This window comes from Rhinatrema bivittatum, chromosome 2 (assembly GCF_901001135.1).
Source record: "Rhinatrema bivittatum chromosome 2, aRhiBiv1.1, whole genome shotgun sequence".
Classification (NCBI taxonomy): domain Eukaryota; kingdom Metazoa; phylum Chordata; class Amphibia; order Gymnophiona; family Rhinatrematidae; genus Rhinatrema; species Rhinatrema bivittatum.
In genome coordinates this window covers 367488759-367632937 of record NC_042616.1, presented here as the reverse complement: position 1 = coordinate 367632937, position 144179 = coordinate 367488759, and positions in this window count along the sequence as shown.

The following is a 144179-nucleotide window of genomic DNA, read 5'->3' as shown; positions in this document are numbered from 1 at the left end:
TTGAAAACCTGTTTGTGTGAAAGAGTATGTGTGTATGATTGAGATCCTTTGTGTGTGAGAGAAATCATGTGTATGTATGATTAAGAGCCTGTGTGTATAAGTAAGAGAGAGATCATGTGTGTCTGTGTGTGATTGAGAGCTGGTTTAGGTGATGGAGCATGTGAGTATGTGATTGAGAGCCTGTGTTTAAATGAGAGAGAGAGACCATGTGTGTCTGTGTGTGATTGAGAGCTGATTTAGGTGAGGGAGCATGTGAGTATGTGATTGAGAGCCTGTGTGTAAATGAGAGAAAGAGAGGACATGTTTGTAAGCATGTGAATGAGAGTCTGTGTGTGAGAGAAACAGACAGCATGTATTTATGTGATTGAAAGCCTGTGTGTGTGTGTGTAAGCGTGAAAAGATAGACAGCATGTGTGTAAATGTGTAATTAAGAGCCTATATAAGTGAGAGAGAAAAAACATGTGTATATGTGAGTACTGAGAACATGTGTGTATAGGTGTGTCATTGAGAGCCAGTGTGAGAGAGAGCGCTGGTATGTGACTGAGAGAAGAGAAAGTTCCAAGCAAACCACCCCACCTCCTGCAAATTCAGAACAATCTCAGGACACCTGGATATCAAACGTTCCCAGGTATGCAGAGCAAAAAAAGTTTTGTATCCTTATTATTTTTCATTACTGGGTCTTTGTGTCTGCTATTTTGAAATATTTTGTTGGTATCTGGAAATGTTTTATATGAGTTTTTAATTATTGGATATTCCACTCATCAGCTGTTTCGAAATATGTTCTTTTTGTTAGTACAGTTTTACTGCTGATGATTTTATATTTCTTGATTTGTTTTATAAGGATGGGTGATGTTTCTTTTTTCCTTTGTTACACTGCATACAGAGACTCTGGCTTGTTGCAGTTTCCAATTCAGTTTTTTCTGCATGCTTCTTGTTATGCGTTTTGGTCTCTTTATTCTATGTTAGGTGAGGGACAGCACGTGATTCAGGTGAGGTTTTCTGCTGGCGTGTAGTTTCTGTGTAGGACTCTATAGCAGCCTGACTTGGTCCATTTTCCTAATAGGAGATGTATTGGTGTCTTAAGGCCTGGTGTAATATTTTCAGAGACTTATTGTACTTTAAAAGTGTGATCTTACATAAAATGCACACATTTACTTGTATTTAGTTTTAAACATATTGTATGGCTTTCATGGAATTACATTTTAAAATATGTGGCGTTTATGGCTGTTATGAATGCCGGCCGTGGCAAGCCGCGAACGGAACTTACCGCCATCCCCAGGGACCGGTCGGACCGCCGGCACTAGGCGGTTCTCCTGGGCTCCTCAGCGGCAGCTATTGCTGCAGATTCAAGATGGCCGTGGCGTTTCTCCCCGCGCGGCTTAGCCCCGCCCCCTGACTTCTGCTAGGGCCGCGCGGGCGGCTCTGGCCTTAAATTTAAAGGAACACTCACAGGATGTGAGCTGGTTCCTTCCTGCGGTTCCCTATTGGCTGGGGACTATTTAAGCAAGGTCTGGACCTCCAGACCTTGCCTTGACTTCTTGGCTCCTGCGTTTGTTCTGTTCCTGGTTCCTGATTGTCTTCCTGTGTTGATTCCTGGTCCGGCTGACGTTCCCTCTGGTTCCTTGATCCCTGGATTGGCGACGTTCCATCTCTGGCTCTTGACCCCTGGACTGGCTGCGGACTTCTCTGGCTCTCGACCCTTGGACTGGCTGCGGACTTCTCTGGCTCTCGACCCCTGGACTGGCTGCGGACTTCTCTGGCTCTCGACCCCTGGACTGGCTGCGGATCTCTCTGGCTCACAACTACTGGATTGGACTTCTTTAAGAGATCCTCGGGGTTTGTTCCTCGACCCGCTGAAGGCGTCAGCTATTGTTGTCACGACCAGCTGGAGGCGCCAGCATCTGGATTACACGACTAGCAGGAGGCGCCTGCGTCCAGATCTTTTTCATTCCTACCTGCAACCCCGAGGATCGGCCTCGCCTACCGACGGTGGCCTAATCGGTCATCATCGAACCAAGGGTCCACTCCTCTGACCATAACAATGGCTCTCTCAGCCAAAAAGGTTCCTGACCTCTGCCCTAGAGGAAAGGTGGGATAAGGCAGATATAGACATTATAGTTAGAGACTTTACCTCAGAAGTAGCAATTAAACATAGAAAAATGATGGCAGAAAAAGACTGTCCAATTAATTTAGCATTAAAATTTCCTCCCAATGTGTACGAGGCGGATCTTTTTCAAGGGAGAGGAGGCTCTGAAATGAGGGTTTATGGGATGAGACTGAAAGGGGGTAGATTTGGGAGTAATCTAAAGAAATATTTCTTTACAGAAAAGGTGGTGGATGCATGGAACAGTGGTTCTGTGGAGATGGTGGAGACCAGGTGTCACGGTTTTGTCTGCCATGCAGCCTCTCCGGCCCTGGTCCTGCCTGCTAAGCTCCTTCTCGCTGCTCTCACCACACCCAAGTCTCCATCCTAAGTAACCCTGCCTTGCCAGAACCACTTTGCCTCTTCATGGAGTTACCCTTGGCTCTCTGACCTGGCCACGCTAGTCTTGTACCTTGCCTTGTGGTCTCAGGGCCTTCTTCTTTCTTGCTCCTTGTCTTGCAGCTTGTTATGCCCATTGATCGCAGACGGCTGTGACCACTAATGCTCACCTCTTTCTTTGTTGCACTGACACCTTTGGGGAGAGTGGCGACCTCCGCCAGCTATCGCCGACCTGCCTGGTGTCCCCAGGACGGCATGGGTGCTGCCGACCACCATCTTGCCTTCGGGATTACTTAGGCGCACGTGCGCTCGCACGGGCCAGTCTTAAGCTTGTCATGTTGGGAACCTCGGGGGCGTCCCCTCCGGATGACGTCTTCACTCCACAATACTTAAGCTGGCTGGTCCTGCCTACTGACAACTTGGCAATGAGTTCCCTCATTGCTGAATCCACTTCGCTCACTACGGACCTCCTGTTCCAGTTCCTGCACATTTGGCATGAGATGCTTTGGGTACCTGCTCCTCGGGGGCCCTTCCTCATCTCTGGCTATCCGTTCCTCGGAGGGCCTTCTTGCCTTGGACTGCTGCCTATCCCGTATCCCAGGGCCTCTGCTGTGGCTGTGAGTACCTTGATTCTACGGACCACTACTGTACCATCTCTTCGGTGTACCCCGCGCTGCGGGCCACTACCGTACCATCTCTAGTAGGAAACCTCTTCGGTGTACCTTGCACTATGGACCTCTACTGGGAAACCCTCACCGGTGTACCCGGAGTTGCGGGCCATTACTGTACCAGCTCTAAGTGAGGAACCCCTTCGATGTACCCTGCGCTGCAGGCTACTACCGAATCATTGCTACAGAGGAACCTGATTGGTGTACCCCGCTCTGCGGACCATTGCCGGAACTCCACTACTGAGGAATCCCCTCTGGGTATACCCCACCGCACAGACTCTGTGAATTTCTCCTGCACTCCCTGCTCCTCGGGCAGTGTTTCTCTCTCTCTCTAATAAAGACTCTAATCCACAGCTGTGTCTGACGTCTGCTGCGTCTTTGCCTCCCGACGGTGAGGCTCACAGGGCTCCTCCCTGTGGGTGGTACCATCTCTCACCTCGGCCCAGGGCCCACATACCTACAAATCCTAATAGATTGCCAAGTCCATGGACCCGGCACAGGTCTCGGTGATTCAGGCCATCCCTGGCCTGGCCCAGTGAATTACAGAGCAGCAAAAGGTATTAGAGACTTTGGCTAATACCATAAATCAATTGAGTAATCGGCTGGACTCTGCCTCGATGCCTGCCAAGCCAAGTCCTGCTTGACATGCGTCACCGTTCCGGCCTCCAGTGCCCTTGCCGGCACTTCCTCGTTTTGCAGGTGACCCCTTGTGTAGGGGCTTTTCGAATCAGTGCAGCATGCACTTTTCCTTACAACCTGCATACTTCCCTGATGTAGTTTCCAAAACTACGTACATCTTGTCCCTCCTGGACAGAAAAGCCTTGGCCTGGGCGTCACCCCTTTGGGAGCGAACGGACCCGATCTTCAACAACTTGCCGGGCTTCTTCGCCCTATTCTGCTCCGTATTTGATGACCCCAGTCGCAAGACCATCGCCGGATCTGCACTCCTGCATCTGTAACAAGGTGCCAGGTCGCTGACTGAGTATGTCATTGAGTTTAGGACTCTCCTCTGAATTACACTGGGACCTGGGCTGCCTGTATGCCATATTCCTAGAAGGTCTAAACTCGCGCATCAAGGACGAATTAGCAGAACGAGAACTCCCTGAGGCCTTGGACTCTCTTATTGACCTCGCCGGTCGCATTGATCACCGTCTGCGTGAGCGGTCACATGAGGTTAGAGGATCCAAGAGAATGTCTTCGGTTGTTCCACGCATTCGCCCAACACCTACCACCCAGATTGCTCCTACACCTAGCACCGAGGAAGAGGAACCGATGCAAATGGGTCACAGTCATCTATCTGCTAAGGAGAGGTGGCATCGGCAAAGATCAGGTCTTTGCATGTATTGTGGCCAACCGGGTCATGCGGTACCCTCCTGTCCACTCTGTCCGGGAAACTCCCAGGCCTAGGATCTGCCAGAGGACTCCTCCTAGGTCTGACCGTGCCGGCTCTATCAACTCGGATGCCCTGGAATTTCACACCCTGGCACTGGTGGACTCCAGGCCGGTGGGAACTTTATACTTAAACAACTCATGGAGAACCTACGAATCCCCACCGTCTGGACACCTACGTCATTGCTATTGTCTTCTATTCATGGTGAACCGTTACCAGGCGAAGTTACCCTCTCCACGGTCCCCATCCAACTTCGCACCGGGTCACTGCACACGGAGACCATTTCTTTTTTGGTCCTAGATAAGGCTATACACCCTGTGGTGCTTGGACTGCCATGGTTTCAACTGCACACACCACAATTCGATTGGAGCACTTTACAACTGTCCCACTGGGGCAACTCCTGCCATGGGAAATGCTTGGAGGTCGTGTCCCCTATGCCTTGCCTAACTACTACAACATCCCTTCAGGGTCTTCCACTGCAGTACTCCTCTTTTAGACATGTTCTCCAAGAAAGCCGCGGACACTCTACCACTTCACCGCTCATTTGATTGCGCTATAAACTTATTACCCAATACTGAGTCTTCCAGAGGAAGGATGTACTCACTTTCTCTGACTGAGACAAAGGCCATGTCTGAATATATACAAGAGAATTTGGCGAAAGGCTTCATTCGGCCTTCTAAGTCTCCCGCTGGAGCCGGGTTCTTTTTTGTGGGAAAAAAGGACTGCTCCCTCCGGCCGTGCATAGATTACCACGGCTTAAATGAAGGATCGCTACCCATTGCCATTAATCTCTGAACTTTTTGACAGGCTCCAAGGGGCCAAAATATTTACCAAATTAGACCTTAGAGGAGCGTATAACTTGGTCAGGATACGCCGGAGTGACGAATGGAAAACCGCATTTCACACCTGCGACGGTCATTTTGAATATTTAGTAATGCTGTTTGGCATTACTAAATACCCCGGCAGTATTTCAGAATATGATGAACAAAATCTTCAGAGATATGCTCTACAGCTGTATAGTGGTATATCTGGACGACATTCTGGTTTTTTTACAAGACCTTCAGAGCCACCACTTGGACGTTGCCAACGTCTTACAGTGCTTGAGGGATTTATTTAATTAATTTATTTATTTAAGGCTTTTATATACCGACTTTCTTGATACAAATCAAATCAACTCGGTTTACATCGAACTAACCAGTTATATGCCAACTCGGTTTACATCGAACGATAACCAGTTATATGCCAAACTGGAGAAATGCTCCTTTCACCAGGAGTCTGTTCCCTTTCTGGGCTATGTGGTCTCAAGTCAGGGGTTCCAGATGGATCCACAGAAGACTAAGAGCATTCCGGATTGGCCTCAACCCACAGGTCTTAAAGTGCTTCGAAGATTCCTGGGTTTTACTAACTACTACAGGTCGTTCATCCACCACTATCAACACTGACCGCCCCACTCACAGCTATAACTCGAAAGGGAGCCAATCTCTCCCAGTGGTCATCTGAAGCCGTGACCGCCTTCCAAGAACTCAAGGAGGTGTTCCTACGAGAACTGTGCTTATGTCACCCAGATCCCCGATGACCCTTCATCATCGAAGTGGACACCAGACGTCGGTGTTGGTGCAGTCCTCAGCCAGCATTCAGCCAATCAGACCTTGCACCCATGTTCATTCTTCTCCCGACGCTTCTCTCCTGCGGAGCGTAATTACGGAAATCGGGGACAACATTAGCCTTTGAGGAGTGGCGTCCCTGGCTTGAGGGAGCGCAGCACCAAATCACAGTTTACACAGACCACAAGAACCTCAAGTACTTACACAATGCTCAACGCCTTAATCACAGGCAGGCCCGCTGGACTGTATTTTTTACCCGGTTCGATTTTCTCCTACGATACCGGCCAGCCAATAAGAACACCTGAGCCAATGCACTCTCCCGTTCATTCACCATGGAAGATGCTCCAGATACTCCTCGCCACATCATCGACCCAACGAGGGTGCTCCTTTCCGCCACACACACGGTGCCAGTTGGGAAGATGGTGGATCCCTGACCACTCAGAAGGAAAATCCTCAGATGGGCACATGACTCTTTGCTCGCAGGCCACCCCGGACAAGCTAGAACGCTTTCTACTCTTCAAAGGTTCTACTGGTGGCCAACCCTGAAAAAAGATGCTCAAGCATATGTAGAATCATGTCCCACTTGCGCCCGTCAGAAGTCGCAGACAGGCCGCCCTTGGGGGCTCCGTCAACTCCTTCCTGCACCTAGTGAGCCATGGACACATATAGCCACAATTTTATTGTGGATTTACCTCCATCCAGTGGCAACAAACATCATTTGGGTCACCGTGGACTGCTTTTTGAAGATGGCTCACTTCGTGGCATTACCTGGTCTACCTTCGGCTCTGGAATTAGCAAAATTATTTATTCGCCACATATTTCGTCTCCACGGACTCCCAAGACACATACTCTCTGATCAAGGGGTGCAATTTACGGCGAAATTCTGAAGGTCTTTATACAAGAAATTTGACATATCCCTGGACCTCATATCAGTCTACCATCTGCAGGCCAATGGACAGACAGAGAGGACGAACCGTACCTTAAAGCTGTTTCTCCGGGCATATGTGAACTCTAGGCAGAGTGACTGGTCCGATCTACTACCTTAGGCCGAGTTTGCCTTAAACTTCCACCAGTCTGCTTCTACTGGATCATCGCCCTTCCAAATTGTTTACGGACGCCAGCCTCTGTCTCCTCTTCCAGTATCTCTGTCTGTGTCGTCTCCAGCGGCACAGGCCTCTGCGTAAGAGTTACACCAACTCAGGAAACACACCAAACAACTTCAGCAAGCTGGTCAAAGGGCAAAGAAGTTTTACGATGCCCATCATCGGGCAGCTCCTCAGTTGAACCCCAGAGACAAAGTGTGGCTCAGCATCCGCTTCATCCGCTTGAAACTGCCCTCAGCTCACTTCGCTCCCAGGTACATTGGGCCTTTTGCAATACTTTGCCGACTGGGTCCAGTTACTTACAGCCTTCAGTTACCCAGTTCACTTAAAATTCACAACGCCTTCCACATCTCGCTCTTAAAACCGCTCATCCTGTCTGAATTTTCAAAGAAACCACCTGAACCCCAATCTCTAACTGCTGAAGAGGATATAACATATCAGGTTGAGGACATCTTGGACGTAAGGAAGCGTGGAAGGCGTTGGGAATATCCCATCTCTTGGGAAGGATTTGGCCCCAAAGAGAATAGTTGGGAGCCTGCAGCCAACATCCTTGACAAGGAACTGATCAAACAGTTCCATATTTCTCACCCAAGGAAGCCAAAACGCCCGGGGAGGGACCCTAAGAAGGAGGGTACTGTTATGCCCGTCGGTCGCAGACGGCTGCGACCACTAATGCTCACCTCTTTCTTTGCTGCATTGACACGGTTGGGGAGAGTGGTGGCCTCCGCCAGCTACCGCCAACCTGCCTGGTGTCCCTGGGATGGCGTGGGTGCTGCCGACCATCATCTTGCCTTCGGGATTACTTAGGCGCACGCGCATGGGCCAGTCTTAAGCATGTCATGGCAGGACCCTTGGGGGCGTCCCCTCCGGATGACGTCTTCACTCCTCAATACTTAAGCTGGCTGGTCCTGCCTACTGACGACTTGGCAACAAGTTCCCTCATTGCTGAATCTGCTTCGCTCATTACGGACCTCCCATTCCAGTTCCTGCACATTTGGGGTGAGACGCTCTGGGTACCCGCTTCTCGGGGACCCTTCCTTGTTTCTGGGTGTCCACTCCTCGGAGGGCCTTCTTGCCTTGGACTGCTGCCTATCCCTGTTCCCCGGGGCCTCTGCTGGAACATACGTCACATTGAGTACCTTGACTCTACGGACCACTACTGTACCATCTCTAGTGTGGAATCCTTTCTGGTGTACCCCGTGCTGCGGGCCACTACTATACCATCTCTAGTGTGGAATAGGAAGTTAAGAAATTGCCATGCTGGATCAGAACAAGGATCCATCAAGCCCAGCATCCTGTTTCCAACAGAGGCCAAACCAGGCCACAAGAACCTGGCAATTACCCAAACACTAAGATGATCCCCTGCTACTGATGCAATTAATAGCAGTGGCTATTCTCTAAGTAAACTTGATTAATAGCTGTTAATGGACTTCTCCTCCAAGAACTTATCCAAACCTTTTTGGAACCCAGCTACACTAACTGCACTAGCCATATCCTCTGGCAACAAATTCCAGAGCTTTATTGTGCGTTGAGTGAAAAATAATTTTCTCCGATTAGTCTTAAATGTGCTACTTGCTAACTTCATGGAACGCCCTCTAGTCCTTCTATTATTTGAAAGTATAAATAACAGAGTCACATCTACTCATTCAAGACCTTTCATGATCTTAAAGACCTCTATCATATCCCCCCTCAGCCGTCTCTTCTCCAAGCTGAACAGCCCTAACCTCTTCAGCCTTTCTTCATAGGGGAGCTGTTCCATCCCCTTTATCATTTTGGTTGCCCTTCTCTGTACCTTCTCCATCGCAACTATATCTTTTTTGAGATGCGGCGACTAGAATTGTACACAGTATTCAAGGTGCGGTCTCACCATGGAGCAATATAGAGGCATTATTACATTTTCCGTTTTATTAACCATTCGCTTCCTAATAATTCCTAACATTCTGTTTGCTTTTTTGACTGCTGCAGCACACTGAGCCGACGATTTTAAAGTATTATCCACTGTGATACCTAGATCTTTTTCCTGGGTTGTCGCTCCTAATATGGAACCTAATATCATGTAACTACAGCAAGGGTTATTTTTCCCTATATGCAACACCTTGCACTTGTCCACATTAAATTTCATCTGCCATTTGGATGCCCAATCATCCAGTCTTGCAAGGACCTCCTATAACGTATCACAGTCCGCTTGTGATTTAACTACTCTGAATAATTTTATATTATCCGCAAATTTAATAACCTCACTCGTCATATTCCTTTCCAAATCATTTATATATATATATTGAAAAGCACCGGTCCAAGTACAGATCCCTGAGGCACTCCACTGTTTACCCTTTTCCACTGAGAAAATTGACCATTTAATCCTACTCTCTGTTTCCTGTCTTTTAACCAGTTTGTAATCCACGAAAGGACATCACCTCCTATCCCATGACTTTTTAGTTTTCTTAGAAGCCTCTGATGAGGGCTTTGTCAAACGCCTTCTGACGATCCAAATACACTACATCTACCGGTTCACCTTTATCCACATGTTTATTAACCCCTTCAAAAAAATGAAGCAGATTTTTTAGGCACGACTTCCCTTGGGTAAATCCATGTGGACTGTGTTCCATTAAACCATGTCTTTCTATATGCTCTACGATTTTGATCTTGAGAAGTTTCCACTATTTTTCCCGTCACTGAAGTCAGGCTCACTGGTCTATAGTTACCTGGATCGCCCCTGGAGCCTTTTTTATATGAAAAAATGTTATTAGTTTCAAATAAGCAAATACAACCATCACAGTGAGGAAAGGGGTTCTGCAGTCCTCACCGGGAACATGAACAGAGTAGAATCAAATGACAATCCCTCAGAAACCCCCCCTCCCTCCCCCCTCCCTCTCCCAACATGTACTCCGAGACAACAGATATTACAAAAGTCATGTAGAAGAGTCCGAAATCTGCAGGATGCTGAGCCCATCTAATCGAACCTAAGGATGTTGGGCTTGTTCAAGTACTGTTGAGAACTAAACTGTGGGTTCTGTGGGGCAGAGACTGCAATTATGGCTCCCAAATCTTTAGAAATTTCCTCTTGTATGTGGGGGAAAGGTGAAACGAGAGAGATTCCATATGCATTAGACGATGAAAGTGGTTTCGCCATTGCCAAAAGGGTGGAGAAGTCAACTCCTTCCATTGTAGTAGGATCTGTTTCTTCCCCACATAACACGCCTTTTGAAAAAGAATACGTATAGAAACAGTATGTATTGTCTTTAAAGGGAGATAATCAAATAACAGGGCACATGGAGAGAGTGAGACAGATACAGAAAACAATCCATTTAAATAGTGGAACACCTGTGTCCAAAATTTCCTGATGTATTTACAATCCCAAAACAAATGTATCAATGATCTGACTTGGAGATTACACTTCCCACATAGTGACGAAAATGTTAGCTGAGAGCGGCAGGCCGTCAGTGTGGAAACATAGGCTCTCCACAGGAATTTAAATTGCATTTCCCTATAATATTGGTTGGAAGTTACCACTGCAATGGAATGAAATCCAGCTTTAATCATATTATCAGTCAATCGGAAGGAGCACTTGGTCTCCCAGTGACCTTGTAGTAACCGCCACAACTCTTGGCCATCATGCACACTCAAATGTTTATAGTAGTTGAAAAGAGAGGGAGGTGAATTGTGACCCAAAGATAAGAACTTTTCCAACTTATAAAAAATTGCAGCCTGCACGCTCTCAGTCGGCAAAGAGGTAACATAATGTTGCAGTTGCAGGTAAGAAAATACGTGGCCTGCAGATAAGCCATAAATCTCTTGCAGTTCTAACCAAGGTAATAACTTACCCTGGGTGTCCAATACATGACCCAATTGCGTCACCCCCTTCGAAGCCCAGTGTTTAAATCCTGCTGATTGGGAACCAGATGTGAACTCTGGGTTCCCCCCTATGGGGAGCAAGTATGCACAAAGCCGGGGAATACCCAGATATCGAGTGAGGTAGAACCAGGCGTGTCATATGGGAGCCACCAAGAGGCCCATGACCCCAGAAATCAGCAGCCTCCGAGAATCTACCTGCAATATGAAGTGTAGGTCATATGGGGCTACAAGAGTCTGTTCCGCCGCTAAATCTACCCAGGAAGAGCTCCCCAATACCCAATCCCGCACTGTGCGGAGGTTGCTAGCCACATTATAGACCCCCAGATCAGGAACCCCCAGGCCTCCTTTCCCCCAGGCAAATTTAAGGTACGAAAGGGGAATATGTGCTCCCTTCCCCCTCCACAAGAACCTGCGCATGGAGCGTTCCAGCAGAAAAAGATCCGTACGTCGCAGGACCAGGGGTATGTTTTGGAAGAGAGAAAGCCATTTTGGCAAAATTGCCATTTTAAACAAATTAATACGCCCACCCAACGACAAAGGCAATGTTGTCCAGAGTTTCAATTTTTCTTGCGTATGAGAAAGGAGACCCGGAACATTAAGCTGATACAGCTGGGAAATGTGAGACGGGAGAATGACACCTAAATATTTAATACTGTCAACAGCCCACAAAAGAGGGAACAGGCCATTCCATCTCTCCCACTCCACCTTTTTTCCCTTTAGCAGGCGAAAAATAACAGGCACCCACCCAATTTTTCAGTAATTTTTGACTCTCGCTAGCATTCAAATGGGTTTCTTGGATGCATGCGACTGTGGGATTGCATTTTTTTAGTTGTTGCAATATCTTATACCTTTTGATTGGCGACCCCAACCCATTCACATTCCAGGATACAATTTTTATGATATCACCCATGTTGAAGAGAAGCAGACTCATAAAACCGAACAAGACCCATCTCTGGGCCAAAGACTGGGAAACCTGCTGGCCCCATTTCCTTTAAGCTGGACCCTCTCGTTAGGCCCCTCCCCTACTAAGGACATGAAAACTCGGAAGCAAAGCCTCAGACCCCTGAGCTTTAAATAGTAAAGTAACCGTGAGCACATCAAAATTGCAGAAATGAGCACATGACACTTACCCCCCCCTCAACTTTCCCTTCCCCCTCCCTCACCCATGCCCCCCATCCCTGCCCCCCTCTCCCCCCTCCCCTTCCCATCCCCAATACCTCCCTTTAAGTCCTTGCCCCTCCTAATCCCCGGAAATGGGGAGAAAGTCACGTATTTGATTCGGGCGGGTGCCACGCATCTCCTCCGCGTAGGCTCTGCTGAGCACCGCTTCCTCTAGGCGAGTCTGCCATTGGGCCTGCAACAGTCAATACTATACACGTACGCTGTCCCCGGACTGAACAGCTCCAGTCTGAAACCTGGCTGATCGCCGTGGGCGAAGTCGGTCCAGTCCCAAAATGATAATGTGGGCATCGCAGAACAAAGAAAAATCCAGATAGTGCCCAGAACTTAACAGTCAACAAGGAAGGGGTGTATTAAACAAAGGCATATGTCCTCGTGAGAAACAGCAGTACACTCTCCCTTAAAAGGCGCAACCGTGCACCATAACTTTTAGGGGCAACTGATGGCCTTCAGGAAATCTATAGCTCCTGTTGACGGAAGACATCGCAGAGCGTTAAGACCATTCACCTCTAACACCAGCTTTAGTGCCTTAGGGGGAGAAAACAATCCCCGGTCAATCGGAGGCCCCTGCTCCACACTGTAAATGGTGCCCGTCCAAAATGGCCGATCCGTCACCGCCTGTTAAGGCCATGTTTGAGACAAAAATTGCTGAGCAGTCTCAACATTGTCAAAGAGGTGCGTGCGATTGTCATGCCATATTTTGAGCCGGGCTGGAAATTGCAGGGTGAAGCGAACTTGCTTAGCAAATAGAGCTGAGCATATTTGCGAGTAGCTCCGCCTTTGCCCTGAGACTTTGGCCGAGTAGTCCTGGAAGATTCGTACCTTGTGGGATTCATAGGCCAGGTCCGGAACGCTCCTATAAGCTTGCAGGAGCGCCTGCTTATGGGCATAATTAAGAACTTTAGCTATCATTATTCTGGGGCGATTCTCACCATCTCGTTTCTGGCCAAGGCGGTGGGCCCTCTCGATGCGAAGGACAGGGAGTAACTCTGGGAGGTGGAGGGCATCCGGGAGCCAGCTTTCCAAAAAAGTCCCCAGGTTTTTTTCTGATAGCGATTCAGTTAGACCCAGGAGCCAGATGTTAGATCGTCTACTCCTGTTCTCTAGGTCCTCGATTTTAGCTGCCTGTGCTTCAAGTTGCGATTCCAGCGCCGACATCTTGGTTGATATGGTGAGTGCGTCATCCTCTAACGTTCCGACTCGCGACTCTATTTGCTCCAGCCGAGGATTCAAATCCGAAAGGGCAGTGTGGATTTCCGTCATCTGAGATGAGATGGTGGCCAGCTTCACATCTAGCGCTTCCACGAGAATCGTTTTAAGTTGTGCCGAAATCTCCGGCGAGAGCTCAGGCAGAGCAGGGGCAGACGCCGTTTCTGATACCGCCGCCATCTTTGCTTCGCCGGGTTTCAGCTTATCTTTGTCTTTTCTCCCAGCTCGGAGAGGCATTCCCGCTGGTGAGCGCTGCATATAATTTGTTATGGACATGTATTGGAAACAGGTACGCCTTTGTTCAGTAAAGAATCCGCGGTGTGCAGGCTTAAAAAAAGAATTTAGCAGAGCGTGGCACCCGAAGCCCCCTTAGGCACGTCTTGCCTCGCTCACCGCATCACGTGACCTCTAGCAAAGATTTTTAATAGGTATTTGAAATAAAAACTAAAAGTATTAGTGTTAGCCAGTAAAGATTAATAGGTAGAATATGAAAACCAATTTTTACAAGCACTATGACAGTTTAAGTTACTGTTATCTGAGCTGTAAGGAACTTCTATGTGATGGGAGGTGAAATAACTGAAGCTAATTATCTAGGTGTTTAGAGAAGTAAACTCAGGGGTGGGTGGGTAGGGGTGGGGGAGGAAGGCATATTAGGGAGGAGGAATAGCCTAGTGGTTAGAGCAGTGGACTATGAACCAGGAGACCAGCGTTCAAGTCCTGCTGTTGCTCCTTGTGACCTTGGGCAAGTCACTTTACCCTCCATTGCCTCAGGTACAAAAACTTAGATTGTAAGCCCTCTGGGGATAGAGAAATACCTACAGTACCTGAATGTAAACTGGTGTGATAGCTCAATTGAGATCAAATGTTGGTATATAAATAAGGAACTAAACAGTTGAGAAGCTGCCTCTCCCAGGATGAACTTCAAACAATAGCTAATGTCTACTCCCAAATTCTGGTTTCTAGACCAATGAAATCTGCAAAGAGCCTCTCCCCCTAGACACAGTGGTAAAAATTATGAACTTTTTTCTTTTTTAGCCCTAATACACAATTTTGGGCTTTTGTTCACAAGTAAAATAACACCCCCCCCCCCAAAGACACAAAATATTCCAAAAATCAAACAAGAAATATAGTTATCCCAGATATAAATAAGCAAATAATTTCAGATAACTTTTAGCTGTCTCTCACAGGAAGAACTGCAAACAGTGGCTAATCTGGCAATGACTCAGAAAAGCAGTCTAGATTACATGCTTTTTGGTTTCATTTAAAATCTGCTTCCTCCTAAAAACCAAGGCACACAATTATGCAATTATACACAACTTCTATACTAGGCTCAAATATATATTAAACAGTAAAAGTTCACTTAGCGAATTCAGGAAGCCTTGTGAATCCAGGAATATCTGTAGTCAGAAGACTCTAGATCACTTTCTTCAAATATTGAGCAGGAGTAAATATATGTAAGCTGCCAAACTTAGATGTGCAAATTGCTTATAAAATAGCAACTTAATTCACATAAATGTTGGCCCCCCCCCACCCTGTACACAAATTTACTCGAGGACCCAGATTTATACATGTATGTTGAGGTCTCTAAAATAGCATATGCTTGCATATATGCTATTTTACATATAAAACTATGCTATTTTATGCGAAACTACTAATTTTTATGCGCAACTTTTGAAAATTCACCTATTAGATTCCTAAGGCTGGCCCAGAACTAACTGAATGAAACACATAGGGGCAGATTTTCTAAGCCTTAAGCGTATAGGGGGGTTATGCGCGCCGGGCCTAAGTCCCGGGGCTTGAAAAAAGGGGTGGGGCATGGGCGGGGCGGTCTGGGGCCGGAGCCTCAAGGCATATTAGCCATTTGGTGCTGTGCCCGGGATCGCAGGCTGGCCGTTGGCCGGCGCGCGCAACCTACGCCTGCCCAGAGGCAGGCGCAACTTATAAAATAAAGGTTAGGGAGGGTTTTCAGTAGGGCTTGGGGGGCAGGTTAGGGAGAGGAAGGGAGGGGAAGGTGGGGGGCAGAAGGAAAGTTCCCTCCGAGGCCGCTCCGATTTTGGAGCAGCCTTGGAGAGAATGGGGAAAGCCAGCAGGACTCCCCAAGGGCTCGGCGCATGCAAGGTGCACTATTGTGCACCCCCTTGCACGCGCCGACCCCGGATTTTATAGCATGCGCGCGGCTGCGTGCGCACGTTATAAAATCGGACGTACATTTGTGCGTGCCGTGTTGTGTGCACAAATGTACGCCCGTGCGTAGGTATTAAAATCCAGCCCATATTGTTATTCCCCTGGAAATATCCTTTTTCAACAACAGTTCCAAATTTTTGTGTTCTCTAATATTTGTTTTTGTGTGTTCTTATTCAAAGTATTGAAAGAATGTTCTTTTGTGTACATTTTTGTCTGCCTGTCTAACTTGCTTTCACTGCCATAATATTGCAGATACTGTTTTTGGGCTCTGGAGGATTTTAAACATTGTAGTGTCTAGTTTTCCCATATAGTGTTTGGACTTGTCATTGCCTACAAAAACGCCACTCCCATGCTTTTGTACTCTCAGTGGGAATACACAGAAACATAATGGTAGAAAAAGACTATACAGTTTATCTAGTCTGCCCATCAACACCAGCTACTCAACTGTACAATCTCCATCACTCTCTCAGAGATCCCCTGTGCAAGTCCCATGAGTACTCTTGAAATTGGATATTGTTCTTGTCTCCACCACCTCCACTGGGATGCTGCTCCATGAAATGACCATTCTCCGTAAAGAAATAATATTTCCTTATTACTCCTGAGTTTACCCCATTTATCTCATCCTCTGACCTTATTCCAGAGCCTCCTTTCTGTTGAAAGTGATCTACCTCTTGTGTATTGATACCTTGGAGGAATTTAAAATCTCTGTTATAACCCCCATCCCACCTTTCCTCTAGTATATACATGTTTAGATCTTTAAGTCTGTTCCCATATGCTTTATAATGAAAACCAGTGACCTTTTTAATAGCCACCCCTTGGAATGTCTCCATTTGGTTTAAATCATTTTGAAGGTGCAGTTTCCAGAACTGTACACAGTATTCCAAATGAGGTCTCACCAGGGATTTATATAGGGGCAATATCACCTCCTATTTTCTGTTCACTATTCCTCTTCCTATGCATTCAAGCATCTTTCTGGCTTTTGCCGTCAAATTAAACAACCTGTTTGGCCACCTTGAGATCATTAGATATGATCTTTCCCAGATCCCACTCTTTTTGTGTATAGAAGAATTTCATCCCTATACAATACCTCTCTCTTGGGTTTTTGTAACCCAGTTGCATGACTAATATTTTTGCATTACATCTTGGCTGCCAAACCTGAGACAATTCTTCAAGTTATGCCAGTTCCCTTCTCATGTTTACCTCACATTCTTGGGTGACTACCTTGGAACAGAGTTTGGTATCATCCACAATAAACAAACTTTTTAAGATAGTCCTCCTGCAATATTGCTAACAAAACTGTTGAAAGAACCAGTCTGAGGACGGATCCCTGTAGCACATCACTAGTACCACCCCCTTCCTTGGCTGAAATTCATTTACCACTACCCTTTGTTGCCTTCCACTCAACTAGTTTCTAACCCAGTCTTTAGGGCCTTGTAAAGGGGTATACAGGAGAAAACCCCAGAGCACCTTAAAAGATAAGCTTCATAGAACCTTCCTGTTCTACCTTACACATAATACAGCTGGGAATCCTAGTCCTAGGAAAGGAGTATAACTAGCCAGGCCCAGGAGGGAACAGGAGGACCAGGGGAAAGAGGGAAGCCTAGAGAAAGAGAAAACTGCTGAACTGTAAGTTGTATTGCAACATTTGTTTTTTTGAACTGCAAAGAATAGCAAAGCTGTTTTGTTTGTTTTTTGTCACAAATAAAGAAGTTTATGAAAGATTTTTGCTAGAGTCCAGCTTGAGTCTGTTCTCTGGCTACCCCAAGACTGCTCACGGTACTACATATGGTGTCATTTCAGGGATTTCTGCACTAAGCCTTGCACACACAGAGAAACCATGCCAAAATAAGAAAAAGAATGGGGAAAAATTGTTTTCCTTCCTTTTCTTTTTTCTTTATTAGGGTGTCACTGCAGAGGCAGCTGTGTTTCATTTACAGCAGGCTATTGACTTACACTATAGTGAGTCGGAACCAACAGGTTTTTTTTTTAATTTTCTCTGCAAGAAGCAAAGTTGCTGTCTGGGTGTTCCAGAACAGGGAAGAGCCCTTGGAGAAACATTTGTGATGCTAGAGCCAATAGGCTAGAATGGAGCGAGCCATGCTGGCCCTCATCAAGGGACAACAGAAAACCTGAGAAGGAGGTGTACACTGTGACTAAACAAACTGACCAGCAACTGGTGTTGGTGAGCTACCAGCAGACAATACTAAGCCAGTTGGCATAAACTATGCAAATCAAAATGACGCAGACATACCCTCCACCTCCTGTATTATTTAAGATGAAGGCAGAAAAGACCCGAAAATGTTCCTAAAGAATTTTGAAAGAACTGCCTGGCTGACAGATTGACTAGAATCCAGTTGGATCACATACCTAGCAAACCTACTCACTGGCAAGAGTCAAGCGGCCTTCCAAGTGGCCAGTCCCAATGGAAGGGCGAACTGGTCCACGGTCAAAACTGCCAACCTGGAAAAAGCAGATTATACAACAGAGGCCCGACGGCAGCAGTTTAGAAGGAGTACCCTACAACTGGGGGAAAAGTCATTAAGCCATTTTCATCATCTAAAAGATGCCAGTGGAAATGACTACAGCCAGATGCAAAGACAGGTCTTGAGGTAGCTAAACAGGTCCTTCTAGAGCAGTTCCTGGATCGATGGACTGACCTATACAGAATCAGGTGTGTCTACCCAGGGCTCACCCTGGAGAAAGCATTGGAAGTGGCAGAAATTTCAGATCTATTAGTAAAAATTTGTAACCTATCATTAAAATCATCTATTGTACCTGAAGACTGGAGGGGGGGCTAATGTAACCCCAATATTTAAAAAGGGCTCTAGGGGCGATCCTGGAAACTACAGACCGGTTAGCCTGACTTCAGTGACAGGAAAAATAGTGGAAAGTGTTCTAAAGATTAAAATCATAGAACATATAGAAAGACATGGTTTAATGGAACAAAGACAGCATGGCTTTACCCCAGGCAAGCCTTGCCTCACAAACCTGCTTCACTTTTTTGATGGAGTTAACAAACATGTAGATAAAGGTGAACCGATAGATGAATTGTAATTTTTTTTTCAATCTTTAACACAAGAGGGATACATTTTGAGAGCGCTTGATTTTATAATATGTGCATAACTTTCAAAATACAATGCAATGGTGCTTGATTATACATTGACTGCAAACGTTTGATTAACAAAAGCTGTTTATGAATGGGATGCTAGTTTTCAATAAATGCTTATAATATCCCGTTCCTGTGTGTATTTTTGAGTTTTTCACCATTCACACTAACCATTCATACCCTAATCCACACAACCACACTTCAATCATTCTATCATTCAACCAGCTGTGCCATGATGTCCTCTCCAGATATTGTATACAATTCACCATTCATTCTCTTAGCGGTTAGGGTGGAATCAAGTGGAGAGTAGAGGTTTGAATTTACACTTAAGATATTCCTAAATTACCAATCCTTGTTATAGCCGCTAATCAGTAGTGTCGGAGTGTTGATCAAAAGAAAATACTGTTTGGCTGGTTGCACAATATAAGTTCTCCAGAGATGTTATGCCATTTGATTTCCATTTTGTAAACATCTGATTAGTCAGTCCTGGCAGAAATGCCGGATTACCGGACAAGCTCAAATAATTTAGTGTTTAAAGGGATTTACCTTGAACTCACAGCAAAAATATTGCCAAGCCATTCTGACTGGTTTTATTAATATGTGATTCCTGATGGGTGCAGTGAGGTCTGTTCTTCAACCATGTAACACATTTATGGGTTTCAGGGGCACAGAATATCTGTTATTAATTCCGAGACTTCAAACTTATATTGTGCATGATACCATTCCCAGCAGAATCGCATTTGAGTGCCATATTATAGAAGAAGAAATGCGGTAATTTCAGACCACCATATTTTTTTTACAACATAAGTACTTTATAGTTTAATCTTGCTTTCTTTCCTCTCCAAAGAAAAAGTAATAGCGCTTTACGTAGTTGCAGGAAATCTTGACGCCTAATCCAAACTGGGAGCATTTGCAGCTTATAGAGCAATTTTGGCAAGAGGGCCATCTTGAACAGGGCACTTCTTGTTACGGCTATGGCTGCTGTGCAACCGCCTCACCACCAGGGGTCCCTCTAGAGCTGGCTCTCCTGACAGGCCCAGTCTATCTCCCTTCTCCTCTCTATGTTCTGGGCTTTCCCTTATAACCCTGCCTGACAGTTTCCTCAGTGCTTCGGCATCGAGCTCGCCTGGGCTCTCTGCTCTAGCCTTCCTTGCTTGCTGTGCGTGTGGTCCTTTGACCTTGCTTTGCCTTGCGTGGCCTTCTGGCCTTCTGTCTTGCCTTGCCTTGCCTTGCGTGGCCTTCGGGCCTTCTGTCTTGCCTTGCCTTGCCTTGCGTGGCCTTCGGGCCTTCTACCTTGTCTTGCCTTGCGTGGCCTTCGGGCCTTCTACCTTGTCTTGCCTTGCCTTGCCTTGCGTGGCCTTCGGGCCTTCTACCTTGTCTTGCCTTGCCTTGCGTGGCCTTCGGGCCTTCTACCTTGTCTTGCCTTGTCTTGCCTTGCGTGGCCTTCGGGCCTTCTACCTTGTCTTGCCTTGCCTTGCGTGGCCTTCGGGCCTTCTACCTTGTCTTGTCTTGCCTTGCCTTGCGTGGCCTTCGGGCCTTCTGTCTTGCCTTGCCTTGCCTTGCGCGGCCTTCGGGCCTTCTACCTTGTCTTGTCTTGCCTTGCCTTGCGTGGCCTTCGGGCCCTTCTGTCTTGCCTTGCTTGCCTTGCGCGGCCTTCGGGCCTTCTACCTTGTCTTGTCTTGCCTTGCGCGGCCTTCGGGCCTTCTACCTGTGCTGTGTATGGTCTTCGGACCTTCTGCCCTGCCCTGCCTTGTACTGTGCGTGCGGTCCTACGGGCCCTCTGCTCTACTGTCTGTGTGTGTTTGGCCTACGGGCTCTATCGCCCTGCTTACTGGTGTGGCCTACGGGCCTTCTGTGTGGGTGTGGCCTACGGGCTTCTGACCTGCCTTGCCCCGCTTACGGGTGTGTGGCCTACGGGCCTTCTGTGTGTGTGTGGCTACGGGCCTTCTGACCTGCCTTGCCCCGCTTACGGTGTGTGGCCTACGGGCCTTCTGTGTGTGTGTGGCCTACAGGCCTTCTGACCTGCCTTGCCCCGCTTACGGTGTGTGGCCTACGGGCCTTCTGACCTGCCTTGCCCCGCTTACGGTGTCTGGCCTATGGGCCTTCTGTGTGTGTGTGGCCCACGGGCCTTCTGACCTGCCTTGCTCTGCCTCCTGCCCTGACCCAGCCTGAACCTAGACACTGCTACTGCCGCCTGCCCTGACCCAGCCTAGACCCAGACACTGCTACTTGCTGTCTGCCCTGACCCAGCCGGGACCCAGACACGGTTTCCAGCCATCCCTGTCTCTCTCCACCTGGAGCCACCCTTTTGGGTGGTGTTCACTACCCCTGAACTCAGCCCAAGCGTAACAGTATGCCGAAGCCATCAAATTCCAGGGGAAGAGATACGTCTGTGTGCTACCGGTGAGTCAACTTTTTTTCCACTATTACAAGATGCCTCCTCAAAGTTTTATACCTGCAATTCCTGTCAGACCTTGAATTACCTAAGCTATCAGAACTGTCTAGCCTGTCAACTTGCTGGTCAGGAACACTGGTTGTGCAGTAACTGCAATAAGAGAAATGTCTCTGTCTATCAAGAGTGTTTAAACTGTTCTACTCCACAGCCAGGATGGTGGAAATGTTCATGTATTCCGTGCCTTTTGCCTCCAGGCGAACCCTGCCCCCGCTGCAAAGCTAACGGGCCATCTGTTTCTCCCAAAAGCTCAGCTAGTTCTACTACCGGGCGTTCAGCTTCTGGCCCAGTTAGCAACATTATTTCATGTAACAGTTTATGGATTAAGCATTCTAGCACGTCATCTCTGGACACTTTGGAAAAAACTTGCTACCAGGAAACAAGTATTAATTCTGAAAATCTTAGAACTCACCGGGTTAAGAAGCCTTCTATAACTTCCACGCTAGAGCCTCAGAAACGAAAGCTGAGAGAAGTAATTAACTCTAGCAGAGCTCTGCTTCCCACAGCTGCAGTTAAGACACTAACAAGCACCTTCCCTAGACGTCCTAGAACTGCCTGTGCCCTCTCTAAGCAGCTCCTCCAGAAACAAAAGCAGGAGCTTCTGACTCAAGGTATCAAGCCCACGGCAGTACAATCTTTGTCCTCCCTGCGCCTTAATTCTAACCTTGTTGCTCTGCCATCCAAGCATGCTGCATTACCCCATGAGGGGCCTGAACCTGTTGCATCATCCCGAGCGGGTTCCAAGACTGCTGCATTACCCCAAGAGGGGCCTGAGCCCTGCTGCACCACCCCAAGAGGGGTCCAAGTCTGCTGCATCTCCCCGCAAGGGGTCCAAGTCTGTGGCATCACCCCACGAGGAGTCTGAACCTGTGGCATCACCCCGAGAGGGGTCCAAGTCTGTTTCATCACCCCGAGAGGGGCCTGAACCTGTTGCATCACCCCGAGAGGGGTCTGAACCTGTGGCATCACCCCGAGAGGGGTCCAAGCCTGTTTCATCACACCGAGAGGGGCCTGAACCTGTTGCATCACCCCGAGAGGGGTCCGAACCTGTTGCATCACCCCGAGAGGGGTCCAAGCCTGTTTCATCACCCCGAGAGGGGCCTGAACCTGTTGCATCACCCCGAGAGGGGTCCGAACCTGTTGCATCACCCCGAGAGGGGCCCAAGCCTGCTGCATCACCCCGAGAGGGGCCCGAACCTGTTGCATCATCCCGAGAGGGTTCCGAGCCCGCTGCATCGCCTCGAGTGGAGTCCGAGCCCGCTGCTTCACCCCCGGAGGGGCTCGAACCGGTCCTGCTGCTGGCCCCGGAAGGATCTGAACCGGTCCTACTGACAGACTGTGTCTCTCAGCCGTCTGAAACTGCTGAACCGGTCTTGCTGTCGCCCCCGGAGGGGTCCGAACCGGTCTTGCTGCCGCCCCTGGAGGGGTCTGAACTGGTCCTACTGACAGACTGTGTTTCTCAGCCGTCTGACACTGCCGAACCGGTCTTGCTGCCGCCCCCGGAGGGGTCCGAACCGGTCTTGCTGCCGCCCCTGGAGGGGTCCGAACCGGTCCTGCTGCCGCCCCCGGAGGGGCTCGAACCGGCCTTGCTGCCGTCCTCGGAGGAGTCTGAACCGGTCCTGCTGTCGTTCCCGGAGGGGTCCGAACCGGTCCTACTGACAGACTTTCTGACTCAGCCATCTGAGTCTACTGAACCGGTCCTGCTGTCATTCCCGGAGGGGTCCGAACCGGTCCTACTGACAGACTTTCTGACTCAGCCATCTGAGTCTACTGAACCAGTCCTGCTGCCGCCCCCCCCGGAGGGGCTCGAACCGGTCCTGCTGCCACTCCCAGAGGGGCTCGAACCGGCCCTGCTGCCGTCCCCGGAGGGGTCCGAACCGGTCCTACTGACAGACTTTCTGACTCAGTCATCTGAGTCTACTGAACCGGTCCTGCTGCCGTCCCCGGAGGGGTCCGAACCGGTCCTACTGACAGACTTTCTGACTCAGCCATCCGAGCCTGCTGAACCGGCCCTGCTGCCGTCCCCGGAGGGGTCCAAACCGGGCCTGCCAACAGACTTTGTTACTCAACCATCTGAGCCTGCTGTACTGATCCAGCTGCCGACTCGGGAGGGGCCCGTACTGGTCCTACAGTCGCCGACCCTGGAGGAGTCTGTGCCGGCCCTGATGCCGATCCTGGAGGGGTCCGGACCAGTCCTGCTGTCGTCTCAGGAGGGATTACGGACTATTTCTCTGCCCCAGGTGGGGTTTATGTTCCCCTTGTCACCCCAGGAGGGGTTATGGAAATCTGCACCGCTTCTGCTACCCCAGGAGGGGTCTAACTCTGCCGCCTTGTCCCAGGAGGGGTTATGGACTATGTTGCTGCCCCAGGTTGGGGTTGCGTCTGCCTTATTACTCCAGGAAGGGTTATGGACTGCCTTGCTGCCTTGGGAGGGAGTTGAACCTGCCGCATCGCCCCCGGAGTGGTCTCACGTTATTATTGAGTACCTCCTGCAAAAATGGGATCCAGGAGGAGGGGGAGGCCTTGAGGGGGGGGTACTGTTACGGCTATGGCTGCTGTGCAACCGCCTCACCACCAGGGGTCCCTCTAGAGCTGGCTCTCCTGACAGGCCCAGTCTATCTCCCTTCTCCTCTCTATGTTCTGGGCTTTCCCTTATAACCCTGCCTGACAGTTCCCTCAGTGCTTCGGCATCGAGCTCGCCTGGGCTCTCTGCTCTAGCCTTCCTTGCTTGCTGTGCGTGTGGTCCTTTGACCTTGCTTTGCCTTGCGTGGCCTTCGGGCCTTCTGTCTTGCCTTGCCTTGCCTTGCGTGGCCTTCGAGCCTTCTGTCTTGCCTTGCCTTGCCTTGCGTGGCCTTCGGGCCTTCTACCTTGTCTTGCCTTGCCTTGCCTTGCGTGGCCTTCGGGCCTTCTACCTTGTCTTGCCTTGCGTGGCCTTCGGGCCTTCTACCTTGTCTTGTCTTGCCTTGCCTTGCGTGGCTTTCGGGCCTTCTACCTTGTCTTGCCTTGCCTTGCCTTGCGTGGCCTTCGGGCCTTCTACCTTGTCTTGCCTTGTCTTGCCTTGCGTGGCCTTCGGGCCTTCTACCTTGTCTTGTCTTGCCTTGCCTTGCGTGGCCTTCGGGCCTTCTGTCTTGCCTTGCCGTGCCTTGCGCGGCCTTCGGGCCTTCTACCTTGTCTTGTCTTGCCTTGCCTTGCGTGGCCTTCGGGCCTTCTGTCTTGCCTTGCCTTGCCTTGCCTTGCGCGGCCTTCGGGCCTTCTACCTTGTCTTGTCTTGCCTTGCGCGGCCTTCGGGCCTTCTACCTTGTGCTGTGTATGGTCTTCGGACCTTCTGCCCTGCCCTGCCTTGCTTACTGTGCGTGCGGTCCTACGGGCCCTCTGCTCTACTGTCAGTGTGTGTTTGGCCTACGGGCTCTCTGCCCTGCTTACTGTGTGTGGCCTACGGGCCTTCTGTGTGGGTGTGGCCTACGGGCCTTCTGACCTGCCTTGCCCCGCTTACGGTGTGTGGCCTACGGGCCTTCTGTGTGTGTGTGGCCTACGGGCCTTCTGACCTGCCTTGCCCCGCTTACGGTGTGTGGCCTACGGGCCTTCTGACCTGCCTTGCCCCGCTTACGGTGTCTGGCCTACGGGCCTTCTGTGTGTGTGTGGCCTACGGGCCTTCTGACCTGCCTTGCTCTGCCTCCTGCCCTGACCCAGCCTGAACCTAGACACTGCTACTGCCGCCTGCCCTGACCCAGCCTAGACCCAGACACTGCTACTTGCTGTCTGCCCTGACCCAGCCGGGACCCAGACACGGTTTCCAGCCATCCCTGTCTCTCTCCACCTGGAGCCACCCTTTTGGGTGGTGTTCACTACCCCTGAACTCAGCCCAAGTGTAACACTTCTAGCAAACAGTGACAGGGGTAGGTCCTTCCATACTGCCAACTGCTCCCGAATGTTTTCTATTAGAGTTGAAATATTCATGTCATATAATTGAGATAGATCTCGTGGTATCTGTAAGCCCAAATATTTAAAAGATCCTTTAGACCAAAATAGGGGAAAAACACCTTGCCATGGCACTTGTAAGGAAGATGAAATAGGTAGGGCTTCGGATCTGGAAAAATTTATTTTCAAGCCAGTGAATTGCCCAAATTGCTCAATAAGACTCATTAGTGCTGGTAAGGCAATATGGGGATTTCTTAAAAATAACAGCATGTCAACAGCGAATAGACAAATTTTATACTCTTTCAACCACAGGCGAAAGCCATGAATATCTGGAGTGGTCTTTATTTTGGTAACCAATGGTTCCACTGTCAGGATGTACAGCAGGGGGGATAATGGGCAACCTTGTCTTGTGCCACTTTCAAGGGTTAAAAGGTTCGGATAGCTCTCTGTTTATGTTTATGCAGGCAGTTGGCATCGTGTACAAGAGTTTAATCCATGCTATAAAGGGTTGTGGGAACCCATATTTTTCTAATAACCAGAACATATAGTCCCATTGATCGTTGTCAAATGCTTTTTCAGCGTCTAAATTAGCAATGAGCCCATTGGGAATTTCTAAGTTTCCAGACCAGAGGGCTTCTATTAATTTGTGTATATTAGTAACTCCATTCCGGTTCTTTACAAAGCTGGTCTGATCTGGAGCAATAAGGTCAGGAATAATTCCACTCAATCTGTTGGCTAATATTGAGGCTAATATTTTAACATCTACATTTATCAGCGAAATGGGCTTATATGTGCCTGCCTGAGTTAAGTCTGCCTGGCTTAGGAAAAATGACTATTAGGGCTTTATTCATATCTGGAGACCAATTGTCTTTTTGAACACGTCTGATATAGATTTTGTAAGGGGGTTACCACTTCTTCTTTTAAGAGTTTATAAAATTCAGCTCCAAAGCAATCCAGCCCCAGTGCTTTTGCCAAAGATAACCAGTTAATTGCATATGATATTTCCAATGTAGTGATGGGGTTAGATAGTCTCTGGGACCAAAGCTCTGATATTTGAGGTAGCTGTAAGTTCTCAAAAACAATTTTTGGGTCTTTTTCATTTTTTCCTTTTTTTGAATCTAGTATTTGGTAAAACAATAGCATTATTTCAGTGATGTTTGCTTGGGAGGTTTGAATATTTCTGTTAGAGTCTACTATATTTGTAATGAAGTGCTTGGGTTTGATATTTTTAATCAATCTTGCTAAACGTTTGCTTTATTACCTTGCCTAAAAGATTGGGTTTTAAATTGGAGAATATGTTGTACTTCTCTTTGAAATAGCAAATGATTAAGAATTTTTGTAACCAAAGTTATTTCATCTTGTAATTGTTGCGCACCGGCCTGCCCTACCTTCCCAACTCCTCTGCAGGTCCCGGGTCAGCCTCTCCCGTGGCCGCAGCTAGCTCCTCGAGGCCTCGGCGTCGCGCGGCAATGGTCGCCAGGCCCTCAGCGCACCAGGCCTCATGGCGGGGCTCGGCATCCTCCGTGGCATTGGCCCTGCCCCTAGATGCATGGGCGCAGACTGCCCGGTCCTTTATAGGGCCAGGGGCGGGTCCTAGCTCCACAGCGTGCCCTGATTGAGCACAGTATATCAGGAAGTTCCTGCCTTCACTTCCTTGCCTTGGCAATCAGGTCGACACCGTGTGTGTACTAGTTTGCCCCAGTGTCTCATCGCTTGTTCCAGCGTCATCCTGTTCCAGCATCTGTCTGTTCCTGCGTTCCCTCAGGTAGTACCTCTTGGACTGACTCTCTGGTACTGACCTCTGCCTGCTCTTGACTACGCTGATCGCTGCCAGGACTCTGACCTTCGCCTGCCTCCTTGACCATGTCTGATCTCTGGAACCTGACCCCTGCTTTGGCTGACTACTCTTGGACTGACCTCTGGAACTTGACATCTGCTATCACTGACCACGTCTCCTTGAGCCTGGCCTTGCTCCTAGCCTTGTCATCACAGACACTGTTCTGGCCTTCCTTGATTCCCCGACTCCAGTCCTGACATCGACTGCGCACCCTTGATCCTGGTGGGCACACCTCTATACTTCCTATCCAGGAGACCCTGCAAGGCCCACCTAAGTCCAAGCATCCGGGGTCCCCAAGGGCTCCATCTGGGGGAACCTCGGGCTTCCAGTGGTGAAGCTCCAGCTAGCCTTTGTCTGCTCCTGTGCTCCACCTCCTGATGGCAGTTACTTCCTGGGCCCGACCAGGAAGTCCCTCCCTCACTGTCTCAAGATAAGGGTCCACCTCCAAGCGCAAAAGGTTTGCCAAGGTCATGGATCTGGCGGAGTCCTCTGCTTCCCGGGCCATACTGGGTTTTGGCCGCAACGGTCCAAAACATCAACGAGCCTTGGAATCATTGGCCTCTATGGTTAAAGAGCTCGTTCCCAGCTGCGTGATACAGCTCTGGCCAACCCCGTGGGCCTGTCGGCTTCTCTGCTACCCAGAGCATCATTGGCTGTTCCAGCACCTCCTCGGTTTAACGGGGACCCACACCTCTGTCGAGGCTTCCTTAATCACTGCTTCATGCAAATTGCACTGCAAACCTCTCTGTTCTTGAAGGAAACCACAAAGGTAACTTTCATCCTTTCCCGCTTGGAGGGAAGAAAGGCTCTAGCATGGGCTTCTCTGTTTGTGGGAATGCTCTGATCCCATGCTCTCTCAGCTATCAGAGTTCGTCACTGTCTTCAAGCAGACCTTCAGAGACCCAGGCCGTCAAGCTGTAGCCAGTCATAATCTCCTCCACCTACATCAAGGGTCGAAAACCCTCTCCAAGTACATGGTGGGAATTCAGGACCCTGGCTACTGAGCTCGGTGACAAGAGGAGTTGTCTGCAAGCCATCTTCCTAGATGGTCTCTCCAGTGCTCTCAAAGATGAACTCGCTGTCCCTGAGACTCCACATCTCTAGAGGACCTGATTTCCCTCTCTGGGAGAATCGACCATCGACTCCGGCCAAAAGTGCCTAGAAGTAAAAAGCCTCTCGATCTCCTACTCCTCGCTCAACGCGTGCCGTAAGCCCTCCCTCTAAGGTTTCATCAGCACCCACATCCTTCCTGCTGAGGAACCTATGCAGGTTACCCGTGGGCGACTGTCTCCGACCGAGCATTTTCGTCGGAGGAAGGAGGGTCTCTGCCTTTACTGTGGTGCTTCTGAACATCTGTGGCAGTCTTGCCCGGTCGACCGGGAAAATGTAACGCCTGAGCCCGGTGGGGGTCCTGAGCTTGGGCGCTACTGTCACCTGCCTCCAACTTCTACTTCCAGTCTCGCTTAGCATCGAGCCTCGCTCCTTCACCACCACCACTGCCCTTGTCGATACAGGGGCAAGGGGCAGCTTCATTATGGATGACATCGTCAAGCTTCTGAACATTCCTCTACAACCCATAGAGGTTGCCCTTCGCATTTCATCCATCCAAGGGGAACACCTTCCCGGACTCATCACCCACCGTATGGTGGCCGTCCGTCTTACCGTGGGCACTCTCCACGAAGAGATGTCTTTCTACGTACTCAAGCATTCTACACATCCAGTCATCCTGGGGCTGCCCTGGCTCCAGATCCACGGACCTCAGTTCGATTGGCATTCATTGCAGTTTGTGCAATGGGGCCCTCAATGCCAAAAGAACTGTCTACGACAATTATTTCCAACAGTAACCGTTCTAAAGACCACCACCCTTACCGGGCTGCCAGCCCAGTACTCTGAATTCAAGGATGTCTTTTTTAACTAAAAGGCCGACACGCTACCTCCACTTCACAAGCTGAATTGCCCTGTTGAGCTTCTGCCAGGCACAACGCCTCCCAAGGGCAGAACCTACCCGTTGTCTCATCCAGAAACCCTAGCCATGTCCGAGTATATTAAAGCAAACCTGGAAAAAGGGCTCATCAGACCCTCCGACTCTCCCGCCGGAACGGGGTTTTTCTTCGTCAAAAAAAAAAAAAAGACAGAGGGTGACGCCCTTGTATTGACTATAGAGGGCTTAATGCCATAACTCGCAAAGACAGATACCCATTGCCCCTCATCAGCGAACTGTTTGACCGCCTCCAAGGGGCTCGAATATTTACCAAGTTGGACCTGAGGGACGCGTACAATCTTATATGTATCCAACCAGAAGATATTTGGAAGACCGCATTCAACACTAGGGATGGTCACTTCGAGTACTTCGTTATGCGCTTCGGCTTATGTACCCGTGTCTTTCAACATTGGCCGCTGTCTTTCAAAGTCTCATGAACGAGATCCTCCGAGATCAGCTGTACTGCTTTGTAGTCGTACACCTGGACGACATCCTGATATTTTCTAAGGACCTGGAATCACATCATGATCACGTCAAGATCGTACTTCAATGCCTGAGACAGAATCATCTCTATGCCAAATTGGAAAAATGTATCTTCGAACAAAACCGCTTATCCTTCCTAGGGTATATCATCTCTGATCAAGGATTCTCTATGGATCCAGAGAAGCTTCATGACATTCGAGACTGGCCTCAGCCAGTTGGCCTCCGCGCATTGCAACGCTTCCTTGGTTTCACAAACTATTATAGAAGGTTTATTGCTAATTACTCTACTCTGGCCGCTCCACTCACCATGACAAAGAAGGGAGCTAACAGCTGTGTTTGGACTCCCAAAGCTCGTGCTGTCTTCTAAACACTAAAAGAAGCCTTCTGTTCCGGCCCGTGCCTACAACACCCAGACCCTTTACACCCATTCATCTTAGAAGTCGACACATCCGCTATCTGAGCTGGGGCGGTCTTGAGCCAATTTTTTTCCAAGGGTACATTAGTACCGTGTTCATTCTTTTTGCACAAGTTCTCACCGACTGAACAGAACTACACAGTCGGGGATCGGGAACTCCTCGCGGTCAAGCTGGTTGTCCAAGAGTGGCGCCCGTGGTTGGAAGGCACGCAACACAAATTTACTATCTTCACCAACCACAAAAACCTTGAGCATCTGAAGGAGGCCCAACTCCTGAACCCGAGACAAGCCCGATGGGCACTATTCTTCGAGAGATTCAATTTTGAACTGCGCTATCACCCGGGCTCTAAGAATTTTCGCGCAGATGCGCTCTCCAGATCATTCGAGCCAGAAGATGTTCCTGATGTCCCAAGACATATCATTGACCCTGCCTGTGTAACACTTAAAGTGACTACCATGTCCCCTGCCGGAAAAACCGTTACGGGAATGGGTTCTTAAGTGGGCCCACGATTCGAAGCTTGCAGGCCATCCGAGCCGCACAAGGACCCTCGAGATGTTGCGGAGACATTATTGGTGGCCCAATATGGTTCAAGATTCCCACAACTACGTTGACTCATGCCCCACCTGTGCCCAACAAAAGCCCCCAACAGGGCAACCATGGGGTCTTCTGCAGCCACTTCCAGCCCCCACTGAACCTTGGTCAAGCATATCGACAGATTTCATCACGAATCTGCCATCATCACAGAATAATACAGTGATTTGGGTCATCATTGATCGTTTTTCCAAAATGGGTCACTTTATTCCACTGCATGGCCTTCCATCAGCCCCAGAGCTGGCCAAGTTGTTCCTCAAGCACGTCTTTCATCTTCATGGCCTTCCTAAAGGGATCATATCAGACCGAGGACCACAATTTGCTGCAAAGTACTGGCGCTCCTTGTGTAAAAAGTTCAATATAACCTTGAATTTCACGTCAGCTTATCAGCTCCAGGCCAACGGCCAAGCGAAAAGAACCAACCGGACCCTAAAGACTTTTCTTCGCTCGTATGTGAACGATCAGCAGGACAACTGGTCTGACCTACTGCTTTATTTATTTATTTATTTATTTATTTATTTAAAATTTTTATAGACCCACATTCATCAGGGATATCACATCGGTTCACACTGTAACGCAAACAGACGCCTGGGGAGGCGTTTTACATCGAACAGAGTTATATCGACAATTTATAACAAATTAACAAAAGAACAATTGATGGGGGGCAGAGTTGTCACATAATACCCACGTTGCAGGTGCCACCGATGTATCACCGTTCTCCGTGGTGTTTGGTCGACAGCCACGTTTACCACTACCAGTACCTCTCTCCGTCCCGTCGCCAGCCGCACAGTTTACGGCTCACATCATTCGTCAGGTGTAGAACCAAGTCAAGTAATGCCTCAACCAAGCCGCTGTACGTTCCAAACGCACTTCCGATGTCCATAGACGTCCACTCTTCCGTCCTAGCCAGAAGGTGTGGCTAAGCACCCGACATATAAGGTTGCGACTTCCCTCACATCACCTGGCACCAAAATATATTGGCCCATTTCCAGTCCTTTGAAGAGTGGGTGCTGTGTCATACCACGTCTCCTTATTAAAACCACTAGTGCTCTCCTGGCCTTCCCGCAGAGTTCCTCCAGCTCTACAGGTCTCTATTGAACCCGACAACACCCTCCAGGTAAGAGAGGTCCTCGACATCCGTTGGCGTCGAGGCCGCTGGGAATACCTTCTTGCCTGGGAAGGGTATGGGGCCAAAGAAAACTCCTGGGATCCCTCGCACAACATCTTAGATAAGGAGCTCCTCAGGGCCTTCCACAGAGACCACCCTAAGAAACCTTGGCTGCGTAAAGGGAGGCCTAGAAGGGGCGGTACTGTTGCATGCGTAAGGGGAGGCCTAGAAGGGGCGGTACTGTTGCATGCGCGCATGGGCCTGCTTACCTTCCCAACTCCTCTGCAGGTCCTGGGTCAGCCTTTCCCGCGGCCGCAGCTAGCTCTTCGAGGCCTTGGCATCCCGAAGCAGCAGTCGCCGGGCTTTCCTCAGCGCACCAGGCCTCACGGCGGGGCTCGGCATCCTCCGTGGCATCGGCCCAACCCCTAGGCACGTGCGCGCTGACCCCCCCGGTCCCTTATAGGGCCAGGGGCAGGTCCTAGCTCCGCGGCACGCCCTGATTGAGTACAGTATATCAGGAAGTTCCTGCCTTGATTTCCTTGCCTTGGCGATCGGGTTGACACCATGTGTGTACTAGTTTGCCTCAGTGTCTCATCGCTTGTTCCAATCTTGTTCCAGCGTCCTCCTGTTCCAGCGTCTGTCTGTTCCTGCGTTCCCTCAAGTAGTACCTCTTGGACTGACTCTCTGGTACTGACCTCTGCCTGTTCTTGACTACACTGATCACTACTGGATACTGACCTCTGCCTGCTCTTGACTACGCTGATCGCTGTCTGGACTCTGACCTTCACCTGCCTCCTTGACCACGTCTGATCTCTGGAACCTGAATCCTGCTTTGGCTGACTACTCTCAGACTGACCTCTGGAACTTGACCTCTGCTATCACTGACCACGTCTCCTTGAGCCTGGCCCTGCTCCTAGCCTTGTCATCACAGACACTGTTCTGGCCTTCCTTGATTCCCCAAGACTCCAGTCCTAACATTGACCGCGCACCCTTGATCCTGGTGGGCACACCTCTATACTTCCTATCCGGAAGACCCTGCAAGGCCCACCTAAGCCCAAGTGGCCCGGGTCCCCAAGGGCTCCACCCGGGGGGACCTTGGGGTTCCAGTTGTGAAGCTCCAGCTAGCCTCTGTATTCTCCTGTTCTCAACCTCCTGGTGGCAGTTGATTCCTGGGCCTGACCAGGAAGTCCCTCCTCACTGTCTCAGGACAGGGGTCCACCTCCAGGTGCAATAGTAATGAGTTGGCCAAGTTAGAGATATGCTTTTTTTTTAAGGCTCTAAGTTGATTTTGTAACGAGAGTATCTCTTTTCTCTGAGTTTATTTTTATAAGCTACATATGCTATTATCTGCCCCCGCAATACTGCTTTAGCAGCATTCCAATAGGTATCACTTGAAACATCTTCTATATGATTGAATTGGGCATATTCTTCCCATTTATTTTTTAAGTATGTGACAAACTGCATCATGGTAAAGTGAGGGGAAAGTCTCCATTGGAATGGAGTTTTTGGACATGTAAGTATGGCTAAGTATAGATCAGAAACCGCAATAAGATCAATGCTGGCATCTCTAAGCTTAGGAAACACATCAGTGGAGATCAGAAAAAAATCTATTCTTGAATAAGGGTTATGGACCTTCGAATAATATGTGAAGTCTTGTTCCGTTGGATATAGTACTCGCTAACCATCTATCAGTTGGAGCTCTTTCATCAAAAAGTATATCCCCTCTCTATCCCTGCTAGGAGTTCTGGTTCTAACTGGTTTAGTATCCAATTTTGGATCAAATGGCAGATTAAAGTCCCCTCCTAATATTCATTTATGCTGGAGATGTCCTATTTCAGAGGTCAGACCCACAAAAATTCATGGCTATACATATTGGGGGCATATATATTGCAGAATAGAATTTTTTGCTGATCAATAATGCCGCATATTATTTTTTTTTGTTTATAATTTTAATTGAGGTTTTACAACACCTCCTAGGGAGCCCTCGGGGAGCTCTCCCTTTCTTTAGGGACCACAGATCCAAGGACTTCAATTCTGATGGGTTCCGATCAAAAAGGTAGAGGAGTCAAGAGCTGCCTGGTAAGGCGTCTCAGGTAGGCTTTAAGGGGTGTGTGGGGGCTCCCTCTTATCTATATAGGTTCTGTTGAGCTTCCTCACTCTATCAGAGTAATGGAAGATTTTGCAAGGAGTCAGGAGGTATAGACTGCAGAAAGGGAAGCCAGAGAGAATTTATTTCCTCTTTTCGTTTGGGAGTGGACTGTGCAGCCGATTGGTATTCCATCGTCAGTAGTTTAAGCATCTTTCATTCCCAGAGTGTGTACGATGGGGGTAGGTGCCTATCCAGCATGCTAGATGGTTGCTTGGTGATCAACCTAGCTTTATCTAGGAGTAGTTTGGAATTCTTGGGCCACAGTGATAGAGTCGCTAATGGCTTCCCGAATAACCACAAATGCATGTCTACTGCAACTACTAGGTGTAAGATGTTAGAAGTTTCTGGGTCACAGACTGCCAGAGGTTTGAATATGAGGGCAGTCTGAAAAGCTGTGCAAGTAGTCATTTACTGAGGATAAGCATTTCTACATAGTGGGGAGGTGCATAGTTTCTTTTTGTATGCTAGGGCTTGGGGAATGTATAGTTGCCAAATAAATTTATATTGGCTTTCCGTAGTAACATGTTCTCAGATGTTGTGGGGATTTCTGAGAAGAAGTTTTGACGTCAGGGATTGAGAGTGTCACATTGGGCCATTTAGACCAGCGAGAGATAATGCTCTGAAAGAGAGGAGGGGTTTGACCTGTTCTGACGGTCTACGGGAGAAGATCGTGTAGGAGGGCTTTTGAGAGGATATAAAGTGGAAGAGAGAGATAAGGCCCCCATATCTCCTAAGCTTGGCATTCTTTAAATGTAAAGTGGTAATGTAGTGTCGGGTTTGCAGGTATGCGAAAATATCCGTGCGGGGGATATGGTACAGAGATTGCAAGTCAATGAAGCTGACCACTAAGTCGGTGGTAGGTTCAAAAAATTGGTAGATATATTCCTGGCCCAGTTTTTGCCAAAGCTGGAATACCCCTTGTATGCAACCAAGTGCGAAATCTGGATTGGCATAAATTTCTATAAGTGCTGTACTGTGTACTTTGAAACTCATCTTTTTGCATAGGGCCCCCCAAACCTTCTGGCATGCGGCTAGTATGTGAAAAGAAGATGGAAGAGGAGAGATTGATTTATCCGAGCATTGTAAAAGGGCCGATAGTGTGTACCACCTAGCCAAGCTTTAGTCGCCTCATATGGAGAGAATGTGGACGATTTGTATAGCCAGTCATGGATTATGCGTATCATGCATGCTAGGTTGTAGTGTCGAAGGTCAAGACAACATAATCCTCCGTTAGCCCACGGGGCCTGTAGAATATGGAGCGGTAGCCTGGCTTTTTTCCCTTGCCAGATAAATCTAGAAAATTCCCTCTCTATGGCTCGTACATCTTTTTTTGAAAGCCATATGGAGGTCATTTGTAGTACGTACAGCCTTTTGGGGAGTTGAATCATTTTTAGAAGGTATATTCTTCCAAATAGGGAGAGTGGAAGATTTAACCACCTTTTGGTATTCTTACAAAGGTCCTGATAGAGTGATTGGACATTGGCTTGATAGAAGAGGGAGGGTTGTTGCGGAATCTGAATTCCTAAATACTTCATACTTGAAGAAAACCACTTAAAAGGAAAGGGACCCAGCCACGAATGGCGAAGAAGACCCGTGATGTCTAAAGCCTCTGATTTATCCTGGTTGATCTTTAGGCAGGTAAACACTCAAAAATCAGTCTGGTGGGCTAGGATTTTCGGTAGAGAATGGATGGGATCAGTTAGATAAATAAGGACATCATCACCGAATGCAGCCACCTTGAAAGATGTGGCCTGAAATTCCAAGCCTCTTATAGAGATGTTGACCGCTATCTTCCTAAGGAGGGGATCAATGGAAAGAAGGTATAGAAGAGGGGAGAGCGGACAGCCTTGTCTTACCCCGTGACCTATTGAGAAGGGATCAGAATGGTCATTACTGGCCAAAATGTATGATTTCGGAGAATGATATAGGAGCACGATATTACTGATAAATTCTCCTGAGATTCCAAAAGTTCTAAGGCTGAAAACAGATATGGCCACGACACTCGGTCAAAGGCTTTTTCGGAATCGAAACTAACTGCCATTGCTGGTATTCCTAACTTGATGGAATGTTGTATGGCGGTAAGGAGTTTAATAATGTGAGATCCAGCTGATCTGCCCTTAACGAAGCCTACTTGATGGGAAGATATGAGAATGGTAGAATCAGATTGAGCCTGTTTGCCAATATTTTGGCAAAAATCTTTATATCGCAGTTTAAGAGAGAGATTGGCCTGTAGAAGACAGGAGAACAGGGTCTTTACCAGGCTTTGGTAGAACTATAATGTGTGCATCAGTTGAGCTGTCAGAGAAGTGGTGCCGGGTTAGGGCTTGGTGATAAAAGGACTGAAGAGGGACTGTAACTTTATCCTTCAAGATTTGTAATAGTCGAAGGAGAAGCCATCGGGACCTGGTGCTTTGCCTAACTTGCTATTGGATATGGCACTTAAGATCTCATGGGATTGGATTGGATTGTTAAGGAAGTTGTGGGGTAATGCATGGGATAACCAAGTTTTGGAAGAAAGAGTCTTTCTCAATGACAGTTCCTGTCCTATCATCACTATATAGATTCTGATAGAAATCTTTAAGAGTATTACAAATGGTTTGGGGATGCGTAGCCCACTCATATTTTGATGTTTTCAATTTTTCTATGTATGATTTCCTCCTGGCTGACCGGACCACATTGGCTAACAACTTTCTGGCCTTGTTTCCAAATTTAAAAAATCTGTGTTCGTAGGTGCGTAGGTTTAGTTGGGCTCTCTGATGGAGATATGTGTTTAGAGTTGTTAAAATGGTGAAGTAGGTCAGTCAAATACTTGGGTTTAAGTCTCGTATCATTTCAAGCTTAGCATCTTTTAGTATAGTCTCCAAATCCAGGATGGATTTGTTCAAGTTTGTATTCTGAGCCTTAACGTACCCTATAATGTCACCCCTGATGACCGCCTTGCTAGCATCCCAAAATAAAGAGGGTTTCAAATGCATCCCATTTGTCTTTCAGAAATTATTGGAAAGATTTGTCCCTAGATAATGAAGCAGGGAATCTCCAGTTTTTGAAGGGTCTAAAATTACTGGCTAGGTGGAGATCCACCCATATGAGAGCATGGTGTGTAATTGCAGTCAGCACAATTTCCACCTTGACGACAAGTGGGAAAAACCCTCTGGATTCTAATATGTAATCTATGCGTGATAACGTATTGTGAGCCCGTGATACCTGTGTGTAGTCCTGGGATGTGGGGTGCAAACTCCTCCAGTAATTCAGGACCTGCAGCTGTTCGCATAGGAATGGGATACCAATAGCATTCTGGGATTTTGGTGGAACCTGTGAGGGGAGTCTATCTTGAGTCGGGTCTGCAACACAATTGGTCCCCTAATAAAAGTAACCATCCCTGCTGGTGAGCTGGAACAGTTTGGGCAAGGGTAGCAAAGAAGTCCTGGGAGCCATTGTTTGATCCATAGACATTGCAGATAGTTATCAGTCTACCTTTGATGGACCCAATTAAAATGATGAAGCATCCTAGTGGGTCTTTAATTTCTTTGATAAGGGTAAATGATAGAGCTTTGTGCAATAAGATGGCTACAACCGCTTTTTTTACCATGCGCGTTGGAGAAAAAAACAAGACCCAACCCACTCATGTTTCAGTTTTTTGTGCTCCCATTCTGTGAGGTGTGTTTCTTGGAGACATGCAATATGCATTTTTTTGCCTGTACAAAAATTGTAGAATTTTTGCCCTTTTTATGGGTGACCCCAAACCGTTAACATTTAACTCTTAGGAGATCACCCATGGACAACCAGAAATCTCGATGGACCAATCATAGAGCTTACACATCTCGAACCCTGAATTTCCCAGCCTGAGCCCGGGGAGGGTTGTAGAACAATCTGGAAAGAAGAGCTGAGTAGCACCGACCTTTGCACCTGGCCGGAAGATAGTGCGGTAAGGTAGACGTACAATGTATACTGAGTTATAATAGCAAAACATAATGCTAGGATCCCAAACCCCCCTCTCCCCAACCCTCCCCTCTCCCCACACCTCCCCTCTTCTACCAATTCCCTCTCCATGAGCAACATGCTGCCCACAGAGGATGGAGGTAAGATCTCGATGTGAGACCCCCAGTGCACCCCGAAGTTGCAAAAATTTGCCCATTATACTTATGCACACTTTTTTTTCTTTTTTTTTGTTTTTCTTGTTTTGAGTTCCCTACTGTTCCTATCTGGAAAAGAAATAGTCTCATATCTTGCTTAGCTAAACAATCTCAAGTAGCAGGAAGTTTTCTAGCTGCTTTTAGCATTCCAGTCAGTCACAAATACCTCAGTTCTTGTCTTTAAGTTCTTTAGACTGTGTCACTTCTTGGCATGACTTTCTTACACTGACCGCCCGGTGTTGTCTCAGTCTATGCTCTCTCGGAACTGGCAGCTGATGGAGAAGAAGTTAGCGGAGCAGTCGGAGTTAGGTAGTGCCGCTTGTTTGGCGAACTTCATCCGTCCTACTTCTTGTTTGTCGGGTGCCTCACAGCTTGCTGTTAACTGAGTGGTCTTCCAATCAAATCTAGGTGAAAGGGCCGCCCCGCACATGGAGGAGAACGAAGAGCTCGCTTACGCCACCAGAAGCCGTGGCTGGGGAACACCCCCCGCAAGTCTTATATGCTAATTTCAACTAGGACTGCGCTCTTCTCACGGGTCACATCGTCGGCTATGTCCGTTACAGCATGCGCCTGCACGTTTGAACTGGCTCTGTGGCGAGCTAGAAAAACGTTATTAACACCCCGGGGGCAAACAATAACACATTTTAATTTATTTAAAGTATTAACTAAGACTCCGAAATTTACCAAGCAGGTAAGCCATATCCCTAAACCTTTCTGGGATGAACTTACTTTCTAGGGTAACTCTGACCTGGTTTATGTCATCACTTCAGACTCTCCAGAAATGCTTTAGCTGGTGCAGGCTCCTCAAAAATGTGGGTTGTGTTCGCGTGCCAAACTTTTAATTTTGCCGGAAACTGAAGGGCAAATTTAATTTGCTTGGAGACAAGTGCATAGCAAACTGGGGAAAACAACTTGTGGCTCTGAGAAACTGAAACGGAGTGGTCTTGAAAAAGACGCACTACGCTCCCCTGGAACTTTATTTCGTAGCGTTGCTGGTATGCCCTGAGAATTTCCTGCTTGTGGGCTTCATTTACAAAACGAGCAATTATTAGCCGGGGTCTGGGGTCGTACTATCATCTCGAGCCAAGCCGGTGAGCTCTTTCGATCAGCAGGGACAAGCGCAGCGCGTCCACTTCTTTTTTTTTTAATTATAATTTTTATTTGTCATCATAAAAAGAAAATACATTACAATGATGAAAAAATGACAATAAAAATGTTCTCAATATACAAAACTTACCCTCCCTAACTGAAAACATTATAATCACTTAATTAAAGATCAAGTACTACTTATGAGTTTTCACAGGCGCAAATAAACAGATATAGGTCATACACTATCAACAGTGTATGACCTATATCATACCTATGATCATACCTTTATGAATCGGTTGCTTGCTCTTTCTGCCATGTTATGTAGGGATTCCAAATCCTATAAAATCTGGGTAGGCTGTGATTTTTAATCGAAGTCAATTTATACATTATTTCTTTCTTTCTTTCTTTCTTTCTTATTTATTATAAAACTTTTTCTATACCGTCATAAGTTAGGTACCATCATATTGGTTACAATAAGGCACAAATAATAATATTGGAAAACATAATAAAATTATCATTAAAACAGGTGCCAAGAATTTTACGGTAACATAGCTCGTTTATAATTACTCATAATTGGAAGTGTTGTATCATGTTATATCATGTCCATTCTTTATTTTAACAGATTTTAAAATTCTAAACATTAAACAATTACGCTCTAGGCGGGTACCCACATCCGCCATTGTAGGGAGGGTGGTCTGTTTCCAGAATAGAGCAAGCTCACAACTTGCTGCTAGGATAATTTGGTGAGCCAGCAACCACTTTGTGGTAGGTACATCTGGTGGCATATTAAGCAAAAAATGTTCAGGAGCATAAGGTATGGGTAAACCAATAATGGCTGTAAGAAAACTGATGAGTGTTTTCCAAAACCACTTCAGATGAGGGCAACTCCACCACATATGAAAATATGTGCCTTTCGCTCCGCAATTTTTCCAGCAGGTGTCACCTATCGTTGGCTGTATCTTATGGAGTCTATCAGGCGTGAGATACCATCTCATGACCCTTATAGTTGTTTTTCCAACAATAGGGCGGGAATGAACTACGTTTGGTATTAGAAAATATTAAATCCTATTGTTCTGTGGTGAGTGGTTTACCCAAATCTCTTTCCCATGCCATTACATATGGGGCCTGCATCTTCTTTGCATGGCCAAGAAACCCATAAAGAGTAGAGATAACACCTGTCATGTGGTCAGCCTTGTTACACCAGTGTTCCAATTGTGTCTTGCCCTATTTAAGCTCTGTCCCAATTTTTTCCGCCTTCACAAAGTGATATAATTGTATATAATGGAAACAGGCCTCCCTGCCCAATTGGTATTTCTCCATAAGTTCCTGTAGGGTGTAGAACTTTTGTATTTCCCAGATATGCTCCAGGCGAACTATGCCCTTACAGGACAGCGGTTGAAAGTGTGTGAGTTCTCTACCAGCCGGGAATTTAGTATTATAATTTATGGCCGTACTATAAAAGTAACGTCGTGACCCCACAAAATATACACGCCATTTTTCCCAAAGATCCAGGGTTAATCGTGTGGTAGGAATCATATGAACAGTCCTGGGCCAGGTGTCCCTTGGTTGTCAGACCCTAGCCTGCAAAGGCACAGTCCCCACCTATTCTTGCTCTATTTTTGCCCACAGTTGGAGTTCCTTATCTCTTTGCCAGTCGATGATTGCCCTCAACTGAGTCACTACCCAGTACCATTGCAGATTTGGGACTCCTAGCCCTCCCCCAAGTGTGGATTGATACATGACCGCTCTCCTTATCCTGGGTGGCTTCCATTTCCAAATATAAGAAAAGATATGCCGCTGCCATCATTTTTGCCCACAGTTGGAGTTCCTTATCTCTTGCCAGTCGATGATTGCCCTCAACTGAGTCACTACCCAGTACCATTGAAGATTTGGGACTCCTAGCCCTCCCCAAGTGTGGATTGATACATGACCACTCTCCTTATCCTGGGTGGCTTCCATTTCCAAATATAAGAAAAGATATGCCGCTGCCAACATTTCAACAGAGCATTAGGTATAGGGATCGGAAGGGCTTGAAAGAAATACAAAAATCTAGGGGAATATATTCATTTTACTGCTGCCAATCTGACTAAACCAGGAGAGCGAGTATGGAGCCCATGTGTCCAGTTCTTTTGTTAAGATTTGCCAAAGCAGTTTATAATTCAACTCAACCAAATCATAATTCTTGCTAATCCTGATGCCTAAATATTTTATAGTTTGTTTAGCCCATTTAAAAGGAAGCTGTGATCTTAGTCTAGCCTGCAACTACTCCTCCAGTGTCAGGTTTAATACCTCAGATTTTTCCAGATTTAACCGGAACCCCAAAACCCTACTAAATTCCTGCAGTAAAGCTATAGTCTCAGGTAATGAGGTTTCTGGTTGGGTTAAGGTAAACAATACATCATCGGCAAACATAGTAATTTTATACTCTGCCCGACTGGTCTGGACCCCATGAATAGCTCCCGAGGTTCGTCATGCTATGGGCCAGGGGTTCCAGGAATAAGGCGAACAAAAGCGTGAAAGGCAGACACCCCTGTCGGGTGCCGCGCTGAATAGTCAAGGGTTCCGAATAAATTCCATTAACCTGACACGTGCCTGAGGGTAGAGTATAAATTTAATAACTAGGCCATAAAAAAGTGTCCAAAATTCTTTTTGTGCAATAAACCAAATAAATAAGGCCAATGGACGATATCAAAGGCCTTTTCTGCGTCAATGGAAGTAACACTGCGGGTGTCCTTTTCTCCTTAACCAACCAGACAAGATCCACAACTTTTCGCACATTATCAGCCATCATGCGACCCGGGATGAAGCTCACCTGATCTTTATGTACCAGTTTAGTCATGACTCGCTTCAGCCTATTCGCTAGAATCTTGGCAAAGGTCTTTAGATCCACATTGATCAAAGAAATTGGCCGGTAGGACCCGCACAGGGTGGGGTCCCGTCCAGGCTTAACCAAAATAGAGATCCCTGCTACATTGGCGCTTGTGGTAAGGGGATTACCGGCCTTCAAGGAATTGAACCGCTCCTGTAGTAAAGGGGTAATTTGGGTTGAAAATGTTTTATAAAATAAGGCCATATAGCCGTCTATTTATTTATTTATTTATTTAAAAGTATTTATATACCGTTTTTCAAAACAAGGTTTTTTTGTCAAAACGGTTTACATTGTAAAATGAAAATAAAATAGAGTTAAAAATTAAAGATAAAAATAAAATAAAATTAAAATACAATAACTGGTATATACCTCATGGTAACAAAAAATCTAATTAATAATGTAAAAAGTGGAGCTGGGCAAAAACATGTTTATGGGAGGGAAAAGGTAGGAAAAAATGGATGGGGAGGAGGGAAGGCATAAGGTGGAAACATGAGTGATGTTGAGGATGTGGAAAAGATTGTTAGGTTACTGAGTGTTGATTATTTGAAGTAGTGTGTTGTGGATGGATATTAAATGCTAATTGAAATAAATATGTTTTTAGTGTCTTCTTAAATTGTTGGGTATTGGATATTGAACGAAGTAAATTGGGTATAGAGTTCCAAATGGTGGGTCCTGCTACAGAAAATGCTCTTCTTCTGGTAATATCAAGTCTGGCCTGTCGTGGAGAGGGGATGTCTAATAGGTTTTGAGTTAGTGATCTTAAATGACGGGTGGGTTTATAAATGCGAAATAATGAGCAAAGCCATGTGGAAGATGAGTTATGTAGTGAGACTGTGAATAATGGTAAGAACTTTGTATTTTATTCTATATTTTATTTGGTAACCAATGTAAGGATTGAAGAATGGGTGTAATATGTTTTCGAATGGGAGTACCTGATAGAATACGAGCAGCGCTGTTTTGAACGATTTGCAAAGGATGAATTATAGAATCGGAAAGTCCTAAATAAAGAGCGTTGCAGTAGTCTAGACCAGAGAAGATTAGAGATTGTAGGATGGTTCGAAAATCCTGATAAAAGAGAAGAGGACGGAGACGTTTTAAGATTTGTAATTTGTAGAAAGATTTTTTTGTTAAGGAAGAAATATGTTGTTTCATGGATAGGTCTGAGTTTATGATGACTCCTAGGTTTGTAGCGTATTGTGAATAGGAATAGATGTTCCGTTTATAGACCAATGTGAAGGTGGACCAATAGAAGTCTCTGAGATAGAGGTTAAATGAACTATTTCAGTCTTGGATGGATTCAGTTTTAAGCGATTCTGGGAGAGCCAGGAATTAATAGTGGATAAGTAAGAGAAACCATATTTAGAGTATTAGACCAAGATGTTTTGTAGGGGACTAGGAATTGTATGTCATCTGCGTAGATTTTAAATTGTAGATCGAGTGAGGAGAGAATGTGACAAAGAGGTAAAAGAAAATATTGAACAGTATAGGTGATAGTGATGAAACCTTGGGGAACACCAGATGAAATGTTGTAAGCATTAGAGGAGTGATGATTAATGTTAACTTGCTGAGGACGGTCTGTAAGAAAGGATATGAACCAATTTAGAAACTGTCCCTTTATACCAATGGATTTAAGACCATAGATTGAGTATGTGATGATCAACGGTATCAAAGGCCGCTGAGATATCTAAGAAAACAGCAATGTAGTCAGTGTAAGAATCAAAGCGCGGAATAGGGTATCAAAGGAAGCTAGAAGGAGAGTTTCAGTTGAGTGACCTTTTCTGAATCCATGTTGATTAATGTGGAGAATGTTATTGTCTGATAGGATATTCAGATAGCTGACGTAAACTGCAGATTCTATTCATTTGGCTAAAGAGGTAAGTGATGCAATGGGTCTGTAGTTATTGAGATCGGTTACTTCTTTGTTTGGATTTCATGATTGGTAGAATAGAGGTCTTTTTAAGTTATTTGGAAATTGTCCTGTCTCTAAAGATTGATTGACTAAAGAACACAAAAAGTACATGCATGTATACTGAGAGCTTTGAAGAAGGTGCCTGAATAAGGATTTTCAGGAGAGTTTGAGGGCTTTTGTTTCTTTATTATAGTTAGTATGGTGTCTTCGGTTATGGATGTAAATTCGGACCATTGGTCATTACTGTCTTTATTGATAATGGTAAGGATAAGGTAGTTGAGAGAATTCTTTAGAGATTATTTGTTACTTTTGTTTTGAAATGAGTGGCAATTTTATTGCAAAAGGTATCGTCATATTCGGTGAAATTGTCACTTTGAGAGGTAGTCAGTTGTTTTACGATGTTAAATAGTATGTTTGGGTTACCATTAGCTTTGGAGATTTTATTAGCATAGTAGTGTTTCTTGGCTTTATCTATTTCTCTATTATAACGGCGTAAGGCGCAGTGGTAAGCATTTTTTGTTTCAATGGTTTGTTTGTATCGCCATTTACGTTCAAGTTTTCTAAGAGATGTTTTGTATGAGTGTAAAGTTTTTGTGTACCATGGGGAATTTGATTTCTTTTTGTTATTGTTCTGGTGGATTTGTTTAAATGGGGCAATAGTATCCAGTGTAGATGAAATATACGGTTCCATTTTCTCTACTGAGTCTTCTATAGTTTCTGAGATAGTATTAGGTAAGACGGGAGAAACTGTTTCGATAAAAGTATCTACGTTGATATATTTTCTTTTGGAAAATTTTATATGTTTTTTGGATCCTTGTGTATTATGAGCTATGTTGATGGAGAATTGAATTTTGTGATGATCAGACCAAGGTATAGGAGATATTGTAATTTCGTCCCTAATAGGAGTGGTAAAAAGTGGGTTGAAAAATACTAGATCCAGTATTTGACCTTTAGTGTGAGTTGGAGTCTTTATGAGTTGTTCCCAGCCAAGACCGGACATAGAGTCCATGAATAAGTTTGTAAGTGTTGAGGGGGTAGTAATATGTACATTAAAGTCACCCAATAAAATGGTTTTATTGAGATCTATGGGTAGTGTTGCAACAGTTTCTAGGAAGCTCGAAAGTTCTATATTCAGACATCCAGGGGGGCAGTAAATAATACCAATATTTAGTAAAGTAGTGGTGATTAGTAGTATTTCAAAAGAACCTGGTAAGGTAAGCTGTTTTTTTAAAGGTTTCAGGGATGATTTAATGATGGCTAGTAGGCCACCACCTCTACGATTTAATCTAGGTTCGGAAAAAGCAATGTAATCGCTTGGAGTTAGATTGTTTACAGTGACTATATCTGAGTTCGTTAACCATGATTCAGTAATTAGGAAGAAAGTCGGCTTATTAGTATGAATAATATCCAGAAGAATGGAACTTTTTTTCGTACTGATTGTGCATTACAAAGAAAGAAGGAAAGGGTAGTAACTATTGCAGAGCATATAGTGGTCATAACAGGTATAAGAGACCGATTAAAATATTGTTTCTTATAACTAGTGCGGTTTTTTGGCTGTCCATTTATATTTTGATTATTTCCTTGGCCTATAATTGTAGGGATTTCCATGGCGTCTGTGATTGAGAGGGGAAGTGCAGTTGTATAAGAGATAACTACAACGCTAAACAATGGGGCGAAACGAAGGGGCAAAACCCAAAAGCCCGGCACCTTAAGGATTTTAACTCCTTTATCACTTGCTGGATTTCCATTTCAGCAATATCTTTATCAAAGAATTGCCTCTCAAGATCTGATATTTGAGGGAGTTCTATAATCATTAAGGTACTGTTCGATGTGAGCTGGATGGATCTGAGAGTCCGCCGTATATAGGGGACCTATAGAAATCCATAAATCTTTTGCCGGAATTCCTTAGGTTGTGTCAGCATTCCGATTTGATTTTTACTATTTGATTTTTACTATTTGACATTGGGCCACCCTTTTTTTCAGTTGGCGAGCTAACTCTACGTTACTTGGCCTCCCCTCCTCCTACACCAAACCGCTCCAAAATGGTCCAAAACGCAGCAGCCAGACTACTAACTAACACCAGGAAGAGAGACCATATCTCCCCAGTCCTAAAAGACCTCCACTGGTTACCAATTCATTTCAGAGTAATTTACAAATCTATCACCTTAATATACAAAATCATTCACCAACTCACCACAATTGACCTACAAATTCCTATACGTTCACACATATCCACAAGACCGACCAGAGAAGCTTACAAAGGATGCCTCATTGTTCCACCTACCAAAACCACTAACCACAGTACCTTAAGACACCGAGCCTTCTCCACAGCAGGCCCACAATTATGGAACACCATCCCACCAGATCTCAGAAATGAGCCATGCCTCCTAACTTTTAGGAAAAGACTTAAGACATGGCTGTTTAGGCAAGCCTTCCCGAACTCCACTTAACACACCAACCATTAAAGACTCCACTCAGCAACTGTATATTTCGGATTGTGTATATATACTGTACTATTGTATATAATTAACCTCCTCTTTCTCTCTCTATTTTCCTCCTCCCAGTTATCAGCCCCTGTTAATTGTAACTGCATCTCTTCATCACGTTTATTTATGTTCTTGGTTGTTTCTTCACACCCCTGTTTCATGTAAACCGGCATGATGTGAACGCTTTCATGAATGCCGGTATAGAAAAACCTTAAATAAATAATAAATAAAATAAATAAACGACTGACTTTATTTCCCCATTCAAACCTTGTTTGTTGCATTTACTGTAGCTGAAATGCTGTTTTCTCCAATTCTAATGCTTGCAGCACATCCCGAGCTTTCTGAAGTTTGACATAACAGGCCTTTGCCAACATTAACTTATGTATGCAACCTCCAACCTCCAAAGACTGCTTCTACAGACTACAGGTTCTAAAACGACTTAAACCACTCTTATTCTTCCATGACTTCAGGACAGTCCTCCAAGCGCTTCTGTTCGCCAAAATAGACTACTGCAGTGCCCTGTTCCTAGGCCTCCCCAAATCCACTACCAAACCACTGCAGATGATACAAAATGCGGCAGCGAGATTGCTGACCAGTACCAGCCGCGGCGAACACATCTCACCCATCCTCAGGAACCTACATTGGTTACCAGTGATTTTCAGAATTCTATACAAATCAATCACCTTAATTCACAAAACCATCCATCATCAACTTCAACTCGACCTGGAAATCCCACTCAAACTCCACTCCTCAAACAGACCAACTAGAGATATCCACAAAGGCACTCTGAAATTTCCCCCCACTAAAGCCTCACGCCTTTCTACGACCAAAGACAGAGCTTTTTCGATAGCAGGCCCATCTATCTGGAATAGCAATCCCATCAATCTCAGATTGGAGCCATGCCTTTAACTTTCAGAAAAGACTTAAAACCTGGCTCTTCCACCAAGCCTTTGCCGATCCACCAGACAATCACTAGTTGTCCTCACACTTACCCGATCTGGCATTTATACTCACGAACAATGGTCCCTGACACTTCGAGGTTAAAGCACCTTTTAAGCTTTTAACCCGTACGCTCTATGGTAACCCTTATAGTTATTTCCTGCCTTATCTTCTTTCCAGCTTGTTGCAAGCTTCCAAGTTCCCCTTCCCTGTTGATTGTAACTTTGACTTATTCTACCTATTCTACCTATTGTTTTCTTTCGTTTACTTGAATTGTTACTCCAGTTATACCCTTGTTAAATGTAAACCGATCCGATATGGTTATTTACTATGAAGGTCGGTATAAAAAACTGTTAAATAAATAAATAAATAAATGTATGCGTTCTAACTCCTGTATCTCCTTTCATATCTTCACCCCCATGATTTCAGATCAGTTCTGCAAGCGATCATATTTTCTAAAATTGACTATTGCCATGCCCTTTTAATTGGTCTCCCAGCGACTGCCCTTAAACCTCTACAAATTCTACAAAATGCCACAGCCAGGATTCTTACAAAAGCAAAAAAAAGGGACCACATCACGCCAATTTTAAAGTATCTCCACTGGCTCCCTATAAAATATAGAATTCTCTATAAATCTTGTTCTATCATACACAAATCCATCTACAAATCCTCCCCCCTCGACCTCAGATTCCCTTTACAATTATTTTCATCTTCCCGTCCGATGAGAGCTGCCCAAAAAGGCTCTCTTAAAACACCTCCAATCAAAGCATTCTCAAATAAAAGAGCCTTCTCTACAGTCGGCCCGAATCATTGGAACTCTCTCCCTTCAGAACTTAGACTTGAGCATTGTCTAATTACTTTCAAAAAAAGACTAAAGACTTGGCTCTTCACCCTAGCCTATGCCTAATACAGACGTAATCATTCCTACATACCTGTTGCACAACCATAGACTTAATCTCATAATATTCTAGTCTCATTTAATCACCTGTTACATGTATCGACTACCAATCTTTACTAACTCTGTTACTTAAGGATTTTAAGTCATTACGAATTCATTGTTTTTATCCCAGTTCTTATCTCCTGTTCTTTGTAAGACTCTCGTCAGTCATTTCATCTGTTGTCTGTAAAACCGAAGTGCTTAGTGATTTTATCTCTAGAACCTCGGTATATAAAAAATGTTAAATAAATAAATAAATAAATAATAAATATCTGTTTATGTTGTTTTGTTCTTTCTTTTTTAAGAAAGGCTGTGCAAGCAATTAATTGGCCTCTAATCATGGCTTTTAGACCTTCCCAAAGCATTGTGGGGTTAACATGCTCCTTGGTATTATGATCAATGTACTCCTTTATGTCCCCCTCTAATTGCACACAATACTGTTCATCCCCCAATAGTGAGATATTAAAGGGTCCAGAAACATCCTCCCTCCCATCTAGCCGGCTCCTTCAACGCGAGTTCTACTGGTGTGTGATCGGACCAGGTTATTTGTCCAATATCTGCCTCAATATCCCGGGTGAGCAATCATTTATCAATGAGAAAAAAATCAAGTCGCAAATATGAGGAGTGAGGATTAGAGAAAAAAGTATAATTACAGCTACGAGGAAACTTAAACCTCCAAATATCCATTAGATTCCATTTTCTCATTAAGCGTTGTGGCCGTACCCTAGCTATACCCATTCCTGAACCACCCCGCTGAGAGTTGTCAACCTGTGGGTCCAAAGTTAAATTAAAGTCTCCAGCTAATATCAAGTGACCCTCCACTACCTGTAGCAAATATTGACTCAACGCAGAATAAAATTGGGCTTGTTTTTGCACAGGAGCATAAATATTTACTAGGGTATATATGACAGTGTCTAATTCAAATTATACCATTACATATCTGCCTTGCGGATCCAAGAAATGCCCAAGTACAACCCCTTGAAAATCCCTATGAAACAGAATGGCAGCACTGGCATATTTGGTCTGTTAGTATTGGCTGCAAGGAATTGAGTAGGATAAAGGGACCACTGCATTAAGGGTTCATACCTCTTTCGTGAGTTTCTTGCAGCAGGATTATTGCTGCCCCTGAACCTGCTACCTCGCCTCTCAGAAACTGGCACTTTCTGGGGGTATTCAGCCCCTTAACATTCAAAGATAATATGGAAAGTTGCTCAATCATAGGTAATCCTTAATAAGATGATAGGAAGGAAAGCTAAAGTAGCAGGGGGACCTTGGCCAAGCAAGTTGCCACGCTGTTTTCTCAGTTCTAAGCAGTCTATCTATGTTGTGTCTCAGTTTTATAACCCTGACCCCATTGTGTCTGCTATGTTGCCATAGCAATGCTGCCCACGCAGCAAGAGGAGGTAACTCTGTCCATTGGAACACCCCCCCCCTCCCCCAAGCCACTCATATAACCACTATAAAGGAAAAGCAGAATATGCAATATAATACACCCCTTGGAAACATACAATGAAAATGTGAACTCTGTGCGAATACACTCAAGTAACCTACGAATCACTTAGTCCACTTGGACTTTAACAGTCGCTCCTCACGATAAGGCTGCGATCCTGATGTATCACAGATGAACCAGGAGATTTCATCATCCTTTCCCGCTGTCCTTAGCGGCGTGAGAGTCCCCTGACTGTCTCCTAAGTCGTTTGTTGTTCTTTCAGATGCGCTGCCAGCGTGGTAAGTCCAGCCTTCCTGAAGTCGGTGCTCGACTCTGCTGCCTGGTCTTCTGAGACATATAGCCAGCCTCTGCCAGCTGGTGTTTGGCCTCCTCTGCCTTATGTACCGTGTAGGCAGTGCCTGGATAGTCATTGCAAGGTCGAAGGGGAACAACCACCAGTACCGGATCCCCTCTTTCCTCATAACCGTGTGGCTTCTTTGAATTCTGCTCTCTTCTTTATGGTGATAGGAAATAGATCTGAAAAGATAGAGATTTGATTATTGTTCCAAAGCCAATTTTGCTGCTTTCTGGCAATTGCCAGCACTTTCTCTTTTACAGGAAATCTGTGGAAATAGGCTAAAATATCACGCGGTCTGTTACCTAGCCTGGGCCCCAGTGGGCGGTGCGCTCTTTCCAGAGCAATCTCCATCGGGCCCTGAGCTTGGGCGCTGTTAGTATCATGTGTCAGTAAAAAATCACAGATATTCTGCACCACTTCCTGTGCATCTGAGTATTCTTCCGATTCTGGCACTCCTTGGAATCTCAAGTTGCAACGCCGCCCTCTATTTTCCAAATTCTCTAGATTAATATTTAAGGCAGCATTCTGCTGCTGTAACTCAGCAATATGGAAGGCTTACTGCTCGGGTTTTGCACTCTGAGCGTTCTGACAGACTTCACTTTCATCTACATGCCGTCCTAATTCAGAAATGTCTTCCTTAACTTCCGATATTAATTCTAATACTTCTCTTTTAAAGTCTTTCGCATCTTTGTGAATTTCGCAGAACCATTCCCTGAACTCATCGCGGAAGGGGATGTCACTCACCGCTGTTTCACAGGGCTCTGCAGTCATGTAGGACGCCATGTGCTCCGCTCCCCGACTCTCTGGGTCTCCAGGCCCTGGTGTTTCCTTCGTGCTCCTATGGTAAGAAAATTGCTTGAGATCTATATTTTTCCTTTTGGCTGGTAACGCCATAGAATCCCTCAGGTACAGTGTGCAGTGAAATGCAATTTTGCGGGCTTGCTGGTAGTTTCTAAGCTTTTAGGCTCGTGGGGAGTGGCGCTTTCTTTCAGGCGGCCATCTCGCGCGGTGGCCACACCCCCTCCAGCGCATCCACTTCTAACACCTCGGGGAGCCATTTCTCGAGTTCTGAGGTAATGTTTGCCTCTACAACAGATTCTGGTATGCCTGAAATTCGCAAATTATTTCGTCTTGATCTGTTTTCCAGATCATCCAATTTTTCATACTGAGATTTAACTTGAGTTCCCAGTGCTGCTATTTGTCTTGTCACTGTGTTCGAGTCATCTTCCAGGAGGGAAACCCTTCCTTCAATTGCGTCCATTCTCAGTTGTAATTCATCAAAAGAATTTTGCAGCGTGGTAATTTGGGAGGAGAGAATGTCAAATTTTACATTAAGGGCCGCCAGTACCGCCTCTGTTACTTTCTCAGTTAAAGTTTCCAGCATGGCAGCAGATGGACCTGCTTCTCCCCCATCACCATGTTCCAGTGCTGGTTTATCAGGAGCAGGCCACAGTTTATCTCCCTCCTTTTTTCCTCCTTTTAGAGCCATGGGCGCTGGAGATTTTTGCATATATTTGTCTATGGACATAAGCAGGTCGTGTTTCTGAAGAAAGCAGAGTTGTAAAGTCTCAGATGGCTTTATAAAAAGCAGATTGTAGGTGGCTGGGGCTCAGAGCTTGGGAAGGCATGTCTTCTCAGCTCATCACATCATGTGACCTGCCGCATATGATTAAGAATCTGCCATATTTATCTTTAATCTGCTTGTCCACGACAAAGGGACAATCTTTATGTATCAGGATGGCAACTCCCCTACTTTTTATGGTGTAAGATGCATAATAGCATTGGCCCACCCAATAATTTTCTGTGTTCCTTGTCAGACAAATGGGTCTCTTGTAACAACCCTATTTGTACTCTTGCCCTCTTTAGATGGTTCAAGATCTTTTTACGCTTAATAGGGCAATGTAATCCCCGTACATTTAAGGATATTAATTTCAGATCAGCCATAATCGGTGATGAGGACAGCGTTAATTCACCAAAGTAATAAGTAGTAACAAGGTCTTGTAACCCTGCCCAGCTTCGAGGTCCAAGTTCCATGTACTTCATTAGTTGTGTTTAGATTACTTTTCCTAGAGTAAGACATCACAGCCAGCAAAACACCAGATTTACTCTTCCGGGTATTTCTTGTTCCATGCTTCACACCATTCATTCCTTCAAACATGCATATAATTATCACACAACACATCCATATCAAAAACCTTGCTCCTAATAGGTACATCTTCCCCAATTTGTTTTTGCTCTTCCTTCTTCTGGGTGAAGACATGTCCTTCGGGCTTGCCCATCGTAGTAAATTTGTAGCAGACGAGTAGATCACAATCAGGTAAAGACAAGGGAGATTTGCCATCTTAATCAGGGGTCAGATCATTCCATAAGGTAGGAAAGATAACCTTCCAGCTTTGAATTATTTCACAAAAGTCACCTCCTAAGAGAGCACTCCCTAAGATCTGCACTGGTCTTCTTGTTAATGTTAGCATTTACAAGCCAAAGGGACAATAGGGAGATCTGGTGCTGTTTAGTAGGGAGAGCTGTATGGCATGACAGGCAGAAGATCAAAATGTTATAATCTGCCGATTTGATCAGTTCCTAATTTTCTTTAATCGATTTTATCTTCCTTCTTTCCACTAGAACACTTCTCTGATGCATTCACTGCGTATCAGGAAGGGGGGGTCTCTGATGCAATGATTAAGTCTTATTCCACAGCGTTCCAGTTTTTCAGTTCTTGATGGCGTAGTAGGTTTAGGAGTCCTGTTGGTCGTCGTTCTCTAAATGAAGCGATGCAATGAATTTTTGTGCTGAATCTTTAGATAAACGTGGTCATTTTCCCAGCATATGTAATTTTTAGTTTGGCTGGATATTGAAGAATGAATCTAATTCCTTTTTTGTATAGTTCGGTGCATATTCCTGAAAATGCACGTCGGGCCTCTGAGACCTTTGCTGAGTAATCTTTGAACAGGAGGATCCGAGAATCTTCATATTTTAGTGGTTGTGCTGCTCCACTTTTTTATAAGCCATGAGAAGTTTTTGTTTGTCGGCAAAATTAAATATCCTAGCCAGCACCGGTCTCGGTTTAACAGCATTTTGGTTAGTTGCACCCAGTCAATGAGCTCTTTCCACTACCACCGGCTCCATCGTCAGAGAAAGGCCCAAGGTTTCTGGTAGCCACACCTGTATCGTGTTTCCCCGATAATAAGCCCTACCCTGAAAATAAGCCCTATCTTGAGTTATCAGGATTTTTGGAGTGGGCTTGAAATATAAGCCCTACTCCAAAACTAAGCCCTAGTTATAGGTAGATGAGCGATTGCACCCCAAGACTTGCCCTTTTCCCCCCCCCCCCAAGATTTACTGCAGGTCCCTGGAGGGGGGGGGGCCCAAAACCCAGGGGGGGGGCAGACGGGGGGTTGTAAAAAAAAAAATCCCAAACCACCCCGACCCTTCAAATTTAATTTATTGCAAACCTCCAACCCTCCTGACCCCCCCAAAACTTACCGAAATTCCCTGGTGGTCCAGCGGAGGTCCTGGGAACGATCTCCCGCTCTCGGGCCGTCGGCTGCCAGTAATCAAAATGGCGCCAATGGCGCTTTGCCCTTACCATGTGACGTTATCAGTGCCATTGGCCGGTCTCTGTCACATGGTAAGGGCCATCGGCGCCATTTTGATTACTGGCAGCCGACGTCCCAAGAGCGGGAGATCGCTCCAAGGACACCCGCTGGACCACCAGGGAATTTCGGCAAGTTTTCAGGGGGTCGGGAGGGTGGGGGGTTGCAGTGAATTAAATTTGAAGGGTTGGGGTGGGTTTAGGGTTTTGGTTTTTTTTTTTACAACCCCCTGTCTGCCCCCCCAGGTTTCAGGCTTCATTTTTGGGGGACAGACAAAATAAAATCGGCCCGAACTGCGGGAAAACGAAATTTCCCATGGCGGGCCGATAACGAAGGCCGAACCAAAAGGTTTGGACGAAAATTGAATGAAAGAGGAGGCGGGCTTAGCCTTGTCCTCATTCACCAATCATGGGAAAAAAATAAGACATCCCCTGAAAATAAGCCCAAACCGTTTTTTTGGAGCTAAAAAAAAATATAAGACCTGTGTTATTTTCAGAGAAACACAGTACTAGCAGCACTAAATCAGGATCTCTCACTGATTCCAGGAAGCTGATAATACGTAGATTGTTTCACCACCCTCTGTTCTCTTGATCTTCAAGCCGATCTTTCAAAATGGCATTTTCTTTCTTCAGGGTCTGTAGTTCTATCTCCATGCGGTCCGTATTTGACTCCTGCCTCAGCATATGGGATTAAAGATCTTCAATTCTATGGGTCTGCGACTCAGAGGATTCTTTTATTTCATCTATTGATGATTGTAATTTATTTAATTTGTCTTCCAAGAGCGCGACCCATTTTTTGAGATTTCTTTAATTAAATCAGCTTTAAGTTCCTGCATCGACTTTTCGAACTCTAACGTCATTTGCAATTCTCCAGTCTTTATGTTATCCTGCGTTTGTCGTTGCAGTCTAGCCATCATTCCTTCTCACCTCTCATTACTCGCTCTGCTTGTTGTCACTTATTGCTTATACTTGGTGGTAGGAACTTTTTTCCACCAAAGAACAATAAATTTGAGGTGGTCAGCCTGAGCGGAGCTCTTCGGACACACAACTTCACAGCTGCATAATTCACCAGAAGTCGTGTTTTTCAATATATTTATAAATGATCTGGAAAGGAATACGATGAGTAAGGTAATCAAATTTACAGATGATACAAAATTATTCAAAGTAGTTAAATCACAAGCAGATTGTGATAAATTGTAGGAGGACCTTGTGAGACTGGAAAATTGGGCATCCAAATGGCAGATGAAATTTAATGTACATAAGTGCAAGGTGATGCATATAGGAAAAAATAACCCATGCTATAGTTACATGATGTTATGTTCCATATTAGGAGCTACCACCCAGGAAAGAGATCTAGGCATCATAGTGGATAATACTTTAAAATTGTCGGCTCAGTGTCCTATGGCAGTCAAAAAAGCAAATAGAATGTTAGAAATTATTAGGAAGGTGTCAGAGTTCTCCGTGAGGAGTTAGCAATCTGTTGTGAATCTGTAAACAAAGTTCTGTAGAGAAAGCTGGGAGTTAGCAATCTGTCAGAAAGCTCTGTTGTTAAAGCTGGTATTTAGCAATCTGTTGTTATTTAGAATAGTTGTGGGTGGATCCTTGGACCAGTGGCAGGTGACCACGCCCTCCGGGGAAATCCCAAGAGGGACCACTGGCCAGGCTTAGTGTAGGAGACAGACACACACTAGTTCTTTTATTAGATAATATAGTAAACCACCAAAGGCAGCAGTAGTGAGCTGGAAGTGCCCGGCTGGGCTGTAGTCCCTCAGGTTCTGGAACAGCGATCCCAAGGTGGCTGAGCTGTAGAGAAACTAAGAAAGTGAGTAGGCAAAGCATACAACGATCAGGAACAAGTCCTTTTTGGTAACACTCATACAATAGTCTCTTAAGGCAGCCCAGGAGTTGGTATGCATTAGGCCCTCGAGGAGCGAGTACCTGGTTCCAGGGAACACTCTGAGAGATAGATACAGACTCACTGATGTTAAGCAACAAAGACTTCTTAGAAACATTATATTAAACGACCAAAGGTGGCAGTAGTGAGCTGGAAGCGCCCGGCTGGGCTGTAGTCCCTCAGGTATTGGAACAGCGATCCCAGGGTGGCTGAGCTGTAGAGAAACAAGAAAGTGAGTAAGCAGTATATGTAGAGTTCTGGAACAAGTCCTTAATGGTAACACTCACACAATAGTCTCTTAAGGCAACCCAGGAGTTTGTATGCATTAGGCCCTCGAGGAACGAGAACCTGGACCCAGGGAAAGCTCTGAGAGATAGATGGAAACTCACAATGTTGTAAGCAGCGATGACTTCTTAGCAGAAGTGGTATTCAGGAGCAAGTCTGGGACGTGGGCCCTCGAGGAGTGGGTACCTCTAGTGAAGTCCGAGGAAGCAGAGTAGCTGGGTTTGCGAAACCCATCCGCAGCGACCAGGTGGAAGCGAACCCTTGCTAACTCGTCTTGTTAGCGAAAACTAAGACCTTAAATATCTGGAGCTGGTGACGTCATCTCAGGGGAACGCCCCTGGGGTTCGCGCCAATGCTGGTACATCGGCTTGCAGCATCGAGCCGGTCCGGGAACGCCGGAGGAGGATGGCCTGGAGACGCCAGAGCAGCTAGCATTCCATCAACCCCGAAGGGAGTCGCCAACAAGGTAGGGTGGGCAGAGCAGAGACGTTGGACAGTGATGGACACAACAGAAGGGAGTGGTGAATACAACGGAAAATGTCATAATGCCTCTGTATCTCTCCATAGTGAGACCGCATCTTGAATACTGTGTACAATTCTGGTTGCCGCATATCAAAAAAGATATAGTTTTGATGGAGATGGTACAGAGAAGGGTGATCAAAATGATAAAGGGGATGGAACAGCTCCCGTATGAGGAAAGACTAAAGAGGTTAGGACTGTTCAGGTTGGAGAAGACACAGCTGATAGGGGATATGATAGAGATGTTTAAAATCATGAGGTCTAGAACAGGTAAATGTGAATCAGTTATTTACTCTTTCGGATAATAGAAGGACTAGGGGGCACTCCATGAAGTTAACATATAGGACATTTAAAACTAAATTGGAGAAAGTTCTTTTACATTCAACGCACAATTAAACTCTGGAATTTGTTGCCAGGGCCTGTGGCTAGTGGAGTTAGTGTAGCTGGGTTTAAAAAAGGTTTGGATACGTTCTTGGAGGAGAAGTCCATTATCTACTATTAATCATGTTGATTTAGAAAATAGCCACTGCTATTACTAGCATCAGTAGCATGGGATATACTTAGTTTTTGGGTACTTGCCAGGTACTTGTAGCCTAGATTGGCCACTGTTGGAAACAGGATGCTGGGCTTGATGGACCCTTGGTCTGACCCAGTATGGCATGTTCTTATGTTCTTAAGCCTTCCATCAGGCTCAACTGATTCCAGAAGTATGTTGCGCCCAGTCGCAGACGGCTGCGACCTCTCATGCTCACTGCTTGTTTCCCTGCACTAATCAATCATTGGGAGAATGGTGGCCTCCGCCAACCAACGCCAACCACCCTGACGTCCTCGGGATGGCGTGGGTGTGGGCGTTGCACACCGTGGGCATGGGCGCTACACACCGGCAGCTCCGGCAAGCGCCGCAACCTCCAGCGGGCGCCCAGAGCCGGAGCAGAAATCACCACCGCAACGACCTACCATATACCGGGGCCTCCATGGAAGAGAGGCCCGCCCCGGGTGACCTCATCAGGAGGCGCCCGGGCAACATCACTAAAAGGCGCAATCCCTAGGTGCCCTCCCGGCACCGAGGCACGCCAGCAGCTCTGGCAAACGCCGCAAAGTCCAGCGGGTGCCCAGAGCCGGAGCAGAAATCACCACCGCAACGACCTCCCAGCTACCGGAGCCTCCATGGAAGAGTGACCTCATCAGGAGGCGCCCGGGCAACATCACTAAAAGGCACAATCCCTAGGCGTCGCGTGCTGAAGGAACGCAACAAAGGGGCACTCCCCTTTGTGCACCCCTTAGTGCTAGCATTAGGGCTAACCTTAGTACTTACACTAAACCTTAAAAATTTTACTGCTTCAATCTGCAAGAAATGGCAAATTCTGAACCCCCTGATTACAGCAAGACCCACAGAAAGAAACTAAATTTGGATAACACACAGAACGAAACAGGAAGAAAAACAAAGAAAAACCGCGAAGACCAACACACTAACATCACTCACATCAACACTAAGACCTACAGCAACTACATAGCACTATCATTCCTACTATTTAACGCTCAATCCATAATAAAGAATATACCCATCATCACCGACCTACTCGACGATTACAAGCCGGATTTCATAGCAATCACATAAAAAACACCGATCCAGTCTTAATCAACCAAATCAATAACCCTATCAACAGAACATTTTCAATCCCCAGACCAAAAAAGAAAGGTGGAGGCCTAATGCTAATCATCAAAAAAAACCTTCAGATGAAATTGCACTATTCGACTCACCAAAACTACAAATCCGTCTTGTATACTGCCTCCCCAATTCACTGGATCACAACTGTTCACCACTTATAGAATTCTTCTTGACCAAAATAACTATCAACAAACCCATAATCATCTTAGGTGAATTTAACATCCACATAGACACCATCCCCCACTCCCCCACATGTATCTTAATTATAGACGCTCTCTCATCCCTAGGACTTAGTCAAATCATCAATGGCCCAACGCACAAAGCAGGGCACACACTAGACCTCGTCTTCATCAATACTGACATATGGACTAACTACCAAACAAGGATCACGAATATACCCTGGTCGGACCACTCTATAATCCACTCCAATCTGACTTCAAACTTTAAATTTACTTCAAGAAAAAGCCCACCTAAATCCTTCTCCTACCGACCACCCTTTTGCATTGAAACACTTCAAGAAAATTTACAAACAGAACTAACAAACATAGACCTATCTAATGCATAGGACGCCACTTCATCCTGGCTCACCATCTCTAAAACAATAGCAGACAAGATAAACCCCATGATAAAGAAAACAATAAAAAAACCCAAAACACCAGAACCAATGGTACAACAACAACATCAGATCAGCCAAACGTGAACTCAGAAAAAAAGAGAAAACATGGAGGAACAACAGAAACACACTACTGAACGCCTACCGATCACACCTAGCGGAATACAAAAAAACTTATCCACAACGCAAAAAAAGACTTCTACTCAAACAAAATAAACAAATACCAACACAAGCCAAGAATGCTTTTCAATATCGTTCAAAGCCTAACCAAATCCTCCAATGACCAGATATCATCAACCTCCAAGATCACAAGTAACAATTTTGCAGATTTCTTTAGCGAAAAAATAAAAAACCTCATTAAAAAAAACCCTCAACAACAATTCGCAAGACCTGAAAATATAGATCAATCAAACACTAAGCTGGCCCAACTTTGATACAGCATCTTCACTGGAAATCCAAAAGATCATAAAAAAAATGAACCCAGCTAAACACCCTATCGACTGCATACCCATAACAACCATCAAAGCCATCAAACCATCAATAACCAAAACATTAACCGACATCGTAAACCTATCCCTCACAGAAGGAAACTACCCCGAATGCCTAAAATCAGCAATTATCAAACCCATACTGAAAAAGATCAACCTTGATCCAGAAAACCCTCTGAACTGCCGACCCATATCAAACCTACCTTTCATTGCCAAAATCATCGAAAAAATCGTCCACTCCCGACTTAGCGACCACCTTGAAGAAAACAACATCCTACTACATGCAATTTGGCTTCAGGAAACAACTGAACACTGAGACACTACTTCTATCATTAAACGACACCGTACTCAAAGGTTTTGAAAACGGCCACAGCTACCTCTTAGTCCTACTTGACCTATCAGCAGCCTTTGACACAGTAAACCACTCAATCATGATTGACGGTCTATCTGAAATTGGTGCAAAATAAAAAACCTACAATGGTTCACATCCTATCACAAAGAACCTACCAGGTGTTGATCAACGACGCCCTCTCAAAAAAATAAACCTAGACACTGGAGTTCCCCAAGGCTCCGCTCTATCTGCGACACTCTTCAACATTTATCTGCTCCCGATATGCCACTTCCTCTCAAACCTTAAACTGATCCACTTCATATGTGCGGATGATATCCAAATATTAATCCCAATACACAACTCTCTGGAAGACACCTACAAAAAAACAGCCACCTAGCTCACCAAAATAAAGCAACTACTAACCAACATGAAACTCATACTAAACTTCGATAAGACAGAAATAATCATACTGGATAAGAACATAAGAAAATGCCATACTGGGTCAGACCAAGGGTCCATCAAGCCCAGCATCCTGTTTCCAACAGTGGCCAATCCAGGCCATAAGAACCTGGCAAGTACCCAAAAACTAAGTCTATTCCATGTTACTGTTGCTAGTAATAGCAGTGGCTATTCTCTAAGTGAACTTAATAGCAGGTAATGGACTTCTATTCCAAGAACTTATCCAAAACTTTTTTAAACACAGCTATACTAACTGCACTAACCACATCCTCTGGCAACAAATTCCAGAGTTTAATTGTGCATTGAGCAAAAAAGACCTTTCTCCGATTAGGTTTTTTTTTTCAACATATTTTTATTGGGTGACTAGCACAAAACAAGAATGTAACAAATAAAAGATACATCTCCAAAGACGCGAGTCTCCCCCAACCTTTTTCTATGCTTTAACAGGTTACAAAGAACTCCCCAACCCCCCCCCCATTGCCCAGTAGAGAGCCCCCAATGTCCAAGTAATTTGAAAAAGAAGCGTATAGTTAAGTCTGGCACACTCAAATAAGGCATGGACAGATAACACCATTATGAGGGTTCCAGTGGGGCAGAATTCCATACTAGAGGAGATAACATCTCGTAGTAACAAGCCCAAATTTCCCGAAAGGCTTGTTTTTCCGAAAGGAAAAGCATTTGTACATTGAGCCGTATTCCAGTTGGTATAAGTTGGTCAACCAGGAAGACCACATGGCTTTAGTGGGCGGGTCTCTGTCTAGCCATTTCAATAATATGCATTTTTTGGCCATTAGGCACGCCTTTGCTATAAAAAAGAGATTATCCACATTCAAACTCTGGTCGCCAATATCGTTATTCAGCAAGCAGAATGAGCAGGACCAACAAACTTCCACCCGGAGGATAGTAGAGAGATGTTCACGAATAGATTCCCAAAAGTCCTGGATAGCCGAGCATGACCACAAACAATGAATTAGGGAGGCTGTGGAATCAGAACATTTAAGACAAGCTGCAGATGATATGATTCCCATGTGATAAGCTCTAGCAGGTGAGATAACAATGCGATGAAAAATCCGTTGTTGCAATTCTCGTAGGCCTACATTGCTAGTAATGGAAAAAATTAAGTTATAGGAGTTTTTAAGCATATGATCCTGTATGTCCTCTTGGCAATCTTGTGACCATTTCGCTGTGAGCCCCTTATAAATACAATATGATTGTACAACAGTATAAAAGGAATACAAACAAGACAGTGTCCCCTTACGCATTTGAAAACAAGACATTAGATCATTATACATGGTGCTGCTCAATTTCCCCCCATCATTCCCCAGGGAAGCAATAACACCCGCCCGGACATAGCCATATAGTAGAAAATGTTGAGGGCGGAGGCCCAAAAGGGTTTGGCACTGGGTAAAAGAGTAAGGTTGGCCTGTGCTACTATCTAAAAAAGCTCCTATAGGCCAATTCTGAGCGAAGGAAAACTTATGGGGCGAGGGTAACACTGACAAAGAAGTCAAGGAGGATCCCCGCAAAGGAAATTGAGGAGAGACATCATGGGACAAACCTAGCATCTTTTGGGTGATCCTCCACACTTTCCGGACAGTGTCCACCATCGTGAAATGGATATGCATTGATTGAAACGTGGTAGCAGGAACATGTAATATATAACATGGATCGTAGGGCTTACACATTGAACATATCAAATCAAAGGCAGTATATTCCGAGGAGGCAAAAATCCAATCTAAGAATCTTAGATTGGCCGCTAAGGCGTAAAGATAAAAGTTCGGGAGGCCATATCCTCCTTGTGCCCTGGGCGCCATTAGAGTGGCATAGGAAAGTCGGGCCTTTTTGTCTTTCCATAAAAATTTTCGCAGTGCAGTCTGGAGAGTACGGCGATCTTTGGTCAACAAAAGAAAGGGCAACATTAAAAGTTTATATAGTAAAAGGGGAGCAATGACCATTTTAACCAGAGCTATACGACCCTGGATAGAAAGGAGTAGGGAATGCCACCCTCTCAGTTTGGATAGCATTTTGGTGATAGTGGGAGGTATATTAAGAGCATAACATTGCTTTGGGTCAGGGTGTATGATAATACCCAAGTATTTAATAGTATTAGCAGCCCATTTCACAGGAAATTTTTCCCAACCGTTTTTTAAATTTCCCATTATATCCAGTGCCTCAGTTTTGTCTAAATTTAATTTGAACCCAGACAAGGATTGATAAATCTGAAATATGCCAAGCGCTGCTGGAAGAGCCGTTTTGGCATTGGATAACAGTAGCAAAATATCATCAGCGAACAGTAGAGTAAGATATGAGCTTTTCCCCACCTGTATACCCGTGACATTGGGAGTTACCTTCAACTTACTGACCAAAGGTTCAACCGTAAGAATAAACAAGAGGGGAGACAAAGGGCACCCCTGGCGTGTGCCCCTCTGCAGTTGAAACTCTCCAGACAAATCCCCATTGACCAAAATCCATGCTGTAGGATTAGAGTATAATACCATAATATAGTCATAGATTCTACCCACAATACCCAGTTTGAGAAGTACATGCTTGAGAAAAGGCCAAGCAACTCTGTCAAAGGCCTTCTCTGAAACACATGTAACTATCAATGGTTCAGAAACCTTAGATGTTGAACATAATTCCAAGGCTGTTAGGACTTTGTGAATATTCACCGTAGATCTCCTCCCTGCCACAAACCCCACTTGATCTGGAGAAATCAATAGAGACAAAAGAGGTTGTAAGCGGGTGGCCAAAATCTTTGCATAAATTTTAATGTCCAAATTTAGTAAAGATATCGGTCTGTAGGAGGAGGGTAGCAAAGGATCCCTGCCAGCCTTAGGAAGGACAACTATGGTAGCGGCCCTTAAAGTACTAGGCATTTCTTGATTATCTGTCATTTTTTCATAAAGGGCTTGTAAAACCGGGCTGATCTCTGTTTTTAAGGTTTTATAAAATACCGAGGTCAGACCGTCTGGGCCAGGTGCCTTGTGATTAGGGAGCGCCTGAATTGCCGCCAACACTTCCGCCTCAGCTATGGGACACTGCAGTTTTTGAATTTGGAGGTCAGTCAGTTGGGGCATCGAGATCTATCGGCAATGTCCTCCTCATTCACCAGGTCAGCTGAGTACAGAGGCTGATAATAATCGGAGAATATATCTGCTATGTCCCGAGAATTGGTCTTAACTTTCCCCCTGCCATTCTTTAGATTGGCAATGAATTTGGATGACTCTTGCGCTTTTAAAAGACGTGCAAGAAGATGCCCTGCCTTGTTGCCATGGTGAGAGAAATGGAATTGCCTATAATGGAGCGTCTGTGCCGCTCTGGTATGTAGTAAGTTATTAAGGGCGGTCTGTATTTCTCGAAATTGGGTGGAAAAGTTTGTGTCCCAAGGTGGATGTACCTGTCTTTTAAGGGTTCTGAGCTTTTTTTTCCAAGTCTATGATCTCTTTGTCCAATTTCTTCTTTCTAAAACTGGAGTAACTAATTATATCCCCTCGTAAAACACACTTTGCTGTTTCCCACAAAAGAATAGGTTGATCCAAATGCTGAGTGTTAGCTATCATAAAATCACTCCATTTGCTTTTTAAAGAAGTGGAGAAAGCAGGATCATTAACTAACGACGCTGGAATACGCCACTGTCCCCCCCTGATGAGGCCATGTGTGTGAAATGTACCAGAGACAGGGCAATGGTCAGAGATCACCAGCGCTTCAATAGAGGACTTAGTAAATTTTGAAAAAAGTGACTCAGAAATAAGTAAGTAGTCAATTCGAGATTGAGCTGGGTGTGCTTTCGCTATATGTGTGAATTCTCGCTCTCCCGGATGGAGCACACGCCAAAGATCCAACAGTCCTAAATGCTTACATAGAAAATTGGGTCCCTTCCGCTCACTACTCTGGTGTCCACCCCTGGGAGGTTGTCTATCAAGAGCTGGATCTATTGCAAAATTAAAGTCTCCCCCACGGATCACAGGGCAATCCCCAAGGTTTACTAGGTGAGAGAGTAAATTGGTATAAAACATGTGATCATATACATTAGGAGCATAGATAGAAGCCATTATAATCGGTGAGCCCATCAACAGGCCCTTCACCAAAACATAACGACCCTGAGGATCTTCCACAATTTCCTGTTTTACGAAGGGAACAGCTTGATGGATCATTATAGCCACTCCCCTGCTCTTTGAAGTCCCCGTGGCGTAGTATAGCTGTGCCACCCATTTTTTTTGGAGCTTGAGAACTTCATGGGGAAGCATATGTGTTTCCTGCAAGAATATTACTTTAGCACGGAGTCTGGTCAGACGGGCAAAGACCTTTTCCCTTTTGATAGGGGTGCCCAGGCCCGCCACGTTCCATGTTACCATTTATTTATTTTATTTATTTATTTAAAGTTTTTGTATATCGACATTCGTTAAGAAAACATCACATCGGTTTCCATGGAACAAAAAATTAGCCAACAGGGCTTTACAATGAAACTGATAATAGAACTAGGAGGTGGGTGGGGGGCGATGGGATGGGGGTCGGTGAAACCAGGGATATTTACAGTACAATCATTAAATGCAATACATAGTTAAATACAAAAGTATAGATTATATACATAAATAATGTTATATACATAAATAATTATATACATTATATACATAAATAATGTTGGGGGGGTGATATGAGAGGAGGAGTTTAAGGGTAATAGACCTAGAGGGTGAGGGGAGGGGCTGAGGAGGGGGGGGGGGCAAGGGAGGAGAGGGGTCAAGAGCCATTAAAATATCCCATACTTACTGCGTGGAAAAGTATAACATGAAACACACAAACTGAGTGCACTTTATCCTCGAACTGTGCAGACCCCTGAGGCTTCAATAAAACCAAGTAAAACTGAAAGAGAAGCTTGGACATTAACCATCGGTAAAAACTTATGCTTTTAACAGCTCGTAGGCTCTCTACTTTCATCCCACCCTTCCCCCTCCCCCTTGTTCCCCAATTTGCAAGACCCAACATAGAGGTCCCCCCAACACCCCGTCCCAAGTAGCTGAGACCGGGGTCAGGAGAGAGAACACGTAGATGTACCCTTGTGCTCGGCTGCCCCCTGAGCCCCCCCAACTGAAAAATCAAATGCCAAATCAAAATGTCTCCCTGGAGACTCTAAAACGCCCATACCTAAAGAACAGTACCTTCACGCACAGAAATATCAGTGACATCAAAGTTGAAAGTAACTTATAGTATAATGCTCCAGAGTCATCAAAAAACTCAGTAGGTTCAAATCTTGGAGTCTAAGAAAAATCCATCTGCTTACTGTGTGTCCCAGCAGACGCAAATAGCATGAAAAATACTCCCCTTCCAAGGGATTCAAGTAGTGCTCGGTTGCGCCGGACCCGGGAGAGCTTTCACATAAGATCGAGCCTCAGTTGCAGAGTCGAATATTTTTATCTGTCCTTGATGCGTGATCCTTAACTTTGCAGGAAACATGAGGGCGAACCAAATCTGCTTGTTAACTAATTCTGAGCAAACTTCGTTAAAGGCCTTCCGCTGCAAAGTTACCCTCGGTGAAAAGTCTTGGAAGACCATTATGTGGTGTGTTTCGTAGGTAAAATCTTTAATTTTCCTGTAGTGTTGCAAAACAATATTCTGGTGAGCAAAATGTAGAAAGCGGGCAAAAATCACCCGTGGTCTGCGCGTCGCGTCTCCATCAGCCCGCCGTCCCAAGCGATGGGCGTGCTCGAAGAGGCCTCCCGATGGGGAGGCTAAGGATGGAACGATGCTGAGCAGCCAGGCCTCCAGCACTCGGGGTAGTTCGGCTTCGGGCAGGGTCTCCGGAAAGCCTACAAAGCGGAGATTGTTGCAGCGGGAGCGATTCTCCAAATCATCAATTTTCTCTTCGCTCGCCGCCGCTTGTTTGGTGAGCTCCTCCACCCTCTTTTCCAGGGCGCAGATTTCATCTTCTGCTAGGCCCACCCAGCCCTCAAGTTTTTCAGCACGCGCATCAATTTCTGTAAGCGACGCACGAACATCAGCTATCTGCTCCGACAGCTGATGAAGTCGCACATCTAACGCCGCTACTACCGCTTGAGAGATTTTTTCCTCCAAGGATTCGCCTTCCAGTGTCGGATCCACCCTTGTTGCGGCGGCCATTTTGGTGGTAGAGGCCTGCAGCTTCTCTTGTCCTTTACAAATAGATCTGGTAGCCATGCAGCACCACAACCAACTCTGTGATGGAAGCAGGTAGGTATAGCACGCTTGGAGAAGCAATCTCGGTATAGTTTACCAGTGGGGCATTGAGGATGGCAGGGGATCGCTGGGGAGGCAGCCGGAGCTCGAGGGAGAAACACCCTACCAAGCCCACCACATCACGTGATGTCTCCGATTAGTTTTAAATGTGCCACATGCTAACTTCATGGAGTGCCCCCTAGTCTTTCTACTATCCGAAAGAGTAAATAACCGATTCACATCTACCCGTTCTAGACCTCTCATGATTTTAAACACCTCTATCATATCCCCCCTCAGCCGTCTCTTCTCCAAGCTGAAAAGTCAGTTTTAGTATTTCCTCATAGGGGAGCTGTTCCATTCCCCTTATCATTTTGGTAGCCCTTCTCTGTACCTTCTCCATCGCAATTATATCTTTTTTGAGATACGGCGACCAGAATTGTACACAGTATTCAAGGTGCGGTCTCACCATGGAGCGATACAGAGGCATTATGATATTTTCAGTTTTATTCACCATTCCCTTTCTAATAATTCCCAACATTCTGTTTGCTTTTTTGACTGCCGCAGCACACTGAACCGACGATTTCAATGTGTTATCCACTATGACACCTAGATCTCTTTCTTGGGTTATAGCACCTAATCTGGAACCCAACATTGTGTAATTATAGCATGGGTTATCTTTCCCTATATGCATCACCTTGCACTTATCCACATTAAATTTCATCTGCCATTTGAATGCCCAATTTTCCAGTCTCACAAGGTCTTCCTGCAATTTATCACAATCTGCTTGTGATTTAACTACTCTGAATAATTTTGTATCATCTACAAATTTGATTATCTCACTCGTCGTATTTCTTTTCAGATCATTTATAAATATATTGAAAAGTAAGGGTCCCAATACAGATCCCTATGGCACTCCACTGTCCACTCCCTTCCACTGAGAAAATTGCCCATTTAATCCTACTCTCTGTTTCCTGTCTTTTAGCCAGTTTGCAATCCACGAAAGGACATCGCCACCTAACCCATGACTTTTTACTTTTCCTAGAAGCCTCTCATGAGGAACTTTGTCAGACGCCTTCTGAAAATCCAAGTATACTACATCTACCGGTTCACCTTTATCCACATGTTTATTAACTCCTGCCTGACTATTAAAGTGTCCTCCAGACTTTTAAAGAGCTAAGTATTTTATTTAATAATAACTGAGTGCATTGTATTGAAAAAAAAAAAACCAAAAACCCCACAAAAAACCCCACAAAAAAGTAGCCAGAAGCTAGAAATAAGCTAGGAGCAGTATATACCAAAGTAAAAAAGATTGAATAGTTCAGCTCAGTTACTCACCTTGGAAAGGTGTTGAGGTAGTGTGATTAGGTTTGAATAGGGAACAACATTTGTTAATCAAGGGAGCTGTGAGTCACTCAGGCTGACTAACTAAAGTTAGACTGTTTGTAATTCCCAACCCACCCACCCCAAGCTTATCCCTTAATTTATAGGCAGGTGCCACTTGCACAAAAAAAAAACAACCCATCAACAAAAACTTTATTGAGAATTCGATCAGACCCCAGTAGGCCACTACCAGACATATAGTGAATTCACTAATACATTTAAAGGAACTTAGACACATTCCTACTCCCATAGCAACCTAAAACTTAACTAGGAATTGATCAAAATTGAGATGAAGGCAGCAGTCCAGCAGCAAGAGGGGGGCTTCCCAGTCTTTTGCATCGAGTGTCACATGTATGATTTTTTACCCACCGGTGAGAAGTTGTACATGTGCATGCGATGCAAAGAGCTCCTGGCTCTCAGAGAACGAGTCCGATCTCTGGAGGCTAGAGTGGCAGACCTGGAGGAGCTGAGGGAGACAGAGAGGTATATAGATGAGACCTTCAGGGACATAGTAGTCCAGTCCCAACTTCAGACTGGCAGCCCTGGTGCTGCCTTGGAGGAAGAAGGTCTCATAATGGGAGAGCACCAACCAGGTGTAGCAGGAAAGGATCCTGTAGCAAGGACCTGCTCTCTAGGTGATGCATTGTCCTTTCGCACTGAGGATATCTCCCCAAGGCCTACTGCCCAGGAGGGAAGGGTTAGGTCGGCCGTCATAGTTGGTGATTCGATTATTAGGAATGTAGATAGCTGGGTGGCGGGTGGGCGTGAGGATCGCCTGGTAACATGCCTACCTGGTGCGAAGGTGGCGGACCTCACGCGTCACCTAGATAGGATTTTAGACAGTGCTGGGGAGGAGCCGGCTGTCGTGGTACACGTGGGCACCAACGACATAGGAAAATGTGGGAGGGAGGTTCTGGAAGCCAAATTTAGGCTCTTAGGTAGAAAGATTAAATCCAGAATCTCCAGGGTAGCATTCTCTGAAATGCTCCCTGTTCCACGCGCAGGTCACCAGAGGCAGGCAGAGCTCCGGAGTCTCAATGCGTGGATGAGACGATGGTGCAAGGAAGAGGGATTCAGTTTTGTTAGGAACTGGGGAACCTTTTGGGGAAGGGGGAGTCTCTTCCGAAGGGATGGGCTCCACCTTAACCAGGGTGGAACCAGACTGCTGGCGCTAACTTTTAAAAAGGAGATAGAGCAGCTTTTAAACTAGAACAAAGGGGAAAGCCGACAGTCGCTCAGCAGCGCATGGTTCGGAGAGATGTATCTACATAGAAACATATAGAAACATAGAAACATAGAAATGATGGCAGAAGAAGACCAAATGGCCCATCCAGTCTGCCCAGCAAGCTTCCCTCATTTCTTCTCCCATACTTATCTGTTTCTCTTAGCTCTTGGTTCTAATTCCCTTCCACCCCCGCCATTAATGTAGAGAGTGGTGATGGAGCTGCATCCAAGTGAAATATCTAGCTTGATTAGTTAGAGGTAGTAGGGGTAGTAACCACCGCAATAAGCAAGCTACACCCATGCTTATTTGTTTTTACCCAGATTATGTTATACAGCCCTTATTGGTTGTTTATCTTCTCCCCTGCCGTTGAAGCAGGGAGCTATGCTGGATATGCGTGAGGTATCAGTTTTTTTCTTCTCCCCTGCCATTGAAGCAGAGAGCTATGCTGGATATGCATCGAAAGTGAAGTATCAGGCACATTTGGTTTGGGGTAGTAACCGCCGTAACAAGCCAGCTACTCCCCGCTTTGTGAGTGTGAATCCTTTTTTCTTCTCCCCTGCCGTTGAAGTTATGCTGGATATGCGTGAAGTATCAGTTTTTCTTTTCCCCTGCCGTTGAAGCAGAGAGCTATGCTGGAAATTCGTGATGTATCAGTCTTTCTCCCATGCCGTTGAAGCAGAGAGCCATGCTGGATATGCGTCGAGAGTGAAGTATCAGGTACATTTGGTTTGGGGTAGTAACCACCGTAACAAGCCAGCTACTCCCTGCTTTGTGAGTGCGAACCCTTTTTTCTTCTCCCCTGCCGTTTAAGCAGAGAGCTCTGCTGGATGTGTGAAGTAACAGTTTTTCTTTTCCCCTGCTGTTGAAGCAGAGAACTATGCTGGATATGCATTGAAAGTGAAGTATAAGAATGGAGTGATCAAGCTAGTTGAAAGGCATCAGGAATAGAGGAAGGTGGAGGTAGTAATTTGGATATTTGGTTTGGGGTAGTAACCGCCGTAACAAGCCAGCTACTCCCGTCTTTGTGAGTGCAAATCCTTTTTTCCACATTTCCTCTTGCTGTTGAAGCTTAGAGTGATGTTGGAGTCACAGTATCCATGTGTATGTTTATTGAATAAGGGTATTGTCTCCAGGCAGTAGCCATCATTCTGGCGAGTCACCCACTCTTCATTGGCGGCCTCTTGACTTTATGGATCCACAGTGTTTATCCCACGCCCCTTTGAAGTCCTTCACAGTTCTTTAAAGGATACTAATGATGCATTAGAATTAGGGCATCCCGACAGTGAGGTTCCAATAATTAGAAAAGTAGTCCAAGTGCCTGTAACTAAAAACTCACCTGAGCTAAAAAATTCTAACTTATCCCTATCAATTAAAAAGCAGAATAAAAATACAAACAAAAAACAAACTTTGAAATGTTTGTATGCTAATGCCAGAAGTCTAAGAAGTAAGATGGGAGAATTAGAATGTATAGCAGTAAATGATGACATAGACTTAATTGGCATCTCAGAGACATGGTGGAAAGAGGATAACCAATGGGACAGTGCTATACCGGGGTACAAATTATATCGCAATGACAGAGAGGAGCAGTCGGGGGGAGGTGTGGCGCTTTATGTCCGGGATGGCATAGAGTCCAACAGGATAAACATCCTGCATGAGACTAAATACAAAATTGAATCTTTATGGGTAGAAATCCCTTGTGTATCAGGGAAGACTACAGTGATAGGGGTATACTACCGTCCACCTGGTCAAGATGGTGAGATGGACAGTGAAATGCTAAGAGAAATTAGGGAAGCTAACCAAATTGGTAGTGCAGTAATAATGGGAGACTTCAATTACCCCAATATAGACTGGGTAAATGTATCATCGGGTCACGCTAGAGAGATAACGTTCCTGGATGGAATAAATGATAGCTTTATGGAGCAATTGGTTCAGGAACCGACGAGAGAGGGAGCAATTTTAGATCTAATTCTCAGTGGAGCACAGGACTTGGTGAGAGAGGTAATGGTGGTGGGGCCGCTTGGCAATAGTGATCATAATATGATCAAATTTGATTTAATGACTGGAAAAGGAACAGGCTCTCGTGCTAAACTTTCAAAAGGGAAACTTTGATAAAATGAGAAAAATTGTTAGAAAAAAACTGAAAGGAGCAGCTACAAAAGTAAAAAATGTCCAAGAGGCATGGTCATTGTTAAAAAATACCATTCTAGAAGCACAGTCCAGATGTATTCCACACATTAAGAAAGGTGGAAAGAAGGCAAAACGATTACCGGCATGGTTAAAAGGGGAGGTGAAAGAAGCTATTTTAGCCAAAAGATCTTCATTCAAAAATTGGAAGAAGGATCCAACAGAAGAAAATAGGATAAAGCATAAACATTGGCAAGTTAAATGTAAGACATTGATAAGACAGGCTAAGAGAGAATTTGAAAAGAAGTTGGCTGTAGAGGCAAAAACTCACAGTAAAAACTTTTTTAAATATATCCGAAGCAGAAAGCCTGTGAGGGAGTCAGTTGGACCGTTAGATGATCGAGGGGTTAAAGGGGCACTTAGAGAAGATAAGGCCATCGCGGAAAGATTAAATGATTTCTTTGCTTCGGTGTTTACTGAAGAGGATGTTGGGGAGGTACCCGTAATGGAGAAGGTTTTCATGGGTAATGATTCAGATGGACTGAATCAAATCACGGTGAACCTAGTAGATGTGGTAGGCCTGATTGACAAACTGAAGAGTAGTAAATCACCTGGACCGGATGGTATACACCCCAGAGTTCTGAAGGAACTAAAAAATGAAATTTCAGACCTATTAGTAAAAATCTGTAACTTATCATTAAAATCATCCATTGTACCTGAAGACTGGAGGATAGCAAATGTAACCCCAATATTTAAAAAGGGCTCCAGGGGCGATCCGGGAAACTACAGACCGGTTAGCCTGACTTCAGTGCCAGGAAAAATAGTGGAAAGTGTTCTAAACATCAAAATCACAGAACATATAGAAAGACACGGTTTAATGGAACAAAGTCAGCAAGGCTTTACCCAGGGCAAGTCTTGCCTCACAAATCTGCTTCACTTTTTTGAAGGAGTTAATAAACATGTGGATAAAGGTGAACCGGTAGATATAGTATACTTGGATTTTCAGAAGGCGTTTGACAAAGTTCCTCATGAGAGGCTTCTAGGAAAAGTAAAAAGTCATGGGATAGGTGGCGATGTCCTTTCGTGGATTGCAAACTGGCTAAAAGACAGGAAACAGAGAGTAGGATTAAATGGGCAATTTTCTCAGTGGAAGGGAGTGGACAGTGGAGTGCCTCAGGGATCTGTATTGGGACCCTTACTGTTCAATATATTTATAAATGATCTGGAAAGAAATACGACGAGTGAGATAATCAAATTTGCAGATGACACAAAATTGTTCAGAGTAGTTAAATCACAAGCAGATTGTGATAAATTGCAGGAAGACCTTGTGAGACTGGAAAATTGGGCATCCAAATGGCAGATGAAATTTAATGTGGATAAGTGCAAGGTGATGCATATAGGGAAAAATAACCCATGCTATAATTACACGATGTTGGGTTCCATATTAGGTGCTACAACCCAAGAAAGAGATCTAGGTGTCATAGTGGATAACACATTGAAATCGTCGGTTCAGTGTGCTGCGGCAGTCAAAAAAGCAAACAGAATGTTGGGAATTATTAGAAAAGGAATGATGAATAAAACGGAAAATGTCATAATGCCTCTGTATCGCTCCATGGTGAGACCGCACCTTGAATACTGTGTACAATTCTGGTCGCCGCATCTCAAAAAAGATATAATTGCGATGGAGAAGGTACAGAGAAGGGCTACCAAAATGATAAGGGGAATGGAAAAACTCCCCTATGAGGAAAGACTAAAGAGGTTAGGACTTTTCAGCTTGGAGAAGAGACGACTGAGGGGGGATATGATAGAGGTGTTTAAAATCATGAGAGGTCTAGAACGGGTAGATGTGAATCGGTTATTTACTCTTTCGGATAGTAGAAAGACTAGGGGACACTCCATGAAGTTAGCATGGGGCACATTTAAAACTAATCGGAGAAAGTTCTTTTTTACTCAACGCACAATTAAACTCTGGAATTTGTTGCCAGAGAATGTGGTTCGTGCAGGTAGTATAGCTGTGTTTAAAAAAGGATTGGATAAGTTCTTGGAGGAGAAGTCCATTACCTGCTATTAAGTTCACTTAGAGAATAGCCACTGCCATTAGCAATGGTTACATGGAATAGACTTAGTTTTTGGGTACTTGCCAGGTTCTTATGGCCTGGATTGGCCACTGTTGGAAACAGGATGCTGGGCTTGATGGACCCTTGGTCTGACCCAGTATGGCATTTTCTTATCTTCTTAAAAAAGTGAAGCAGATTTGTAGGCAAGACTTGCCGTGGGTAAAGCCATGCTGACTTTGTTCCATTAAACCATGTCTTTCTATATGTTCTGTGATTTTGATGTTTAGAACCTCCTGCTGACCCTTTGCAAACATGTGGAGCCAATGCAAGCACGTAAGCCTAAACTGTATAGCTTGACATCCGAACTACGTTTATAAAGCCTACAATATATATGTTAACAATCACAGGAACCTTTTGGAAACTCTGTTAAACATCGAAACTTTATAAACCATTGTGATGACGAAACTGAACGATGGTATATAAAACTCAATAAACAAACAAATAAATAAATATATCTTACTTCTGGTATCACTTAGGCACGTGCGCCCAAGGCCTCCTTATGTATACGTCATGGCAGGAACCTCAGAGGCGTCCCCTCCCGATGACGTCAGCCCGCTAGTGTACTTAAACTGACTGGCCCATTGCTAAGACAAGTTAGCAAGATGTTCTCTCATTGTTAAATCTGCTCTAACTTGGATCTTCTGTTCCAGAATCTCCTCGTGGCATTCGGACGCTCTGAGTACCCGCTCCACGGGGGCTCTTCCGCATCTTGGCTATCCGCTCCTCGGAAGGCCCTTCTGCCTTGGACTGCCTAACCCGCTGCTCGGGTATCTATGCTGGAACTTCCTTGTGTGAGTACACTCTTCAACTTCTTTCAACATTGCTGAAGACCCCACGGTGTACCCCGTTCCTCGGGCCACTACCGTTCTTCAGTCTCTCTATTCTACTCATCCTGTGTCTCAGGGTATTGCTCCATCTACACAAGATCTTCGGTCTAGTTCCTGTATCACCGACCTCTGCCTCCCTGGCATCTACAGTACAACTTCCTCGGCATATCCCACACTGCAGGCCACTACCAGAGCTTCTTATCTACAATACCATCTTGACTACTTTATTTATTCAAGAACTGTTTTGTTGCATTTCCCGCTCCTCGGGTTATGCATTATCTTTTTCTCCCTAAATAAAGTCTCTCTCACAGCTGTGTCCTACATCGCTGAGACCATGCCCACTGATGGTGAGGCCCACGGGGCTCCTCCCTGTGGGAAGAGACATCTCTCATCTTGGCCCGGTGTTCACAAATTCATCAAAACCATAACAGATTGCTAACTCCGTGGTCCCGGCTCAGCACTCATACCTTCAGGCCTTCCCTGGCCTGTCCCAACGTCTTGCTGAACAACCAAGGACACTAGAGACTTTGACCAATGCCTTTAATCAGCTAAATTCTCAGCTGATCTCTACAGGAATGCCTGACAAAGTTCCTTCCTCTCCTATAGTGACACCTGCACATCTCGCTGTACCTTTACCAGTGCCTACACGCTCTACAGGTGATCCCCTGTTATCTAGGGGCTTTCTAAATCAGTGCTGTATGCACTTTTCATTTCAATCTACCTATTTCCCAGTCGTAGTCTCCAAACTACCTACATTCTATCTCTGTTAGATGGAAAAGCCTTGTCCTGGCCTTCACCTCTCTGAGGACGTAATGACCCCATACCCCAGGACTTGACTGGATTTCTCACACTCTTTCATTCAGTATTCGACGATCCCGACTGCAAGACTGTCGCTGGATCCGCTCTCCTGCACTTACAACAAGGTACCAGACCTTTGACCGATTATGTTATTGAGTTCAAAACCAGATCCCAATGTGGTTCCGAGGACAAGGATTGCCTACGAGCTGTCTTCCTGGAGGGCCTCAACCCTCGTATTAAAGACGAACTAGCGGCACGTGAACTCCCCAATATCCTGGACTCTCATCAATCTCGTTGGACGAACCAATCGTCGCCTGCTTGAACGCTCACAAGAGGTAAAGAGTTCTAGGAAAATGTCATTGGGAGTTTCTCGCCCAATGCCAGTTTCTCAGTCCACTCCTACACCCAATGCAGAGGAAGAGGAGCCAATGCAGCTAGGATGGAGCCATCTCACGTCGAAAGAGAGACGTTATCGAAAGAGACTTGATCTCTGCATGTACTACGGACAACCAGGCCACGCGATACCTTCCTGCCCTATCTGTCCGGGAAACTTGCAGACCTAGGATCCGCCGGAGGACTCTTCCTTGGTCCAACTTCTCCGTCTCCTCCACTTGACACTTCCAGTCTCTATTATCTCAGGCCCTTGAATTCCACATGCTAGCCCTCGTAGATTCCGGGGCAGGTGGGAACTTCATGCTCCGCCAACTCGTAGAGCATCTACGAATCCCTACAGTTTGGACACCCACTCCACTACTACTGTCATCCATACACAGCGAGCCTTTACCTGGTGAGGTCTCTTTTACTACTCAGCCACTTCGCCTACGCACTGGTACCCTGCATTCTGAAACCATCACATTTCTAGTCCTGGATAAGACGAATCCCATAATCCACCTTGATAGTCAGCAACATTAAGCTTAGCAAGATTAACAATCTTATCCATGGTGTTCTTAACTATGTGAGATCAATTCACTATGTGTACAACATTCAGAGCTGTTTAAAACAGTGCACAGACCTCCTTGAGGTGCAAGAATGTAATCTAAGCCCTGTCTGTTATATTGAGCCATTAAGGTTACCTCATTCAATTGTTCTTGTAAGGCATTGATAGCACTATTAAGTTCTATTACAATTACATGTAATAGCGATTGTAATCAGCGTATGGCCATGCCAAGTTCTGCTGTGGCAGCTACTTGACCGAAAGGTAACCAGGAAGTAGATGATAAGATATCTAAATGAGTTTTGGTCAAAGGGTAAGTACTATTAATGTAATCAAGTGCTCGGTGAAGGGCTTCATCTTCGGGCGCAACTGGAGAAGCTGGGCTAAGACTTCTCTTAAAGCGGTGGTGTATTGGGGCATCATCATCATCATCATGTCGAACATGATTGGGGGATAGAGAGATATCACTCTTGTAAGGGGAGTGACCGTAACAAGAGCACAGAACAAAAAGTGTGGGGGGAAGGTGAGTATATATTTTACCATGGCACCACCAGTATTGACCCATATTAGTAGAAGCTCCTGGGGCAAAGCTTGTAATCAAACCATACAAAGTGTATCGTGAAGCAAAGGAAGTTTGAAACTTAGTTATATCTGTGTAAGTACAGCGTTTTCCTTTTCTACATCCAGAAAAGAGACTAAGTGGTAATTTGTCAAGTAAACTACGAAGGGGGAATGACTGTGTACTCAAAGTTTTAGATTGGAATGGGGCAAATGATACGTGGAAGTCTGATACAGTCTTGACATCTGAAAAATACCCTATTGTGTTTGATTGGCTTCTAAAATCATACCAAGCATACTCCGTATCTGCATTAATGCACCACTGGTGTGTAAGAATATTGGGGTAGATTTTCAAAAACGGCGCGTTCGTGTACTTTTGTTGGCGCTCCAGGTGCAAACAAAAGTACGCGGGATTTTAGTAGATACGCGCATAGCTGCTAAAATCCTGGATCAGCGCGCGCAAGGCTGCCTATTCCGTGTAGCCGGTGCGCGCCGAGCCGCGCAGCCTGCCGCCGTTCCCTCCAAGGCCGCTCCAAAATCGAAGCGGCCTCGGAGGGAATTCGCTAACGCCCTCCCCTCACCTTCCCCTCCCTTCCTCTACCTAACCCACCCCCCCCCCCCGGCCCTGTCTAAACCCCCCCTACCTTTGTTGGGGGATTTACGCCTCCCAGAGGGAGAAGTAAATCCCCGCGCGCCAGCGGGCCGCTGGCACGCCTAGACGCAACCCGGGGGCGGTTCCGGAGGGCGCGGCCACGCCCCCGGACCGCCCCGGGCCGAAACCACGCCCCCGAAACGCTGCGTCCCGCCCCGAAAACGGCGCGCCGCTAGGCCCCGCCCCCGACACGCCCCCCTCGGAAAACCCCGGGACTTACGCGAGTCCCGGGGCTCTGCGCGCACCGGTAGGCCTATTGAACATAGGTGCACCGGCGCGCAGGGCTCTTAAAATCCGCCCCATTATATGTAAAGTTACAGGGAATGTTTGTGAGAGAGTCATCACTTTCACTCGTGTTCATTATGCACAAGTATGATTTACTTGGGGCGTTACCTGTTAGTGGGGGAAATCATACTCCTGGGTAGTGTGCACTCCAAGTTTCATTAGTGGGGAGTTGGGCATAGTCAGGACTAAATAAATCTGTTCTGTCAACACCAACGATAATGCCGTCCGCCTGTTCTAAGGCGAAACGATGGGTACACACATACTAGATATACATCAGTGTCATCAATGGGCTGTACCACTTTGAGAACACCGGCCACCCATGAGTTTTCTTTTAGGGAAGACACAGGGTAAGAGAAAACATGGAAGAAATAGAGAAAGACTACAAGAAGAAAAAAAGTGAGAGAACGCGTGTGCGTGGTGATCACCATTATAAAGAGGAAACAACAAGTTAAAGGAGAGAGGCAATAGAAATAGAAAAGAGAGAGGTATAAGAGAGGCAAGAATATTATTTAAAAATAACTGCAACCTTTTTCCTATTCTACTCCAACTTATGTATCTACCATGTATATATGTGTATATGCCAGTGTATGTACCTTATGTAATCTGGTCAGTTCTTACCCTAAGCTTAATATAACATATATAATTCACACACATTCGTAATCCTCCTAAAGTTATCTACTACACTAAACAAACCTAATTCTTATACAAAATAAGAACAATGCTGGAAACAATAACAAAAATAATAGCAAAATCTCTGATCCAGCAATAAAAGTCACTATTCAGAGGGGACATGATAAATCGTGTCCTATTCAATGTTGTCAGAATCGGCTACTTTATGTTAAGATGAGCTACTTTATGTTAAGATGAGTCCACGTTTCACTGTGGTTGGAGTTATAGCCGTAACAGTGAAGGGTCCAACATACACAGGATCCTTCCAAGTTTTATGAGTGAAGTTCTTTCTCCACACGGTGTCTCCTATTTCCACTTTTCCCGACAGTTGCAGATCTGTATTCTGATGATTGCCTATAACTGACTGCATGTATGTTAAAGCAGAGCAAAGGTTTTTCCAATAGACGGGCATTTGGTCCAATGTAGCCTTGTCCTGGCTAGCGGTTACCCATGGCATGCAGCGTCCTGTAGTCAATTGAAAAGGAGAAAGCTTTAATTTACGAAGAGGAGCATTCCTTAGATATAACAGAGCCCATGGTAAGCATTTCTCCCATGATTGCTTTGTATGCTCCATTAACAGCCGGAGCCTAGTTTTCAGTAGGCCATTATACCTCTCCCCAAGTCCATTGCTCTGAGGGCGATAAATGGCTACTCGTCTGTGATAACACTGTAAAAGAGTGGTAATTTGATCCACTAACCTGTTTGCAAAATGGGGTCCATTATCAGTGACTATACAATGCGGAAGCCCATGTCTTGGAACAATTTCAGTACATAATACCTTTGCCATAACATCCCCTTTTTCACGTTTACAAGGATAATGTTGTGCTTTCCGATCGCGTTCCTACGCGATCCGGCCCCCCTACCTTCGCCAGCGGGTCTGTCCCGACTCCCTCGAGGCGCGGGTCGCAGCGCTCCGGCCGCGGCAAGAAGATGGCGCCTTCCCCAGCAGCAGCATCGGCAGTCGGAAGGGTAGCCCCGCCCCTTGTAGGGGCCGAGGCAAGAAGGAGGGGCCGTCCCCGGAAGATGACGTCAGCAAAGGCGGGAGATTTAAAGGCGACTCAGTGAGCTGCTGATCGCCTTTCAATAGGTTCCCTGCCTTGCTTGTTACCAGTGCTGTGTTTTGGACCTGACTTTGCCTTGCCTTGCCTGCTGCCTGCCTACGACCGGATTGGACCTGACTCTGCCTTTGCCTGCTGCCTGCCTAGACCCGGACTGGATTGGACTTTGCCTCTGCCTGCTGCCTGCCTAGACCCGGACCGGATTGGATTTTGCTTTGCCTGCTGCCCGCCTAGACCCGGACCGGATTGGACTTTGCCTTTGCCTGCTGCCTGCCTAGACCCGGACCGGATTGGATTTTGCTTTGCCTGCTGCCCGCCTAGACCCGGACCGGATTGGACTTTGCCTTTGCCTGCTGCCTGCCTAGACCCGGACCGGATTGGATTTTGCTTTGCCTGCTGCCCGCCTAGACCCGGACCGGACTGGACTTTGCCTTTGCCTGCTGCCTGCCTAGACCCGGTTTGGACTGGTGATCACCTTGCCGGGAACAGTTCCGTGGTCAGGTTCGGGCCTGTATCTTCCTGCTGGATTCTACTCCGGAGATACTGAGCAGTTCATCTGGAATCCACCTTCCGGTGACGAAGGGCACCAGATTCCCCAGGTGGGTGACTTTCGTTCCGGGCCAAGGGTCCACACTTAACAGATTGAAAGGCCATGGACCCGGTGGACTTGTCCGGCCTTCAGGCAATTCCGGGACTCGCTCAACAATTAATGCAGCAGCGACAACAGCAACAACAGCAGCAACTAAGTTTAGAGGCTTTAACGGCTACCGTGGACAGATTAGTTCGACAGTTAGAGGCTCCCCAGGGAGCGGTAGCAGCAGCACCACCGCCTCCGCCACCCAGTGCCTCAGCATCAGTTTCACATTTACCAGCACCACCTCGGTTCTCAGGAGAGGCGAAGAATTGTCGAGGTTTCCTCAATCAATGCTTTATCCGTTTTTCCTTGCAAGAAACCCAGTTCCCCAACGATCGAACAAAGACGTCCTTCATCATCTCATTACTAGACGGGAAGGCTATGGCTTGGGCATCACCCATCTGGGAAAGAGGAGATGCTATACTAAACGACTTAACAAGGTTCGTTTCCACCTTCCGCCAAGTATTCGACGAACCTGGAAGACTTTCAACCGCTTCTTCAGAACTCCTTAATTTGCGTCAAGGATCAGGAACCTTGGCTGACTTCGCTATCGCTTTCCGCACCTTGGCCTCTGAATTAGGATGGCAATCTGACTGCCTCCGAAGCATCTTCCTGGAAGGACTGTCCCCGCGCATAAAGGATGAACTAGCGGGACGCGACCTTCCAGAGGACTTGGACGCACTGATCGATTTGGCAGGTCGCATTGACCGAAGGATTTTGCAACGGGCCAGGGAAGCCAGACCTCCCCGGCGGCTGGCACCCTTGGCTCCCCACTTCTCTCGTCCTTTGGTGCCTCCCACTGCCATGGAGGGTTCTACTGACTCTAAAGAAGAACCCATGCAGCTTGGTAGGACTCGTCTAACGCCTGAAGAAAAACAACGCCGAAGGAGGATGGGCCTCTGTTTATACTGTGGTAATAAGGGCCATCTTCTTGCTCAATGTCCCGAACGCCCGGGAAACTACCGATCCTAGGTGTCTCTGAGGAGCAGACCCTAGGGGGAGATCCAGCTCCTCAGTTCGTGGTTCCTGTTACATTACAAGGAGGGCATGGATCATTTACCACTCAAGCGCTGGTTGATTCTGGAGCAGGAGGGAATTTTATACTGGCCGAATTGGTTCATCAACTTCAGATTCCCACACAGCCCTGCAAAGTCCCACTGTTTATTTCTTCCATCCAAGGAGAGAACTTGCCTGGACGAGTTTCCTGTATGACCACTCCCATTGTGCTACTCACTGGAATTCTGCACAAAGAAGAGATATCTTTTTTTATTTTAGAAAAGGCAGTCCACCCTGTGGTCCTGGGTCTACCCTGGCTTCAAAAACACTCTCCCATCATGGACTGGAGGACGCTGCAGATTGCAGCCTGGGGGCCAGAATGTCAAAAGTCCTGCATTCACTGGTCACACCAACCAGGAATACCGATAACCACTACTAAGATTGGACTGCCGCATCAATACTCCAAATTCATGGATGTCTTTTCTAAAGAGAAGGCTGAGATTCTTCCCTGCCACAGAAGATTCGACTGTGCGATTAATTTATTACCTAATGCCATCCCACCTAGAGGGAGAATTTACCCACTTTCGACACCAGAATCTCAAGCTATGGCTGAATATATTGAAGAGAATCTGGCACGGGGGTTTATTCGACCTTCCACATCTCCTGCTGGGGCAGGATTCTTTTTCGTAAAGAAAAAGGACGGGTCTCTAAGACCATGCATTGATTACAGAGGACTTAATGCTATCACTCGCAAGGATCGTTACCCGTTGCCCTTGATACCCGAGCTACTGGATCAATTGCATGGGGCCAAGATATTTTCGAAACTCGACTTATGTGGTGCCTATAACTTGGTTCGAATCAAGCCCGGTGACGAGTGGAAGACCGCTTTTAATACCCGCAACGGCCATTATGAATACCTTGTAATGCCCTTCGGTCTGTGTAACGCACAGACCGAAATTTCCAAAACCTGATGAACGAGGTGTTTCGGGACATGTTGTATAAACAAGTGATCATTTATCTGGACGATATTCTCATTTTCTCTAAAGACTTGGATACCCATCGCAGAGATGTCAAGCTTGTTCTGCAACGATTAAGAGAGAACCACCTGTTTGCTAAATTGGAAAAATGTCTCTTTGACAAACAGTCCATACCTTTCCTGGGATTTATTGTATCTACTACTGGTTTTCAGATGGACCCGGAGAAAGTGGCCTGTATTCAAGATTGGCCACAGCCCAAGGGACTACGGGCCATACAGCGGTTCCTGGGTTTTTCCAATTTCTATCGGAATTTTATACCACACTATTCCCACATCGTTGCACCTATTACCGCTTTGACCAAGAAAGGAGCTGACACCAAACGGTGGTCTCAGGAGGCCATACAAGCATTTCAAGAATTGAAAACTGCCTTCTTGGAGAATCCGTGTCTGCATCATCCGGATCCGAATCGTCCATTTATCGTGGAGGTGGATGCCTCCGATGTGGCTGTCGGTGCAGTCCTAAGTCAACACTCTACCCGAGGAGTATTATTTCCCTGCTCCTTCTTCTCTCGGAAATTTTCTCCTGCTGAGAAAAATTATGGAATTGGCGATAAAGAATTGCTGGCCATTAAGATGGCCTTTGACGCATGGAGACAGTGGTTGGAGGGTGCTCAGCACACCATCACGGTCTACACTGACCATAAAAACTTAGAATATCTTCACAGGGCTCAACGCCTCAATCCCCGCCAAGCACGATGGTCACTGTTTTTCTCCCGCTTTGATTTTGTCCTTCGTTTTCGTCCAGCTTCCAAGAATGGACGGGCTGATGCTCTCTCTCGATCTTTCGAAGTAGAGGATCTTCCTGAGACTCTCAATCATGTTATTGACCCCGCCAAACTGTTACTGGCGGTTACCAGCACAGCACCCTCCGGGAAGACGGTGGTTCCCCTCCGACTACGCCCCAAGGTATTGTCTTGGGCTCACGACTCCCTAACGGCAGGTCACCCCGGACGCCAACGCACTTGGGAATTGTTGGCGCGGTATTACTGGTGGTCCCAAATGAAGGGGGATGTGCGGGCTTATGTTTCCTCCTGCCCTAAATGTGCCCAACAGAAGCCGTTGCCAGGTCGGCCCTGGGGACTCCTCCAACCCCTTTCCCCTCCTCTAGAACCATTGTCTCACATTTCCACGGACTTTGTTGTTGATTTACCTTCCTCTGGAGGACACCAGGTTATTTGGGTAGTGGTAGACCGTTTTTCAAAAATGGCTCACTTTATCCCGTTGCCCAAATTGCCCTCTGCTCCTGAATTGGCGGATCTCTTTGCTTCTCATATCTTCCGTCTTCCCGGGCTTCCGCTCCACATCACTTCGGACAGGGGTCCGCAGTTTACGGCCCGATTCTGGGGTGCGCTTTGCAAGAAGTTCGGTATCCATCTGGACTTTACCACCGCTTTCCACCCGCAGGCGAACGGTCAGGCCGAACGTGTCAATAGAGGTTTAAAATTGTTTTTACGCCTCTTTGTTAACCATCGTCAGGATGATTGGGCCGGTCTCCTGTCCTGGGCCGAATTTTCCCACAACTCACATGTGCATTCGGCTACCGGACAGTCTCCCTTCCTGATTGTCTTTGGGAAGCAGCCTCGGCCTCCTCTCCCGCTCCCTGTTCCGGTGGCTTCCCCTGCCGCTCAACTTTCCGCTCAGAGACTTCACGATCTGTGGGAGGCTACTAATCGACACCTCCACACAGCAGCCGCTGCTGCCAAACGGATGGCGGATAAGCATCGCCGTCCTGCTCCGCAATTCTTGTCGGGGGACAGGGTTTGGCTCTCCACCCGTCATCTACGCCTCCGGGTTCCATCCATGAGACTTGCTCCCCGGTTCATTGGGCCCTTCCTCGTCCGGGAACGCTTGGGCCCAGTTACCTACCGCCTTCGGCTTCCTCGTACTCTCCGGATCCACGATTCCTTTCACGTCTCCCTTCTGAAGCCTTTGATTACCTCCCCGTTTCATGCGACTCCTCGCCAGGATCCCAATGTCGAGTCTGCGGAGGATGCCATCTATCAGGTTCGGGAGGTCCTCGATTGTCGTCACCACCATCGGAGATGGGAGTATCTCATTGCCTGGGAGGGGTTCGGTCCGGAGGAAAACTCCTGGGAACCGCTGGCCAATATATTGGATAAAACTTTGCTTCATCAATTTCATCTCACACACCCGGAGAAACCTGGCCCCTCCAGGAGGGGGCGTAAGACGGGGGGTACTGTTGTGCTTCCCGATCGCGTTCCTATGCGATCCGGCCCCCCTACCTTCGCCAGCGGGTCTGTCCCGACTCCCTCGAGGCGCGGGTCGCAGCGCTCCGGCCACGGCAAGAAGATGGCGCCTTCCCCAGCAGCAGCATCGGCAGTCGGAAGGGTAGCCCCGCCCCTTGTAGGGGCCGAGGCAAGAAGGAGGGGCCGTCCCCGGAAGATGACGTCAGCAAAGGCGGGAGATTTAAAGGCGACTCAGTGAGCTGCTGATCGCCTTTCAATAGGTTCCCTGCCTTGCTTGTTACTAGTGCTGTGTTTTGGACCTGACTTTGCCTTGCCTTGCCTGCTGCCTGCCTACGACCGGATTGGACCTGACTCTGCCTGCTGCCTGCCTAGACCCGGACCAGATTGGACTTTGCCTCTGCCTGCTGCCTGCCTAGACCCGGACCGGATTGGACTTTGCCTTTGCCTGCTGCCTGCCTAGACCCGGACCGGATTGGATTTTGCTTTGCCTGCTGCCCGCCTAGACCCGGACCGGATTGGACTTTGCCTTTGCCTGCTGCCTGCCTAGACCCGGACCGGATTGGATTTTGCTTTGCCTGCTGCCCGCCTAGACCCGGACCGGATTGGACTTTGCCTTTGCCTGCTGCCTGCCTAGACCCGGACCGGATTGGAGTTTGCTTTGCCTGCTGCCCGCCTAGACCCGGACCGGACTGGACTTTGCCTTTGCCTGCTGCCTGCCTAGACCCGGTTTGGACTGGTGATCACCTTGCCGGGAACAGTTCCGTGGTCAGGTTCGGGCCTGTATCTTCCTGCTGGATTCTACTCCGGAGATACTGAGCAGTTCATCTGGAATCCACCTTCCGGTGACGAAGGGCACCAGATTCCCCAGGTGGGTGACTTTCGTTCCGGGCCAAGGGTCCACACTTAACAGATAAGCCTCTATCCAGTGTGAATACCTGTCTACACAAACCAATAAAAAACGTTTGCCTGCTTCTTCTCGGCTACCCATGTACATGAAGTCACAGTGCCATTCTATACCAGGGTCCTGTGGCTTACGGATGTGCCCTGAGGCTACTGAGAAACCCTTTTTCAATGTATTGGCCATACAATTGTTACAATTATGGATAATTTCGTGACACAAAGAACGAATTTGGGGCTCTACCAGGACATAGTAATTTCCTCAATAATTTGGATTGCAGGCCGATGTGCTGGTAAATGCAATTGAGGTATCATTCTATGTAAAGCAGCTAAAGGCAAACATGGCTTCCCTGAAGGGTGTACATACAAGAAACACTCCTCTGAAGGATAACTTACAGGAGAAGCTCCTGCTAAGAGCCACTCTTCAATTTCTGCAGAGGTACGCATTTGTTGTAATTGGTAAGCTGTCTGAATAGGACTAGGGACAAGATCTTCAGGGTAAAGTAGGGGCGTCTCCTCTTCCTCCTTCAAGGGATCCTTTTCCTGATCACCCCCTAGTGTTACATCTGCGCCCATTCGCTTCGCCTGTGCTCTAGTAACCACTAAAACTGGTAGTCCTGGTTGGGGTTTAAACTGTTCCAGCTTCTTATCTACAGCATCATTCCCATAAGCTTCCCAAGGCACACTCGGGTCCTGATGATCTTTAACCCATACAATGGCAAAGACTGTTTTCTAGCAGTGAATTCTTATAACGATTCAAATAACTTCTGCCAAATACTCACACTACTCAAAGTCATACCAGTACCTGAAACCATACCTCTCCATTTCCATTTGTGTCTATGCTGGTGTACTGAAGAAAAAAACATGATGAGAGTCGGTGTAAATGGTTACTGAGGTCAGGGGCAATCTATCCTTGAGTAAGTGGGTCAGTACCCATGTTACAGCAGTTAGCTCTCCTACCTGAGCTGTACAATGAGGAGGCAATGTGAATACGTGTTCTTCTAAAATCTGAGTAAAATATTGTCGTATCTGCAAAGCAGCAAAACCTAGGGCAATGGTGGAATGACCCCCTGCATCTGTGAACCAGTGTTCTCCTTCCTCTAAAGGTCTGGCTTGCAACCAGAGATCATCTTCTGGTGGCAACTTCTGCGTACATTTATGAGGGCAAAGTATGTGATCAGTAACCTCTAAAATCTGTTGTAAAGTGGTGGTAACTGCAGGTACTGTCTTTCCCCATGATTTCAATTCAGTAGCTGATGAAGCTAAAATAGCTATATATTTTCCAGTACAGGATGCAGTGAGAGACATGTTCATTGGGGCTAACAAGTATTCTACATCATGAATGGTGTGTATGGTCACTGTCGATAAGGAATATAATGAGCTAACTTTTCTCTAGCTGAAGCACACGCTACTACTCCCTTCTCGCAGGTTGTCATCCCCTTCTCAATAGGGATGAATTTCCCTGACAAGTAGATTAAAGGTTCCATGGAATTCTGTATACCTACTGCGAACCAAGTACGTTTACCTGAGGTTACCCATAAATGGACAGGCTGGGTTTCGTCGTAGGTCTGTAGTGTATGTGCCTGCAGTGCTTCAGATAATAGTCCTTTCAGTTCATTTACTTCCTGCTCAGATAAAGTCACCCTACCCTTTCCACTTCCTTTTGTATAAGTATACAAAAAACAAGCTCTCTCACTAAAGGCAGGTATCCAAAGCCTGCAAAAATTCAGAAGTCCTAAAACAGCGCATACTTCAGTTACCATGGTGGGAGGCATGGGTAAATTAGAAAGGGCCCTAACTAAATCATCGCTAATGGAATGCACCCCATTGCCCATACATATTCCTAAAAAAGAGACCGTAGTCTGAGCTAGTTTGAATTTGGCCTTATTAACTTTGTACCCCAAACCATGTAATCTGGATAACATCTCATGTGACCATTTGATACAGCTATCCTCATCTACAGTGGACAGCAATAAATCATCAACGTACTGACACAAACTCACACCTGGAGGCAATACTACTTCAAAGGTTTCTAGATCCCTCCTAAGTTATGTACTAAAAACTGTGGGGCTGTCTCGGAAACCTTGACGGAGCCTAGTCCATTGATAACTATTGGGGCCAAATTGAAAAGAAGTAAGAGGCCTGGAGGTATCTACGAGGGGCACACAGTAAAAAGCATTGGACAAATCAATACAAGTTTTGTACAAATAAATAGGGGAAGAAGAATGTAATAATGTCACTGAATTGGGCACATTTGGGTAGATAGGAACAGTTAGATCATTTAAAAGTCTCAAATCCTGAACTAACCTCCAACGGCCACTTTTCTTTTGGACTGGGTACAAGGGAGTATTGTAGGGGGAATTGCTATATTCTAGAATTTTAGCCTGTACGAAATGTGCAATTTCTGCCTTAATGGAATCAAGAGAATCAGGTGGCAATGGGTATTGATCCTGCTTAGGGCCGTAGGATGGGTCTTTCAATTGGATGTGATGGGGCACAGCATTTTTTGCCAAACCAAAGGCATTGGTATCTGCCTCTGTCCAGAGGTCCTGAGGTAAGCTATGTAAACTGTTCTCATTTAGCGGCAGAAACACTAGCTATCGCTAATAACAATGAAGGTTGGGTATCGCATGACAATCACACTTTAAATTCAGTCAATAAATCTCTGCCCAACAAGTTAACTGGACAGTCTGGAGCATAGATAAACTTACAGGTGCCACTTACAGGTGCCACTTAACGGTACATGGAGTAGTGTATTGCATAACATTCAAAGTTCCCGTAAGCCCAGTGATAGTCTGTGTTTCTGAAGTTAGGGACATGTTAGGTGGTAATTGCTTTAAGACTGAGAGACAGCTGCACTTGTATCGATCAAAAAGTTAACTTGTGAAGTGCCGTTTAACAAGAGTCTGGCGTGTGTTTCATGTTTATGAATAGGGACATGGATATCAGCTACTAACAGTGGCTTATGTACCTCAGCAAAATTTGACTGGGTTTGGCATCATTGTGGAGGTGGGGCGAACTGGCTGCGACTTCCACTATTGTTCCAAACATTGGGGTTGAATTGATGCACAGGTCTACGTATCCCCCCCCTCTTGAGGGAAATCTACCTCTTGTATACCCTCTCGGGTATGTGGGGGCATTGCCAGGGTAGTGGCAATCTCGGGCGAAGTGACCCATTTGCCCACACTGAAAACACTGGAGACTTGGCGAGCGGCATTGCGGGGTTGGCCAATCAGAGGTATACCTTCCTTCCTTACGTTCCCAAATTCCCCCATCTCTTTCCCAATCCCAGGGTCCAGATTGAGGACCTCTATCCACTGGGCATCCTCGTCCTCTAAATGCCCCCCTTTGACTATGGCTAGACCCAGAAGACTGATAAAAACAACTCAGGTCTTCACTTTCTCTAGTATTCTGCTCACTTCCTTTTTGTCCTTCAAACTCTTTAATCTGCAGCGCACAGACCTTAGTTTGTGCCTTCACTAATTCCTCCTGTGGCTTCTCCCTTGCTTCCTCAAACTTGCGCACATGGTGTAAAATATGACTATTCATTTGTGCCCAATGCATGTTTGCTAGTCCCACTACTGAGGTGAGAGTGTTACGTAATTTATCAGAGAGTGTCTGTATGAACATGTGGCTGTTAACTTCGTGGACCCTTGGACCGATCGGGACCGATGAATGGATGGAGGCTGAGAGGGTTCTCAGCACTGGTGCCGATCGGAAGGCGGCAGAGGCGGACTCGAGGATGGCTGACGGAGAAACCACGGAAGGCCCTATACGACCAAGGGCCTGTCAGGGAGTTGAAGAGAAGGTGCGACTGGCCTGGTGGTAGAAGGTCTTCGCCCTGGAAGCCGGTACTTCCCCGAGAGGAGCTCGTAAGAGTCCGGCCGCTGGGACTTAGGAGATTCACCCTGGAAGCCGGCGTCCCCCCAGGAGGAGCCCGTAGGAACCCGGCTGCTGGGACTTAGGAGATACCTCGGAGACGGAGTCCTGAAGAAGTCCAAGGTCGAGAGCCAGAGGAACGTCGCTCACCAGGCCAAGTCAATACCCGAGAATCACCGCTAGCCGGACCGAGTCAGGAACCAGAGGATCATCGAAAGCCAAACCGAGTCAGGAACCAGAGGAAGAAGAGACGAAGCAGGAACTCAGCAACTGGAAGCAGGAAGAACCTGGGAACCTCGTTGCAAGGCAAGGAGAAGCTCTAGTTGCAGGGTTTAAATACCCTGAAGCGTCTGACGTCATCCGAGGGCAGTGCTGTAATTTCCCGCGCTGGCCCCTTTAAGAGCAGGGCCCTGCCGCGCGCACGCGGCTAGGGGGCGGGGCCAGCCGCGGGAGAACGCCGGCAGCTAGCTCGGCGTGGGAGCGCCGTTCTCGGGGCCTGCACGGCCCGAACGCGGCTCGGGGAAGCCCGGAACCGGGTCGGGGCAGGTAAGGGGCCGCGTCGGGGTGAGTGGCGATCCCGGGGGCAGCCCGGGGTCGCAACAGTACCCCCTCCCCTGCGCCCCCTCCCCGGGGGTCGCGGCTTGGCCGGGTGGTCCAGATGGAACTGGCGGATAAGGTCCTTATCCAAGATATGAGAGGCAGGTTCCCAGGAGTTCTCCTCGGGCCCGTACCCCTCCCAGGAGAGCAAATATTCCCAACGACGGCGGTGAACCCGAACGTCCAGGACTTCTTTCACCGTATACGTGTCTTCTGGATCAACAGCGGACGCATTGGGTTCCGGAGGCCGAGGTTGGCACCGGGAAAGGACCACCGGCTTGAGTAAGGAGACGTGAAAAACGTCATGTATCTTCAGCGTGGAGGGCAACCGTAATCTGTAGGCCACTGCTCCAATACGTTCAGCCACGAGGAAGGGGCCAATATAGCGGGGTGCAAGTCTCATGGAGGGGACGCGCAATCGGATATTTCTTGTGCTTAGCCATACCTTGGTCCCTGGGAGGAACACTGGAGCAGGTCGCCGGGTCTTATCTGCATACTTCTTGGATCGTGCGGCCGTCTGCTGAAGCTTCTCCTGGGTGGAGTGCCAGAGGTGATGTAGCTGGTCAGCGGTCAGTTGCGCCGCCGGGGACGAGACCGACAGAGGCAATGGTAAAGGAGGCTTGGGGGTCCTCCCATACACCATCTGGAATGGAGACTGTAGGGTAGCGGAGTGTTTGTGGCGGTTGTATGAGAATTCAGCCCAGGATAAGAGGGCGGCCCAATCATCCTGTAAGTCACCGACGAAGGACCTAAGGAAGGTGTTTAGAGTCCGGTTGGTGCGTTCGACTTGGCCATTGCTCTGGGGATGAAAAGCAGTGGTCTGGTTCAATTGGACCCCGAATTTCCTGCAGAGAGCCCTCCAGTATTTCGCCGTAAATTGAGGACCCCTGTCCGATGTAATGTGTAGAGGCAGACCATGGAGTCGAAATATATGTCGGGTAAACAATTCTGCCAGCTCGGGAGCTGTGGGAAGTTTCGCAAGGGGCACGAAGTGGGCCATCTTCGAGAAGCGGTCGACGGTGACCCAGACTACGGTCTTCCCCTCCGACGGAGGTAATTCCACTACAAAATCCGTGGATATGTGGGTCCAAGGTTCCTCGGGAATAGGGAGTGGTTGGAGTAACCCCCAGGGGCGGCCTGGCAGGGGTTTTTGTCGAGCACATGTGGCGCAGGACTGGACGTAGAGTCGGACATCCTCCTTGACCCGTGGCCACCAGTAGAATTCAGTTAGGAGCTCAAAAGTCCGAGCCATTCCTGGATGTCCGGCGGTTAGTGAGTCATGGGCCCAAGCAAATACCCTTTTCCTTGAATGGAGTGGAACCACCGTCTTCCCAGCTGGTGCCACTTCGGATGCGGCCACGAGAACCTTGGCTGGATCTAGGATATACCAAGGTGTTTCAACGGTGTCGTCCGTCTCGGAGTTCCGGGAAAGGGCATCTGCCCTAATGTTCTTGGCTGCTGGTCTGTAGTGGAGCGTGAAATTAAAGCGACTAAAGAATAGGGACCAGCGTGCCTGCCGGGGATTGAGACGCTGGGCACGGCACAGGTACTCCAGATTTTTGTGCTCCGTGTAGACTATTATAGGATGCAGGGCTCCCTCCAGCCATTGGCGCCATTCTTCGAAAGCTAGCTTGATGGCGAGCAACTCTTTGTCCCCAATACCATAATTCCTTTCGGCGGGAGTGAATCACCGGGAAAAATATGAGCAGGGCCGGGACTGACCTGTCTTAGAAATTTGGGCTAGCACAGCCCCTACGGCCACGTCGGAAGCATCAACTTCCACGATGAATTGTTCCTGCGGGTTGGGATGGCGGAGACAGGTATCTTGTAGGAAGGCCTCCTTGAGACGCTGGAAGGCTTGTACGGCCGCGGGAGGCCAGTTCCTGGCGTCGGCACCTCTCCGAGTAAGGGCCGTCAAAGGAGCTACCAGGCTGGAGTAGTGTGGAATGAATTGACGATAGAAGTTGCCGAAGCCCAAGAAACGCTGAAGCGCTTTAACTCCCAGTGGCTGCGGCCAGTTCTTAATAGCGGCAACCTTGTCGGGATCCATATGGAAGCCTGTGGACGATACGATGTACCCTAAAAGGGCAGGGACTCTTGCTCGAATTGGAACTTCTCCAATTTGGCGTACAGCTGATTCTCCCTCAGTCTCTGGAGTACTTGGCAGACATGTTGGCGATGAACCTTCAGGTCCTGGGAGTATATCAGTACGTCGTCGAGGTACGCTATCACGCAGGTATGAAGCATGTCACGAAGTACCTCATTCATCAGATTCTGGAACACAGCAGGGGCATTACAGAGGCCGAACGGCATGACGAGGTACTCGTAATGGCCATCTCTGGTGTTAAAGGCGGTCTTCCACTCGTCTCCCGGGCGGATTCTCACAAGGTTATAGGCCCCCCGGAGGTCCAGCTTGGTGAATACTTTGGCCCCTTGAAGGCGATCCAGGAGTTCGGGAATCAGGGGCAACGGGTAGCGATCACGCCTGGTAATGCGGTTCAAGCCCCGGTAGTCGATACAGGGCCGAAGAGACCCATCCTTCTTCCCCACGAAGAAGAATCCGGCCCCGGCCGGGACTTTCGAGGGTCTAATGAACCCTCGGTCCAGGTTTTCTTTGATATATGCGGACATAGCCTGGGTCTCAGGCAGCGATAAAGGGTAGACCCTCCCACGGGGCGGTGTGGTTCCTGGCAGCAGGTTGATTGCGCAATCGAAGGGTCGGTGCTCCGGGAGTAGTTCCGCTTTTTCTTTAGAGAAGACGTCCTGGAAGGCGTGATACTGCGGTGGTACCGTCAACGGGGTTGCGAGGAGAGGAAGCGTTTGCAGAGGACGAGTGGGAAGACAATGTTGGACACATGTGGGTCCCCAGGACGTGATCTGAAGTGTACTCCAATCTATCACTGGCGAGTGTTCCCGGAGCCAGGGTAGACCCAGGATGACTGGATGGATAGACTTCTCCAGAATAAGGAACGAAATCTCCTCTCTATGCAGGACGCCGACCTGAAGCTTCAGAGGACACATGCGCGTAGAGATGGTACCCGGAAGCGGAGTCCCATGGATGGAAGAGACTCGCACGGGCGGTACTTGGGGCTGGACCCCGAGCTGAAGTTGCTGCACCAAGTCTCGAAGGATAAAATTCCCCCCGGACCCAGAGTCAAGCAGGGCTAAGGCGTCAAATCCTCCCTCCGGGAGACACAGCCTTACCGGTACGGTACATGGGGAGTGGGGTGACGTACTGCCTAGAATCAACTCCCCACTAGACTCTAGGTTCGGGCGTTTCCCGGACGCTCGGTACAGCGGGCCAGGAAGTGCCCCTTGCCCCCACAGTAGAGACACAGTCCCTGGGAACGGCGGCGCCTCCGCTCTTCGGAAGACAGGGGACCCCGGCCCAATTGCATGGGTTCTTCTGCTGAAGCGGGCGTGGATGCGGGCGGTGAGGACCGGATACTGGGCGGAGTGGCCCTGCGGGCGGTTTGCCCCTGAGTGGGCCTTCGCTCCCGGAATCGACGTTGAATTCGTCGGTCTACCCGGCCAGCCAGCTCGATGAGGTCTTGAAGGTCATCAGGGAGGTCCCGACCTGCGAGTTCGTCCTGGAAACGTGGGGAAAGCCCCTCCAGAAAGATGCCGTGCAAGCTGTCCGCTCCCCACGCCAATTCGGTGGCCAGCGTCTGGAACTCCATGGCGTACTCCTCCAGTGGCCGGTTCCCTTGCCGTAGCTGAAGCAGTTCTGAGGCGGCCATGGCGGACCGAGAGGGTTCATCGAAGACTCGGCGGAAGGATTGGACGAACTGTACCAAATTGTTTAGTTGGGAATCCTGACGTTCCCAGAGGGCCGACGCCCAAGACAACGGCCTCCCATCCAGGAGGGAGATTATATACGTCGTCTTGACCCGATCAGACGGGAACTGTGCTGGCAGCAAGTCGAAGCGGATGTAGCACTGATTGAGGAAGCCGCGGCACACCTTCGGATTCCCCGAATACCGGGAGGGAGCCGGCATCTGTACGGGAGCAGAAGGTCCGGTACTAGCCTGGGAAGTGGATGCCGCAGCGCTGGCAGCCGAGGCCCCCTCCACGCGGTCTGCTAGCCGTTGCACTGTGGACATCAGGGTGTCGAGGCAAATCTGTTGCTGCTGTAGCTTCTGGGCGATGCCCGGAATAGCCTTCAGGCCGGCAAGATCCGCCGGGTCCATGGCCTTGCAATCTGTTAACTTCGTGGACCCTTGGACCGATCGGGACCGATGAATGGATGGAGGCTGAGAGGGTTCTCAGCACTGGTGCCGATCGGAAGGCGGCAGAGGCGGACTAGAGGATGGCTGGCGGAGAAACCACGGAAGGCCCTATGCGACCAAGGGCCTGTCAGGGAGTTGAAGAGAAGGTGCGACTGGCCTGGTGGTAGAAGGTCTTCGCCCTGGAAGCCGGTACTCCCCCGAGAGGAGCTTGTAAGAGTCCAGCCGCTGGGACTTAGGAGATTCACCCTGGAATCGCCACACTTAGGAGATTCACCCGGGGATCGCCACTCACCCTGACGCGGCCCCTTACCTGCCCCGACCCGGTTCCGGGCTTCCCCGAGCCGCGTTCGGGCCGTGCAGGCCCCGAGAACGGCGCTCCCACGCCGATCTAGCTGCTGGCGTTCTCCTGCGGCTGGCCCCTTTAAGAGCAGGGCCCTGCCGCGCGCGCGCGGCTAGGGGGCGGGGCCAGCCGCGGGAGAACGCCAGCAGCTAGATCGGCGTGGGAGCGCCGTTCTCGGGGCCTGCACAGCCCGAACGCGGCTCGGGGAAGCCCGGAACCGGGTCGGGGCAGGTAAGGGGCCGCAGTCGGGGTGAGTGGCGATCCCGGGGGCGGCCCGGGGTCGCAACAGTGGCAGAAAACAGGAAGTGAATTAGGGTCACTATAAGGAGCTCCCATCTCCCGATTAAACATGTCTTGGAAAGAATGCAAATGTGAATCAAAAGCAGTAATCTTAGGATTCCAGTGGGCTGTGGACAGGCATGCAAAATCTCTCTGCTTAGGATATATGTGTCGAAGTGCTTTCCATATGTCAAGGCGATGTGAATTAAAAACATCTCATCGTAAATATGTGTCTGCATTACTTCCTGGCGATTGGCCTGTGCCCACAAGGCCATTTGTTCCAACCCAGAGGTTTAGGCAAATAATGCTTTTATATCCCCAATTGCCAATTGCATTCCCATAGTAAGTTTCTCTAAAGCTATAATCCAGCTGTCCGCACCTCGAGAGAGGGGCGGCAAGCTGGAAAGAATTGTGCGTAAGTCAATGAATGTCCAGGGGACATACACCGGACGTGGCACACCCTCTGTTGTAGTTTTTGTCACATGTGTCACAGTTTGTGTCACATGGCAAAGCATGCACTGTATCCTTCACTGTTCTAAGTGCACTATGAGGTGGCATATGCTGACCCTCATATTTCTCCCACACGGACAAACCTTTGGACATATAATCCATCTGTGCCATGGACCAAGAGGGGTCTGGGATATCTCTTATGGCACTCCAAGCAGTATTCATATCACTTGTGGTCAAAGATCCCACAAGGGGATAAACTCTCATCTGTGGACTTAAAGCGAGAGTCCATCCATGCAAGGTGTCTAGCCACCTGGTAACATAAAAATAAGATTGTTCCATTTCTGCTACATATTCAGCTGAATATCACACCGAGCTGTACTTCTGGTGTTTAACTCTGTTGCAGTGAACGGCGACTGTGAGGCTTCAAGCAATGTGACTGAGACAGCCTGCTTAAACAAAAACAGAAAACAATGAAGCTACCCCTGGCAGCTTACCTTCTGTAGTGGCTCCCTCTCCTTCGAGGGAACCAACCCGAAGATTTAACAATTATACTCGTGATGAAGTCCCAGCCGAACTGTCTATCCGAGACTTGGCAGCGTCCCTCCAGACGACGTCCCTTAGACGTTCCAATCTGAGTGCTCATGATACACGTCAGGTCCGCTATCAGCCCGAGCCAGAAGAGCCGTGAAGAATTCAATTATCTGGTCTATTCAGCAGGGAGATTCAAATTACAGCTGCAAGTGAAAAACCATCCTCTGCTACCAAAATGTTGATGCTAAAGAAACTACTGCAACAGTTTATAATCTGAGACTTTAATTAGAGAAAAACAGAGACAAAGACAAAAAGGGAGGGGGAGGAACAAACTATTTTGTTCCTCAGAGTAACACAGGTTTACATCAATTGTGTGAATACCTCGTTACTCACTCATCCAGCAATGTACATAACATTATATACCCTTCATACTGACCAATCAGAGCATATTCAGAGTGTTGTTTTTAGATAAGTGCGGTACATTTGATTTGAGTATGTTTTAGACCAATCAGCTAATGGGTCTGGGGTGTTGGCTCATTGCATTCCAACACATAGTCAGGGTCCTCTGCTTTCTTTGTCTAAAAACTAGTATTCAGGAATACAGCAGAAAGAGGTGCCTCAGAAAGTCAGTGCATAATACTACATACAAGAGGATGCTGGGGGAGGGAGGATAGGTGGCAGCTCACTTCTAGAGAAATATTGTGTGAATTTCCCCTTCCTCTGCTATGCCAAGGAATTGGAGGGGGTCCAGAGATTTGTTGTGGGGTGGGGGAGGGAGCACCATCAACTGTTTTTATTTGGTGCATTATTTGCCCTAGAACCGACTTTGACTATGGAATATCCATGTACAAACCTGCCCTTCTTCTAGAGGAGGCACAGCATGTTCTAGAATAGTTATCTTTTGCTTATTTGGAATTAAGGATATTTCAGTAATTGTATATAATCTGCCATTGCCTTTTTATCTTCTATGCAGGATCGTTGATTGCTCTGCCACTTATGAGTGTCCACCGAATGCAAAGAGAGAAGTGATAATGGAACTCTACTGGTACATGTGAGTACTGATGGGGAAAAGGCAAGTCTGGAACAGATTCATTGATGGAGTCCTCTGGTTACAGTTTCAGTAAAGGAACACAAAACATGCTTCTCATTAGTATTTCCTAGCTTCTGTCAGCCCATTTTCTCTAGGAAAAAGATATAATTATGTGCCATCTTCAAAGACAGCTGTCATCTGTCAGCTTAGGAAGATAACATTTGCCATACTTGGTCAGACCAAGGTTTTGTCAAGCCTAGTATTCTGTTTCCAGCAGTTTCCAATTCAGTTCACAAGTACCTGGCAGGATCCCAAACAGTAGATAGATCCTACTAATACCCAGGAATAAGTAGTGGTTTCTCCCAAGTCTGTCTGGTTAATTACAGTTTCCTGGCATGTAGCAGATGGACTGAGGACCAATGATTATAGTGTACTCCTGATAGCAGTTGGAGACTGATCAGATTTCAATCAGCCCCAGTACATATACCCCTGCAGAAAGTGCAGCTCTTCAGTATTTTCCGTCTCGGTAGCAGTTAGGGACTCTATGCACGCTCGCAGAGCGTTAGAGTAATTTCACCAAAGAAAACCAAAAGATTAAGAAGAAATCTTACCTCTACAGATGAGCCCTGCTCTCCTGCAGTGACACCCATTGGGTCCCTTCCCCAGTTGAGAATTCCCGAGGTGATTTCCGCGATCCCTTGGAGATAAGCCTCGGGCCGGTGGCCGACCCTCGGCAGGGACCTAGCCCCCGACACTGGGTGAGGCTGAGAGGCAGCGGGTGCTGCCTTGAGCACGGCGGTGAAGGTATTTTCCCTCTACCCCCACAGCCGGAGACCACCCGGAACGAGACCGGAAAGTGCCGAGACAAGGTAAGGTAGAAATCTAATTAAAAGTCTCTGGTCCCCAAAGCTTGAGGATTTGTACAGGTCACCAGCTGGGACCAGTGCCACCGGGTTGATCTGCCCTAGCAGGGCTAGACCCCGGTAAGATCCGAGGGTCCTTCCGCGTGGAGACCCTCCGAGGTGGTCGCCATATTGTCCGCGTGGTTGCCATCACCATTTTGATCTATTCGCCGCTCCGATCCATGCGCACAAATACCTTGTGCGCACAATGTCGCGTGCACAAGTACCGTGCGCACAGGCAACGCGCGTAGCCACGCGCTTACTGTGCCGGGCACACAGCTCGATCTGTGCACATAACAGCGCGCACATCTCCCTGATCGCGCACCAAACCTACTCGCACAACTTCGACACACCGGAGCGCACAACTGTATTTTACGCGCACAAACCATGGCACCACCGGAAAAGAAACTCAAGGCTCAGGGCCTTTGCCCAGCATGCCACATTAGAGCTGCACAGCATGAGGAGGCCACGGCCCTGTGTATACAGTGTGAAGAGGCCCTAGGGGATCCAACTCATGACCCTCCCCAGCCGGTACCGGGCTCCAGCCTCTCGAACAGTACGCCGGACCTAGCATTGCACAGCGTGACCCCCCCTCATACGGGGCTCCCTAGGGACATGGCGCCCCTTAGTCTAGACCCAGCATCTATCTTCTGGGTGGAATTCTTCAAAGGTCTGAATTCCTTCGTCCACATGCAACTGGGGCCTCCTATAATACGGCCACAAGCTCTACCAGAGGACCTCAACATCCTGGGATCCTCTATGCCCAGGGAAGTGATCCCAACGCCCAGAAGCCCTACCTTCGGGGACACGGGCAACTCGGATGAGGTTTCAGAACCCCTGGAGGAAGGGGAACTCCCTCTGGGGACAGAGCCCCACTGAACCATGAGACGCTTCTTCACCAAGGACGAGCTTCCAGACCTGGTCACATATAGCTTAAAAGAGCTTGCTATCCCGGGCACAAGTGCCTCCGGGGAACCTAAGATGAACCCCCTACTAGAGGGACTCCGTCAGACCTCCTGTCATTTCCCACTATTACAAGCCGTCCAGCAACTAGATCTGGAATGGGATGCCCCGGAAACTACATTCAAAGGAGGGCGTGCTCTGGCAGCCATGTACCCTCTGGACCCAGCCGCCAAAGATCTCGCATGTCCAAAAGTGGATGCCATGGTCTGCGCGGTCTCTAAGCGCACTATTATCCCAGTGGAGGGAGGAGCAGCACTCAAGGATGCTCAAGACAGACGTCTGGAATCTATCCTCAAACAGTCCTTTGACGTCTCCGCTATGTCTCTACAGATCGCAGCCTGCTGTGCCATGGTGACACGCGCCTGCTTATCACAGAGCAGGAACAACACTCCTGGGGAAGCCCTGGAACCAGCAGTATCATTCCTTGTGGATGCCGCTTCTGATCTGGTGCGCACCACAGCTAGAGGAGTGTCAACCGCCGTGGCAGCCAGAAGACAACTCTGGCTTCGAAACTGGTCGGCCGACGCATCTTCCAAAATGATACTCACAAGGATGCCCTTCAAGCCAACCCTCCTGTTCGGAAGCGAACTAGAGAAACTAGCCAACAAATGGGGCAAGTCCCCACTGCTGCGGCTATTGGAGGACAGGAATAAGAGAAACCAGTGATCCTTCCCCCGAACTTCCAGGGGCAGAGGATCACAGCACTTCAACCCATATAGAAGCACATATCAAGCGGCCCGCCCCGCAGGCCGGAGCCAGTCTTTTCAGAACAAGCACAACAAAAGGGGAGCCAGCTTGGGCCCAGGCCCCAGCCACACCCCACAATAAAAATCAGCCGACCCATCCAAAGGAGGAAGCCATAGGGGTCAGGCTTGCCCTATTCTACCAAAGATGGGTCGAGATAACTTTGGACAAATGGGTCCTAGCCATCATTCGAGAGGGATATTATCTGGATTTCCACCACCTCCCTCCAGACAGGTTTGTAGAATCCCCCTGCTATGACCCTTCCAAGAGGATGGCAGTGGAAGCTACACTGACCAGATTACTAGCCTTAGAGGCTATAACACCGGTGCCTCCACAACAAGTAAATACTGGACATTATTCCATCTATTTTATCGTTCCCAAGAAAGAAGGAATGTTCAGGCCCATCCTGGACCTCAAGTCAGTCATCTGTCACCTGAAGATTCCTCACTTCCACATAGAAACCTTATGCTTGGTAATAAGGGTGATACAACTGGGAGAGTTCCTTACATCCCTGGATCTGTCGGAAGCCTACCTACACATTACGATCCATCAAGAGCATCAGCATTTTCTACGCTTCATGATCCTGGACCGTCACTACCAGTTCCGGGCACAACCATTCGGGTTAGCCACAGCACCCTGGACGTTCACCAAGATCATAGTGGTGGTGGCAACAACATTGAGGAAGGAAGGAATCAGCATACACCCTTATCTAGACGATTGGCTGATCAGGGCGAAATCCCCAGAGGAGAGCCACCAGGCGACCAACAGAGTCAAAACTCCAGTGGAGAGCCTTGGGTGGGTGGTCAACACAAACAAGAGCTGTCTGCAGCCCTCCCAATCTTTAGAATACTAGGGAGTCCGGTTCGACACCAAACAAGACAAGGGCACCCTGACACCAACAAGGAGATCGAAATTGATGACCCAGTTGCGAACCCTGTTGAACGAGCTTCGCCCCAGAGCATGGGACTACCTACAGGTCCTCGGCCACATGGCATCCACACTGGAAGTAGTGCCATGGGCAAGAGCTCATATGAGACCCCTACAGCACTCACTACTATCACAATGGAATCCACTGTCCCAGAATTACACCATACACCTTCAGCTCCCGGACAAAGTCCGAACCCAACTACGATGGTGGCTACAAGACCACCATCTGAGCCAGGGAGCGAGACTATCCTCACCATCTTGGATCCTGCTCACCACGGACAAAGGATGTGGAGCACACTGCCAGGAGCTGACCGCTCAGGGACAATGGAACAAAGAAGAGTTGGGGTGGAACATCAATCGCCTAGAGGCCCGGGCAGTCAGACTAGCCTGCCTACGGTTCAGTCACAGACTCAGAGACATGTCAGACAACGCCACAACAGTGGCCTACATCAACCGCCAGGGAGGAACCAGAAGCGAACAGGTGTCTTTGGAAATAGACCCCTTAATGTCATGGACGGAAGCGAACCTTCAAGAGATCTCGGCCGTCCACATCGCCAGGAAAGACAACGTCGCTGCGGATTACCTCAGCAGAGAAAGTCTAGACCCAGGAGAATGGAGGCTGTCGACCACAGCATTCCAATTGATAGTAAACCATTAGGTAACACCAACCATGGACCTCCTAGCAAGCCGGTCCAACGCCCAAGTGCCCAGCTTCTTCAGCTGCAGACGGGAACACCAGTCCCAGGGAATCGATACACTGGTACAGACCTGGCCACAGGAGACTGTTAAACGCCTTCCCACTGTGGCCCCTATTGGGCGCAATCATCCACAAGATAGAACACCACAGGGGACCAGTACTTCTAGTGGCCCCAGACTGGCCAAGAAGACCGTGGAACGCAGACATACGAAGACTGCTGACAGGGAACCCCCTCCCTCTACCTCCACACAGAGACCTGCTTCAACAAGGACCGATCCTCCACGAGGATACAGCTCGATTCTCTCTTACGGTCTGACCATTGAGAGGACTCACCTGAGGAAGAGCGGATACTCGGGGGCAGTAATTGACACACTACTCCGAGCACGCACGTTCTCCACATCCCTAACATACATAAGGATTTGGAGAGTATTCGAAGCCCGGTGCGAGGACCACAACATCGTTCCACGCTCAGTCAAAACTCCGGCGGTTTTGGAATTCCTGCAGAATGGGCTACAGAATGGATTGTCTCTCAAATCCATCAAGGTACAGGTGGCCGCATTGTCATGCTACGGAACCAAGAGCGAGAGCAGCAGCATAACATCTCACCCGGATGTCTCTCGCTTTCTGAAAGGAGTCAAGCAGATCCGACCATCCCTAAAGTGGCCGGTGCCTCTTTGGAACCTCAACCTGCTCCTGGATATCTTAGCAGGAGCCTCTTTCAGACCCTCTTCGCGGCCTGTCTCTCCAACTATTAACATTGAAGGCAGCCTTCCTGGTGGCAGTCCATTCGGCCCGCCGTATCTCCGAGCTACAAGCACTGTCCTGCCGGGAGCCGTTCCTCAGACTCACCCTGGGAACCATCCGTTATGCACAGTTCCATCGTTCCTCCCCAAAGTGGTGTCTCACTTCCATCTCAACCAAACCATCTCGCTTCCATCGCCAGATGAGCATAAGAATTTGGAAGAGTCTCGCAGTCTACGCCATCTCAACATCAGCAGACTCCTAGTCCAATACCTGAAAAGGTCGGAATCTGTACGAAAGACGGACCATCTATTCGTCCTTCACAGCGGGAAGACACAAGGGGAAGCGGCCTCATGAGAACCCATAGCCCGCTGGATCAAAGAATTCATCAAGGCGGCCTACGTAGAAGCAGGCAAGACACCGCCTTTACAAGTAAAGCTCCATTCCACTAGAGCCCAGGCTGTGTCCTGGGCGGAAACCAAGATGCTGTCACCCTCCGAGATCTGTCCGGCAGCGACATGGTCCTCTATCCACACCTTCTGCAGGTTTTACCGCTTGGATGTTCAGGCTCAAGAGGACACAGCATTGGCAAGGACAGTACTAAGTGGGTCATGAGCAGCCTCCCACCTGGTTTGGGAGTAGCTTTTATACATCCCATTGGTCCTGAGTCCATCTGCTACACACTAGGAAATGGTGAAATTACTTACCTGAATTTCATTTTCCTTACTGTAGACAGATGGACTCAGCATCCCATCCACGGCTGCCGTTATTCATTGAATTCTTGAGGAATATCACCGACAGTGAATGATTCACGGGTAAGTCACGCTTTCCTCCACTAGAACACCCATCCTACCGGGTGTCGACGTTTCTCGGTTGAGGGCCTTGGCGGTCTCCAGCTATAACCAATTCAACCAGTTCAAGTAAATTAAGTTAACCAAGTTATAAAAGTTAATCAAGTTATAACATAGAAACATAGAAACATAGAAATGATGGCAGAAGAAGACCAAATGGCCCATCCAGTCTGCCCAGCAAGCTTCACACATTTTTTCTCATACTTATCTGTTTCTCTTAGCACTTGGTTCTATTTCCCTTCCACCCCCACCTTTAATGTAGAGAGCAGTGATGGAGCTGCATCCAAGTGAAATATTTAGCTTGATTAGTTAGGGGTAGTAGCCGCCGCAATAAGCAAGCTACACCCATGCTTATTTGTTTTACCCAGACTATGTTGTACAGCCCTTATCGGTTGTTTTTCTTCTCCCCTGCCAATAAGCAAGCTTCTCCCCTGCCAATAAGCAAGCTACACCCATGCTTGTTTGTTTTACCCAGACTATGTTATACAGCCCTTATTGGTTGTTTTTCTTCTCCCTTGCCGTTGAAGCAGGGAGCTATGCTGGATATGCGTGAAGTATCAGTTTTCTTTTTTTCTCCCCTGCCATTGAAGCAGAGAGCTATGCTGGATATGCGTGAAGTATCGGTCTTCTCCCATGCTGTTGAAGCAGAGAGCCATGCTGGATATGCATCGAAAGTGAAGTATCAGGCACATTTGGTTTGGGGTAGTAACCGCCTTAACAAGCCAGCTACTCCCCGCTCTGTGAGTGCGAACCCTCTTTTCTTCTCCCCTGCCGTTGAAGCAGAGAACTATGCTGTATATGCATTGAAAGTGAAGTATCAGGCTTATTTGATTTGGGGTAGTAACCGCCGTAACAAGCCAGCTACTCCCTTCTTTGTGAGTGTGAATCCTTTTTTCCACATTTCCTCTTCCTCTTGAAGCTTAGAGCGATGTTGGAGTCACAGTAAGCATGTGTATGTTTATTTAATAAGGGTATTGTCTCCAGGCAGTAGCCATCATTCTGGCGAGTCACCCACTCTTCATTGGCGGCCTCTTGACTTTATTTATTTATTTATTTATTTATTTATTTATTTATTTGAGGTTCTTTATATACCGACATTCGTTTAGTAACATCATATCGGTTCACATTTAACAAAACTTAGCAGCAGCGCTGGAAAAGATAGAAGATAGCGGCAGTGCTTTACAATTAATATTCAACTTAAGGACATTAGGAGCTTATAACAAAGAAAAATTGGAGCAGGGAATGCAAACAGGGAAGGGGAGGGTGAGGAAAAATGAGAGATGGAAATAAGAAGAATATATTAGAATTAATACATAGGATAAATACATTAAATACATTAGGTAAAATAGATTACTAGGCATCAACTTTATGGATCCACAGTGTTTATCCCACGCCCCTTTGAAGTCCTTCACAGTTCTGGTCTTCACCACATCCTCCGGAAGGGCATTCCAGGCATCCACCACCCTCTCCGTGAAGAAATACTTCCTGACATTGGTTCTGAATCTTCCTCCCTGGAGCTTCAAATCGTGACCCCTGGTTCTGCTGATTTTTTTCCTGCGGAAAAGGTTTGTCGTTGTCTTTGGATCATTAACACCTTTCAAGTATCTGAAAGTCTGTATCATATCACCTCTGCTCCTCCTTTCCTCCAGGGTGTACATATTTAGATTCTTCAATCTCTCCTCGTACGTCATCCGATGAAGATCCTCCACCTTCCTGGTCGCCCTTCTCTGTACCGCCTCCATCTTGTCTTTGTCTTTTTGAAGATATGGTCTCCAGAACTGAACACAGTACTCCAGGTGAGGCCTCACCAAGGACCTGTACAAGGGAATAATCACTTCCCTTTTCAAGTTAAAGTTAATCAAGTTAGTCAGTCATACTGTTACGAATGGGCACTGGTTAGGTGTAGTGAACACCACCTGAAGGAGTGACTCAGGGAGGAGAGAAACAGGAGTTGTAATAGAGTCTCTGATACTGGCTGGTGCAGGCAGGAATGTGTGGATATCGTCTGGAACTAGTGAAACTGAGGGTTATGCAGAGGATTCCTGTGGTGCTGGGAGCTGGCTGGAGAGTGTCTTATACAGGCTCGAGGAACCTAATACAAGGTGCGTGGAGGTAAGTGTGAGCTTGGTACACAGGAACAGCATGGAGGTATGTGTGAAAGTGAATGCAGGTAAAGGTGATCAGAATACCGGAACTGGGTGCTGGTAAGGATGGACACAGGATAGCGTGCAGGTAAGGGTGATACTGACTGCAGGTATGAGTGACAGGACTAATGGAACCCGGGGAAACAAGACTGACAAGACTAGACAGACTAACCCAAACACTACTAACCCTGAGCATAAAACACAAACGCCCAAAGGCAGCAAGGCAGGAGCCCGAAGGCCACAGAGCAAGACAGAGGCCCGAAGGCAACAGGGTAAGGCAGAAGCCCGAGAGCAACAGAGCAAAGCAGAAGCTCGAAGGCAACAGAGCAAGGCAGAAGGGAGGCTAGAGCAGGGAGCCCAAACGAGCTCGATGCCGAAGCACTGAGGGAAATGCTAGGCAGGGTTATAAAGGAAGTCTGGAGTATAGAGTAGACAAGGAGGGCGGACTGGGACAGCCAGGAGAGCATGCTCGTGGGGGACCTCTGGTGGTGAGGCGGCTGTGTAGCAGCCATAGTCGTAACACATACATATGTCCACAATTGCTTTTTGAGGAGAATACTGAAGAGCTGCACTTCCTGCAGGGGTATATGTACTGGGGCTGACGTCAGATTGTTATAAGAACATGCCATACTGGGTCAGACCAAGGGTCCATCAAGCCCAGCATCCTGTTTCCAACAGTGGCCAATTCAGGCCATAAGAACCTGGCAAGTACCCAAAAATTAAGTCTATTCCATGATTGAAATCTGATCCGTCTCCAACTGCTGTTAGGAGTACACTATACCCATTGGTCCTGAGTCCATCTGTCTACACTAAAGAAAACGAAATTATCAGGTAAGTAATTTCTCCACTTATGGACCTCTCCTCCAAGAACTTGTCCAAACCTTTTTTAAACCTAGCTATGCTAGCTGCCTTTACTACATCCTTTAGTTCATATTTACCCATTCTATTACACTCATTATTTTATAGACCTCTATCATATCCCCCCCAAGCTTTCTCTTTTCCAAGCTGAGCAGGCCTAACCTCATTAGCCTTTTCTCAAAGTGTAGTCATTTCTTTCCCTTTATCATTTTGGTCACCCTTCTCTTTACCTTTTCTGGTCCAGCTATATTTTTTTTTAAAAACCACACCAGGAATTGCACACAGTGTGGGCTCATCATGGAATAATACAGAGGTATTATGACATTCACAATTTTCTCCATTCAGTTCTTAATAATTCCTAACATTCTGGTTTTTGGGGGGTTTTTTTTTTATGGACGCCATACACTGAGCTGAGGATTTCAAAAATATTCTGCACGATGACACCCTGATCTTTTTTCCTTGATGGTAACTCCTAATATGGAACTTAACATTGTGTAACTAAAGTGTGCCTTACTTTTCCTTTGAACTTGTCCACAATAAATTTCATCTGCCATTTGGATGTCCAATCTCCCTGTCATGTAACATCTGTTGCGGTCCGCTCCGCGACCCTCGCGTCCTGGCCCTTACCTCAAAGTTCCAGCCGGGCTACTCGATGCCTGAACCAGCTCCGTGAGCGTCTCCGTGGGGGAGACGCCATTACCCTGGGCTCCTTAGGTGCACGCGCTGTCACGGCGCTGATATAGCCCGTTTCCCGCCAGAGCGCGCTCCGCCCCTGCTCCTGACGTCAGATGCCCAGTCCTACTTAAACTCCCCGTGGACCCCACTACAACGCCTTGCAACCGGGTCCCTTGCGGTGCCCAGTTGCCCTGAGCCCCGGTGTGTGACTCCCTCGCACACCGTTCCTGCCTGCCTGCCTGCTTGGTCTATTACGTGACTTGCTCGCACTTCTAACCTCTTAGTTCTTGCCTGCTTCAGCACCTGTCAGGTTCCTGCCTGGTTCCGCTCTGCCTGTCTTCAGCTTGCTACAGTTCCTGCCTGGTTTCACGCTGCCTGACTTCGGCCCGCCGCAGTCCCTGCCAGGCCTCCTTCATCCGCTTCAGCCCAGCCTACTCAAGATCCAGACCAGAGATCACCTAAGTCCCAGCGGCCGGGTTCCTACGGGCTCCTCCCGGGGGGACACCGGCTTCCAGGGTGAACTGAGTCCCAAGCGGCTGGGCTCCCAAGGGCTCCTCCCGGGGGAGTACCAGCTTCCGGGTGAAGCCTACTGTCTACATCAGCCTGGTCTGCCTACCGGCCTGCTGCCCCGAGACCATAGTCCAACTACCCCAGGTCTCCCGCAGGCCGGCCTAAGAGTCCACTGTCTAGCTAGTCCACAACAACATCTTTCTACAATTTCTCACAACCTGCTTGAGATTTCACTACTTGGAATAATTTTGCATCATCTGCAAATTCGATCACCTCACTCATAATTCCCTTTTTCAGATCATTTATGAATATATTAAAAAGTATCGGTCCCAGTACAGATCCCTGAGGTACTCTATTGTTCACTCCTCTTCACTGAGAAAAATGACCATTTATTTCTTTTCTCTGTTTCCTATTTTTTAACCAGTTTGCAATCCACAGTAGGAAATTGCTTCCTATCCCATGATTTTTTTAGCTTTCTAAAAATCCAAATACAGTATATCCACTAGATCACCATTATTCACATGTTTATTAACCCCTTCAAAAAAATGTAGCAGATTGCCGAAACAAGACTTCCCTTGTGTAAATCCATGCTGACTGTGTCCCATTAAACCATGCTTTACTATATGTTCTGGATTTTATTCTTTAGAATAGCTTCTACAATTTCTCCCAGCACAGTCTATAGTTTCCTGGATCATCCTAGAGCCTTTTTTAAAACTTGGCATCAGATTGGCCACCCTCCAATCTTCAGGCACAATAGACAATTTAATTGATTGATTACAGATTACTAGTAATAGATCTGCTATTTCAGTTTTGAGTTCTGAAAGACTAAATGAATTCTTTGCTTTTGTGCTTACTGAAGAGGATGTTGGGGAGATACCAGTGCCAGAAGCAGTATTTAATGGTAATGATTCAGAAGAAGTGAAACAAACCACAGTTTATCTGGATGAAATAATAAGACAGAGTAACAAACTAAAGAGTAATAAATCACCTGGACCAGATGATTTACACCTCAGAGTTCTGAAAGCTAACAAAGTGTCACTGCCCTCGCAACCAAGTTGATACACACTATCATTGTGATATAATTTGTACCATGGTACAGCACTGGCCCATTGGTTATCCTCTTTCCACCAGGTCTCTGAGATGCCAATTAAGTCTACCTCTACTGCTTTACATTCTAAGTCTCCTATCTTACTTTTTAGACTTCTGGCATTAGCATGAATGTATGTTTTTTACTTGTATATACAATTTTCTTACCAGTTGACAGGGATAATTTGGAATCTTATAATGTAATCTGTGCATGGGCTTCATTTGCTTTTACTGGAACATCTCTATTGGAATTACCTAACTCCCCTGTTATTTTAGTATTCTTTGAAGATACTTCCCTCCAGATCATGCACTGCTGAATGAATGCCAGCTTTCCCTCATGTTCTAATTTAAAAGCTACTTTTTTTCAAAGATTAGTGCCAGCAGCCTGGTTCCATTCCGGTTAAGGTGGTGTCCATCCTTTCAGAATAGGCTCCCCCTTCCTTAAAATATTGCCCAGTTCCTAACAAAACTAAATTCCTCTTCTCTGTGCCAAGTTTTATCCAAGCATTCAGGCACTGGAGCGCTGCCTGTTTCTGGGGTCCTGCACGTGGAACAGGGAGCGTTTCAGAGAATACTCTCCTGGAAGTTCTGGGTTTCAACTTTCTACCTAAGAGCCTAAATTTGACTTCCAAAACCTCCCTCCTACAGCTTTGTATATGGTTAGTGCTCACATGTACCATGACAGCCAGCTCCTCCCCAGCACTGTCTAAAATCCTCTCTAGGTAATGCATGAGTTCCACCACCTTCACAATAGGCAGGCAATTTACCAAGCGGTCCTCATGTCTACCAGCCACACATATCTACATTCCTAATGATTAAATCACCAACTATGACAACTGACCTGATCCTTCCCTCCTGGGCACAAGCCCTTGGAATCCCATCCTTGGTGTGAGAGGATAATACATCACCTGGAGAGCAGGTCCTAGCTGCATGATCACTTCCTGTTACACCAAATTGATAACCTCCAACCAGGTGACTTTGCTCCTCCAAGGCAGCATCAGGGATGCGAGACTAGAGTTGGGACTTGGCTACTAAGTCCCTGAAGGTCTCCTCTTTATACCTCTATGTCTGCCTCAGCTTTTTCAAGTCTGCCATTCTAGACCCCAGAGATCGGACTCATTCTCTCTGAGAGCCAGGAGCTCTATGCACCTGTTGTGAACCTGCCCGCGAGGAGCGCAGACAGGTCCCCTATCTCCCGCGGCCAGTCAAGCCGCTGACGCTGCTCCCTCCGATGCGGCATTGGAGCCGCGTTCTCTTGCCCTGTGTGGCAGGGCCGAGTGCCGGGAGCCTTCCCTCACGGCTGGGACCGCCGCTGCCGCTCCGGGCGCTCCGACGTGGCTGGAGCCGCTCCTGCTTCTTTCCTGGAGTCCTTGGACGGCAGGGAGCCGTCCTCACCACTGCAGGGGTCCTCAGCCGGCAGGGAGGCCGTCCCTGCCAGTGCCTGCAGCCTGCCGGCGCTTCTCCTGACCTTCTTTGTGGCATGGAGCCGCTCCTGCAGCCTGTCTTGCTTCTTTAGGCCTTCTACGTGGCTGGGAGGAAGCCACCAACAATCCTGCTGTGGCCCCCTGCAAGTTCCTCCCTGGGCGTTGTCCTCTGCAGACCTACAAAAGGGCCCAGCGTTCATTCCAGCTTTGCCTTCGCAAGGAGTTACATGCTCCTGGATGTTCCTTGCTCCAGGAGTCTTTGCTGTTCCATCGCTTCTTCAAGGTCCTGTGTTTCCTGTTCTTCGTGAGAGCTCTTCGTCTTGTCCTGATGTCCGTGATCCACTCCTGATGTCCGTGATCCAGTCCAGTTGTCCTGAACCCCTGGTTCCTTGTTGCCACCCTTTCCTGGCATGCCACGTCGTGGTCCGCAACCAGTCCCACGGGTGGGCGGGCGCCTCATGGTGCAAATGCCTTCCTCACTTCTGCAGTACAAGCCTCCGCGAGACTTCCATTTGTATTCTTGTCCCTGGTCTACGGAGTCCCTTGTGATTGCTCCATCCATGCCAAAGACTCTGCTAGTACCTGTGATGTTCTAGCGTGGTCCGTGACCAGCCACTGGCGGCTGTGTAGGGCGCGCCCCGGTTCAGGCCTCTACAGCTTCTGCGACATGCTCATCTTCTTCTCACCACATCTCATCTAGAGGCTCTTCGAGTTCAGCGTGGTCCGCGACCAGTCCTGTGGGTGGACTGTGTAGGGCACGCTGCGTCGCAGCCTCAACCCAGTACTTACTTGACTCTCCTGAATGAACATAAGAACATTTATTTATTTATTTATTTAAAAGTGTTTGTATACCGTCTTTACAAACAGTGTTTAATCAAAACGGTTTACATAACTAAATAAAAAAACAAATGTAAATAAAGATTTAAATTTAAAAGAACATAAAGATTATCAAATTATAAAAGCTCAAAATTACAAAAATATATAATAAAAATAAAAATCTAAAACAATGAATAGTTTACATAAAAAATAAATCAATATATAATAATGTTGTGCCCTGTGTGATGGAGAAGTAGTTATGTTATTTAGTGTGTGATATATGGAAAGCAGATTGAAATAAATGTGTTTTTAGGGATTTTTTGAAGTGTTTGGAGTTGGATATGGATCTTAAAGAGTCTGGTAATGCGTTCCATAAGATTGGTCCAATGACAGAGAATGATCTTTTTCTGGTGATGTCAAGACGGGCCTGTCGTGGTGATGGGATGTCTAAGAGGTTTTTGTCCAGTGATCTTAGATGTCTGGAAATCCCTTGAACCTTTCTCTGAGTACCTTGTTCCTGAGTCTCGTCTGTGCATCCAAGTACCTGGCTCCTGAGTCTTCATCTGAATCTCTATATTTTGGTCTTCGCTGCCCTGGCCTCCATCCGGCCTGCCGCTTCTTGCCGTTACCCAGCGGCAGATCCGAAAGGGCTTGGAACAGTCAGAGGACTGTTCATAAGACCACCATTGCGTTGCTGGTCTTCCTGAAGCGTGCAGGTCCGGAGGAGGGTCAGTCTCTTCAGTCATCTGTCTTCAATCCAGCCTCGCTCCTGTCCAGTCCATGCTTGGGCATGCTTCGCCTGCTGCGGTACCTCTTCAGAGTTCCTCTGGGGTCGAGCCGTGGTCCAAGGGCACACAATCACCTGGAAAGCGGAACCACTCTCCTAGCGCTTCCAAACAGCACCGGGTGCACACATACAACTTCTGACCAACTGTACATAATCATACATGTTGCACTCTGTGCAAAAGACTAGAAGTCCCTCATCTCACTGCTAGACTGCTGTCTGCAACTTAATATTGTTATGTTCTTAGTTAATTTAGGTTGCTAAGAAAATAGGGATCTGTAAACTAAAGTCCTTTAAATTTATGTGGTGTATTTAATTTAATTTGGCAAAAACCTGCAAAAGGACAATTAATCTATTGATAAGGACTGAGTCACTCCCTTATTTTAGATAACTCCCTGAGGGATTTTTAGTGTGAATATGTCTCTTGTCCTCTTAAATGCAATCAGCCTATAAATCAAAGAATCTACCTAGAGGCAGGTGAGTGGGAGGGAAAGGCACACTTGCAATTATCTACCTTTCTGTTCTTTTTGTCAAGCAAACACTCAGAATTACCAGCCTTTCTGTTCTTTTTGTTAAGCAAACACACTTAGAATTTTCTACCTTTCTTTTCCTTTTTATCAAGCAAATCAGAGACCAGAAGGATGCACCTAATGGCACACACATCTTAAGTTTCCTTATTAAAAATTTACTACAAATTTCATACAGAAGGAATTTAATTCAAAACAAGTGTTAATAAGGTGAGGAATTAATATCTTGATTAAGTGAAGTGTTCTGAGAGTCACTGTCAGACAAATATTAAATAAATCAATAGACTAAAAGTACTTTAGAAATTTTAACTTGATAACTTGTTAACAACAAAATTAAGATGCAGAAAGTAGTCCAGCAGCGAGAGGGAGGCCTTCTTGTCTTTTCCACAGAGTGCCACATGTATGATTATCTCCCAGCTGGCGAGAGGTTGTATGCGTACTCTAGGAACAAAGAGCTCCCAGCCCTCAGAGTGTTGCGGTCCCTACCGCTTCCCTCCGCTCAGGGCCCAAGCCCGCCTACCTCCGCTTCAGGGATCTCCGCTTTCCGCCCGCTCCGGACCCCGGGGACTTCTCTCACTCCACGTGGTGGCCGCCATTACGTGCCTGCTTCCCTTCAGTCTCGCGCACGCGCGAGGACGTCCGTCTTGAGCGCTCAGCTCCCGGAAGCCTGGCCCCGCCCGTGCTGCTGACGTCACGCCTAAGTCCCGATATAACCGGCGCTCAAACTCTCTCTCATCGCCTTGCAACGAGGTTCACAACTCCATAGTTGTTCTTAGTTGCGTTCCTGGTGGTCTCCACATTGCCTGCTTCAAACTCTGGTTTGCTTCCGACTCCGCTTCAGCCTGCTGCCTGCCTCCGACTCCGGTTTGCTTCTGACTTCCGCTTCAGCCTGCTGCCTGTCCCGACTCCGGTTTGCCTCTGACTCCGCTTCAGCCTGCTGCCTGCCTCCGACTCCGGTTTGCCTCTGACTCCGCTTCAGCCTGCTGCCTGCCTCCGACTCCGGTTTGCCTCTGACTCCGCTTCAGCCTGCTGCCTGCCCTGACTCCGGTTTGCTTCCGACTCCGCTTCAGCCTACAGCCTGCTTCAGCATTCGCTTTGCTACCGACTCCGCTTCAGCCTACGCCCTGCTTCAGCCTCCGGTTTACCACCGACTCCGCTTCAGCCTACAGCCTGCTTCAGCCTCCGGTTTGCTACAGACTCCGCTGCCGCCCGCTGTCCTGTCTTCAGCCGGCCCTCGGCCCTGTACAGCCGGTTTCCTGCCTCCCGGGTACCTTGGACTTCCTATCCTTCTTGCTTGCTCTGGTCCCGGTCTAAGCCTGTCTCAGCCCCTGGACTTTCTGTCTCAAATCCAAGTCCCAGGGACTCGGTGCCCTACGGGCTCCTCCCGGGAGGTCCCTGGTTCCTGGGTGAACACCTCCTGCTTGTGGCTCCGCCCCCCGGCCTACCCTGTCTCCCTAGGTAGGCCGGCCCAAGGGTCCACTATCTCTCCAGCAGTGTCCAACTGCAACAGTTTGCAAGGCCATGGACTCGGCGGAGGCCCCAAGCCTGCAGGCCATCCCAGGGATGGCACAACGCCTCCAGCAGCAACAGCACTGTATCGACACGCTAGCTGCTACCGTGGAACAGCTGGTCTCTCGCCTGGAGGCCTCTCCTCCGGAACCGCCTCCAGCCCCTTCTCCAGCTTCAGCACCCAGCTCAGCTACAGTGACTCAGCTACCCACGCCGACCCGGTATGCCGGGGATATCAAGACATGCCGTGGCTTTTTAAATCAGTGCTACGTGCGTTTTGCTCTCCTGCTTGCACAGTTTCCCTCGGACGCAGTTAAAGTAGCATATATATTCTCGCTACTGGATGGTAAGGCCCTTGACTGGGCTTCACCCATGTGGGAACGTCAGGACCCCTTGCTACAGAATCTGCAGGAATTCGTTCTCAACTTTCGCCTCGCTTTTGATGATCCTGCACGCCAGTTCACCGCGGCCTCGGAGCTCTTGCACCTCAGGCAAGGGACGCACTCGGTGGCCGATTACACCATAGACTTTCGCACGCTGGCCATGGAAGTTGGCTGGCGGGATGATTGCCTTAGGGGAATCTTCTTGGAAGGGCTTGCCTGTCGCATCAAGGATGAGTTAGCAGGCCGGGACCTCCCGGAGGACTTAAATGACTTAATTGACATCGCTGGCAGGGTGTATCGCCGCCTTCAGCAGCGGGATAAGGAGACCCGCTCCTACCGTAAAGCATCACCACAGTCGTCCACTGCCACCAGAACCCCGGCTCCTAAGGCTCCCCCGGTCTTTGCGAGCAGTGGAGAACCCATGCAATTGGGTAGATCTCCACTAACTCCCGAAGAAAGGAGGAGGCGCCGCTCGCTGGGCCTCTGTCTCTACTGCGGAGGCAAGGGGCACTTCCTCGCCAATTGCCCGGAACGTCCGGGAAACGACCGTGCCTAGGGTATACCGAGGAGCTACACCTAGGCTCTACAGGATCAGCTCCTCTATGTACCTTGCCAGTGACTCTGAAATACCCCGGTGGGGAACTCCAGATCCGGGCTTTCATCGACTCAGGTGCTGAGGGGAATTTCATTGTGGCTGATCTGGTGAATCAGCTGTCTCTCCCCACGCAACAGAAGGTTCCGCCGCTACGGATTTCCTCTATCCGGGGCACGCTGCTCCCTGGTATCATCACCTGCTCCACAGTCCCTTTGACTCTCCAGAAAGGCTTGTTTCATTCAGAGGAGATCTCCCTGCTAGTCTTGGAGCGAGCCGTGCACCCCCTGGTTCTTGGACTACCATGGTTGCGACAGCATTCATCCGTTATTCAGTGGGACAACTTTCAGCTAACACGATGGAGTCCCTTTTGCTTTGAACATTGTTTACGTCTCCCACGTCCACTGAAAACTTTGCACCTCTGCTCCTCGCTCCTGCTGCCCGAGCCATATCGAGACTTCGCTGACGTCTTCTCCAAAGAGGTGGCTGAAATACTCCCTCAACACCGGCCTTTTGATTGCCCAATTGACTTGTTGCCAGGCACTACGCCTCCCTGTGGCCGGGTGTATCCTTTGTCTTTGCCAGAGACTGCTGCTATGTCCCAGTATGTGACTGAGAACCTTGCCAAAGGCTTCATTCGCCCCTCTCGTTCACCCGCCGGAGCCGGCTTCTTCTTTGTGGCCAAGAAGGACGGCTCTCTCCGCCCATGTATAGACTATCGTGGCTTGAATGCCATCACCAAGCGAGACCGTTATCCGCTACCCCTGATTCCTGAGCTCCTGGACCGCCTTCAGGGAACACGCATCTTCACCAAGCTAGACCTCCGAGGGGCCTATAACGTCGTCCGTATTCGCCCTAGGGATGAATGGAAGACGGCCTTTAATACCAGGGATGGGCATTACGAGTACCTAGTAATGCCCTTCGGTCTCTGCAATGCCCCAGCCGTCTTCCAGAATCTCATGAACGAGGTCCTACGCGACATGCTCCACTCTCATGTGATCGTCTATCTTGATGACGTGCTCATCTTCTCCAAAGACCTGAATACTCATCGTCACCACGTCGCAAAAGTCCTGCAGGCTCTCCGGGACAACCACCTCTACGCCAAGCTTGAAAAATGTGTTTTCGAAGCTGAGGCCCTGCCCTTCCTGGGGTATATCATCTCCTCCACAGGATTCCGGATGGACCCTGAAAAAGTAGCTGCTATTACTAGATGGCCACAACCCAAGGGTCTCAAGGCCCTTCAAAGATTCTTGGGCTTCGCTATCTTTTATAGACATTTTATTCCACAGTACTCGCATCGGGTCGCTCCCCTTACTGCCCTGACTCGCAAGGGAGCCGACGCCAAGAACTGGCCTGACGCTGCGGTCTTGGCTTTCACAGACCTGAAAGAGGCATTTCTCACGGACACCTGTCTCCGTCATCCCGATCCAGCCAGACCTTTCATCGTCGAGGTCGACGCCTCCAGCATTGCCGTCGGAGCGGTCCTCAGTCAACACTCCAAGTCCGGACAACTCTTGCCATGCTCTTACTTCTCCAGGAAGTTCTCCCCCGCCGAGACTAATTATTCCATCGGCGACAAGGAGCTGCTGGCGATCAAACTCGCGTTTGAGGAATGGAGGCAATGGCTCGAGGGGGCCCGACACACGACCACCGTATATATGGATCACAAAAACTTAAGAGTTTTTGTCCCAAGCTCAACGACTAAACCCTCGCCAAGCCCACTGGGCCCTGTTCTTTAGTCGCTTTGATTTTGTTTTACAGTACCGGCCGGCGGCCAAGAATCTCCGAGCTGATGCTCTTTCTCGGACCTCCTTATCTGAAGAAGACCAAGAACCTCCACAGTACATCCTCGATCCTAGTAAGGTTCGTCTGTCCGCCCTGACGGTCCTCTCCCAGGATAGGACCGTGGTTCCCCGACGAGACCGCTTAAAGACACTACGCTGGGCTCATGACTCCCTCACTGGAGGGCATGCAGGACGCGAGAGAACCTTGGAACTCCTTAACCGCTTCTACTGGTGGCCCAACATGCGACAAGATGTGCGCACCTATGTTAGTTCCTGCCCCACCTGTGCTCGTCAAAAGCCCAGTCCTGGACCCCCGTGCGGCCTCCTACAGCCTCTGCCAGTTCCCACAGAGCCCTGGACCCATCTCGCTACAGACTTCATGGTGGACTTGCCCCCATCTCGCGGTCAAACGGTTATCTGGGTTACCGTCGACCACTTCTCTAAGATGGTGCACCTTGTTCCATTGACTAAGTTACCCTCTGCACCCGAGTTAGCTCTCCTCTTTGCCCAGCACATTTTCAGGCTACACGGCCTCCCGCAAGACATCGTTTCTGACCGGGGTCCCCAGTTTGTTGCACGCTATTGGAGGGCTCTCTGCAAGTGCTTCAAGGTAAAGCTCAGCTTCTCTACAGCTTTCCACCCACAGAGTAACGGACAGTCCGATAGGATGAATCGGTCTCTGAAAACCTACCTTCGAGCCTTCACCAATGAGAAGCAAGACAACTGGTCGGAACTACTGCCCTGGGCCGAGTTTGCCTATAATAATCAAGCTCACGCTGCCATCGGGCTTTCGCCATTCCAGCTAGTCTACGGGAAACAGCTGAGACCTCCGCTCCCCATCGCTACCCCCAGTGCCTCTCCAGCCGCCCAGTTAACGGCACGTCAGCTACAGACCTTGTGGCAGAAGACCCAGAACAAACTGGTCCGCTCAGCCTCTTCCGCCAAACAGGCGGCTGACCGCCACCGATGACCGGCTCCTACCTATCAGCCAGGAGACCGGGTTTGGCTGAGCACCAAAAACATTCGTCTCCGCCTCCCCTCACGAAGATTTGCGCCCAGATTCTGTGGGCCATTCCAGGTCGCCGAGAGAGTGGGCTCAGTCTCGTACCGGCTGAGGTTGCCGTCCTCTCTTCGAGTCCACAATGTTTTCCACGTTTCCCTGCTAAAGCCTGTAGTCCTCTCTCGCTATCACCGAAAACCTCCAGATCCTTCATCTACTACCATCGACGATGATCCCACTTACCAGGAATGCGAGGTCCTGGATGTTCGCTTCTACAACCGCAGGTGGGAGTATCTACTCGCATGGGAAGGTTGCGGCGATGAGGACAACACCTGGGAACCCAGCCGCAACATCCTAGACAAGTCCTTGTTGCAACAGTTCCACCGTGACCACCCGGAGAAACCCAGTCCTCTCAAGAGGGGCCGTAAAGGGGGGGTACAGTTGCGGTCCCTACCGCTTCCCTCCGCTCAGGGCCCAAGCCCGCCTACCTCTGCTTCAGGGATCTCCGCTTTCCGCCCGCTCCGGACCCCGGGGGCTTCTCTCACTCCACGTGGCGGCCGCCATTACGTGCCTGCTTCCCTTCAGTCTCGCGCGCGAGGACGTCCGTCTTGAGCGCTCAGCTCCCGGAAGCCTGGCCCCGCCCGTGCTGCTGACATCACGCCTAAGTCCCGATATAACCGGCACTCAAACTCTCTCTCATCGCCTTGCAACAAGGTTCACAACTCCATAGTTGTTCTTAGTTGCGTTCCTGGTGGTCTCCATGTTGCCTGCTTCAGACTCCGGTTTGCTTCTGACTTCTGCTTCAGCCTGCTGCCTGTCCCGACTCCGGTTTGCCTCTGACTCCACTTCAGCCTGCTACCTGCCTCCGACTTCGGTTTGCCTCTGATTCCGCTTCAGCCTGCTGCCTGCCTCCGACTCCGGTTTGCTTCTGACTTCCGCTTCAGCCTGCTGCCTGTCCCGACTCCGGTTTGCCTCTGACTCCGCTTCAGCCTGCTGCCTGCCCTGACTCCGGTTTGCTTCCGACTCCGCTTCAGCCTACAGCCTGCTTCAGCATCCGCTTTGCTACCGACTCCGCTTCAGCCTACGCCCTGCTTCAGCCTCCGGTTTACCACCGACTCCGCTTCAGCCTACAGCCTGCTTCAGCCTCCGGTTTGCTACAGACTCCGCTGCCGCCCGCTGTCCTGTCTTCAGCCGGCCCTCGGCCCTGTACAGCCGGTTCCCTGCCTCCCGGGTACCTTGGACTTCCTATCCTTCTTGCTTGCTTTGGTCCCGGTCTAAGCCCGTCTCAGCCCCTGGACTTTCTGTCTCAAATCCAAGTCCCGGGGACTCGGTGCCCTACGGGCTCCTCCCGGGGGGTCCCTGGTTCCTGGGTGAACACCTCCTGCTTGTGGCTCCGCCCCCCGGCCTACCCTGTCTCCCTAGGTAGGCCAGCCCAAGGGTCCACTATCTCTCCAGCAGTGTCCAACTGCAACACAGAGAGCCAGTCTGATCTCTGGAGGCTAGAGTGGCAGACCTGGAGGAACTAAGGGAGACAGAGAGGTATATAGATGAGACCCTCAGGGACATAGTAGAGAAAGTCCCACCTCCAATCTGGCAGCCCCTGTGCTACCTTGAAGAAGAGAGGTCACCTAGAATGAGAGCATCACCTTAATTAGGCAGTAAATAATACTGTAGATAGGACCTGCCCTCAAGTTGATGTAGTATCCTCCCACACCAAGAATAGGTCTCCGGGGGCATGTGCCCAGGACTGAAGGGTTAGGATGGCCATTGAAGTTGGTGATTCGATTATTAGGAAGGTTGATAGCTGGATGGCTGGGGGATATGAGGATTGTTTGGTAACTTGCCTGCCTGGTGCTAAGGTGGCAGACCTCCATAGATAGGATTTTAGATAGTGCTGGGAAGGAGCCGACTGCCTTGGTATATGTCGATACCAATGACATAGGAAAGTGTAGGAGGGAGGTTCTAGAAGCCAAATTTAGGATTTTAGATAGAAAGTTGAAACCCAGAACTTCTAGAGTAGCATTTTTAGAAGTGATCCCCGTTCCATTGCAGGACCCTAGAGTCTGAATGCATGGATGAGATGATGGTACACAGAAGAGAGTTTTAGGTTTATCAATTTGGGGAAGGGGGGGCCTTTTCCGAAAGGATGGGCTCTATCTTAACCAGAGTGGAACCAGGCTGCTGGCACTAACCTTTAAAAAGGAGATAGAGCAGCTTTTAAACTAGATGATGGGGGAAAGCTGACAGTCACTCAGAAGCACATGGTTCAGAATGATGTATCTTTGAAGGATACTAAGAGAACAGGGAAATAAGGGTATCCTAGTAGAGAGGTTGCAATAAATGCCAAAGTGGACTAGGTGTCTAAGTAAAGAGCAGAACGATTCTGAATTACCCCTGACAAATGTTGGGCAAGTTGTTAATACAAATAAAAAGCATACTTCGAAATGTCTTTATACAAATGCTAGAAGTTGAAAAAATAAGATGGGAGAGTTAGAATGTATAGCACTGGATGAAGAGGTAGATATAATTGGCATCTCAGATACCTGGTGGAAGGAGGATAACCAATGGGAAGCTGTGATACCAGTGTACAAATTATATTGAAATGATAGGATCGATCAGATTGGTGGAGGGGTGGCACTATATGTAAAAGAGGGCATTAAGTCAAACAGGATAAAAATTCTGCAGGAAACAAAATGCAATGTTGAATCTGTATGGATATATATTCCAAGTGAAAAGAGGAATAAAATAGCAGTGGGTGTTACGATGCTGGTTGTGGAGCCCATCCCGCGAGTAGCTTCTCACCTCTGTGCCAGTCGGGCTGGCCCGATGCCGCCACAGGGCGCTTCTTCTTGCGGCGTAGGCCGCCCTGGATCACTGCCACAACACACAGCGGCCAGACGCAGCTGTGTGCAGCAGGAGGGGCCACCGATGTTTCTTCGCAGTAGGAACTGCCGCCAGGATGCCTCTTCATGCAGCATGAAAGCCGCCACCGCTGTCCTTCCACGTACTGCGATAGCATTTAACTTTCAAAAAGGTAACTATGAAAGTGAGAAAAATGGTTTGGAAAAAACTGAAAGAAGTAACTGCAAAGGTTAAGAGTTTAGATCAGGCAAGGACGTTGTTTAAAAATAACATCTTGGAAGCCCAGACCAGATCTGCTTCATGCATTAGAAAAGGTAGAAGGAAGTCTGAACAACTACCAGCATGATTTAAAGGTGAAGTGAGAGAGAGGCTATAATAGCTAAAAGAACAGCTTTCAAGAAATGAAAAAGGAATCCAAATGAAGAAAATAGGAAACAGCATAAACACTAGCAAGTTAGATGCAAAGAAAGCATTGATAAGGAAGGCAAAGAGACAATTAGAAAAGAAGCTTTTCATGGAAGCAAAATTCATAATAAAATCCTTTTCAGGTACATTCGATGTAAAAAGCCTGTGACGCAGTCAGTTGGTCCATTAGATGATCAAGGGGTAAAAGGAACACTTAGGGATGACAAAGCCATAGCAGAGAGAATAATGAATTATTTACTTCGGTATTCACTGAGAAAGATATGAGAAAGATACCTATGCCAGAAAATATATTCAAAGGTGATGAACCAGAAACAAATCTCAGTGAACCTCAAATATGTACTAGGACAAATTTACAAACAAAAGAGTAACAAATCACCTGGACCAGATGGTATACATCCCAAAGTGCTGAAAGAACTGAGAATTGAAATTGTGGACCTGCTATTGGAAATTTGTTAAGTATCATTAACATCGTCTTTGGTACCTGAAGACTGGAGGATTGCCAGTGCAACGCCAATTTTTAAAAAAGGATCAGGGGATAAGCCAGGAAACTATAGACCAGTGAGTCTGACATCCGTGCCAGGCAAAATGGTAGAAACTATAAGAACAAAATTGCCCGAGCATATAGATAGGCATAGTTTATGGAACAAAGCCAACATGGATTTAGCCAAGGGAAGTCTTGCCTCACCAATTTACTATATATTTTTGAGGGCATAAATAAACATGTGGATAAAGGTGAGCTTGTTGATATAATGTATCTGGATTTCCAGAAAGCATTTGAGAAAGGCCCTCATGAGAGACTTCTTAGGAAATTAAAATGTCATGAGATAGGGGCATTGTCCTATTATGGATTACCAATTGGTTAAAATAGAAAACAGAGTCAGGCTAAATGGTGAATTTTCCCAATGGAGAAAGGTGACTAGTAGAGTGCCCCAGGGATCTGTTCTAGGATCATTGCTTTTTATTATATTTATAAAAGACTTGGAAATTGAAATAAGTGAGGTGAACAAATTTTCCAATGCCACAAAATTATTCAAAGTTGTTAAATCACAAGAGCATTGTGAGAAATTGCAAAAGGACCTTGCAAAACTGGAAGACTGGGCATGCAAATAGTAAATTCAATTTAATGTGGACAAATGAAAAGTGATGAACTTAGGGGAGAGTACCTTAAATAAAGCTACACAATCCAAAGTTCCATATTAGATGTCACCATTCAGGAAAAGGATCTAGGGGTCAAAGTTGATAATATGTTGAAATATTTTGCTCAGTGTGAAGCACAGCTAAGAAAACAAGTAGTATGCAGGGATTATTTTGAAAGGAATGGAGAATAAAGCAGAGAATATCATAATGCCTGTGAATCACTCCATGGTACGACCTCATCTTGAGTATTGTGTGCAGTTCTGGACACCACATCTCAAAAAAGATATATCAGAATTAGAAAAGGTACAGAGAAGGGCGACCAAAATGATAAAGGGAATGTAACAATTTCCCTATGAAGAAAGGGTAAAGAGGTTAGAACTCTTTAGCTTGGAGAAAAGACAGCTGAGGGGAAATATGATAGAGATTTATAAAATAATGAGTGGATTGGAACGAGTAAACGTTAATCAGTTGTTTATTCTTTAAAAGACTAGTGGACACACAATGAAGACTAGTGGACACACAATGAAGTTACTAGATAATTTCATTTAAAACTAATAAGAGAAAATATTTTTTTACTCAACGCATAATTAAGTCCTGGAATTTATTGCCAAGCAATGTGGTGAAAACTATTAACGTAGCTGCATTTAAAAATGGTTTTGGCAAGTTCCTGGAGGAAAAGTCCATAAACCATTATTAAAATGGAGTTTCAGATATCCACTGCTTGTTCTTGGGATAAGCAGCTTGGAATCTATCTACCCTTTGGGATCCTTGCCAATTACTTGTGACCTGGATTGGCCACTTTTGGAAACAAGATACTGGGCTTGATGGACCCTTGGTCTGACCCAGTATGGTAAATCTTATATTCTTATGTTAACACATTTATAGTTATGTACTTTTTTTTCCTTTCATCAAGCAAAACACACAATTACCTACCTTTCTTTTCCTTTTATCAAGCAAACACGTGTAAAATTACCTGCCTTTCTTTTCTTTTTGTCAAGCAAACTCACTTAGAATTACCTACTTTTCTTCTCCTTTTATCAAGTAAACACTTAGAATTATCTACCTTTCCTTTTTAATGAAGCACACAAATTAAAGTTTAGTTTATTACACTATCTCACTCTTCCCCAAACTTTAAGTCCAAACATTAACCAGTAAAATTATACTCACTGATCCTCTTCAGCCACCAGTAAAATCTTCTGCTCTCAGTGGGGCCGATGCAATAAAATTTGCGGAAAGCCGGCGCTGACTTTTCAGCGTCCGCTTTCTTAACATATGCATGGCACCCGCAAGGGGGGCGCCATGCAATAAACAAATTAGGGGGTCGCGCTAGCAAGGCGCTAGGGTCTCCAGCGCGACCTTAGTGCCTCTTTGCTAGCGCGACCTCACAGTTACCATCAGTCTGCCTGTTATGAACACATGCAGATAAACTCGGTGTCGGTTTTCATTCCTGCAGCCGGCCAATTATGAAAACCGATGCCGAGCATATTGCCGTCGGTCTTCAAAGCGGCCGGCAGAGTTTTCTTTTTCTTTTAACTTAAAAAAAAAGAAGTACAGAAAAGCAGTTTTTTCTGCTTTTCTTTATTTTTTTCAGTGCACTCAGCTATTAACGCCTGCTTCAGGCAGGCGTTAATATCTGAGAGATAAATGTGCGTCTGAGACGCACATTTATTTTTTTGCATTTGGAGTGAATGAGTAATAGCCTCATTCATATGCGTTTGCATGTGATGAGCGCTAACTCATTCACTCCGCATCAGATGCGCATTAAATAGGTGCTAATCCCCCTATTGCATTAGGGGGTGGATTAGCGCCTATTTAACCCGCGTCCGACAGCGGGTTAAACAGTGCGCTCAGCTGAGCGCACTCTATTGCATCAGCCCTAATGTTCCCTTTGGATTGAGAGTTATCAAGCTCTTTCCTTGCTATATATTTTGAGCTTCAAAGGCAAATTACTATTAACACTTTTGATGATATAAGATTCAATTAGTTTGCCAGCACTTCTCTTACACCTTTTCAAAGCTTCATTTGTTGTCATCAAGTAAGCTAAGCCATAGAATGCCATGTTTGGTCTGACTGGCTTATAAGAGGACTTGTGAAACTGGAGTTTGATTTGCTGGAATAAAGTATGAACATAATTTTGGCTGCAACATTCAGATGCTTTGAAAAATGATACCAGGGGAAATCTGCACAATCCTAAGAGTGTGCCAATTGTATAAAACCCTTCCATGGTCAGCTCTACTTCCTGATAGAAGAGCAAAACACTTATTAGTCGATATTACTATTCACCACCTTTTCATTGCTTGCTAGAAGGAAAGGAGTTCATATACTCTGGTACTGACGATCATGCCCCACTTCCTTCGATTGCTATTGGGAATTAAATTGTATTTCTTACAAGTGATTAAGAGCTTACAGACAGTCCCCTATTTCTGATTTTTTTAATATACAAAAATTGTTTAAAATGTCAAATAGATTCTACTTATTTTATGGAAAAAAGAAAAATACACAGGGAATGATTGGTGAGCATTTTCTTTGGAGATAGAGAAAGGGAAATGGTCTGAGGAGGAAAGGAGAGATACAGAGCACAAAAAACAGAAACAAGAGAAGGGCAGCAAAGGAGAGGGTGACTAGAGGGAAGTCATCGTGTCAGGTTTGCAAAACTTTTATGAGATTTTGGGGAAACCTAATCTTAATTTTAAGTTTTCCATCTGTAAATAGGCTGAATTAGCCATGCTGTATGGGTGATGTTACAGGGTGGCACTAGACGGAGCTGACTGTCAAAGCTTAAGGCTTTTTGCCTGACTGGGCATGTGCAGTAGTTCCTGCGTGCACTAGCCTTCTAGAAATCTCCTCAGTATTTTTTCATCCACACTTCGCATTGACGTGGAATCTGTCTGATTCCTCCTCAGATGTTTTTCATATTTCTTGCTTCAGTGACCCCCAAAAAAGCACTTTTCAGTGCTACCATAGTGCAGAGGAAGATCGAGGGCTTTAAGTATTGTAGTTTGGCCACATTATGTTCATTACGGAAGGCCACAACTATTGTTATTTGTGCCTAGATCCGGATCACAAGCAGGCCAATTGTTGTGATTGTGGGAGAATGTCACCCAGGTTGCAAAGACAGTGAGCAGAGAAAATAGCTTGACTGTGGGCTAAGGACACCTCAGCTCAATTGTCAGCCTCCTCAACATCCCCAGAAGAGATAGGAGAGCTCCTCTGTTCAGCTCAATCCTCCCCAGGCCAGCTACAACACCCTTGTGCGCCGGAGTGCTGGCTGACCTCCGAAGGCACACTTCCTGATTTTGATAAAGGACTCAAGCACATGGCTCTCCTCAAAACAACGCTGGTGGCTCTGCTTCTTCCGACACCTATACTGACGTACAAATCACTGAAAAAGACTCCACATGTGCTGGAGACCGCACACACGTCGATAACAGAGCACCCTATGCCAAGCACGGTGCACACGGCACCAAAGATAGTAGTATTTAATATCCTGGAGAATTGGGTGGAAGGTCATGTTATTATTAGAGGGGACTTCAATCTGACAAGATATAAATATCTGGATAATTTTGGGGGAGGCTTGGTGGCATCTAGCTCACACAGAAAATATCTAAAAGCACTGGTAGTTGATTGATGCATCCTATGAATTGGAATTACATATTTTTTTCTACTGCCCATAAAATGTATTCCAGAATTGATTATTTTTTAGTTAAGTCACTGGTAGCTCAAATGGTAGAGCAGAGATAGGATCTATAACGTGGTCTGATCATGCCTCGGTGTGGCTTTTCTTGCAGGTAGTGGGAGGATTCTCAGGGAGGAGGTTTTGGAAATAAATGAGAGTTTATTGAAACATAGAAATGACGGCAGAAGACCACCAAATGGTCCATCCAGTCTGCCTAGCAAGCTTTCACACTTTTTTTTCTCATACTTATCTGTTACTCTTGTCCCTTTAAATAACTTTTTTGGTTCTATTTTCCTTCCACCCCACCATCGTAAATAGCAGTGCTGGAGCTGCATCTGAGTGAAGTATCCAGGTAATTGGTTTGGGGTAGTAACCGCTGTAATAAGCCAGCTTCTCCCATACTTGTTTATCCAGCCTGTGAATTCAGTCTTTGTTGGTTGTTTGAATATAAATCCTCCTTTCATTCCCCCTGCCATTGAAGCAGTGGGCTGCGCTGGATATGTATTCTAAGTGAAGTATCAGGCTTGATTTGGGGTAGTAACTGCCGTAACAAGCAAGCTACACCCATGCTTATTTGTTTTACCCAGACTATGTAATTCAGTCCTTGTTGATATATGTCTAAATATAAAACATCTTTTCTTCATTCCCCCTGCCGTTGAAGCAGAGAGCTATGCTGGATATGCAATGAAAGTGAAGTATCAGGCATTTTTGGTTTGGGGTAGTAACCGCCGTAACAAGCAAGCTACTCCCCTGCTTTTATGTGGATGCGAATCCTTTTTTCCACGTTTCCTCTTGCCGTTGAAGCATAGAGCAATGTTGGAGTCGCATTAACCGTGTATATGTTTATTGGATGATCAAGAATTTTGTAAACCGTGATGAGATGAATTACAGGATTACATAATAGACAATGATAATGGGGAGGTGTTTGTAGCTATATTCTTGGACTGTTTGAAAGTAGTGGCTAGGGGAAAGATAATAGCAAGAGCATCCCATGTGAAAAAGCAAAGGGAAAAAAGTAGGGTTAGCTTACTGCAACAAATAGATACATTGGAATTACAGCATAGAGGAATGATTCTAAATTAGAATTATTGAGGACTGAGCTCAAAAATCTGGATGTAGGTAATATTATCTTTCAATTGGATAAGGGTCATCAGGAATATTTTGAAGGGGGTAATAAAGCTAGTTGGGTGCTGGCGAGAAAACTGAAGACAAAGATGACACAATCAGATGTTAAATATTAAGGATAGATCAGGGAAGATGATTTATGATAATTATGGTATTAGTGCCTGCTTTTCACAGTTTTATCAAGAATTATATTCTGGATAGCTAGGAATTGAGAAAGAGGATATTGATAGATATTTAGATGGAGTTTCTCTTCAAAGAATAGAAAAAGAATATATGATGAGGCTCAACCAGGAGAAAATCACTTTTTAGGTTGAACAGGTGATTAAAAGACTTAAGAAAGGCAAGGCCATAGGACTAAATAGCTTCTCCACTAGCTGTTATCAGATGAGTTTGGTTATTGCTCCTCCTGTAGCAGCAATGTTCAATTCATTATTGATTGACAATGACATAGCAGCAGATTCCAATAAAGCAAGGATCACAGTGTTAGCAAAACTAAGGAGAGACACAACACTATATGGATTGTATCGGCCTGTTATGCTCCTGCCCACAAGAAGCGTGTGCAGGTTCTTACCTCTCACAGCCACAGCCAGCCGGGCTGCTGACGCTGCTTCTTTCTCCCTGAATCAGCTGGGGCCATTTCCACAGCTGCTGCCATGTGGTCTGCTCCTCGGCTGCTGTCTCTGCCTTTCCCCGACGTGCTGCTGCGATCCCGGGACCTTCAGCGAGCAGGCCGTCTCTCCCAGTGCCTGCTTTAGCCCGGGTCCTTGCCCAGCAGGGAAGCCGTCTCTGCCGGTGCCTACAGCTCTCTACTCTCCCTGCAGTCTTACCTCTCCTCCTGGGGCTGTCCTCACGGCATGGAGCCGTTCCTGCAGTCAGCCCTTCCCCCGCAGCCAGCCTTGCCTCTCTCTGCTTCTGTCCGTGCAGCTGGGAGCTGCTCCAGTGACCTGCCTTCACCCAGCTCCAGTCCAGGGCTGCTCCGCGGCTTCCTTGGGCCCTCCACGTGGCTGAGGACGCCACCAGCTTCCAGCTCTTCTCTCCAGCCTCCTAGGGTGCGAGCGCGCGCCTCTTTGCTCCTCTTCAAGGGCCAGCCAGGTGTGGCCTCCTGCTGACCCCTCCCTGGGCGTTGTCCACCTCAGCTCTACTAAAGGGCTCAGCTTTCATTGTGTCTTTGCCTTCGCAAGGAGTTGGTCACTCCTGAGATCCTCGTTCCAGGAGATGCCTTGTATTCCAGCCTTCTGCAAGGTCCAGTGTTCCATGTTTCCTGTTGAAGCTTCTTGTCAAGTTGTTCCAGTCCTGATGTCTGCCTGCCATTCCAGTCCTGATGTCTTCAGTGTTCCAGTCCTGATGTTTGCCTGCCGTTCCAGTCTCAAGGTCTGTCTCTTGTTCCAGTCCTGATGTTCCTGATGTCCATGTTCCAGCCCAGAGGTGTGTCTCCTATTCCAGTATATGTGTTCCAGTCCTGATGTTCCTGCTGTTCCTGATGTCCATGTTCCAGCCCTGAGGTGTGTCTCCTATTCCAGTATATGTGTTCCAGTCCTGATGTTCCTGCTGTTCCAGATATCCTTGTTCCTGATCCTGAAGCCTAACCTGCCTTGTGCTGCCAGGAGAGCAGCGTATTCTCGCCTTGTGCTGCCAGGAGAGCAGCGTATTCTTGCCTTGTGCTGCCAGGAGAGCAGCGTATTCTCGCCTTGTGCTGCCAGGAGTGCAGCGAACCTGCTTCCTCTTTCCTGTGCTCTCCCGCTCTCTGCGTGGTCCACGACCAGCCTTCCAGGGCTGAGTAGGGCGCGCATGGGACAGGGTGGTCCGCGACTCAGTCCCGCGGGTGGCCTGAGTAGGGTGCCCTGAGGGTCAGTGCCCATGTCTACCTTCAGCCCTCGTTCCTGCATCCACGTCTAAGGATCCTGCACCTCGTCCTGAGTCCACGTATTTGCCTGAGTCCACGTCTAAGGATCCTGCACTTCGTCCTGAGTCCACGTCTATGGATCCTGCACCTCGTCCTGAGTCCACGTCTTCGCCTGAGTCTACGTCGTTCCTAAGTCTCGCCTGAATCCATGTTCCAGTCTTCATTGTCCTGGCCTCCATCTGGCCTGCCGCTTCGTGCCGTACCCTGCGGCAGGTCTGAAAGGGCTGGGAACGGTCGGAGGACTGTTCACAAGACCAACATTGCGTTGTTGGGTCTTCCGAAGCGCGCAGGTCCAGAGGAGGGCCTGTCAGCCAGTCTTCACTCCAGCCCTGCTCCCGTCCAGCCCATGCTCGGGCATGCCACGCCTCCCACGGCACTTCTTCAGAGCCCTCTGGTGTCGAGCCGTGGCCCAAGGACACACATCACCCAGGAGTGGGATCGCTCTCCTAGCGCTCCACAACATCGGCCCATTTCCCTTATCAATCTAGATCTGAAGATACTGGCAAAAATCTTAGCTGGGAGGCTAGGATCAGTTGCTCCAACTTTGATTCGCCCAGGACGATTAGCTTCTGATAATGTGAGAAGGATAGTAAATTTAGTTTGGTGGGCCCAGCGTAAGCATATACCTTTGGTGCTATTGACATGGTTCATTGAGTCAAATTGGGTTTGGAGAGGAACTTCTCAAAGTGGATCACAAAATATACAAAGCCTAGTGCATGTATAAAAGTAAATGGAAGTTATTCTCAAGCTTTTCCAATAGGTAGAGGAACTAGAGCGGGCTGCCCCATATCATCACTTCTTATGTTATGGCTTTATATCTAGAACCTTTAGCTGCCAGGATTAGGAGCTTAATTACCATTCAGGGTATTAAGATGGGTGATAGTGATTATGAATTATCTATGTTCACGGATGATGTTCTTTTTACTATAGCATATCTGAAGGAATCCATTCCGCCTTTATTAGACAAATTAGAAAGTTTTAGCAGGATTTCAGGCTATAAGATGAATGCAGATAAATTGGAGTTATTGAATATTTCTGTACTAGAAGATTAAATGTTACACATTAAGAATAGTTTTCCATTTAAGATATCTAAAAATGGGATAAAGTATTTAGGAGTAAAAATTGGCCCAAATTTGGAGAATTTGACCAAGTTGAATTATGAGGATTTATGGAAGAGGGTGGATTTAGATCTTCAGAGATGAGACAGGGAGATGTTACGTGGCTAGGCAGTATAGCAACCATAAAGATGAATATTCTGCCCAGGTTTTGTTATTTGTTTCAAACTTTTCCTGTAGCTTTTACAGACAAGTGTTTTGCTTTGTGGCAATGCAAGTTATTTAGATTTATTTGGAAAGGACAACCTCCTAGGTTAGCAAGACAGGTATTATATCAGACAAAACATAGGGGGGGATTGGGTGTGCCCTGCTTATATTGGTACTGTGTGTTATGCCAATTGGTCGCAGACAGCTGTGAGTGCATGTACTTACTTCCTACACTGCTCTCCTGCCCTCCCCGGGACTGCTCGTGGCTCGGGCCAACTTTCTCCGCCGCGTTCCCCGGGACTTCTCATGCCAGTCAGGACGCCGTCGCCATCTTCCTTGACTTCGGGTCTCCTTAGGCGTGCGTGTGTGCCACCAGGCCCTCCTATGAAGCCTAATCGGCAGGAACCTCGGGGGCGTCTCCGGTTGATAACATCAGGCCGGTGTACTTAAACTCCACCTTTGCCCTCAGCTAGCCAACTTGGCAACAAGTTCCGTACATCTTCAACTACTGCCTACATGTTCCTGAGACTCGCTTATGCCTTGGACCTGGACCCTGTCTGGTACCTGCTCCTCGGGGGCCAGTACATGCATTGGGGACTCGCTCTCCTCGCCTACCCCGCTCCTCGGGCTGGCTCTGCGTTTCTTTGGTTCTACTTACAAGGTCTCCCATTCCTCAGGACTTCCTCTGGGACATTTCAGCTTCGTGATTTCTACAGAGGGACTTCCCCACTCCTCGGGTTGCACCCACGACCTGAACAAGTCTGCCCATGTCTCCCGCTCCTCGGGACAGCATTCACGTTCTACAGCGACTGCCGGGGCTTCCCGATCCTCGGGATTGCGCCCTCCAGCTTCTTGGGACCTTGCACGCTTCCCCGCTCCTTGGGGTCGCTTCAGCCTACTATTTCGAGACTACCAACATCCCCCCGCTCTTCGGGGTGGTGCTACGTCATCACCAGAGGATCAACTCGGGCTTCCCTGTCCTGGGGATTGGCCTATGGCATTACATAATCATCCTACGCTCTGAAGCTCCTCCCCTCAGAGTCGCCCTCCGGAGTATCTTCTGCTTGGCACTCTTGTCCTCGGGGTCCCTGCTTAGGTATTGCCTCCAGTCTCCCAATCTCGGGGGTTCTCTCCTGGCACCGCGGGACCTCTCCATTGCCTCACCCAGAACTCTCCGCTATTTCTGACCTTGCCTCCTGATGGTGCAGACCTGTAGGGTCCTTCCCACAGGCAGTAACAACTTGCACCTCTGGCCAAGGGCCCACATACCCACATATCATAACAGATTGCCAAGTCCATGGACCCGGCAGAGGTCTCTGCCCTCCAGGCCATCCCTGGCCTGGTGCAGAGGATCAGCTAAAAGCAAATGTTCTTAGAGTCTCTGGCCACCGCCATAGACAACCTGAGTTCTCCACTAGATGCTACTGTGACTGCCACTACCACCACATCTATCAAGCTCAATACCTCTACGCCAGCAACTCGGCTGACCATGCCTTTGCCGGCACCACTGTGCTTTTCTGGGAACCCTCTCCTGTGCCAGGAGTTCCTGAACCAATGCAATATGCATTTCTGTCTACAACCTGCTTATGTTCCAGATGTGATCACCAAGACCACGTACATTCTGGCCCTTCTGGATGGTAAGGCCTTGGCCTGGGCGTCGCCTCTCTGGGAGCGAGCAGACCTGGTCCTCTGGGACCTTCCAGAGTTCCTGGCCCTGTTTCGGTCTGTCTTTGAAGACCCAGGTCGATGGGCTGTCTCTGGTTCATCCCTTTTACATCTTCAGCAAGGCTCTTGCCCATTAACGAACTACGTCATTGAATTCCGCACCTTTGCATCGGAATTACATTGGGATGCCGACTGCTTACGTTCTATTTTCCTCGAAGGGCTGAGTCCTCAGATTAAGGTTGAGCTGGCGGCTCACAAATTGCCCTTCTCCTTGGACTCTCTGATTGTCCTTACTGGGCGCATCGACTGTCGACTACAAGAGTGCTCCCTGGAGTCTAGAATATCCCGGAAGACTGCACCAGGACCATCCCAAGCCAGATGTTCATCCTCTCCTAGACCAAACCCACCGCAGTATCCAGCGGAGGAGGAACCCATGCAGATGGGTAGGAGCAGGCTTTCACCTAAAGAACATCGATAGCAGTCTGGCCTCTGCCTGTACTGCTGCCAGCCAGGTCATGCTATTGCATCATGCCCAATCTGTCCGGGAAACTTTCAGACCTAGGATCTGATGGAGGACTCCTCCTAGGCCTAACCTCGCCATCTCCTCCACTGACAGTTCCCATATCAATAAAGATGGACAATCAAGAGTTCCACACCTTAGCACTGGTGGACTCCGGGGCCGGTGGGAACTTCATTCTAAAGCAGCTCACGGAACATCTACGGATCCCTACCATTCAGTCTCCAGTGCCCCTACTTCTTTCTTCAATTCATGGGTAACCTCTTCCTGGTGAAGTTACCCACACTACAGCTCCCATTCAACCATGCACCGGAACCTTGCATGTGAATACCATCTCATTCCAATTCTTAAACAAGGCCATCCATCCTGTAGTATTGGGACTACCCTGACTTCAGTAGCACACCCCACACTTCGACTAGGCCACCCGTTATCTCTCTTGTTGGGGCCCTGCTTGTCATAAGAATTGTTTGGAACCTGTGTTGCCATTGCCTTGCTTGGCAACCACAACCGCTCTCCCCAGCCTTCCGCCGCAATATGCATCCTTCTCCAATGTGTTCTCTAAGAAGGCCGCAGATATTTTACCTCCACATCGCTCATATGATTGCGCGATCAACTTACTACCTAACATGGAGCCCCCACGGGGCAGAATCTATCTTCTCTCCCAGAAGGAGACCCAAGCCATGTCAGAATACATTCGAGAAAACCTGGCCAAAGGATTCATTTGGTCCTCCAAGTCCCCTGCAGGTGCAGGGTTCTTCTTCGTAGGGAAAAAGGATGGCTTCCTACGCCCTTACATTGACTACCGAGGCTTAAATGAAATAACCCTCAAGGATCACTACCCGCTGCCACTTATCTCTAGGCTCTTTGACAAATTTCAAGGAGCGAAGATCTTCTCAAAGTTAGACTAGGGCCTTTCGGAAGGACAGGGTGCTTGGAACAGTGTTCCTGTAGGGCCTAAAGCGTTGAGACCTCTGCCCTTGGCTCTTCTGGGTGAGGGGCGCTGTGATCTTTAACTCCTATCTTCTGGTAGCCGAGGCAATGGGGCTTTGCCCCACTTGCTGGCTAACTTTTCCATTTCGTTTCCAGATAGGAGATCCTTTTTTTTTTTTTAAAAAGGGCATTCTTGTGAGATTGGCTTTAGGAGTCGCGTCAGCAGGCCAATTTCGCAGCCATAACTATCTTCTGGCTGCCACTACCAAGGGTACTCCTCAGGCTGAGGTACGCACTGGGTCTGAGCTTGCATCAGTCAGGAAAGCTGCTACAGGTTCCATCGTCATGACAGTATAAGTTCCGGAGTTATTTGCCTCTCTTGAGAGGAGTAAGCAGGAACGTGTCACCAGTGCATAGCAGGAAGCAATATACAGTGCAATTGCTGTTGCGTCAAAGGCCTGCTTAAGGATGGACTTCTGTCCTGAGTGTCCTGTAATGCAGGCCCTCCCTCTACGGGAATGGTTATTCGCTTTGAGACAGCATAGACCATGGCATCCGCTTTGGAAAGTGCAGGCGTTCCTTGGCCGCAGGTCTCAGAGGGTATAAAGCTTCCAAGGCCCGACCTCCCTTAAAGCTGGCCTCCGTGGCATCACACTCCAGGTCAACCAGTAGCATGAGGCTTTATGAAGGAACACCGGCATGGGCTTCTTCTTTGGTTCCACCATAGGTTCCATGCCTGGGAAAAACCCAGAGTCTTAAGAGTCTGGGAAACAAGGGCTGGTAATTCATCCTTGTGAGAGAAATGAAGCATGGTTCAGTATGGTTCCAGGTCTGGAGGAATTTCTCCTTCTTCCAGAGAGCTGTCATCAACCTAATGCAGCCCCTTCTGAGGTATCCGGGTCCCTGCCTGGGAGACTCTAAGTTAGGCGAGGCATTCTAGTAAGGCCGGGAGGGTTTTGTGCTTCCAGCAGGGGTTGAACCTGTGTTGCAGCCGAGGCTGACTGAGCCTGTACAAAGGCTTGCAGCCATTGGAAAAGACTCTAACCAGGATCCATGTTAATCCCAGGGGGAGTCAGATTAGGGGCTTCTGAGGAGCCCTGCTGTGGAGAAGGCCTCTCGGATTTGCATAGGTCCAGGGAGCTCCAGACCCTCCTTATACTGAGACGGACCAGGCATTGGTCCCCATGGCTTCTTAACAAGGCCGACCCAGGCAGGCCTCTAGTTCAGGCTGCGCAGTTCTTATGTGGCAGGCTGTGCAGAGAGTGCCATCTGGCTTTCTTAGACACCGGTGCCATTGAATTTATATCTAGGTGCACAAGTTTCATTGCGTGCGAGGATTTGTGTGCGGCCGTAGTTATGCGCACGGTAGTATTTGTGCGCGGTCGAAGTTATGCGCACAGTAGTATTTGTGCGTGGCCATAGTTATGCGCACAGAGTGCGCTCTGGTGTGCACGCGGCTAACTTGTGGTTGTGAGCACGGCCCAGTTGTGAGCACTGCTGCGTGCGCCGGTATGCACACAAGTTATGCGCATCTGCCGCTGGAATGTCCTGCCCGTACCGCCGAAGGGAAGGGAGATGGCGCCGACGACTCCCGCATGCAAGATGAGGGTCTCCACATGTGTGGACCCTTGCACCGGATCGGGGCCTAGCCCTAACCAAGTTATTTGCCTCTCTTGAGAGGAGTAAGCAGGAACGTGCCACTTGCTAGAAGCAGAGTCTGTACGGCGCTCCGAGTCACTTGCTAGAAGCAGAGTCTGTACGGCGCTCCGAGTTCTGGAGACCGGAGACCTGAATGCAAAGTTTTCCTTCTTACCTGATCACGTCCCTTACCACTTGCGCATCGGTCGGTCTCCAGCTGCAGGGGGAGAGGGTTTTTACCTTCACCTCCGTGCTCGGATGTGCACCTGCTGCCTTTAAGCCACTCTGGGGGCTAAGTCCACGCCGGGACCAAGGCATACCTCTGAGGGATATCGCAGATCACCTCAGGAATTCTCGACTGGGGAAGGGACCCTTAGGTTTCACCGCAGGAGAGCGGGGCTCGATCTTCTTAAGGTAAATTTTCTTTCTTTGTTTTAAATTGTTACACTATTCTAGTGTGTGGAATAGTGTCTGCATCTGCTGGGAGATGGAAAATACTGAAGAGCTAAGCTTACTGCACGGGTATATGTAGAGTGACGTTAGCCTTGAAATCTGACTCCGTCTCCCATCTGCTATCAGGAGAGCACAATACCCATTGGTCCTGAGTCCATCTGGCTATACGCTAGGAAATGATATATTGGAATCACTTCCTCCTCATGTTTTTCAGGGGACTTTGAAAGGCTTGTAACTATCTCTTCCCTTTCTCAAATCTTCTTGGTTTTCCTTTTGATTATTTTTCAGTATCTTTTGCACAGGTAGCTTTTATATGTTGCGTCTGTCGGTCGCAGACAGCTGCGACCGCTCTGCCTTACCTCTTTTCTTCCCTTTTCCTCCTCTTTGGGCAAGATGGCTACCTCCGGTGCCGAGTGCCTCGGCATCTCCAGTCTAGCATGGATGTTCCAGTCCGCCATGCTCACTCCTGTGGCCTCCTAGGGCGAGCGTGCGCACCTCTCCTATGCTCAAATACACGTTATGGCGGGAACCTCAGGGGCATCCCCACCGCATGACGTCAATACCTCCGGGTAATTCAAGCCTCCGCTTCGCTACCACCATTGAGTTAGCAAGGACTTCGGTTAAGCTACTCTGACCACTCTAAGCTGCTCACTTGGACATCGCTCTACACTTCAGGGCCTCGCTCCTTCTGAAGCTCAAGACACCCGGAGGTAGCCATCTTGCCCAAAGAGGAGGAAAAGGGAAGAAAAGAGGTAAGGCAGAGTGGTCGCAGCCACCTGCGACCAACGGACGCAACAGTACCCCCCTCCAAGACCTCTTCCAGGTGGTCTGGGTTTTCGTGGGTGTGCCAGGTGGAATTGACGAACCATCTCCTTAACTGTAATGTTGGCCAGTGGTTCCCAGGAGTTCTCTTCTGGATCATAGTTCTCCCATGAGATGAGATATTCCCATGTCTTGCCTCTTTTACGTACATCAAGGATGTCATCCACAGCATATTCAATGTCATCTTCAGTATCCAGGCTCGTAGGTTCTGGGGTTTTCCTGGAGAATTCGGAGAGCATCACTGGCTTTAATAGAGATATATGGAATGCATTATGTATCTTCATTGATGGAGGTAGTTTTAGACTGTACGTCAAATTCCCTAATCGCCGAAGGATGGCGAAGGGTCCCACATAGCAAGGTGTAAATCTTGCGGAAGGAAGCTTAAGTCGAAGGTACTTGGTACTTAACCAGATTTTGTCTCCGGGCTGAAACGGTGGTGCCTTTTGATGCTGAGCATCATAAGTTCTTTTTGCCTTTAGTCCAGCTTTGAGGAGAAACTCCTTCGTTTGCCTCCATAGTTGAGATAATTCTGCTGCAGTAGACTGGGCAGCAGGAGAGGCTACTATCAATGGAATTGGCAGAGGAGGTAATGGTTGTCTTCCGTAGACAAGCTGGAAGGGGGAAGACTCCTTGCTGTAGCAGGATGCGAATTAATGGCAAATTCTGCCCAAGGCAGTAGTTCAGCCCAGTCGTTCTGTCTAGAATTGACATAGGATCGCAGAAATTATTTCAGCGTTCTATTCATCCTCTCAGTCTGACCATTAGACTGAGGATGGTAGGCAGAGGTTCAATCCAAGGCGATGTCAAATTTTTTACATAATGCTCTTGTTATGATATTGAGGTGTTTGGTGGATTCTCAGGGGCAACAGTGATGTCTCCCATGGGGAGGAGCCCCATAGGGAACTGTAGCACCGGGCTAGACTCAGATGCACAAACACAGAAAGTAAATCTTTATTATGCAACTTGTATGGTCCACCAGAGGTGCAGTAGAGAGTAGATTAGATGGCAACAGTCTGTGATCCTCGGCGGAGGAGACCCGTCCCACAGTGGTGGTATAAGGCCCCAATGTAGATATCCAGTGAGGCGCTGTAGGAGAGACAGACTGGCAGATGTTAGTACACACTCCCATGTAGCTGAATAGATAGAGTTCTCAATAAGCAGTAGAGAGATGATAGGTAGCAACAGTCTGTGATCCTCGGCAGAGGAGACCCGTTCCACAATGGTGGTGTAGGGCCCGATGCAGATGGACAACGAGGAGTTGTAGATGTACAGACTGGGAGAAGTAGTACTCACTCTCTGTAGTTGATAGGTAGTGTTCCAGCAGGTTGAAGAATTGGTAGCAGGCACCAGGATAGACACACAGGCCCTCGAGGAGCGAGTACCTGGATTCTGGATAGGCACCTGGAAATAAGCAAAGGGCCCCCGAGGAGCGGGTGCCAGGTTAGTAAAACCCCGGAGGGTGTAGAAGGCTTCCAGCAGCAGCAGAAGCGGCAGAGCAACTTCAGACTGGAACAAATCCAATCCATTGCTATCTCGGCGAGAGTCAGCAAATGGGCAACCTTTTGAGGAAGGAAGCAGTGTTGTCACTCGAGGGGGACGCCCCCTGAGGTTCGCGCCAACACTGCTACAAGATGTTAGGTGTGCGCGTGCACGCGCGCCCTAGGAGGCTCAGGTCAACATGGCAGATCGTCACGCCAGAGCCGCTCCGGGGAAGCTGGAGTGTGCGGCAAGGAGACGCTATGGATGCCATTCTCCCAAGGCTGGTGAAGAAGGCTGATATAGAGGTGAGGCATGTCAGGCGACGCCATCTGAGACCGACGGACACAACAGCTCTCCAAAACTTTGCAGTAAATTGTACTCCTTTGTCAGACAGGATATGCTTAGGCATCCCATGAAGACGGAAGATGTGTTTAATGAAGAGTTTTGCTAACTCTGTAGCAGAGGGCAATCCTGGTAGTGCTACAAAATGTAGCACAACCATCGGTTGCTACGTTGAAATAGAAGTTAATCCCTTGAGGCAGGACTTTGTCCGAAACGCGATCGCGTTGGGATTAAGACACTCAATGGATGAGTATTCATATTTTTGTTCCACATATCTTTGTATTAGAGCAATTTGAGAGCCGAAATTGGCACAAAGAACTGGGAGTCCATCAGCAGAGTGAGGACATCATTTTTATTTAAATTTTAAAAACTCATAAAAATAGATAAAAGTTGTTTAAATTAAAGCAAGGTGACCCTATACCACATTAGAGTCTGTTATGTACAGACCTTTGGAGTAAGGGCCTACATAAGTAAATTGTTTGTGGCCTTATGATTGTGTTTAGTGAAGACCAACCAGTTGAACCATTATTGTAGGGTTGTTGCATACAAATTAGGTGACTGGAATACACTGTTGTGTCTGGGGTATTGATTTGTGAGTGCTACAAAATGTGCCATTTTGGAGAAGCAGTCAACCGTGAACCAAATGGTGTTATTTCCGTTGGATGAAGGCAGGTTCACAACGAAATCGGTTGCTATATGCGTCCATGGTTCATCTGGCGATGGTAGAGGCAGTAATAGGCCCCAAGGACGCCCGGGTGGTGGTTTTTGTTTGGCACAAACAGCACAGGAGCCCACATATGCTTATACGTCCTTTTTCATGGTTGGCCACCAATAGTATCTCTGTAACATAGAAGGAAGTCAAATCTGTTGAAAAACAGAGACCATCTTGCTTGACGGTGATTGAGTCATTGAGCATGTCGAAGGTACTCCAGATTCTTGTGATCGGTGTACACTACAATTTGGTGTTGTGCGCCTTTTAGCCAAGGACACCATTCTTCAAAAGCTAGCTTGATTGCGAGTAACACCTTGTCTCCTAACCCATAATTTCTCTCGGCAGGCAAGAATCGCCTTGAGAAGAAGGAGCAAGGATGGAGCACATTGGATTCGCCCCTACACCAACATCTGATGTGTCGACCTCCACGATAAAAGGACGGTGTGGGTCAGGGTGGCAGAGACACGGCTTCTTTTGAAAAGTCTCTTTGCATGTCAGAAAGGCTGATTATGGCTTCTGGAGACCAATTGGCAGGGTTGGCTCCCTTCTTGGTCATAGCGGTTAGAGGGACCGGTAGTAATTGATGAAGCCGAAGAAGCGATGCAGTGCCTTCAGGCCTGTAGGTTGAGGCCAGTCCTGGATACTTTCTAATTTCTTGGGGTCCATTTGAAACCCGTTCTTAGACACAATGTATCCCAGGAAGGGTACCGACTCTTTGTGGAATTCGCACTTTTCAAGCTTTGCATATAAGTGGTACTCTTGCAGGCGTCTTAGGACTTTCTTGACATTCTCTTGATGAGTTTGCAGATCTTGCGAAAAGATCAGTATATCATCGAGATAGACTACCACACATTGATAAAGTAAGTCCCTTAAGATGTCATTCATCATATTTTGAAAGACTGCGGGTGCATTACTTAAACCGAAGGGCATGACGAGGTATTCAAAGTGTCCATCACAGGTGTTAAAAGCAGTCTTCCATTCGTCTCCTTCTCGAATACACACCAAGATGTAAGCCCCCTTAAGATCCAATTTGGCTCCCTGGAGCCTATCGAACAGTTCAGAAATTAAGGGCAGGGGGTACCTGTCCTTGATGGTAATCTCATTCAGACCCCTGTAGTCAATGCAGGGAGATAAGGTGCCATCTTTCTTCCCTACGCAAAAGAAGCTGGCACTGGCAGGAGATTTGGAGGGACTGATGAATCCCTTTTGAAGATTTTCTTGTATGTAGGTAGACATTGCTTTAGTTTCGGCTACCGACAGAGGATAAACTCTTCCTTTGGGAGGTTCTGAATTAGGTTTCAGATTTATGGTGCAGTAGAACTCTCTGTGCGGTGGAAGAACATCAGCTGCTTATTTTGAAAAAGCATCCTGGAAAGAGGCGTATTGTGGAGGTAAACCAGGTAGTGATAGTTTAGTGGGCATGCAGATGAGCGGTGAAACTTCTGCCAGACACCGACCATGACAGTCTGGTGCCCACCAGGACAGTTCCAATGTGGCCCAATTAAATTGTGGCATATGGTCTTGAAGCCAGGGCAGCCCCAATACTACCAGATGCATGGCTTTCTCCAATACTAGAAACAAAATGGATTCTGAGTGTAGAGCTCCAGTGCGCAGGCCAATGGCCTGGGTGGTCAATGAAACTTCTCCAGGAAGTGGTTCTCCATGGATAGAGGACAATAGCAAAGACTTAGCTATTGGTGTGGTAGGAATCCGTAAATGTTCAACTAAGCGCTTCAGAATAAAATTACCTACTGCACCGGAGTTAATGAGAGCGAGAGTCTGGAATTCAAGACCTCCGCAGAGCAGTGATACTGGTAAGGATAATGGAGGAGTAGGAGAGGTGAGGCCCAGGAGAAGTCCTCCTGCAGATCCTAGGCCCATTAGTTTCCTGGACAGATGGGACAAGTCTGGACTGCGTGGCCCGATTTGCCACAATACATGCATAACCCCATGCGCTTGCGGAAACGTCTCTCCTTGGAAGTTAAGTGGCTACAGCCTAACTGTATAGGCTCTTCTACCTAACATTGCAAATACAAACCCCTGTCTTAAATGTTCTACTGCAGGGGGCGGGGCAACACTTATACATTGTTTATGGGAATTCACTATTATTCAAGACTTTTGGGAAATGCTATTAACCTTTTTTACTTCATTAATCCCAGTCCAATTTCCTTGGTCCACAGCTTTCTGCATTTTAGGTCATGGAGAGGACCAACAGGATTTGAAAAGATCCTATCAGCTATTATTGGCCAAAGGCTGCATACAAGCACTGAAATGCATATTGGCCACATGGTTGACATGAGAGGGTCCCACTTTTTTTAATTTGGAGAGCTGCGATTGTAGAGCTCTACATGCTGGAGAAAAAGTCTTTGGATAATGCTTCGTTTTAGCGTATGAAGACACATAGTGAAGTATGGTGCAGTTTTTTGTTCATCCTACCTAAAGAATTGAAAGAAAAGTTGTATTAGCTCAGTAATTATGTGGGAATATGTCAGTTAGACAAGTTTGGTTTCCACCATAGATGGTCAACTCTTAATTGCTCTCCTGTTATATTTATATTTCTTTTTCTCTGCATTGCTGTTTCTTCTTGTTTGCACAATGAAAGGGATATTGTTGGGGGATGGGGAGATACTATCTGGAATATTATGTTCAATTTATTCCTATGTATTATTGGATATTGAACTTTCAAAGACATAGGATTATCATCATTGTTTATTGTAAAATTCTAATAAATAAATAAAGATATTATAAAAAAAAAGTCTCAGAGACCTATATTGGATAGACAGAAGTTTTATATTTTTATTAGTATGCTTCTATTAAGTATGGGAAACCAGGGAGATTGGGAGGCTGGGTGGTAGGAGCATGGGGGGGGGGGGGGGAGGGGGAGGAATGGAGTTTGATAAGATGGATATTGAAATCTGTATTGGGATGGATGTCCATGTTGAATCTGACATTTATATGATCAATATTATTATATGATGATTGAGGACTATTTGTTGGATGGATATATTGTTGTGGACCAAATACTTATTTGATATCATGTTGCTGTTTGTATCTAGAATTCTGGATAATAAAAATTATTAACGTTGAACGCAAAGTCATAGGAAATCTTATCAACTTTTTGTGTCTTACGATCCAAACAGATTGGGAACACCAGTTGCAAAGAGAACTCTCTCCAATTGGATTACAGCTTGCATTCAACATTGTTATGCAACAAGGTCCCTTACTCTTTCACATCTTGTGAAAGCACACAAGTCAGAGCAACAGCAGCTTCCTTAGCGCGTCTGGGAAATGTGCCTATTGAAGACATTTGCAAAGTGGCCAAATGGTCATCCATCCAAACATTCACATCACACTACTGCCTGGATGAGCAGGCTAACACAGATGGGGCAATGGGAAGAGCAGTATTGCATCATATATCATCCAGTCATATGCTGTCCACAGGGGAGTCCAAGTTGTAAAGAAAAAAAGAGAACTGTAAATAAACACTTTACCAAAGGGTGTTTTGTTCACAACCCTCAGCTTAGGACTCCCCATACAGCATGGCTAATTCAGCCTGCTTATTGACAGAAAAAAAGCGAGTTTGCTTACACTAAATGGTGTTTTCCATAGATAAGATGAATTAGCCATGCGTTCCAGCCCTTCTTCGCTGGACAGCATTCGCTCTGGATGACTTTTCTCGCTTTGACATGAACTCAGGAGACTTCTAGAAAGCTAGTTTGTGCAGGAACTACCACATATGCCCAGTAGAGCAAAAAGCCTTAAGCTTTGAGGGACAGCTCCTCCTAGTGTCACCCTCATGACGTCACCCATACACAGTGTTGTGAGCGTGGACTCTTGGCCCAAGGTGTTGTTGGTGCTACCTGGGGGAGAGACCCCCACAGGTCCCTACTGTCGGAAGGTGAGGTCAGACAGGAAGAAGAGGTCAGCAGGAGCTTCGCCACTACCAGCCCACGATCCCCACAGGTTGAGCCCTTGGGTGCCGGGGCTGGCTGGTCTTAGGTGGGCCTCTGCATGGATGATCCTGTGTAACACGGCCAGACGAGGCGGCAGCAACCTGGAGCTGGTGTTCCGAGGCAAGCAGCATAAGATGTGGTCAGAGGCAGGCGGCTGAAGAAGTGGTCAGGGAGCAATCCAGGTCAAGAGCCAAATTCCGTCCAAGGAACGAGGAGCAAGGAACAGGGACTGGAACACAGGAACTGGAGCTGGGAATCCAGAGCAGAAGTAGGAACAGGAACAACAACTCAGGAACACTGGCAGAAGACAGCGAGGAGACCTGATGCCAAGGCAGGCTCTAACTGCCAGAGCTTGCCTTATATACCCAGAACCACTGACGTCATTACTAGGAGCCATGGGAGCTTTTCCCGCCGCAGCCCCTTTAAATCCCCGGCAGAGGTGCATGCGGGTGCCTAGGAGCGGGGGCCGAGGAAGAAGAACGTGGCAGCGGCAGGTTCGGTGTGGCGGCGTCCACCCGCCGAGGATGGGAGGCAGGAGTCGGCGGGAGGGACTGTCCCTGGTCAAGCTGGACGGCCGGAAAAACGGCCGGACTGCCCGCTGCGGCCAAGGTGAGAGGGGCCGAGGTCGAGGCCCGGTGCTGGGAGTTAGGGGCTGCCGGCCTATGGCCGGAGATTGTAACATACAGCATAGCTAATTTATCCTGCTATCTACACAAAACACTGCTTACAGTAAACAAACTTGCTTTTTTTCACACCATAAATTTAAGAAAAAATGCAGAAGTTTGTATGATAATGAGATGAATTCTTAGCTTCAATATAGTGATGTTGTGAGAGAAGTTTTGATTTTTTGTCTGTGTTATGAGCAAGTAAATTCTTAACCAGAGTGAAACATGCTGCAGGTAGATATCATGGCAGTATTGTAATTTGATGTGTGAAGATGGTGGCTCAAACTAAAAACTCACCTGAGCTAAAAAATTCTAACTTATCCCTATCAAATAAAAAGCAGAATGAAAATACAAACAAAAAACAAACTTTGAAATGTTTATATGCTAATGCCAGATGTTTAAGTAGTAAGATGGGAGAATTAGAATGTATAGCAGTGAATGATGACATAGACTTAATTCGCATCTCAGAGACATAGTGGAAGGAGGACAACCAATGGGACAGTGCTATATTAGGGAACAAATTATATCGCAATGACAGAGAGAAGCACCCGGGAGGAGGTGTGGTGCTTTATGTCTGGGATGGCATAGAGGCCAACAGGATAAACATCCTGCATGAGACTAAATGCACAATTGAATCTTTATGAGTAGAAATCCCTTGTGTGTTGGGGAAGCCTATAGTGATAGGAGTATACTACCGTCCACCTGGTCAAGATGATGAGATGGACAGTGAAATGCTAAGAGAAATTAGGGAAGCTATCCAAATTCATAGTGCGATAATAATGGGAGATTTCAATTACCCCAGTATTGACTGGGTAAATGTATCATCAGTACATGGTAGAGAGATAAAGTTCCTGGATGGAATAAATGACAGCTTTATGGAGCAATTGGTTCAGGAACCAACAAGAGAGGGAGCAATTTTAGATCTAATTCTCAGTGGAGCACAGGATTTGGTGAGAGAGTTAATGGTGGTGGGGGGTGCTTGGCAATAGTGATCATAATATGATCAAATTTGAATTAATGGCTGGAAGTGGGACAGTAAGCAAATCCACGGCTCTCGTGCTAAACTTTCAAAAGGGAAACTTTGATAAAATGAGAAAAATAGTTAGAAAAAAACTGAAAGGAGCAGCTACAAAGGTAAAAAGTGTGCAAGAGGCCTGGTCATTGTTAAAAAATACCATCCTAGAAGTACAATCCAGATGTATTCCACACATTAAGAAAGGTGGAATGAAGGCAAAACGATTACTGGCATAGTTAAAAGGGGAGGTGAAAGAAGCTATTTTAGCCAAAAGATCTTCATTCAAAAATTAGAAGAAGGATCCAACAGAAGAAAATAGGATAATTCATAAATGTTGGCAAGTTAAATGTAAGACATTGATAAGACAGGCTAAGAGAGAATTTGAAAAGAAGTTGGCTGTAGAGGCAAAAACTCACAGTAAAAACGTTTTTAAATATATCCGAAGCAGAAAGCCTGTGAGGGAGTCAGCTGGACCTCTAGATGATCGGGGGGTTAAAGGTGCACTTAGAGAAGATAAGGCCATCGCGGAAAGATTAAATGATTTCTTTGCTTCGGTGTATACTGAAGAGGATGTTGGGGAGGTACCCGTAATGGAGAAGGTTTTCATGGGTAATGATTCAGATGGACTGAATCAAATCACGGTGAACCTAGAAGATGTGGTAGGCCTGATTGACAAACTGAAGAGTAGTAAATCACCTGGACCGGATGGTATACACCCCAGAGTTCTGAAGTAACTAAAAAATGAAATTTCAGACCTATTAGTAAAAATTTGTAACCTTTCATTAAAATCATCCATTGTACCTGAAGACTGGAGGATAGCAAATATAACCCCAATATTTAAAAAGGGCTCCAGGGGCGATCTGGGAAACTACAGACTGGTTAGCCTGACTTCAGAGCCAGGAAAAATAGTGGAAAGTGTTCTAAACATCAAAATCACAGAACATATAGAAAGACATGGTTTAATGGAACAAAGTCAGCATGGCTTTACCCAAGGCAAGTCTTGCCTCACAAATCTGCTTCACTTTTTTGAAGGAGTTAATAAACATCTTGGTAAAAGGTGAACCGGTAGATTATTTGGATTTTCAGAAGGCGTTTGACAAAGTTCCTCATGAGAGGCTTCTAGGAAACATAAAGAGTAATGGGATAGGTGGCGATGTCCTTTTGTGGATTACAAACATATTTTTCAATATATTTATAAATGATCTGGAAAGAAATACGATGAGTGAGGTAATCAAATTTGCAGATGATACAAAATTGTTTAGAGTAGTTAAATCACAAGCAGAATTGCAGGAAGACCTTGTGAGACTGGAAAATTGGGCATCGAAATGGCAGATGTTGCAAGGTGATGCATATAGGGAAAAATAACCCATGCTATAATTACACAATGTTGGGTTCCATATTAGGAGCTACCACCCAAGAAATATTTGGGCGTCATAGTGGATAACACATTGAAATCATCAGTTCAGTGTGCTGCGGCATTCAAGAAAGCAAACAGAATGTTGGGAATTATTAGAAAGGGAATGGTGAATAAAACGGAAAATGTCATAAGAACATAAGAAAATGCCATACTGGGTCAGACCAAGGGTCCATCAAGCCCAGCATCCTGTTTCCAACAGTGGCCAATCCAGACCCTAAGAACCTGGCAGGTACCCAAAAACTAAGTCTATTCCATGTAACCATTGCTAATGGCAGTGGCTATTCTCTAGGTAAACTTAATAACAGGTAATGGACTTCTCCTCCAAGAACTTATCCAATCCTTTTTTAAACACAGCTATACTAACTGCACTAACCACATCCTCTGGCAACAAATTCCAGAGTTTAATTGTGCGCTGAGTAAAAAAGAACTTTCTCCGATTAGTTTTAAATGTGCCCCATGCTAACTTCATGGAGTGCCCCCTAGTCTTTCTACTATCCGAAAGAGTAAATAACCGATTTACATCTACCCGTTCTAGACCTCTCATGATTTTAAACACCTCTATCATATCCCCCCTCAGTCGTCTCTTCTCCAAGCTGAAAAGTCCTAACCTCTTTAGTCTTTCCTCATAGGG